The following is a 122,250-nucleotide window of genomic DNA, read 5'->3' as shown; positions in this document are numbered from 1 at the left end:
GCCATGGTGAGGGGAATCCAAAACCAGGGGCGTAATTTTAAAATTAGAGCCAGGCCATTCAGGGGTGAAATCAGAAAGCACTTTTTCACACAAAGGGTAGTGGAAATCTGGAACTCGATCCCTCAAAAGGCTGTGGATGCTGGGGGTCAGTCGATATGTTCAAAACTGAGAGCGATAGATTTTTGTTGGGTAAGGGTATCAAGGGATGTGGAGCAAAGGCGGGTAAATTAATTGGAGTTACAAATCAGCCGTGATCTAATTGAATGGCGGAACAGGCTCGAGATGCTGAAATAGCCTACTCCTGTTCCTATGATTAATTGGCAGCCTAGATCGATAGAGAGAGAGAGATATAGAGAGAGAGAGAGATAGATAATATATATAGTATATACATATTTGATATACATACATATCATATGATCCTTTTATATTAGAAATACATGCATATTATATATACACACACACACCCACAGACACACAAGATAACACAAGACCCTTTTAGTTGCAAATCTCAGTATTTATCTTGCACAGTTCAGCATGAATATAACAAAAATTCAATAAATGAATCACTCCGTTGAATGTTTCTGCGATAATTTTTTTTTTCTGCATGGCTTTGGTACAAGTGCAGCGATGGGACACAACACACCAAAACAAAACCACAGTGTACATACGTGTAACAAATATACAGCAATTTTCCATACCAGGAATTCAAAAATATACAGAAAAAGAAACCAAAATCATTCCCGGAAAAATCAAAAATCAACATTACTACACTTCAACACAGACCAAAGATTTAAGACAAGAGGGCAATTTACAGGATTAAACGGTACGTGGGTAGGGCTTGTGTTGGAACTGTTAACAAGCAATGAGAAGTATTTTTTTTTGAGTGAAACTTGACAGCAAAGGAACAGAATTTAGCCTCTGACCTCGGTTTGTCCGTTCACAAGCCTGTAGTTAACATTCATCCATCGCTTTCTGTGAAGAGCTCTCCATTTTCTATTGTACCTTTCGAGAGGTTACAGCACAATTGGGCTTGTGCTGCACGGCATCGCGTTCACACGTGATTCGAGGTTTAATGAAGGAGTTAATCTCGTCTACTTTAAGCAGAAACCCGCAGTCGCTGCTTCCTGTAGCTGACCCTTGGACTAGATGAAAAAGATATGGTGAGAGGTGTACAGGCAGTCACTGTGGAACACCCGCTATCGCTGGCATTCCAGGGCATTAGGCTACGAACCACTCACTCACAGGCAACATGAAAAAAGTACATCGGACCAATATTAACATACAGTTGACATGCCGTATAGAAAATGGAGTGAATATTGCAAGAGAAATACTGTTTGTGATTATAACCAATCCTGACCAATAAGGGTATTGAGGTACATTAGTTGCAAGAGAGTTGAAATGCTGCCTCGTTCATGCATCTCATCCATGTAAATCAATGAGGAACCCCGCCCCTTCCCTAATTTTTCTCCACCTCCTCCTCTCCTGAAGGCACTAACTCAACCTTCCAAACCCGCAGACTCCACCACCTAGAAGGACAAGGGCAGCAGTGGCGTGCGAACACCACCACCTCCAAGTCACACGCGCCATCGTGATTTGGACATATATTGGCGGTAGAAGACACAAAAACATGCCGGAAATAATGGGGAACCAAGGGTCTAGAGAGAATGAGGAACTTAAAGAAATCAGTATAAGTAAAGAAACAGTACTGGAGAAATTAATGGGACTAAGTGGCGACAAATCCCCTGGACCTGACGACCTGCTTCCTATGGTTTTACAAGAGGTAGCTGCAGAGATAGTGGATGCACTGGGATTAATCTTCCAGAATTGCCTAGATTCGAGAACAGTCCCCCGGTTTTGAAGGTAGCAAACATAATCCCGCTATTTAAGAAAGGAGGAAGAGAAAAAACAGAGAACTATAGACCAGTTAGCCTGACATCAGTAGTGGGCAAAATGCTCGAATCTATTATTAGGGACGTGGTAACAGGGCACTTAGAAAATCGTAATATGATTAGTCAGAGTCAACATGGTTTTATCAAAGGAAAATCGTGTTTGACAAATCTGTAAGAGTTTTTTGAAGATGTAACTAGTAGGATGGATAAGGGGGAACCAGTGGATGTGGTGTATTTGGATTTTCAAAAAGCATTCGATAAGGTGCCACACAAGAAGTTATTACACAAAAATTAGGACTCATGGGATTAGGAGTAATATATTAGCATGGATTGAGGATTGGTTAAGGGACAGAAAACAGAGAGTAGGAATAAACAGGTCACTTTCAGGTTGGCAGGCTGTAACTAGTGGGGTGCAAGGATCAGTGCTTAGGCCTCAGCTATTCACAATCTATATCAATGATTTGGATGAGGGGACCAAATGTAATATATCCTAGTTTGCTGATGATACAAATCTAGGTGGGTATGTAAGTTGTGAGGAGGATGCAAAAAGGCTGCAGAGAGATGTAGACAGATTAACTGAGTGGGCAAGAACATGGTAAATGGAATACAATGTGGGGAAGTGTGAAGTTATCCACTTCGGTCAGTAAAACAAAAAAGCAGAATATTTTTTAAATGGAGAGAGATGGGAAATGTTTGCATTCAGAGGGACCTGGGTGTCCTTGTATATGAATCACAGAAAGTTAACATGCAGGTACAGCAAGCAATTAGGCAAGCAAATGGTATGTTAGCTTTTGTTACAAAGGGATTAGCGTATAAGAGTAAAGAAGTCTTACTACAATTATACAGGGCCCTGGTAAGGCCACACTTGGAGTACTGTGTACAGTTCTGGTCTCCTTACCTAAGGAAAGACATACTTGCCTTAGAAGGGGTGCAATGAAAGGTCACTAGACTGGTTGCTGGGATGGGGGGATTGTCCTATGAGGAGAGATTGAGTAGACTGGGCCTATATTCCCTAGAGTTTAGAAGAATGAGAGGTGATCCAATTGAAACATATAACATTCTTAAAGGGCTTGACAGGGTTAATGCTGAGAAAATGCTTCCCCTGGCTGGGGAGTTTAGAACCAAGGGTCACAGTCTCAGAATAAGGGATCGGCCATTTAGTACCGAGATGAGAAGAAATTTCTTCATTCAGAGGGTTGTGAATCTTTGGAATTCTCTACCCCAGAGAGTTGTGGATGCTCAGTCGTTGAGTATATTCAAGACTGAGGTTGATAATTTTTTTAGGAACTAAGGGAATTAATGGATATGGGGATAGTGCAGGAAGGTGGAGTTGAGGTCGAAGATCAACCATGATCCCATTGAATGGTGGAGCAGGCTCAAAAGGCCAAATGGCCGACTCCAGCTCCTATTTCTTATGTTCTTATGTTCCTTCATCATCGTTGGGTCAAAATCCTGGAACTCCATACCTAACATCACCGTGGGAGCCCCTTCACCAGACGGACTGCGGTGGTTCAAGAAGGCGGCTCACCACCACCTTCCCATGGGCAATTAGGGATGGACAATAAATGCTGACCTTGTCAACAATGCCCACATCCCAAAGAATGGATTTAAAAAACAGCTTTTTCATGAACGTAGTGCCCCATTCGGAAGGCCACTGCCAACACTCCCCTACCCAACCCATAAAGTTGTTGGCCAAAGCATTATCACAGTAGTCATTAACTGCATCCTCACTGTGTTCCAATGAAGACTTGTTGAAGAGTCTTCTATTAAACTCATTCTGTCTCAGCACCTCAAAACTTTACTTCTCTTAGTCTTCCTTTACCTTATAATCTACAGACTCATGAAACCCAATCTTAGCGTTGCCTAATTGTTGTTACTAGCTTTCCCTCATCTCCTCTCCTACTCCAAACTACGAGCCAAGATAATCTCATTCCCATTAGAAAACCTACAGGAATTGACATGGATTTCATCAAGTAAATGTCATGTCTAGATGAACACTCAAATTGGTGTGGCAATAACAAGCTGCTTTTATTTCCAGGCCCTCTAGAATATTCCCGTCAAAGAATAACAAAAGCAATACAAGAGAGACCTTGGAATATAATTGCCACAGGGCACTTACTCCTAACAGGGGAACAGCTAGTGTCCAATTAGCAATATGCAAGTACCATAAACATCAGCAAAAATCACACACGTCCGTGATCCTGCCAATGTCCCACTGTCTTTTCTGTTAAGATGAAATAACATACGTTCAACAACGTCAAAAACCAATGGCGGGACACAGAAACAGCACAAATCAGAGTGACATTGACACCCACTCCGGCCTGACACTGAACAACACTTCTCAATATAGCACAACACATCAGAAGGGGCAAAACTCCTTCAGATTACCTGGACATCTGACAACCTGATAAGTAAAGTAACGATTGGGTGTATTTTTCTCTGGCCACTGATGTGAATGAAAATGTTGGTGCGACTGGAACATGGGTTTCTCTCATCCACCCCCACACTGAATTTCTTTTGGTTCATGGGCCAATATGCTCGATTATTTTAAATGTTAATTTCAACTAGAGACTGGAATATATTTTCAGTGAAATACTGATACATTTCACGCTGGGAGTTGCCACACATTTTGTATCACTTAATCAACTTGATTTACAATGTGCTGCGGCACATTAAAAGTATTTCGCGGTAAAATTAATCATTTATCCCTCAACCAACAGCTAAAAATCAGATTATTTGGTCATTGGTTGACTGAAGGGAGATTTAAGTGAGGTGTATAAAATTATGAGGGGCCTAGATAGAGTGGATAGGAGGGACCTATTTCCCCTAGCAGAAGGGTCAATAACCAGGGGGCATAGATTTAAAATAATGGGTAGAAGGATTAGAGGGGAGTTGAGGAGAACTTTTTTCACCCAGAGGGTGGTGGGGGTCTGGAACTCACTGCCTGAAAGGGTGGTAGAGGCAGAAACCCTCATCATATTTAAAAAGTACTTGGATATGCACTTGAAGTGCCGTAACCTGCAGGGCTACGGACCAAGAGCTGGAAAGCGGGATTAGGCTGGATAGCTCTTTTTCGGCCGGCGCGGACACGATGGGCCGAATGGCCTCCTTCTGTGCCGTAAATTTTAATGATTCTATTTATGTCATTGTTTTTGCGGGAGCTTGCTGTGCGCAAATTGGCTGCCGTGTTTCCTACATTACAACAGTGACTACACTTCAAAAAAAAAAGTATTTAATTGGCTGTAAAGTGCTTCAGAACACAGTGAGAGGTGCAATATAAATGCAAGTCTTTCTTTCTTATCATCACCTTGAAGAAGTAGCAGTTGTTGGAGGAAGATCCTCAATACGTTATACCTTGAATCACACTGATCTTTTAACCCAGCATCTTTTCTTTAAAGGCAGATTGAATGAAACCCTGAAACAGCCTGACCTTACAAGGGCACAACCCAAACTGAGGGAGGTTTGGAGAGGGAGGGAGGCTTGGAGAGGGAGGGAGGCACGATCAGCATTTTGGGATTAACATATAGGTGTGAATCGATAAGAGGGACGCAGAGGGAAATATTATAAAGCAAACAAGCCACAAGCTAAACATAAAGAACATAAGAATTAGGAGCAGGAGTCGGCCATTCGGCCCCTCGAGCCTGCTCCACCATTCAATAAGATTATGGCTGATCATCGACCTCAACTCCACTTTCCTGCACTATCCCCATATCCCTTAATTCCCTTAGAGTCCAAAAATCTATCGATCGCAGCCTTGAATATACTCAATGACTGAGCCTCCACAACACTCTGGGATAGAGAATTCCAAAGATTCACCACCCTCGGAGTGAAGAAATTCCTCCTCATCTCAGTCTTGAATGGCCGACCCCTTATTCTGAGAGTATGCCCCACTAGTTCTAGGCTCTCCAGCACGGGGCAACAACCTCTCAGCATCCATCCTACCAATCCCGCTCAGAATCTTACATGTTTCGATGAGAGTAGAGGCCCAATCTACTCAATCTCTCATAAAGCGAAGAATATATTCTTCACGTTCATACGCCATTCCTAATGTAGCCTCGGCTTCTCAGGCACCATTGTAGTGTCCAGAAGATACTTTGCATGCATCTGGCAGAAGGGATCACTGGGTTACACTGCTTTGTTCCCTGCCCGCTGCCCATGCCAAAGGTAAATGGTCAATGCCATCAAGGCTGCCCAACCACAAGGACTGTCGATGCTACTTCTACATTCCTGAGCTACCTTCGCCCTCCCTAGACACTGACAATGGTCCACATTTAAAATCAGGAAGTCGTATTGATTGCTTTTTGAAGAACTGCTCTGAGACAATTGCCCTGCTCCTGCAAAACCTGCAGCATAAATGAAAGATCAGCACAGCAGAATCTCGCTGCTACTGAAGAACCTCTTAGAATCATAGAATGATACAGGAGGCCATTCGGCCCATCATGCCTGTGCCGGCTCTTTGAAAGAGCTCTCCAATTAGTCCCACTCCCCTGCTCTTTCCTCACAGCCCTGCAAATTTTTCCTTGTCAAGTATTTATCCAATTCCCTTATGAAATTTATTCATGAATCTGCTTCCACTGCCCTTTCAGGCAGCGCATTCCAGATCACAACAACTCACTGCATAAAAAAATGTTTTCCTCATGTCGCCTCTGGTTCTCTTAACCGTCTCTGCTCTAAGGAGAACAAACCCAGCTTCTCCAGTCTCGCCACATAACTGAAGTCCGTCATCCCCAATACCATTCTAGTAAATCTCCTCTGTACCCTCTCCAAGGCCTTGACATCCTTCCTAAAGTGTGGTGCCCAAAATTGGCCGCAATACCTCAGCTGGGGCCTACCCAGCGTTTTATAAAGGTTTAGCATAACTTCCTTGCTTTTGTACCCTATATGCCTCTATTTATAATGCCAAGGAGCCAATATGCCTTTTTAACAGCCTGATCAACTTGTCCTGCCACTTCCAAAGATTTGTGTACATACATCCCCAGGTCTCTCTGTTCATGCACCCCCTTTACAATTGTACCCTTTAGTTTATATTGCCTCTCCTCGTTCTTCCTACCAAAATGAATCACTTCACACTACTCTGCATTGAATTTCATCTGCCATGTGTCTGCCCATTTCACCAGTCTCTCTATGTCTTCCTGCAGTCTCGTTACTCTCCTCCTCACTGTTTAATACATTTCCGAGTCTCGTGTCGTCTGTGGTTTTCCCGGGTACGGTAGTGAAGTCGTATCGTTACTGGACTAGTAATCCTGAGTTCAAATCCCACCAGCAGTTTCACTTGGGAAAAAAAAGAGCTGGTAATAGTAAAAGTGGCCGTCAAGCTGTCGGATTGTCGTAAACACCCATCTTTAGGGAAGGAAACCTGCCGTCCTGACCCGCTCTGGGCCTGTATGTGACTCCAGTCCCACACCAACATGGTTGACTCTGAACTGCCCCCTCTGAAGTGTATTATATCAGAGCAACTAGGGACACAACAACAACTTGTATTTATATAGCGCCTTCAAAGTAGTAAAACGCCCCATAGCGTTTCACAGGAGCGTTATAAAACAAAATTTGACATGAACCACATAAGGAGATATTAATGGGCCAGAACTTCGGGTCTCCATGGGTGAGTACACGCTGGGTACTCACGCGTAGGCCCAACGAAAGTGCCGGTTTCGTGTATGCACTGCGCATGCGCGGGAAACTGGAACTTCCGTTCCCTTAAAGGAAGGGGTTCACAGGTCGAACGCGTGCGCCGGAGAGGCAGCTCGTACGCCTGGAACTTGTGTTTTTTTTCCAGGTTTTTCCGGGAGGGTAAGTCTCCAGCAGCTATGCTTATAAAAAGGAGTTGCAAGGCCTGCTTTTAACAAGGTAAGTGGTGAATTAAGCAAAATTAAAACATTTTTTCCACAGGTTTATTATTTTTAAATACGTTAAAGGTAAGTTTATTTTTAGCCCCGTTAGAAACTGTAATTAATTTTTTCAAAAATTTAAATTATTGTTTAAAATAGTTATTTTATGTAATTTATAGTTATTTTTAAAATGTGATTTAAAAAAAAATTATTTGAAGTTTTAGTTATGTTTTGGGGCTGAATTGTATTCATAGATTTGACAGGTCTTCCTGTCAAATCTATGAATACAGATTCCCTGCTACCATTGGCTCTCCATGGACCACGTGATCCCAGGGGACGCTTTGAACTAACTGCGCCCCTGGGATACGCAAGCACTGCGCACCGGCAGTTGGAGGAGGCCCAGTATCGGAATCCCACGCGGGCCCACAGCACAACAGCCGGCGTGCTAGGTAAGTGCAGGTCGGGGGCTTGCACCTGCGGGAAGCCCCCGACCCGAATTTCTGGGCCGTTAGAACAGGTGACCAAAAGCTTGGTCAAAGAGGTAGGTTTTAAGGAGCGTCTGAAAGGAGGAGAGAGAGGTATAGAGGCGGAGAGGTTTAGGGAGGGAATTCCAGAGCCTAGGGCCTTGGCAGCTGAAGGCACGGCTGCCAATCGTTGAGCGATTGAAATCGGGGATGTTAAAGATGGCAGAATTAGAGGAGCGCAGAGATCTCGGAGGGTTGTGGGGCTGAAAGAAGTTACAGAGATCGGCGGGGGGGGGGGTGGGGAGGGGCCATGGAGGGATTTGAAAACAAGGATGAGAATTTTAAAAATCGAGGCGTTGCTTAACTGGGAGCCAATGTAGATCAGCCTTGCCTACATCCCAAACATGAAAATAAACACTCATTGACTGAAGAAATATACTCCATATGCTGCAGCAAATACTAAATCAGCTGAATTATTCAAAAGGGACCTGGATCGATTCCTAGTTCAGCCGGAATATGGACCTAAGGGCAGACAGAACACCCTGGCAGACGATGGCTGAAGATTTTCAACCATTTTAAGCAAACCCTTTGAAACACCTTTGCTCGTCCCATGTGTTCCTCCCTAATGAGGTAAATTGCATCAATATGCATTGTTACGTCACTCATAGCAGGATGTCATTTTGATTAAAGTAACACACGTTTCTTCTCTCCATCCAAGATTTTCCCAGCACTTTTTTTCCCCCCCATTATAACGATCATACTCCCATTTGCTACTTTGATGCACTCATTTTCATTTGGTCCCCCCTGCCCTCCCTTGCCTTGAAGCTTGAGGGGCTTTACACCAAATTCATTCTGGTGTTGAATAGTGCAGTCAAAAGCCCTGATCCTTGCGCCTCGTAGCGCAGAGCCTTATATCTGTGGAAGTGATGCTTCAGTTGTGCTAAGCCTTGGTCAGATCTCATCTGTGAGTAACTGTATTCAATTCTGGGCACCGCACCTCAGGAAGGGCATATTGGCCTCGGCGCAGGTTCACCAGAATGATACAGGGGATTAAAGGGTTAAATTATGAGGACAGGCTTGGTTTGTGTTCACTTGAGTTTAGAAGGTTGAAGGATGATCTGATAGAGGAGTTTCTAATGATAAAGGGATTCGATCAGATTGATACAGAGAAACGATTTCATCTGGTGAGGGGAACCCAGAACAAGGGGGCACGACCTTACAATTAGAGCCAGGCCATTCAGGGGTGAAATTGGGAAAGACTTTTGCACGCAAAGGGTAGTGGAAATCTGGAGCTGTCGCCCCCCCGCAAAAGACTTCCGGGTCAACTGAAATTTTCCAGAAATTTAAACACCGATACTTGTACCGAAAGGGAGTGCAGCGAAGATTCACCAGGCTGATACCTGGGATGGCAGGAATGACGTATGAGGAGAGATTGTGTCGATTGGGCTTATACTCACTGGAGTTTAGAAAATTGAGAGGGGATCTCATCGAAACCTATAAAATTCTGTCAGGTCTGGACAGACTAGATGCAGGAAGGATGTTTCTGATGGCCGGGGAGTCCAGAACCAGGGATCATAGTCTAAGGATAAGGGGTAAGCCATTTAGGACTGAAATGAGGAGGAATTTCTTCACCCAGAGAGTGGTGAACCTGTGGAATTCTCTGCCACAGAGGGCGGTGGAGGCCAGTTCATTAAATATATTCAAGAAAGAGTTGGATATATTTCTTGAGGCTAAAGGGATCAAGGGATATGGGGAAAAGGCAGGGACAGGGTACTGAATTTGGATGATCAGCCATGATCACATTGAATGGCGGAGCAGGCTCGAAGGGCCGAATGGCCTACTCCTGCTCCTATCTTCTATGTTTCTATGAAATCATAAATCGTACTTGGAACGAGTTAATACCAGCCAGAGAAAACTTTGTGGATTTGCTAACGACACCAGCGCACTCAACAATCAGGGAGAACCATCTCCCCAAAGCTCTGTTCAACCTTGGTGGTGTGTCTTGCGCTGTCAGCCTCTACAGTTTACCAACTTCTCTCAAGAATGGCAAAAATGAGGAGGACTAAAAGCTCTGGTTACATCTAATGAAGCGGCCTCTTGCTCTGTCACAGGTACTGATTGCATCATGTGGTGGCTTGTAGCCTTTGTCCCTCGCACAGACAAAATGCAGTGAGTACCACAGCAGGTTATATTACAGGACTAGTAATCCAGAGAACGTCAGTTCAAATTTCACCGTGGCAGTTTGAGAATTCGATTAAAATAAAATCTGGAAATATAAAGCTGGTCTCAGTAAAAGCGACCACGAAGCTGTTGGACTATCGTTAGAAGCCCAACAGGTTCACTAATGTCCTTTAGGGAAGGAATCCTGCCATCCTGACCCGGTCTGGGCCTCTGTGTGACTCCAGTCCCACACCAACATTGTTGACTCTTAATTGCCCTCTGAAGTGGCCGAGCAAGGCCCTCAGTTGTATCAAACCACTATCAATGGTTCAAGAAGAAGGCGGCCTACCACCACCACCACCACCACCACCTTCTCAGGGCAACTAGAAGATGGGCAATAAATGCCAACCTTGCCAACGACGGCCACATCCAGAGAATGGAAAAATGAAAAGCCTCAAGGACATTATAGAAAGCGAGTATTCTTATCTGTTCCTCTTGGTGCTGGACATTGCATGCAGTTAGAACAATACAAAATGTGCACCGATTTTGAAAAAATACAGGAGAATATAGATATACATCGCAATAACAAGAAACATATTTCAAATATTTATTGGAAAGACACCGCACGGGCATGCATTCTAGCAAGTCATTTCGTGAAAGGGAGTTAATACAGCAGGTCGCACCTGCTAAAGGTTTCGACTCTGGTTAAAGTCAATGCTTTGAGGCCACAACAATGTACATTCAGATGCAAGAAGCAAGAATGAGCCAGGGGTGCAAACCTGACATGCCCCTTTTAGAAGCATTTTTTGCGTCTGCACAATAGTATTATTTTAGCACTGACAGTGTTACTCCCATAGAAAGGCAAGGCAATATGCAAATAGTAAATTATACAGAAGTGTATTCTTCTGAGTTGCTCCATAATCCTAAAGAGAGGCAGACACTTGTCTCAATCATTCCTTAATTCTTTGCACATCACTCTCCCCTTTTACACTCTATTTTAATAATGTCACTCTCATTTTACCTGCCATTCATACCAATTGACATCACACACCACCAATGAACATCATTGAACTATCATCAATCAGGATTGGCTGCCCTCAGTAGACATTGTCCGCCAATCCGGCTTCAATATTCAAATGAGATGCGACCAGCCCTCCAATCGGAGCCGCTTGCTCACATCCAACTTAAAGCTGCGAAGTACATCAATTAATGCCCAATCCTGTGATTCCAGACCATAATTTGTATCCCCTCCCCTTACCACACTGAGAGACGGTCCAGGCTCTTCAAGTTAAAAGCATTACTTGCTGTTTAACAAGCAATATTCAGCTTAATATTGTTTTTTCTGAAATTTGCTCTTCTATTCCTTGTCATTATTAGCACCTCCCCCCACCCCCACTGATACAAGTGCCTTTATAGTGAAAAATAAATCTTCCAATGAGAAAAAAAAATGGATCTGAATAATGTAAACTATTGGTTTCAAGAAGACTATTGGCTTTTTTTTGCAGTTTAAGACGAGAGAACTAACCTTCTTCCTCATAGCGGAGAGTGCAGTTGTGCCCAGGAACTCCTGTTTTATCACTGAAGTTTGGAATCCGCTATTTTTTCCGTTTTGCAAATCAACTTTATTTTGCCGTACAAATAATGCAATTTAAGGGTCTTAAAAATGACACGTGATGTTCAGTTGGGTAAATCATGCCCCAGAAAGGAAGTGATGCAACTGTGTCTCAAGTTCTAAAGAAAGGAAGTGATGCAATTAGGCTTCCTGGGTCTATCTACCTCCCAATTTCTAAAGGAAGGGTACTGTTATCGTTCAAAAACTTGGGCAGGACACGTATAAATTTTGATAGAAAACCCAGAGAGAAATGAAAACAAGCCACTCATTAATGTAAGCTGTGTAACTTTTGCTCACAAAAATAACTCATATTTGAACGGTACGCCCATGCAGCCCTGAGGAAAAGGGCTGCAAGCATTATTACCACCAAGGAAGTATTTGTTTATGAAACAAACTGTAATGGTAAGTTATCTAAAAGCCTTTCACCCGTAAAATCAGTGAAAGGTGTTGATTCCAATGTCACTGTCCCCAGACTTTGTGTACTGAATGTGTCTGCACGTTATCAGCAATCCCTTATGTTTCTCCTCTCAAGGTGGTGACTCGTGCTGGGCTATAGCTTCAAACTTCCTCCTCTTCCTTCTGCATTCTTTTTACTTGAGTCTAGACAGACAGTGAGTGCCGCAGCCTATTCAACTCTGGGTGGCATCGCAGCCAAGCCCTACCATGAAGTGCGTGCACAGCAAGGGGCCAACGGGTTAGCCAGCAGGGACCTTAGCTGCATGTATTATATTGTCTCTTGCCTAAGCAGGCACGCTGAAGCTAATTCTCCTCTGGCCCATCACCACCCTGGTGAAGATTGATTACCTCCGCACCAACTAGGGATTGAGCCCGGGACCCGTATAATTCATTACTACACCAGAGGATGCATTTAAACATCTGTGAGACTGTGTGCCTATTATCAGGTCTTAACTTGAAATGTTAGCCATCCAAGTCATGAACGTATCTAATCAGAATGTCCCCCTCACTCTGCCGACACAACACTATCTGCTTACAATGCCCTCAGTTATAACACTGTACAATATAAAGCATCTTGACCTTTGCTTCTGACCACTCTCTCATGTTAAATTTAGTGTCATTATAGAATATTCACAATCACGCCTCATTGTAATGTGTCAAATGGCTCTCGGTTTATAATTTGGGTGGAGTCTATTTTGTTTTCTTAACAAAAAAAGAAAGTTTTTTGGCTAGCGTTACTGATTAAAGGGGCACTGCGTTAAATATCTGGCAAATCCCCTCACGTGCTTGCAAACACACAAAACAACACGACAATCTGAGTCACACGGAAACACTTCATAATCTCATTTGCCCGTGACATGGTCGTAACTGCAATCATGCACAATTCTGACCCTCCCCCGAAGAACAAAAGTTTGCCAAACATTTATTCATGAAAATGGCGGCCCTTTAATAAGCGAAGGGAATGGAGTTTGAAAAAATCTCAAATAAACTGCATATTGCCTTTTTACGCCACACAACTGCATTTTTTATTTTTTAATAAAAGAGATCATAGCCAAGATTCTAGCCCAAGGGTATGAGGGTCAGTATCTTTTACTCTGGGGAATAATCTAGCTCATCATTTGCAATCAGTGCCTCTGATTTATCAGCATACTTCCCTTTGCTTTTGGGTTTGTTATTGTAGGTCCTGTGATTTCCCACAATGTCAGGCATTGCCTGCTGGGACTGGTACCCGGTCTGCGCTGTTGGTGGCTGGCTGCCCAGCTCCTCGGGGTAAGTGAAGCTCTCGTCCACCGTGAAGCTGTCGTCCACGTCGTAGCGCTGGTATGTACTCTGGCTCAGGGCTTCCTGCCGCGCTCCGATTTCAAGGCTGCTGTTCCAAATTCCGTATCCGAAATAAATCAGTAAACCTGGTTAGGGGGGGGGAAAGAAAGCGACATGGCAAGCCATGAGCAGCCAGAAGCAGATTCAACAAGAACGTTCAAAAGGGAATTGGATAAATACTTGAAAGGGGGAATATTTGCAGGGTTATGGGGGGAAAGAGACAGGAGTGGGGCTAATTGGAGAGCTCCACCAAAGAGCCGGCGCAGGCACGGTGGGCCAAATGGCCTCCTTCTGTGCTGTATGATTCGATTAGAAACCTAAGAAATAGGAGCAGGAGTAGGGCATGAACTATGATTGTATGAGTGTCTCGATTGCCGGTGCCAGTGTGCGGAAATTGTTGGGCATCTCTCGCTAGTTTTATTGGTGGCCTCCCGAGAACCTAGCGTCAGAAGCCAGATTTGTTCGTGAGCCAACATGTTCTGCGGCTCATGAAGGGATTGTCGTTGCCCCGATTTGCTGAAACTTTCATTATCTACACTCTGAACCAGCTACAGTCTGCACATATCATAGAATCATAGAGCAGAGATTGAGGCCATTTGGCCCATCGTGGAAGAGCTATCCAATTCGTCCCACTCCCCTGCTCTTTCCCCATAGCCCTGCTGATTTTTCTACTTCGGTTCTACACTGGCCTTCATAGCGAGAGAATTCGAGTACAGGAGCAAGGATGTCTTGCTGTAGTTGTACAGGGCCTTGGTTAGCCCACACCTTGAGTATTGTGTGCAGTTTTGGTCACCTTATCTGAGGAAGGATGTTCTTGCCATGGAGGGAGTTCAGCGAAGATTCACCAGGCTGATACCTGGGGTGGCAGGAATGATGTATGAAGAGAGATTGGGTCGATTGGGCTTATATTCGCTAGAGTTTAGAAGAATGAGAGGGGATCTCATTGAAACTTATAAAATTCTAACAGGACTAGACAGACTAGATGCAGGAAGGATGTTCCCGATGGCCGGGGAGTCCAGAACCAGGGGTGACAGTCTAAGGGTAAGGGGTAAGCCATTTAGGACTGAGATGAGGAGGAATTTCTTCACCCAGAGAGTGGTGAACCTGTGGAATTCTCTACCACAGAAGACAGTTGAGGCCAATTCATTAAATATATTCAAGAAGGAGTTGCATATATTTCTTAAGGCTAAAGGGATCAAGGGATATGGGGAGAAAGCAGGGACAGGGCACTGAATTTGGATGATCAGCCATGATCGCATTGAATGGCGGAGCAGGCTCGAGGGGCCGAATGGCCTACTCCTGCTCCTATCTTCTATGTTTCTATGTTTAAAACATTACTTATTTTGCCATGTTCTGAACACATGAAAATTTGCAGCTGACGTTGACCATAGTAGAAAGGGTATTTGGTGTCAGCCGTGGCTCAGTGGGCAGCACTCTCGCCTCCAAGTCAGAAGGTTGTGGGATCAAGTCCCACTCCAGAGACTTGAGCTTATATTCAAGGCTGACACTCCAGTGTAGTACTGAGGGAGCGCTGCACTGCCTGAGGTGCCATCTTTCAGACGAGACATTAAACCGAGGCCCCGTCTGCCCTCTCAGGTGGACATATAAGATCCCATGGCCACTATCTGACGAACAGCAGGGGATTCTCCCCCGAATCCTGTCCAATATTTATCCCTTAACCAACATCACTAAAACAGATTATCTGCTCATTATCACATTGCTGTTTGTGGGAACTTGCTGTGCGCAAATTGTCTGCTGCATTTCCTACACTACACTTCAAAAGTAAATCATTGGCTTTAAACAGATATCCTGAGGACATGAAAGGCGCTATAATAGTGCAAGTTCCTTGTTTCTTATATAGGTGCTAAATACAGATGGAATTTGGGCGCTAGCTGTAAAAGGTAGAACTCTCACTAATATGTAGGTACGTGATGTATTGAACTACTGTGAATTTCAACCCCTTAAGGATCTGAGTCAGTCTAAGAATTGATGACTGCTGTCATAACCCGAGACCCTTCTTGCACCTCTGTTGAAGCCTGTATATGGTACAAGAGAAAGCTTGCCATCTGATAGCCGATTCTTCTCTTGCCTCCAGGCTTCAACCTGTCTATCTCCGTTAATATCTTCTGCGTCTTACTCTGTTTGATTGACGCCATGATAGTTGCTACGTGCTTGGACTTTCCTCTCTCCAACCTCCTAAGCTCCGAATACAACATCCTACTTGCTCCAATTCTTCCTAAATCTGAGGTGACATCAATTCTAATATTCTTTCCTTACATCTCCAATCTGTTGACTTCCTCAACAGTCTTCCTACAATCTACCGACATTTAAATCCCAAACTTGGTGTTCTAGAATCAATTATAGAATGATACAGAACAGAAGGAGGCCATTCGGCCCATTGTGCCTGTGCCGGCTCTTTGAAAGAGCTCTCCAATTAGTCCCACTCCACGGCCCTTTCCCCACAGCCCTGCAAATTTTTCCTTTTCAAGTATATATTCAATTCCCTTTTGAATGTTACTATCCAACCTGCTTCCACCCGTGTTTCAGGCAGTGCATTCCAGATTATAACAACTTGCTGCGTAAAAAAATTCTCCTTATATCCCCTCTGGTTCTTTTGCCAATTACCTTAAATCTGTGTTCTCTGGTTACCGACTCTCCTGGCAGTGGGAACAGCTTCTCCTTACTTACCCTATCAAAACCCTTCATCATTTTGAACACCTCTATTAAAACTCCACTTAACCTTCTCTGCTGTAAAGGAAAGAGCAAGGCTGAGGGGTGACCTAATAGAGGTCTTTAAAATTATGAAAGGTTTTGATAGAGTGGACACAGAAAATGTGTTCTTGTGGGGAAGAGCATAACTAGAGGGCATCAATATAAGATAGTCACCAAGAAATTGAATAGGGAATTCAGAAGAAACTTCTTTACCCAGAGAATGGTGAGAATGTGGAACTTGCTACCACAGGGAGTGGTTGAGGTGAATAGTACAGATGCATTTAAGGAGAGGCTAGATAAGCATATGAGGGAGAAGGGAATAGAGAGTTACGCTGATAGATTTAGATGGGGAAAGACGGGAGGAGGCTCGAGTGGAACATAAACGCCGGCATGGACTGGTTGGGCCGAATGGCTTGTTTCTGTGCCGTATATTCAATGTAAAGATTTTTCACTAACCACTATTTCGGGTTTTCTTTTCTGGCACTCTCCTGCATTCTGGAACTTGGCCCTTCATCTACTGAAAGCTGGCTGGATCTGTCAGAATTGGTAGGACACACAGGGGACTTGCTTTACAAAACAACAAAAGACTCGTGGTTTAAAATAAAAAGGGAGGAAAATAATCAACAAAAGTCTGGCCTATCAACAACGCTTTGCATCTGGGACACCTTTGCCTTGTCTTTTGGGAATAAGATTCGTCTTTGATTCTTGGTTGACCTCCATCTCTTTTCAAAAAGGGTGCAAAGAGCAGTGTTGGCACAATGGAATCAGGTCCATACTTTGCCATTCCTTCCTTCTTGGCCAGAGCGTGGTGAGACTGAAGGTGATTGAGATGTCTGGAGTAAATTGTGGATAACGCCATATTGTTTTATTTTAAGAGGGAGAATTTCAGACAAACACACTGACCAATATTAGACTATTGAGCCATTGTGTAACTTGCAAGCCCTGTATTTTTTTGGGGGAGGTGGATTTTTGCACCCAACAATATTCAGTGCTGGGGATAGAACACTCTTTCCAGGGGGTGGAAGAAGTTCTTTTAGGCTTCGTTTCGGGCCTGACATGCACCGAGTGCACGCCCCAGCCAGGTGGCCTGAAGCCTGCCTGAAATTGGGCCTCAGGCCTGGTTAACAATATTCAGGCGAGCTTCAGTCTCGCCTCCACGGGCAGCTTTCACATTTTAAACAGATGACTGTCGGGCCTCTTGCCTCGCCCGCAGCAGGCAGAAGGTTAAGGGTAAGTCCCAGGGGTGGGGTGGGTGGGGTGACAACAGAGGGGGGCGACCGTGAGGACTGTGGAGTCGGGGGAACACTCCTCCTGACTCCATAGCAACGAGTTTTGAATTTATTGTTTGTAAAACTTACTTTGGCCGCTGAAGAATCCCGAACACAGCAGGACCTCCACTCACCGCTACCCAATGTCCCCGAGAAGCCTAAATAAAATTCTGGCAGGACTGGACAGACTAGATGCAGGGAGGATGTTCCCGATGGTCGGGGAATCCAGAGCCAGGTGTCACAGTCTAAGGATAAGGGGTAGGCCTTTTAGGACAGAAGTGAGGAGGAATTTCTTCACCCAGAGAGTGGTGAACCTGTGGAATTCTCTACCACAGAAGGCAGTTGAGGCCAATTCATTAAATATATTCAAGAAGGAATTAGATATATTTCTTAAGGCTAAAGGGATCCAGGGGTATGGGGAGAAAGCAGGGACCGGGTACTGAACTTGGATGATCAGCCATGATCTCATTGAATGGCGGAGCAGGCTCGAGGGGCCGAATGGCCTACTCCTGCTCCTATCTTCTATGTTTCTATGAGGCTTTAGGCCCTTCGTGGCATACGTAAGGGGCCTAACGCCTGTTTTAGGCAGCTTCCAGGGGCGCCTGAAAAACAGCCCGACCCAATATCGAGTCGGAAGTCTTTGGGATGGGATATTGGCCCATGAAATTGGCCTGCGTTTGTCCATTTTACACCCTTAAAAAAACCACAAGGGCCAATTTCTACTACCCAGTGTCGGCATTGAACACTCCCAGGGCAGGTATAGGACAGGTTAGATGCACCTTGTTCTCTCCCCTAAGGAAATGGGTGAGTCTCAACCTAAGAAGAACACCCTCACTGCACCAATATAACATTTGCGTTCGCCACAACAGCAATCCTCGTCGCCTCTGCTGCTGAGATTTTTGTCTAATTGATTCATAGTCAGGACTGATGAGTTTTATTCAAAGGGGAAAATAGTACATTTAGCCCAATTCCAGCATCAACAAAGTGCTCCAAATTAAGAGTGTTCTACCAAAGCATTTAATCCGCACTTACCCACAAAGCACCAGACTGCGAAGCGGATCCAAGTTATAGTGGAGAGCTTCAACATGAGGTACATATTTACCAACATGGCAAACGCGGGCACGAAGGGGACGCAGGGCGCCATGTATGGCAACTTCTTGGGGTTCTCGGGCTGCTGTAGGATCACGAAGACCAGCGAGCAGATCAGCAGCACCATCAGGATGACCAGGAGGATGGCCCACCAGCTCCGATCGTAGACGTACTCCTCCCCGAAGATGATGAAGGAGCAGAAGACGAACATCAAGACAAAGAGCAGCATCACGCACGTGGTGACCGTGCGACCGGTGACGGTGGTGGGACGATCCATCTTGCCGGGTAGGCCAAGCCGAATCCTCAGGGTGTAGTACCGAGGTCCAATCAGCTTCTTGAGCTTTATTAAGTAGATGTTCTCAGACTCGTCCGCCTCTATTCCTGTGCTCATATCCACGGTGCCGTAGTTGGGATGGTTCACACTATAACTGGACTTGTCTGGTTTCCCAATCAGCATCTCATTGTCCCCCAAAGACGGCAGGTTCTTAGCTCCACACGTGTTCTTCCCAAGCCCCGTGTAGTCTTCACCCTCGCTCACTGGGGAGCTGGCCTCCTTCTCGCACTCGGCCAGCACCCCTTCCTTCTTCTTGGTACCTTCCTCTGACAAGAACTTGACGAAGCCGTCGATGTCGCTCTCGGGCTGGTAGCGCAGGAGCAGGACACACACCGACACCAGGGTGTAGGCCAGGAGCGTCCCGATGGACATCATTTCAATAAGGTCCCGTAGGCTGACCAGCAGGGAGAGCAGTCCTGCCAGGAATCCCGAAACGATGCAGGCCACAACTGGGGTCTCAGTGTAGGTACTGACATGGGCAAAAAACCTAGACAGCCATAACCGTAAATGTTACAGCAGAGTCATAGAATTACATAGAATTTACAGCATAGAAACAGGCCATTCGGCCCAACCAATCTATGAAGGTGTTTGTGCTCCACATGAGCCTCCTCCCACCCCTCTTCATCTAATACCAACAACATATCCTTTCTCCCTCATTATTTAGCTTCCCCTTAAATGCATCTATGCTAGTCGCTTCAACCACTCCCTGTGGGAGCGAGTTCCACATTCTCACTGCTCTCTGGGTAAAGAAGCTTCTCCTGAATTCCCTATTGGATTTATTAGTGACCATCTTATATTCATGACCCCCTAGTTCTGGTCTTGCCCACAAGTGGAAACACCTTCTTTACATCTACCCTATCAAACCCTTTCACAATCTCGAAGACATCAATCAGGTCACCCTTCAGTCTTCTCTTTTCTAGAGAAAAAGAGTCCCAGTCTGTTCAATCTTGCCTGATAGGTACAACCTCTCAGTTCTGGTATAATTTTAGTAAATCTTTTTTGCACCTTCTCCAGTGCCTCGATATCCATTTTATAATATTGAGAACAGAACAGAATACTCCAATTGCGGTGTAAGCAAGGTGCTATATAGGTTTTACATAACGCTGACATAGAATTATATAAAACTTACAGCACAGAAATAGGCCATTCAGCCCAACCAGTCTATGCCGGTGTTTATGCTCCACACGAGCCTCCTCCCACCCTATTTCATCTCACCCTATCAGCATATCCTTCTAATCCTTTCTTCCCCATGTACTTATCTTACTTCCCGTAAAGGCATCTATGCTATTCATCTCAACTACTACATGTGATCTCACATCAACAACAACTTGCATTTATGTAGCATGGTTAATGTAGTAAAACGTCCCAAGGCGCTTCACAGGAGCGATTATCAAACAAAATTTGACACCAAGCCACATAAGGAGATATTCGCACAGCTGACCAAACGCTTGGTCAAAGAGGTCGGTTTTAAGGAGCATCTTAAAAGAGGAGGTAGAGGGAGAGGTTTAGGGAGGGAATTCCAGAGCTTATGGCCCAGGTAGCTGAAGGCACGGCCGCCAATGGTGGAGCGATTAAAATCGGGGGATGCACAAGAGGCCAGAATTGGAGGAATGCAGAAATCGGAGGGTTGTACGGCTGGAGGATGTTATAGAGATGGGGCTGGGGGGGGAGCGAGGTCCTGGCAGGATTTGAAAACAAGGATGAGAATTTTAAAATCGAGGCGTTGCCAGACAGGGAGTCAATGTAGATCAGCGGGCACTGGGAGTGATGGCTGAACGGGACTTGGTGCAAGTTTTGGTTGAGCTCAAGTTTACACCATCAAGATTAGGCTATGGTTGTAAAAATGTCCAGCTTTTAAACTCCACCCATTTTGCAAATGGCCACATCCCTTTAAATTATAGGCTCATCCGTTTAAATGAGATACTGAATTGCTCACAAACACTCAATGTTATAACGGTAGATATGTATACGCTTGGGATTTCCTCTCCATTGCCCCTCTATTACCGTGCTGAACTGTTACTTCGAGCCAGGTCTGGTGGTAGACAATTTATCTGGGACTTCCCCCTGTGTGATTTCATGGAATTCTGCTCTCGTGACGTCACATCCTCGGGCGCACTCTCTCCATTCATGGTGCCACAGGAGTGGAAGATCATAGAATATTCCAGTCCAGAAAAACCGACCCATTGACTGTGCTGGTGTTTTCCCTACGTGAATTACATAGTCTAATCCCACTACCTCTGCTGGCTCCCCACACACCTCTTTAACCAACTGTCTAATTCCCTTTTAAAAGTATTTCTGGGCTCTGGATCAACAGGTAGTGAGATGCACCCATAGTGGGACCGCCACCCGCCACATACTGCAGTGAAGGTTCCTGGTGGGAGAACCCCAGCACTTCTGCTAAAATCCCAAAGGCCGGCGGACGTTCAGGTCCATTGAGTTTGTTGCTGGGTCAATGAGACAGCGTGAGGAGAGAGCAGGTGTGGCGGAAGGAAAGGCCACCGTGGGATGATATCTCTCTCCTCATCCCCTTCACTAAGAAATCTCTAAACCGTTTCCCTTCACAGTTACAAAACCCCTGGATCATAGGAAGCGGGACCCGGGGGGGGGGGGGGGCGGGAAGAGAGAGGCACCAACCTGAAGAGTAGACCATCATCAGCCATGGCGTAAATCACCCTGGGCATCGGGAAGAGGGAGCCCAGCAGACTGACCGTCAGTCCAGCCACCGAACCAATAGCGACAATGTACTTGGCAGCATGGAATCCGTGCAGCACAAACATCTCCATGAGTGGAGATTCAGTGTCGATGGCGTAGTAAGGCACCATCAGTGTCAGAATAATACTGACCTAGTGGAGGAAGGAGAGACACATAATACTGTCAGTAACGCAGTATGATTGACACTTGCCAACAAATATAGAATTATGTATTGCAAGCATGGTCTGAGCCAGCACAGCCTAATGACTGCCTTCAAAGCAACTGAGGAATGCCCGCAACAGCCAGCGGTGAGGAGACGGATGTCACATCATTCTCTTTTTGACAGGACTACATTACATAGAATTACATAGAACTAACAGCACAGAAACAAGCCATTCTGCCCAACTGGTCTATGCTGGTGTTTATACTTCACACGAGACTCGTCCCACTCTACTTCATCTCACTATCAGCATATTCCTTTCTCCCTCGTGTGTTTATCTAGCTTCCCCTTACATGCATCTCTGCTCTTCGCCTCAGCCACTCCCTGTGGTAGCGAGTTCCACATTCTCACCACTCTCTGGGCAAAGAAGTTTCTCCTGAATTCCCTATTGGATTTATTAGTGACTATCTTATATTTATGAATTATGACCTCTAGTTTTGGATTCCCTCACAAGTGGAAACATCTTTTCTACGTCAATCCTGTCAAACCCCTTCATAATTTGAATGACCTCGATCAGTTCACCCCTCAGTCTTCTCTTTTCCAGAGAAAAGAGCCGCAGCCTGTGCAGTCTGTCCTGATGATTATAACCTCTCAGTTCTGGTAAAGCTTTTTTTTTTACACCTTATGCTGTACAGTGTATTATAGAGTGTGTAGTGTGGTATGCTACATGGGGACAGGAGGAGGCCATTCAGCCCCTCGAGCCTGTTCCGCCATTCAATCATATCAAAGCTGACCTGGAATTCAACTCCATTTACCCGCCTTTGCCCCATATCCCTCGATACCCTTACCTCATGAAAATCTATCAACAAGTGCAAATACTACGGATGCTGGAAATCTGAAAATAAAAGCAGAAAATGCTGGAAATACTCAGGTCAGGCAGCATCTGTGGAGAGAGAAACTGAGTTAACGTTTCAGGTCGACGAGCTTGCATCAGAACGGGAAGATGTTACTAATGAACAGAGCTGCATTTGCTTAAAAGCTGTCCATCTCTGTTATCTTCCAGTTCTGATGACAGGTCATCGACCTAAAACAAAAACAGGTTTACTGGTCTCTCAGCTCATTTTCTGTCTGGGAGCTTTCCGTACAAAAATTGATTGCCGCGTTTCCGACATTACAACAGTGACTACATTTCAAAAGTACTTCATTGGCTGTAAAATGCTTGGGACGTCCTGAAATCATGATATAAATGCAAGTTCTTTCTTTCGTCCTTCTATTTTGACTGTCACTGTATTCACTACATCAATCACAATTCATAGAAAAAAAAATCAAGACATAGCTCTTCAGAACTACAAAGTTCCAATAAAGTTAAGCGTCTTTTGAACTGTCAAAAGAAATGACCATTAGACCCAATAAAGCCTTTGTCCTTTTAATAGATCAACCCCACCTACCCACCTTCTCCTCTTAACCCTCAACCCCACCTATCCTTCTCCCCATAGCCCTCAACCCCACCTACCCACCTTCTCCTCTTAACCCTCAACCCCACCTATCCACCTTCTCCCCATAACCCACAACCCCACCTACCCACCTTCTCATTATTTCCCTCAACCCCACCTATCCACCTTCTCCCCATAACCCTCAACCCCACCTACCCACCTTCTCATTATTTCCCTCAACCCCCCACCCACCTTTTCATTATATCCCTCAACCCACCTACCCACCTACTGCCCATATCCCTCAACCCACCTACCCACCTTCTCCCCATATCCCTCAACCCCACCTACCCACCTTCTCTCATATCCCTCAACCCCACCTACCCACCTTCTCCCCATATCCCTCAACCCCGCCAACCCACCTTCTCCCCATATCCCTTCACCACCGCTACTCATCCTATCCCTCAACCCCGCCAACCCACCTTCTCCCCATATCACTCAACCCCACCTACCCACCTTTGCCCCATATCCTTCCACCCCACCCACCAACCTTCTCCCCATATCCCTCCAGCCCAACTACCCACCTTCTCCCCATATCCCTCAACCCCACCTACCCACCGTTGCCCCATATCCCTCCACCCCACCCACCCACCTTTGCCCCATATCCCTCCACCCCACCAACCCACCTTCTCCCCATATCCCCCAACCCCACCTACCCACCTTCTCCCCATATCCCTCAACCCCACCTACCCACCATTTTCCGATATCCCTCAACCCCACCTACCCACCTTCTCTCTATGTACCTCCACCCAATCTATCCACCTTCTCCCCATATCCCTCAACCCCACCTACCCACTTTCTCCTCATATCCCCCAACCCCACCTACCCCCCTTCTCCCCATATCCCTCAGCCCCACCTACCCACCTTCTCCCCAATATCCCTCAACCCCACCTACCCACCTTCTCCCCAATATCCCTCAACCCCACCTACCCACCTTCTCCCCATATCCCTCAACCCCACCTACCCACTTTCTCCCCATATCTCTCAACCCCACCTACCCACCTTTGCCCCATATCCCTCAACCCCACCTACCCACCTTCGCATCCTATCCCTCAACCCCACCTACCCACCTTCTCCCCATATCCCCAACCCCACCTACCCACCTTCTCCCCATATCCCCAACCCCACCGACCCATCTTCTCCCCATATCCCTTCTTTCTCCAGAAAAGCATCAATGGTTTCTCGGACGGACTTATAAGCCCATCTCAACACCCCCCTCTGGTAACGTACCCTACAAATTGACGACCGTTGGATGAACATGTTCCACCTCACGTCCTTCTTACTCGGAGTATACTCATTTTTAACCTCTCCCCCTTGGACTTAACGTTGATGAAGCGAGTTTCCTTGACTCCTTATAAATTGCTAATTACAGTATCTATTTTTAATGCAAGGTGTTATTTTAGGGTTTATCCCAATCTGTTTGATGGTTTGACTTTAGATTTATATTCAGATATCTCTATTACCATTGCTTGTGTGTCACTGTATCCCATCTGCTCACATATTACTGGAGGGACTCCTGGCAACAGCTCAAACGGAGCATATTGCTGCAAAGTGCAGCATTAATGCTGAAATAAACGTAATGGAACATTTAACAGAACTGCCAGGAAGGCTCTCGGCCAGAGATCAGCTGTGTTATTCTCTTCCGTGTCTTGGTTTCCTGCTTCACTCAAGTCTCTTGGGATCTTTTAGGTTAGATATTCGGCAGGCAATGCACCCCAGGGACACGGGTAACCCTAGGAACGAAGGGGGGGCTCACACCGAAGACTCAATGGGTGTTGCAGTGACCACTCCCACCTCACCTACAAACAGGCCTACAAGATCCTTAGTTCAATCCTGGTTCGTGTTCACTGACCTTAGAGGAGCGATGGGGCGTATTACAATGGGCTGTTAAATGTGCTGTTAAATCCGAAACTAGGGTTCAAAAGTTGAACAAAGCAAACAACGCAAGAAAGAGAGGTGAGTTGGCTAAGGTACATTGGGAAAATAGGTTAAAAGATTTGACAGTAGAAAAGCAATGGCAAACATTTAAAGCAATAATTCATAGTTCGCAACGAATATACGTTCCCTTAAGGAATAAAAAATACCACAGGAAAAATGGTCCAACCGTGGCTAACAAGAGAAATTAAAGAGAGTATTAGATTAAAGGAAGAGGCTTATAATGTTGCCCAAAAAGTGTAGTAAGCCTGAGGATTGGGAGGATTTTAGAATTCAGCAAAGGAGGACCAAGAAATTGATAAAGAAACGGAAAATAGAATATGAGAGTAAACTAGTGAGATACATAAAAACAGACTGTAAAAGCTTCTATATGTATGTAAAAAGGAAAAGATTAGCGAAAGTAAGTGCGGGTCCCTTACAGGCTGAGACAGGAGAAATTATAATGGGGAATAAGGAAATGGCTGAGAAATTAAACAAATGCTTGTGTCTGTCTTCACAGAAGAAGACGCAAAAAAACTTCCCAGAAATAGTGGAGAACCAAGGGTCTAGCGAGAATGAGGAACTGAAAGTAATTAGTATTAGTAAAAAAATAGTACTGGAGAAATTAATGGGACTGAAAGCAGATAAATCCCATGAATCTGTGGCCTACATCCTAGGGTTGTAAAAGAGGTGGCTATAGAGATAATGGATGCATTTGTTGTCATCTTCCAAAATTCCATAGATTCTAGAATGGTTCCTGCAGACTGAAAGGTAGCAAATGTAACCCCATTATTTAAGAAAGGAGGGAGAGAGAAAACGGGGAACTACAGACCAGTTAGCCTGACATCAGGAGGAGGGAAAATGCTTGAATCTATTATTAAGGACGTGGTAACGTGAGTAGAGTGGATTGGGAAAATAGATTAAAGGGTAAGACGATACATGATCAGTGGTGTACATTTAAGGAGTTATTTTACAACTTCCAAAAAATATATATTCCACTGAGAAGAAAAGGGTGTAAAAGAAAAGACAGCCATCCGTGGCTAAGTAAAGAAATTAAGGATAGTATTCGACTAACAACAAGGGCATATAAGGTAGCCATATCTAGTGGGAGGATAGAGGATTGGGAAAACTTTAAAAGACAGCAAAAAATAACAAAAAGATTGATTAAGAAAGGGAAGATAGATTATGAAAGTAAATTAGCAAAAAATATAAAAACAGATAGTAAGAGTTTTTATAGTTATATAAAAAGAAAAAGGGTGGCTAAAGTAAATATTGGTCCCTTAGAGGATGAGACCGGGAAATTAATGGTGGGAAATATGGAGATGGCAAAAACACTCAATGAATATTTTGTATCAGTCTTTACAGTAGAAGACACTAAGAATATCCCAACACTGGACAAACAGGGGGCTATGGGGGGGAGGAGCTAAACACGATCAAAATCACTAAGGAAGTGGTACTCGGTAAAATAATGGGACTCAAGGCGGACAAATCACCTGGACCGGATGGCTTACATCCTAGGGTCTTGAGGGAAGTGGCGGTAGGGATTGTGGATGCATTGGTAATAATTTTCCAAAACTCCCTGGACTCAGCAAATGTCCCGGCAGACTGGAAAACTGCTAATGTAACACCCTTATTTAAAAAGGGCAGTAGACAGAAGGCTGGAAACTATAGACCGGTTAGCCTAACATCTGTGGTAGGTAAAATTTTGGAGTCCATTATTAAGGAGACAGTAACAGGACATTTGGATAATCATAATTTAATAGGACAAAGTCAGCATGGTTTTATGAAGGGGAAGTCATGTTTGACAAATTTGCTGGAGTTCTTTGAGGAAGTAACATATAGGGTGGATAAAGGGGAACCAGTGGACGTAGTGTATTTAGACTTCCAAAAGGCATTTGACAAGGTGCCACACAAAAGATTATTGCTTAAGATAAAAAAATCACAGGATTGGGGGTAATATTCTGGCATGGATAGAGGATTGGCTATCTAACAGAAGGCAGAGAGTTGGGATAAATGGTTCATTCTCAGACTGGCAATCAGTAACTAGTGGTGTTCCGCAGGGGTCAGTGCTGGGTCCCCAACTCTTTACAATCTATATTAACGATTTGGAGGAGGGGACCGAGTGTAACATATCAAAGTTTGCAGATGATACTAAGATGGGAGGGAAAGTAGTGAGTGAGGAGGACATAAAAAAACCTGCAAGGGGACATAGACAGGCTAAGTAAGTGGGCAGAGATTTGGCAGATGGAATACAATACTGGAAAGTGTGAGGTTATGCACTTTGGCAGGAAAAATCGTAGAGCAAGTTATTATTTTAATGGCAAGAAACTGGAAAGTACTGAAGTACAAAGGGATCTGGGGGTCCTGGTGCACGAAACTCAAAAGGTTAGTATGCAGGTGCAGCAAGTGATTAAGAAGGCCAATGGAATGTTGGCTTTCATTGCTAGGGGGGTAGAATATAAAAATAGGGAGGTATTGCTTCAGTTGTACAAGGTATTGGTGAGACCGCACCTGGAATACTGCATACAGCTTTGGTGTCCATACTTAAGAAAAGACATACTTGCTCTTGAGTCAGTACAAAGAAGGTTCACTCGGTTAATCCCGGGGATGAGGGGATGGACATATGAGGAGAGGTTGAGTAGATTGGGACTCTACTCATTGGAGTTCAGAAGAATGAGAGGCGATCTTATTGAAACATATAAGATTGTGAAGGGGTTGGATCGGGTGGATGCGGGGAGGATGTTCCCGATGATGGGTGAAACTAGAACTAGGGGGCATAGTCTTAGAATAAGGGGCTGCTCTTTCAAAACTGAGATGAGGAGGAACTACTTCACTCAGAGGGTGGTAGGTCCATGGAATATGCTGCCCCAAAAAGCTGTAGAAGCTACATCATTACATAAATTTAAAACAGAAATAGACAGTTTCCTAGAAGTAAAGGGAATAAAGGGTTACGGGGAGCGGGCAGGAATTTGGACATGAGTCTAGGTTCGGATCGGACATGGCCCTGTGGGTAGCGGAGCGGGCCCAGGGGCCGTGTAGCCTGATCCTACTCCGATTTCGTGTGTCTAATTCTGTTAGATTGAGGAGATGGTTCTGTGATAGTAGATTGGCGGTTAGGATCAGATCAGCCATGATCTTATTGAATGGCGGAGCAGGCTCGAGGGGCCGATTGGCCTACTCCTGCTCCTATTTCTTATGTTCTTATGTTCTTATCAGGGCACTCAGAAAATAATAAAAAGATTGGGCAGAGTCAACATGGATTTATGAAAGGGACATCATGTTTGACAAATCTGTTAGAGTTTTTTGAGGTTGTAACTAACAGAATAGATAAGGGGAACCAGTGGATGTGGTGTATTTGGATTTTCAGAAAGCATTCGATAAGGTGCCACACAAGAGGTTATTAAACAAAATTAGGGCTCATGGGATTGGGGGTAACATACTAGCATGGACTGAAGATTGGTTAACGGACAGAAAATAGAGAATAGGAATAAATGGGTCACTCTCGGATTGGCAGGCTGTGACTAGTGGGGTACCGCAAGGATCAGTGCTTGGGCCTCAGCTATTCACAATCTATATCAATGATTTGGATGAGTGGACCAAATGTAAAAATCCAAGTTTGCTGATGATACAAAGCTAGGTGGGAATGTAAGTTGTGAGGAGGATGCAAAGAGGCTTCAAGGGGATATAGACAGGCTAAGTGAGTGGGCAAGAAGATGGCAAATGGAATATAATGTGGAGATATCCACTTTGGTAGGAAAAATATTGAAAGATTGGGAAATGTTGGTGTTTAGAGGGACTTGGGTCCTTGTGCATGAATCACTGAAAGTTAACATGCAGGTACAGCAAGCAATTGGGAAAGCAAATGGTATGTTGGCCTTTATTACAAGAGGATTTGAGTATAAGAATAAAGATGTCTTACTGCAATTATATAGGGCCCTGGTGAGACCACTCCTGGAGTATTGTGTACAGTTTTGGTCTCCTTACCAAAGGAAGGATATACCTGCCATAGAGGGAGTGCAGCGAAGGTTCACCAGACTGATTCCTGGGATGGGGGAATTGTCCAATGAGGACAGATTGAGTAGATTGGGCCTATATTCTCTAGAGTTTAGAAGAATGAGAGGTGATCTCATTGAAACATGCAAAATTCTTACAGGGCTTGACAGGGTAGCTGCAAGGCGGATGTTTCCCCTCACTGGGGAGTCTAGAACCAGGGGTCACAGTCTCAGAATAAGGGGTTGGCCATTTATGACATTAGGAAATTTCTTCACTCAGAGGGTGGTGAATCTTTGGAATTCTCTACCCCAGAGGGCTGTGGAGGCTCAGTCGTTGAGTATATTCAAGACAGAGATCGATAGATTTTTGGATATTAAGGGAATCAAGGAATATGGGGAAAGTGCAGGAAAGTGGAGTTGAGGTCGATGATCAGCCATGATCATTTTGAGTGGTGGAGCAGGCTTGAGGGGCCGAATGGCCGACTCCTGCTCCTACTTATGTTCTTACTGAGATGAGAAAGGGGGAAGCCAGACAGGGATCCCACATCCCGATCACTATTTGGTGACTTCTGTTGCTGAAGCTTGCATGTGATGCCTCTCATGGTCAAATATACTGCTCACTCTATCTCGGCTGGCACAAGAAGACTGGTGTGAGGGAACACAAGGCACTTATGGATTTCTATTGCATCATGAACCAGTGTCTTCACGAGAAACACTCTTGCATTCAGGGTCTGCAGGGAGGCCAAAGCCTGGAGGTGCCACTAAGGTGTGGGAGGGAGTGGGTAGATCAGGTCTAACTACTGTTGGGCCTAGGGGGAAGTGAGGGTGGAGTGAGGCAAGTGGCCAGCACCGAGGCCAGGAGTCAAGGGGAGCCAATGTCATCTAACACTCACTGCAGGCAGCTCCACAATGTGGCCGCCCTGATGGGAGGGAGGCTGGCTCCAGATTAATGATCCAGAAACGTGAGTTCAAATCCCACCACGGCAGCTGGGGAATTTAAATTCAAATAATTAAATAAATAAATCTGGAATAAAAAGCTAGTATCAGTAATGGCGACCATGAAACTATCGGATTGTCGTAAAAACCCATCTGGTTCACTGATGTCCTTTAGGGAAGGAAATCTGCAGTCCTTAGCCGGTCTGGCCTATATGTGACTCCAGACCCACAGCAATGTGGTTGAATCTTAGCTGCCCTTTGAAATGGCCTAACAAGCCATTCAATTGTATCCAAGATGGTGGCTCACCACCACCTTCTCGAGGGCGACTAGGGACGGGCAATAAAAGCAGGCCTTGCCGGTGACATCCACATCCCTTGAATGAAAAAAAAATTTGGACCAAGAGTGGGAAGAGTATGGAACCAGAGCCAGGGGCTGGACGGAGTGCCGATGCAGTTGGCTTTTCTCTGAGAAACAACCGTTCAGCAAATTTGCACAGGAGGGAAACTGAGTGCAAAAGCTTCCACCTATTTGTCTAACCTAAAACATCAGCAGCTCCCTCGCCTATAAGGGAAAACCATTTCCAAATCATTGGTGCAGTAATAGACTCAACAATGTTGGGAATCCCATTACCTAAGGATATTCACGCATATCTCAATCAAAAATTGTGAATATTTTATTAGGGAATCTTGGAATTCCCAAAAAACTTATTTACAACTTTGAGAAGCTGAACATAAGAACATAAGAAATAGGAGCAGGAGTCGGCCATACAGCTCCTCAATCCTGCTCCGCCATTCAATAAGATCATGGCTGATCATCGACCTCAACTCCACTTTCCCGCCTGATCTCCATATCCCTCGATTCCCCTAGAGCCTCCCTGAATGTAGGTCTATCCATCTGCTATTATATTTGGTTCAGATTCAGTGAGCATCCAAGTGCTGGTGATCTAATCAAGGTCTTTAAAATGATAAAGGAATTCAATTGGGTAGATCGAGAGAAACTATTTCCTCTGGTGGGGGGAGTCCAGAAAAAGGGGGCATAACCTTAAAATTAGAGCCAGGCTGTTCAGCGGTGATATCAGGAAGCACTTCTTCACACAACGGGTAGTGGAAATCTGGAACTCTCTCCCCCAAAAGGCTGTGGATGCCGGGGGTCAATAGAAAATTTCAAGACTGACATCAATAGATATTTTGTTGGTTAAGGGTGTCAAGCGATATGGAGACAAGGCAGGTAAATGGAGTTAAGGTACAGATCAGCCATGGTGTAACCGAATAGTGGAACAGGGTTGAGGGGCTGAATGGCCTCCTCCCATTCCAATTATATTGTCACGGGAATGTGGTTATCCTTCTGGGGGCAGAGAGGAACTACAAAGTGTTACAAAGTATTACAGCACAGAAATAGGCCATTTGGCCCATCAGATCTATGCCAGTGTTTATGCTCCACACAAGCCTCCTCCCACCCCTCTTCATCTAACCCCATCAACATATCCTTCTGTTCCTTTCTCCCTCATGTGTTTATCTGGATTCCCCTTGAATGCATCTGTGCTATTCACCTCAACCACTCCCTGTGGCAGCGAGTTCCACATTCTAACCACTCTCTGGGTAAAGTTTCTCCTGATTTCCCTATTGGATTTATTAGTGACTATCTTAACATTTATAGCTCCTAGTTCTGGTCTTGCCCACAAGTGAAAACATCTTCTCTACATCTACCCTATCAAAACCCTTCATAATCTTGAAGACCTCTATCAGGTCACCCCTCAGTCTTCTCTTTTCTGGCGATGAACTGCTGACAATTTCATGGATGGCCCACGTCGCCTCATTTCACACGATGGACCTGGCAGATGTTTGGGTTATCAAGTAATTAACAATTCTTTTCCCAGGACATTAGAATTGTGGATCTCTTTTATCCTCCCCCTTTCCTTCCTCTCACCATCTCCCCAAGCTTGCTAGTACTTCCTAATTTACCTCATCTCTTTTATTCCTTTCAATCATTCCATGCATAATAGACCTGCTGAGCTGCTTGACAATAAAAAGGAGTCTCCCTTCCTCTCCTGACTCTTCCTGTAATAAAGCCCCATGTTGAAATGTTTAAGTGTCCTAATCCAAATTGTACACTCTCGGGAGCCGCAAGCCTACATTTCGTTGTACTGCACTTGTGCACTAACAATGACAATAAAAGTTGATTTGATTTGATGCTTCATTCCTCATGTGTGAGCCTAGATGGTGAATGTAGGCAGGTTGTTTGGCCATGGACTAGGGTTGCCAACTCTGATAGGACGTATTCCTGGAGGATTTATCACATGACCTCCTGCCTCGAACCTCCACGCCCCCCACACTCCCGCCATTGGTCCATCCGCCAGGTGAGCTGTTTTCCCGCGGCCAATTGGAAAGGGAACAGACTCTTTGTTCCCCAACTGCAGCTGCATTTAATTAACTATTGGAGATTTGAATCACATTTAATGGTAGAAAATTATATTTTCACTCACAGACACGTATGCAGTCAGGCAGATCACCAGGGAGGCAGTGATGGCGTACGGAATGGAAGTGTTTGGATTCTTTGCTTCCTCTCCAGTCGTGGCGATTATGTCGAACCCAATGAACGCATAGAAACATGTTGCCGCGCCCTGGAGCACCTGCAATCAGCGGATTGTAAAATAAGAGATTTTTGGGGGAAAGAACAAGATTTATAGAAATTAGATACTTGGCAAGTCCTGTTTGAACCCATGTATCCAGGTCCAATGGATGTGTCGGCCATGGCTTAGTGGGCAGCACTCTCACTTCCGAGTCAGAAGGTCGTGGGTTCAAGTCCCACTCCAGCGACTTGAGCACAAAATCCAGGCCGACACTCCTAATGCAGTACTGAGGGAGTGCTGCACTGTCAGAGGTGCCCTCTTTCAGATGAGATGTCAAACCGAGCCCGTCTGCTCTCTCAGCTGGATGTGAAAGATCCCGCAGCACGAGAATCATAGAATGGTTACAGCACAGGAGGCCATTCGGCCTTTCGAGCCCATGCCGGCTCTCTGCAAGAGCACTTCAGCTAGTCCCACTCCCCCGCCCTTTTCCTGTAGCTCTGCAATTTTTTCCCCTCAGGTACTTATCCAACTCCCTTTTGAAAGCTGTGATTGAATCTGCCTCCACCACCCTTTCAGGCAGTGAATTCCAGATCCTAACCACTCGCTGAGTAAAAAAGTTTTTCCTCATGTCGCCTTTGATTCTTTTGCCAATCACCTTAAATCTGTGTCCTCTGATTCTCGACGCTTACGCCAATGGGAACAGTTTCTCTCTATCTACTCTATCCAGACCCCTCATGATTTTGAACACCTCTATCAAATCTCCTTTCAACCTTCTCTGCTCTAAGGAGAACAATGCCAGCTTCTCCAGTCTATCCACATAACTGAAGTCCCTCATCCCTGGAATCATTCTCATAAATCTTTTCTGCACCCTCTCTAAGGCCTTCACATCCTTCCTAAAGTGTGGTGCCCAGAATTGGACACAATACTCCAGTTGAGGCCAAACCAGTGTTTGATAAAAGTTCATCATAACTTCTTTGCTTTTGTACTCTATGCCTCTATTTATGAAGCCCAGGATCCTGTATGCTTTTTTAACCACTTTCTCAACCTGCCCTGCCACCTTCAACGTTTTGTGCACACATACCCCCAGGTCTCTCTGTTCATGCACCCCCTTTAGGATTGTACCCTTTAGTTTATACTGCCTCTCCTCGTTCTTCCTACCAAAATGTATCACTTCGCAATTTTCTGCGTTAAATTTCATCTGCCACGTGTCCACCCATTCCACCAGCCTGTCTATGTCTTCTTGAAGTCTATCACTATCCTCCTCACTGTTCACTATACTTCCAAGTTAAGTGTCACCTGCAAATTTTGAAATTGTGCCCTGTACACCCAAGTCCAAGTCATTAATATATATCAAGAAAAGCAGTGGTCCTACAACTATTTCGAAGAAATGCAGCGATTTCTCCCCAGTGTCCTGGCCACTATTTAGCCCACAATCAACACCTAAAAACAAATTATCTGGTCATTATCACATTGCCGTTTGTGGGAGCTTGCTGTGCACATATTGGCTGCTGCGTTTCCTACATTACAACAGCGACTACACTTCAAACGTACTTCTTTGGCTGTAAAGCGGTTTGGGACGTCCTGAGCTCATGAAAGGTGCTATAGAAATGCAAGGTCTTTCTTTCGTAGATTAGAATCATAGAATCTTACAGCACAGAAGGATACCATTTGGCCCATCGTGCCTGTGCCGGCTCTTTGAAAGAGCTGTCCAAGCTAGTCCCAGATTCTTTCTTCCTATCTATCCAGTTCACTCAGTAAAGCACCTTAAAAACCACATCAAAATTCATTAACTCACCCAAAAATCCACAGACCCACTTGCCTTTGAAGACACATTTGGGACCCCTGCTGAAGAGGCCAGAACATCAGCTGAACCTTGCCAGGCTGGCGGGGTGGGGGGTGGTGGTTGGAGAGAATGGTGCCAGGTTGCCCCCCCCCCCCGCCCCCTGCTGAATGGGGATGTATCTGGCCAAAGCAGCTTGCTTTGTCAGGGGGCACGTGTAATAATTAATAATAATTGTTTTTAAATTGTCTGCTCATGTTTTTTATTGGCGCACTCCCAATACTGCAATGTTCCACATTGTCCAGGCCCCACACCCCTCCCCATTGGCCAGTGCCTGTGCCGACCAATGACTGGGTCTCAACCAAGGGCTGGGGCCTGGGAACCCCTGACCCAGAGAGTCCCCGCTCTCCATCTATCAACGGTCTTGTTGGGGCCGATGGAGGCACTGTCCTGACATGGAGGCACCGTCCTGACAAGAACATCACGGAAACTTTGCAATCTGGCCAGAACATAGCATGACCGGGTCCCAACCGATGGACTTCCACCAAAGTCTGCGAGAATGGCCAGGAACTTTCGGGCCCTGAATGCAAAAGACATGCCACCTTCATGGATGATGCACTCGATAAATCCGTTCCTCTTGTGATATGCAAAAGAGCCATGTGCCAGTTTATTGATGTTCTGCAAAGGTAGTGCAATTCAACATGAGGGTACATTTTGTGAGGTGCTTGGCACACTGGGGCAGGGATCTGGGAATCGAGCCCAGAGATTAGCACATGGGTTTCCAGAATTACTGTTGTTATTTTTACCTCATGCAGGGTCTACCAAAACCTACCCCATGATATATTAATTGTGCTCCCAATACAGTGATTGCTCCCAATACAGTGATTGCTCCCAATACTGTGATGTTCCTCTCTGTGATTACTCCCAATACTGTGTTGTTCCTCTCCGTGATTGCTCCCAATACTGTGATGTTCCTCTCCGTGATTGCTCCCAATACTGTGATGTTCCTCTCCGTGATTGCTCCCAATACTGTGATGTTCCTCTCCGTGATTGCTCCCAATACTGTGATGTTCCTCTCCGTGATTGCTCCCAATACTGTGATGTTCCTCTTGCCTCTGCCAGCAAGGAAACCATTTTTGCCAACCGTCTACGAGCGGCAGGTTTAGGCCCTCCCAGTTCCTGGGACTGCTCAGTCTTTTAACACAGATCCAAACCTCAGGTCAAAGCCAAGTCCTGAGAGACGAAGAACAACCAGGGAAACAGCTGCACCGTGAACTAAGGCACAGCTTTCTTTGGAATACATCCAAGCTAATAAGCTAAGTATCCATTTTGTCATAAACACATGGGTTCCATTTATAAAACACTGGCGTAACACTGCCGAGAAAATCACCATGGCTCGTATTGAAATACTGCCAGAAAACCACGTAAAATAATTCAATTTCAGGTTTGGGCAAAAAAACACAAAATTGATATAAATTGGATGACGAGGCAGTGCAAGCATCTGCAACTGTCAAATCATTTTCTTGTCGCTTATCTTCTGTTGGTTGGGCAGAGAAAAATAATATATATTAATAGTTCCTTCTTGTATATAAATATTAATAATCAGGAGATGCACCATTTACTCACTGAGCCATGGGGGCTGGCGGCTTCTAGGAAATATTTTGGGGGTGAAGTTAGTCTTCACCAGCAGCGCGAAACTGGTGATAGCGAATCGGCAGCCCCGTTTCACACCAAATTCGTTTTCTGCTCACTTCAATGGAAAAGACAATCCTTCGCGGTGTGGAAGGGACAGCCGATTCACGATCGCTCATTTTGCGCTACTGGCCAGACCAGTTTTACCCCCCCATTACGTCCAGGAATGGGCCAGTAAAGAACGGCAGGGGTTGTTACTCACCCCAGACCATCCGAAAGGTAGAAACCTTCCTCCATCCCAGTTGGCGCTGTTGATGAAGAAGAGGCCCGAGAACATGATGAAGACCCAGGCAGCCAGGTTGATGATGTTCAGCACGTTGTTGAACCCCACGGAATTCTTCACCCCCAAGGAAACGATGGCCGTCACGATGACAGCGATGAACATTGCCAGGATGTCAGGATAGGACTCTTCCCCTTTCCCTGTACAAATAAAACCACAGGAAAACAGGGCCACTCAGTCACAGGAGATACCAGAGACCAACGAGCTGCCGTTTCAACTAGCCCGATCCAACTCCTCTTTCAGAAAGCTCTGTCGCCAGCAATGCCAAACACCAGGTCCTCGGAAATACTTGGCACTGAAATTGGACGATGGCGCAGTGGCAAAGTTATTGCTTCACTCTGGGGCCAGGGATCAAATCTACTTCGGACTGATAGGCATCCGCTGTTGTAAGGATCCGATATTAAATGAGTCAGGTTAGTGCTAAAGTGGTTCCCAGCAGGTATGGGTCCAAACCACAAAATTAGCACAAAGATACCAATTTCATTCAAGCACACCCAGAGGGAGAAAGTCACACCAGTACAGTTGGGGGCGCTCTTCTGAGATTGGAGTTAAAGCACATTGGTGGGGCAATGTCAAGGGAGTCTACCCAATATCTAACCCAAGAGATTTAAGGGGCAACAAAGATAGTTTTAGCCGTTCGGATGAAGTGTTAAACCGAGGTCCTATCTACGCTCTCAGGTGGGTGTAAAAGATCTCACGGGACTATTTGAAGAAGAGCGGGGGAGTTCTCCCCGGTGTCCTGGCCAATATTTATCCCTCAACCAGCATCACTAAAACTGATTATCTGATCATTCATCTCATTGCTGTTTGTGGGACCTTTCTCTGCGCAAATTGGCTGTTGTGTTTCCTACATTACAACAGTGACTAAACTTCAAAAAAAAGTACAGGTACTTCATTGGGTGTGAAGCACTTTGGGATGTCCTGAGGTTGTGAAAGGCGCTGTAGAAATACAACAAGCTTGGGTTCTTTTCTCTAGAAAAGAGAAGGCTGAGGGGTGACCTGATCGAGGTCTTTAAGATTGTGAAGGGGTTTGATAGGGTAGACGTAAGAGAAGATGTTGACACTTGTGGGAGAATCCAAAACTGGGGGCCATAAATATAAGATGGTCACTCATAGTTCTAATAAGAAATTCAGGAGAAACTTCATCACCCAGAGAGTGGTGAGAATGTGGAACTCGCTACCACAGGGAGTGGTTGAGGTGAATAGCATAGATTAATTTAAGGGGAAGCTAGGTAAACACATGAGGGAGAAAGGAATAGAAGGTTATGCTGGTAGGGTGTGGCGATATAGGATGGGAGGAGGCTCGTGTGGAGCATAAACACTGCATGGGCTAGTTGGGCCGAATGGCCTGTTTCTGTGCTGTAAATTCTAAGTAATTTTATGAAATTCTATGTAAGTTCTTTCTTTTAAACATGAGTCAGCACCTTAAGGAGAGGTGAGCAAACAATTCGTAATTAAAATTACACAGAGCTAACGCCATAAAACCAAGAAACACGACCCCAGTGTTTTGATCAGAGTAAAAAAAAAAGACTTGTATTTAAACAGCACCTTTCATGACCTCAGAAATTCCCAAAGCATTGACAGCCAATGAGCTACTTTTTGAAGTGCAGTCACTGTTGTAATGTAGGAAGTGCGGCAGCCAATTTTCACACAGCAAGATCCCACAAACAGCAATGTGATAATGACCAGATAATCTGTTCCAGTGAGGTTGATTGAGGGATAAATATTGGCCCAGGACACCGGGGAGAACTCCCCTGCTCTTCTTCAAAATAGTGCCATGGGATCTTTTACGTCCACCTGAGAGAGCAGACGGGGCCTCGGTTTAACGTCTCATCCGAAAGATGGCACCTCCGACAGTGCAGCACTCCCTCAGTACTGCACTGGAGAGTCAGCCTAGATTTTTGTGCTCAAGTGTCTGGAGTGGGACTTGAACCCACAACCTTCTGACTCAGATGTTCTTTATTGCTTTGATCAAGCAGCATTTGTATTTTTGACCTACCTAGTCCATTTAAAGTGCCCACGTAGTCAACTATCCAATGACTGATGGTGTGGTTGGCCAGTGAGTCAAACATGCTGCTCAGAGCACTGGCACCAGCCGCTGTGCCAATCAGATACTCCAGAATCAGGTTCCACCCAATGAAGAATGCCACAAACTCCCCCACCGTCACGTAGCTGTAGGTGTAGGCTGAGCCGGTGGTTTTAGGCACTCGCACACCAAATTCAGCGTAACACACACCTGGAAGAGAAAAGAGCAAACACCTGCATAAACATGGGAGAGCAGTCTACATCAATGCAACCTTCAGTCAAAACGTAACACTAAATATAATAAAGCCCAGGATACGAGAAGTCATTCAAGACCACTCCATCCACAGACTATGTACCACCTACTCTATCATAGACTCTACCCACCCATTTAATCTCCTCCCACAGCCCATGTACACTCTACCCTATCATGGACTCTACCCACCCATTTAATCTCCTTCCACAGCCCATGTACACTCTACCCTATCATGGACTCTACCCACCCATTTAATCTCCTCCCACAGCCCATGTACACTCTACCCTATCATGGACTCTACCCACCCATTTAATCTCCTCCCACAGCCCATGTACACTCTACCCTATCATGGACTCTACCCACCCATTTAATCTCCTTCCACAGCCCATGTACACTCTACCCTATCATGGACTCTACCCACCCATTTAATCTCCTCCCACAGCCCATGTACACTCTACCCTATCATGGACTCTACCCACCCATTTAATCTCCTCCCACAGCCCATGTACACTCTACCCTATCATGGACTCTACCCACCCATTTAATCTCCTTCCACAGCCCATGTACACTCTACCCTATCATGGACTCTACCCACCCATTTAATCTCCTCCCACTGCCCATGTACACTCTCCCCTATCATGGACTCTACCCACCCATTTAATCTCCTTCCACAGCCCATGTACACTCTACCCTATCATGGACTCTACCCACCCATTTAATCTCCTCCCACAGCTAATGTACACTCTCCCCTATCATGGACTCTACCCACCCATTTAATCTCCTCCCACAGTCCATGTACACTCTCCCCTATCATGGACTCTACCTACGCATTTAATTTCCTCCCATGGCCCCATGTACACTCTCCCCTATCATGGACTCTATCCACCCATTTAATCTCCTCCCACAGCCCATGTACACTCTCCCCTATCATGGACTCTACCCACCCATTTAATCTCCTCCCACAGTCCATGTACACTCTCCCCTATCATGGACTCTACCCACCCATTTAATCTCCTCCCACAGTCCATGTACACTCTCCCCTATCATGGACTCTACCCACCCATTTAATCTCCTCCTACAGTCCATGTACACTCTCCCCTATCATAGACTCTACCCACCCATTTAATCTCCTGAGGGATAGTTTGTGTAAATATTCCTGGAATCCCAAAGAAAAACAAGCAAAACTCCTGACTAACTATCCAAAAAAAACCTACAAGTCTGAAATCTGAAGCAAAAATGGAAAATGTTGTAAATACACGGGAGATCCATTAGCAGCTAGAAGGAGAAAAGATGGATTTCAGGTGTAGACGCTTCATTCAAACTCGTCACTGGAAGATACACATCCTATAAAGGGGTTTGCTTCTCTTCCAGATTCCAGTTCTGACCTCAAATTACATAGAATTATCATAGAGTCATAGAATTATTGTAATTTACGGCACAGAAGGAGGCCATTTGGCCCATCGTGTCTGTGCCGGCCGACAAAGAGCTATCCACCCTAATCCCACTTTCCAGCTCTTGGTCTGTAGCCCTGTGGGTTACGGCTCTTCAAGTGCACAGCCCAGTACTTTCTAAATGTGAGGAGGGTTTCTGCCTCTACCACCCTTTCAGGCAGTGAGTTTCAGACCCCCACCACCCTCTGGGTGAAAAAAATTCTCAACTCCCCCCTAATCCTTCCAACAAATAATTTTAAAGCTGTGAAATTATATAGAATTTACAGCACAGAAACAGGCCATTCGGCCCAACTGGTCCATGCCGGTGTTTATACACCTCCCACCCTAATTACCTCTTCCGACCCTGCCCCCATATCCCTCTATTCCCTTCTATCCTTGTGTATGCATCAAGCCTCCCCTTAACTTATTATGCTCTCTGCTTCAACCATTACACGTGGCAGCGGCTTTCCACATTTTCACCACACTCTGTGTAAAGAAATTCCTCCTAAATTCTCTATTTATCTATCCTCCCATCTCCAAATAGTTGGCTGCTATCAACAACACTCCACCAGCCCACCACCCCCTCCCCCAACTCTTCCCTCCCCGATCCCATCATCATGGGAAGCATTGTGTTCCACAGAGCATTTGATAATTTCAGTCTCTACCTATTCCGACAGTCTCCAATCTCATTCCCGACCAGATGTTTATCCAGCTCCTTTTTAAAAGGAGTTGATCATCTCAGCTCCTTCCCTGAAAATGAGCTCCACATATCAGAAAGAGAGACATTTAGATACCATCCTGTAACCTTACTCAGAACTCCTTAGAACACTTCCCCTCTGTGCGAAAAATAGTTTCTGCTAATCTGTAGTTTCACTATTGGCTTGTTAACTTTTACCTGTGTCTTATAGTTCTTTACTCACAGTTCAAGTCAAGTAATCTGTTTAGATCCTACATCTGTGCCTGCCAGCATTTTAACAACCTGGATCATGTCCCCTTAAATCTTCTTTCTCCAATGATTGACAAACAACCCTGGGGGTCTGTTGTAGACTCATTGATGGAGATTGATTGCTGTGAATAGCCAACAACTCCATTATCATTGTATCATGCAATTAGATGGACTTTGGTTTGTCTGCATCTAGCAATTCCTATGTTCCCTAAACTCTATCAGAGTGATGTACAGAACCAATTAGTGAAGGCCTTCTATGTTACTCATACTTTCTTATCCATAGTCCTATAGCTATGCTCTATCGAGCCATGATATCAGAAGAAAGGCAACTGGATACTCACTCTACCTCTCGGATGGGGTCAGAGCATGGTGTGAGGTCAGCAAGAGATGGGAAGGGTAATCATTAAAATTTTAAAATGTTAAATACAGAAATGTTTAAATATTGACATCAGGGATTGCATCCTGGAAGCCTCCAGTCAAGATTTTTAGTGAGAACTCGGACGTAGGTGTAAATATGCAGTGTTCTTGTCCATTCAGCAGGGTAAGGGTTACTCCTGTGTAATTGTACGGAGTCACTGTTTATTCAGCAGGGTAAGGATTACTCCTGTGTAATTGTACGGAGTCACTGTTTATTCAGCAGGGTAAGAGTTCCTCACTCTGTAATTGTATGGAGTTGCTGTTTATTCAGCAGGATAAGGATTGGCCTGGACTAATGATCCAGTGGCATGAGTTTAAATCCCACCACGGCAGCTGGGGAATTTAAATTAAATTAAATAAATCTGGAATAAAAAGCTAGTATCTGTAATGGTGACAATGAAACATGACCATGATTGTCGTAAAAACCCATCTGGTTCACTAATGTCCTTTAGGGAAGGAAATGTGCCTGGCCTATATGTGACTCCAGACCCACAGCAATGTGGTTGACTCTTAATTGCCCTCTGCCACTCAGTTGTGTTCAAGAAGGTGGCTCACCACCAACTTCTCAAGGGAAATTAGGGATGGGCAATAAATGCCCACATCCATGAATGAATTTTTTAAAAGGATTACTCGCTGTGTAACTGTATGGAGTTGCTGTTCATTCAGCAGGGTAAGGATTATTCACTGTGTAACTGTATGGAGTTGCTGCTCATTCAGCAGGGTAAGGATTATTCACTGTGTAACTGTATGGAGTTGCTGTTCATTCAGCAGGGTAAGGATTATTCACTGTGTAACTGTATGGAGTTGCTGTTCATTCAGCAGGGTAAGGATTATTCACTGTGTCACTGTATGGAGTTGCTGTTCATTCAGCAGGGTAAGGATTATTCACCGTGTAACTGTATGGAGTTGCTGTTCATTCAGCAGGCTACAGGTTAGTGATTGCGTATAGAATTGCTGTTTAGTGAATCGAATATGGTTAATCACTGCGTAAGGGTACAGTTTTTAGTGAATCAGGTCTGACTATTCATTAGGTAACTGTATTGAGTTGCTGCTTATTCAGAAGGATAAGGATTATTCCTTGTGTAAATGTTACTGACTTATTGGATCGAACAGCCTTAACCTGTACCTAAAAGAATATTCAGTTCTATTGAGTCAGCAAAGAATAAAACCCTTCACAAGAAAAATTGGGCAGCAGGCCCATGAATCTGTCTGCACGGTGCTGTCAGATTTTCTTTCATTAGGCAGAGTGCTCGCTAGAAACTCCCTGTGCAAATCAAGAGGCAAATAATTCTGCTAAGACAGACAATGGGTCTCGTCTTTTTCCTTCTGTGATTTTATTTGGAACAGGAAGGCAGGCACTGATGGCGTTAATCTCTGGAGGTTGCTGTCACTGATGTTTGGACAGATGAACTGTCTTTCTCAGAGCTATATCTGGCATCAACGTTTAGTCCCGAGGGCGTTGGCACAACAAAACTATGTCAGCCACAGCCACGAGTGGAGTGCGTGGACTTATACCGGCAGATTATGCTACACTCAGGGTGAAGCGCTGATTCCATGTTCGCTAACAGTGTGGGCGTTGATTTACATATGCATTTGCAGCAGTGTGGCGGCTATGTTACTGGACTACTAATCCAGCAGAACACGTGGGTTTGAAACCCATCATGGCAGTTCTGAGAATTTGAATTCAGTGTCAGGAATTAAAAGCTGGCATTTTAACCACATCCAACTCACACTGCAGCTGACATCATCGGTCCCGACCTGCATATTCCTGCGCGTGTCCCGGTCGCAAGAGCAGGTTGACATCGGGACACGGCGGGAAGGCTGCGGGATTGCACAGCAGGTAAGTTGCTGTCCTCGTTTTAACTCATCCCACCCCGCCCCACTTTTCGCCAGGCGAGGGGAATTAAAATTGGGGCCTTAATGTTTGTGTAGCATGACTAGTGTCACTGTAGGAGCACTTTCACCACACCGACTGCAGCGGTTCAAGGAGGCGGCCCACCACCACCTTCTCAACTAGGGATGGGCAATAAATACTGGCATTGCCAGCGACGCCCACATCATGAAGAATGATAAAAAGAAACTATGGACAGAGTCAGGCTCCCTTCCCCCCCACCACACCACCCCCCCCCGCACACCACACACCCCACCCCACCCCACACCCCCCACAGCCCCCCCACCCCACACCCCCCCAACCCCACCAACAGCCCCCACCAACACCCCCACACCCCCACCAAAACCCCCACCCCACACCAACCCCCCACCACCCCACCCCACCCCCCACACCCCCACCCCACCACATTGCCCCCACCCCACCACAGCCCCCCCCCCCCACCCCAACACCCCACCACCCCTCGTTGCAAACTGGCAAAACTCTCTCCCCAATATTTTGCGTTAGTTTTGATGATTTTTAAAGGCTTGTGAATGGGTTTAGGAATTCATTAAAACTAATCCGTGCAGAGAAAAACAAATATCAGCAACTGTCCAGACTCACACCATAAATAATGAGCACATCTGTAGCAGGTTCTAAAGGGCTGCTTGCGCTAATCAAAATATGCCCCAGTATCTGCCAGCTCCTTAGAAAGGAGAGGGAAAACATGAACGAGGGAGACGAGACCTGTCCTTCAGAGTGAACTATAAACTCCGTAAATTCCAGAATTTCATCCGCAAGCATAATCTTACTTGATTTTCTTGTCACGTTAGACAAATAGAAGTGTTTTGAGTTCCTTCTGAGGACCCGAGCTTCATCAGGCAATAGGCTGAGCTGTCGCAGTGACTGCATTTATTTGCTGTGATTTTATTAAGGAGCGATTCTTAAGAACCTAAGAAATAGGAGCAGGAGTAGGCCATACTGCACCTCGAGCCTGCTCCACCATTCAATAAGATCGTGGCTGAACTTCTACATCATCTCCACTTCCCTCTCCCGATCCCCATATCACTTGATTCCCTTAGTGCCCAAAACTCTATTGATCTCTGTCTTGAATATACTCACCGACTGAGCCTCCACAGCCCTCTGGGGTAGAGAATTCCAAAGATTCACAACCCTCTGAGTGAAGAGATTCCTCCTCATCTCAGTCTTAAATGGCTGACCCCTTTTCCTGAGACTGTGCCCCTTAGTTCTAGACTCTCAAGCCTGGTGAAACAACTTCTCAGCATTTACCCTGTCGAGCCCCCTCGGAATCTTGTACGTTTCAATGAGATCATTTCTCATTCTTCTAAACTCCAGAGAATAAAGGTCCATTCTACTCAATCTCTTCTCATAGGACAACCCTCTCATCCCAGGAATCAATCTAGTGAAGCTTCGTTGCACCGCCTCTAAGGCAATGTGTATCTCTGCTTAGGTAAGGAAACCAAAACTGGACACAGATTCATCCCAAATCACCCATCAACTGTAGCTCAGTGGGTAGCACTCTCGCCTCAGAAGGTCATGGGTTCAGGTTCCACTCCAGAGACTTGAGCCCATAATCCAGACTGACACTCCCAGTGCAGGAGGGAGTGCTGCACTGTCGAAGGTGCCATTTTTTTTGGATGAGACATTAAACCAAGGCACCATCTGCCTTCTCGGGTGGACATAAAAGATCCCATGGCCACTATTTGAAGAAAAGCAGGGGAGTTCTCCCCGGTGTCCTGGCCAATATTTATCCTTCAACCAACATCACTAAAAAACAGATTCTCTGATCATTTACCAATGCTGGCTGTATGCAAATAGACTGCTGCATTTCCGAAATTATAACAGTGACTGCACTTCAAAAGCACTTAATTGGCTGTAAGGTGCTTTAGGATGTCCTGAGGTCATGAAAGGGTGCTGTATAAATGCAAATTTTTTCTTTAAATGCTTCTTTTAAGGCTCAGTTCATTGAAGTGAATCCATGTTATTGATACTTGTGTTCTCATGTTATGTTTCAAACTGCAAGCATCACTAAAATGGATGCACTGTATTGTTGAGTGTGTGTCAGACTGGAATGCATTGGGTACCATTGCCAGCCTGAACTCCAGCCCAAACACAGCACCCGCTCTGTGCCACCCCATTTTACACAATGTACAGCACAGAAACAGGCCATTCGGCCCAACTGGTCCGTGCCGGTGTTTATCCTCCCACCCCTCTTCATCTCACCCTATCAGCATATCCTTCTATTCCTTCCTCCCTCATGTGCTTATCTAGCTTCCCCTTAAATGCATCTATACTATTTGCTTCAACAACTCCCTGTGGTAGCGAGTTCCACATTCTCACCACTCTCTGGGTAAAGAAGTTTCTCCTGAATTCCCTATTGGATTTATTAGTGGCTATATCATATTTATGGTCCCTAGTTCTGTTCTCCCCACAAGTGGAAACATCTTCTCTACATCTACCTTGTCAAACCCCTTCATCATTTTAAAGACCTCTATTAGGTCAACTCTCAGTCTTCTCCTTTCTAGAGAAAAGAGCCCCATTTGAACCATTAGATATGAAATAATTATAGAGACTCTCCGCCAGAGCAGGCTGTACGCTGCAACTATACATAGCAATGGAGTGCTCGCTACTGGGAAATCACTCCATTCCCCAACACTGACATCCATCACTTGCCGAACACAGACATTCATCTAAGAACAAAAATTGTGTTGGGCGTTAGGCAGAACTGGAGGTATATTCTGCCCCGGGCTGGTGACAAACAGAAAATTTACTGCTGTTCATTTAAAATTAAAGGTACCTTGCAGAACAGTCAGTGAAAAGGAAAGTCTATCAATTTTGCTTCCTTGACTACATAAAACAGTATGTGACATGTCAATTTCCTTTAGATTTCAAAAGCGAACTCTGCAGTATTTTGGCAGTAAATCTTGTGTCAGATATTGGCGAACTTTGTAGAAGAGAATTTAGTGTGTGGTGCAAAAATGGCTATCAGAAAAACAGGTCATGGGAGCAAAAGCAAAAGAGCTGGGAATACAGGGATGTGTTGGGGGTGTGGGGGGGGGGGGGGTCACGATGGGAATACGTAATTAGAGTTGGAGGAGGTTAGTGTGGATAGACCAGTTGGACCGAATGGCCTGTTTCTGTGCTGTAGATTTGATATAATTCTATTCTGAGGTGGTTGCCAACTCCTTTGCCCTCATCCTCTCCCAACATGTCTCAATTCTTGATTTACCTCACCCCCACCCCTCTCCTGCTCTTTGCAAACTCAGAGTTGTCCTGTACTGTTAATCTTTGCCCTCCAGCTAGCTTTCCCACGAAAAACTCTCACAAATTGATATCAGAAAAAAAAACGTCTTCTTGCTAGAACTCTGATCGAGCACAGCCTCTATGACCTCTGATCCATCACCCCTCTTTCTCTTGTATCTTATGACTCTGTGGTCTATTAATTCCTCTGATCCCTGGCATATTGCGTTGAGCTGTCATCTTGGCTCCTTAACACTTTTGTTAACCCAGATAGAGGTGAGAGATCGTTGGGTGCTCGCGTCTCACTGCCATCTGTTAAGCTGCTACACTTAGTTGTGAATTCCACATTCCATAGTTCTATAGTAACTTTCAAAAGGCAATTGGACATGTACTGGAAGAGGACTAATTTTCAGCGTTATTGGGAAAAAGCCAGGGTGTGGGACTAAATTGGACAACTGTCTCAAAGAGCCAGCACAGGCATGGCGGGCCGAATGGCCTCCTTCTGTGCTGCAAGATTCTTTGAATCTATGATTCATTTACCACCTGCATAAAACAGGTGTCACAGAAGGCCTTGGTGCAAGTGTGATCATTCCTATGAGTGATTGAGCGCCTTAGAATGGGGAAACCAAATTTACACCTTACACTGGAAAATAATGTTAAGAGAATGATCTGTTCCATGGAGTGCAGATTGAGCTAGCTCCCTCTACTTTGCTGTATTGAGCATGTGAAGGGTCAGGGTTATTAGCCTATGACCTTTAACTCCAACCCACGCCGCCAGAGGCTCCAAAACATCAGGCTCGATTTATTTATGAGATTCTCCGTCTCCTGGTCTCTGTGATGCCGTCCTACGCTGCTTCACCAGGGTATGATGCCCAGTGGGTGTTAGGGTATGGGTCCACCCACCTCCACCCATGATCTTCCACTCATTGAGATGCCCATCTTAGGAACATAGGAGGAGGCCGTTCAGCCCCTCAAGCCTGTTCTGCCACTCAATGAGATCATGGCGGATCTGTGATCTAACTCCATATACATGCCTGTGCCCCATATCCCCTAATACCTTTGGTTAACAAAAATCTATCAATTTCAGATTTAAAATTAACAATTGATCTAGCATCAATTGCCATTTTCGGAAGAGAGTTCCAAACTTCTACCACCCTTTGTGTGTGTAGAAGTATTTCCTAATTTCACTATTGAAACATCTGGCTCTAATTTTTAGGTTAAGTCCCGCTAGTCCTAGACTCCCCAACCAGCAGAAATAGTTTCCCTCTATCTATCCAATCAGTTCCCCTTAATATCCTGAAAACTTCGATTAAGTCATCCCTTAACCTTCTAAATTCCAGGGAATACAACCCTCGTTAACCCTTGGAGTCAAGTTATCATTCTGGTAAATCTACGCTGCACTCCCTCCAAGGCCAATATACTAAGGGAGGTTATGCTAAACCTGTATCGAACCTTGGTTAGACCACGCTTAGAGTACTGCATACAGTTCTGGTCGCCATATTATAAAAAGGATATAGAGGCACTGGAGAGGGTGCAGAGAAGATTTACAAGGGTGATACCAGAAATGCGAGGGTATACATATCTGGAAAGGATGAACAGGCTGGGTCTCTTCTCTCTTGAAGAAAGAAGGCTGAGGGGTGACCTAATAGAGGTCTTTAAAATTATGAAAATTTTTGATAGAGTGGATACAGAGAGAATGTTTCCACTTGTGGGGAAGAGCATAACTAGAGGCCATCAATATAAGATAGTCACCAAGAAATCCAATAGGGAATTCAGAAGAAACTTCTTTACCCAGAGAGTGGTGAGAATGTGGAACTCGCTACCACAGGGAGTGGTTGAAGCGAATAGTATCGATGCATTTAAGGGGAGGCTGGACAAGCATATGAGGTAGAAGGGAATAGAGGGTTATGCTGATAGGTTTAGATGAGGAAAGACGGGAGGAGGCTCGAGTGGAGCATAAACGCCGGCATGGACTGGTTGGGCCGAATGGCCTGTTCCTGTGCTGTGTAATCCTATGTAAGCTGTGGTGGGCTCAAGAGACAACCGTTAGCCATAGTGTAAAATGGGCAATATCGGATTGGCTGCCTGTTATACACCCCGCCCGATATCCTTCCGATTGTCTTCAAAAGTTGGTATAAATAAAAAATAACCTCAATTCAAAATAAGAATAGAATTGAAAAGCTGGAAAATTATGTTAAACTTATATAGAACCTGTGCTGTAAATTCTATTTAATTCTATGTAACAAGAGAGAAGGGATTGAGGTCGATGGTGAGGAGGCAGCATTGAATATTTGCAGAAGGTTTTTGGGTGGGATGTAGTCGGGGATCAGGGATTTGGGAGGGTGGGGGGGGGAAGAATGTTTCAAGCTTGAACTGTGGCTCATTTTTCTAAATTGTAAACATTTTAACATTTAATTCTCTCATTCTTTCAATTGGGCATTTTATTAAAATGAATGTCTTAACAATGAAGATTGAATAACAGAATATCCCCGGAGATTATTGGTCTGACCCCACCTAACACGCCCAGTGGGAAACTGATGGCACAGGATTGGATCGGACGATGGTCTTACACCCACCCTATTTTAAAGTTGAAGAAAATTAAAATCGGGCGGGTGCAAAATGGGTGTCAAACCTGAACCCGCCTCTTTCCCGCCCGACTGGCTCGGTTAAAGTTACCCCCAATATTTCAATGTAACGCCCACTGCGGAGCATCTGGCACAGGAGCTGGGAATGGATTTTGGGAAATTCCCTGCTCCCAGCCCACAGTTTTCCAATTACCTGGTAAAAGAGAACGAACTTGCGTTTATATAGCACCTGTCACAACCTCAGTTAGTCCCAAAGCGCTTCACAGCCAATGAAGTAACCTTTGAAGTGTAATTATTGTTTTAATGTGAGAAATGGGGCAGCCAATCTGCACACAGCAAGCCCCCACAATCAGCAATGAGATAAGTGTCCAGATCAACTGTTCTGGTGATGTTGATTGAGGGATAAATGTTGGCCCAGGACACCGGGGAGAACTCCTCTGCTCTTCTTGAAAATAGTGCCCTGGTATCTTTTATGTCGCAGACGGGGTCTCGGTTTAGCGTCTCATCCAAAAAACGGCACCTCCGACAGTGCAGCACTCCCTCAGTACCGCACTGGGAGTGTCAGACTAGAGTGGGATTTGAACCCACAACCTTCTGACTCAGAGGCGAGAGCGCTACCTCTGGGTTACAGCTGACATATTTATAGAGGCACTGGAGAAGGTGCAAAAAAGATTTGCAAGGATGATACCAGAACTGAGAGGTTATAACTATCAGAAAAAGCTGAACAGGCTGGGGCTCTTTTCTCTAGAAAAGAGAAGGAAGAGGGGGACCCGATAGAGGTCTTTAAAATGTTGATGGTTCAAAAGGGTAGACACAGAGAAGATGTTTCCACTTGTGGGGGAGTCCAAAAATATGGGGTCATGAATATAAGATAATCACTAATAAATCCAATAAGGAATTCAAGAGAAATTTCTTTGCCCAGAGAGCGGTGAGAATGTGGAACTCACTACCACAGGGAGTGGTTGAGGCAAATAGTATAGGTACATTTAAGGGGAAGCTAGATAAACACCCGAGGGAGAAAGGAATAGAAGGATATGCCGATAGGGTGAGATGAGGCGAGGTGGGAGGAGGCTCGTGTGGAGCATAAACGCCGGCACGGACCAGTTGGGCTGAATGGCCTGTTTCTGAGCTGTCGACCTGATGTAATTCTATGTAATTTGTATCCTAATTCCCCAGAGACGCCGCCCCCCACCCCCCACCCCACCCCATGCTCGATCAGCCTCACAGTTGGCAGTGAGCCACCTGCACAAGCCGCCTAACGGATGGGAAAAAATTTAATTAGGATCCTCAGTGCAATAAAAAAGATGTGATTGTGAGAAGTGTCACGCTTCCTGCTCCTAAATGGAGTCTCGAGTGCTTGTCTTATCACTCCTGTGGAGCTGTTCCACTGCCTGGTATTATTGGTAATCACACAGCTTTTTTCTATTAATCTTATGCAGCTTATTCTGCAATTGCAGGGCCGCTATAGTGTTCTCACTTTTCAAATAGAATTTCTGTCTCTTTCGAAGATGTCACAGTGCTGTGAAGGAGTCTCACAGAATGAAAGAAAGAGAGAACTTACATTTCTATAGCGCCTTTCATGACCTCAGGACGTGCCAAAGCGCTTCACAGCCAATGAAGTACTTTTTTTTGAAGTGGAGTCACTGTTGTAATGTAGGAAATGCGGCAGCCAATTTGCACACAGCAAGCTCCCACAAACATCACTGTGATAACGACTGGATAATCTGTTTTAGTGATGTTGGGTAAGGGATTAATATTGGCCCAGGACAACGGGGAGAACTCCCCTGCTCTTTTTCGAATAGTGGCTGTGGGATCTTTTATGGCCACCTGGGAGGGCCCCGTCTGCTCTCTCGGGTGGCCGTAAAAGATCCCACAGCAATATTCGAAGAAGAGCAGGGGAGTTCTCCCCGGTGTCCTGGGCCAAAATCACTAAAACAGATTATCTGATCAATTATCTTACTGTCTTTTGGGATCTTGCTTTTCATAATTTGCCAGTTGTGTTTGCCTGCATAATAAGAGTAACTACACTTGGCTGTAACGTGTTCTGGAGCATCCTGAGGATGTAAAAAAGGCTATATAAATGCAATTCTTCCTTTCTAAACATTCTTAATGACTGAGCTCATGGTAACTGGTTTCAGACCTGAATTCCATTGGAGCCCCTGGAGAATGTTCTGCACACACACTCCCAGCTGTAGCTAGACACCAGCAAAAAGAGGTGGAAAAACATGGTGTACTAAACAGCATAACTACAGGGAACAGCACGGAGCAGAGAACTGCAACAAGGAAAGGAAGATACTGGGCTATGGGGAGAGAGGGGCAGTGGGATTAGTTTGGGATTGATACAGGAGTATGGGGAGAGAGCGGGGCAGTGGGATTAGTTTGGGATTGATACATGGCTATGGAGAGAGTGGGGAAGTGGGATTAGTTTGGGATTGATACAGGGTTATGGGGAGAGAGCAGGGCAATGGGATTCATCTGGGATTGATACAGGACTATGGAGAGAGAGTGGGGCAGTGGGATTAGTCTGGGATTGATACAGGGCTATGCGGAGAGAGCGGGGCAGCGGGATCAGTCTGGGATTGATACAGGAGTATGGGGAGAGAGTGGGGCAGTGGGATTCATCTGGGATTGATACAGGACTATGGAAAGAGAGTGGGGCAGTGGGATTAGTCTGGGATTGATACAGGGCTATGGGGAGAGAGTGGGGCAGTGGGATTAGGCTGGGATTGATATAGGGCTATGGGGAGAGTGGGGCAGTGGGATTAGTCTGGGATTGATACAGGGCTATGGGCAGAGAGTGGGGCAGTGGGATTAGTCTGGGATTGATACAGGAGTATGGGGAGAGAGCGGGGCAGTGGGATTAGTCTGGGATTGATACAGGACTATGGGGAGAGAGCGGGGCAGTGGGATTAGTCTGGGATTGATACAGGACTATGGGTAGAGAGCAGGGCAGTGGGATTAGTCTGGGATTGATACAGGGCTATGGGGAGAGAGCGGGGCAGTGGGATTAGTCTGGGATTGATACAGGACTATGGGTAGAGAGCAGGGCAGTGGGATTAGTTTGGGATTGATACAGGACTATGGAGAGAGAGTGGGGCAGTGGGATTAATCTAGGGTTGATACAGGACTATGGGGAGAGAGTGGGGCAGTGGGATTAATCTAGGTTTGATACAGGACTATGGGGAGAGAGTGGGGCAGTGGGATTAATCTAGGGTTGATACAGGACTATGGGGAGAGAGTGGGGCAGTGGGATTAATCTAGGTTTGATACAGGACTATGGGCAGAGAGCGGGGCAGTGGGATTAGTCTGGGATTGATACAGGACTATGGAGAGAGAGTGGGGCAGTGGGATTAGTCTGGGATTGATACAGGGCTATGGGCAGAGAGCGAGGCAGTGGGATTAGTCTGGGATTGATACAGGGCTATGGGCAGAGAGCGGGGCAGTGGGATTAGTCTGGGATTGATACAGGACTATGGAGAGAGAGTGGGGCAGTGGGATTAATCTAGGGTTGATACAGGACTATGGGCAGAGAGCAGGGCAGTGGGATTAGTCTGGGATTGATACAGGGCTATGGGGAGAGAGCGGGGCAGTGGGATTAATCTAGGGTTGATACAGGACTATGGGCAGAGAGCGGGGCAGTGGGATTAGTCTGGGATTGATACAGGACTATGGAGAGAGAGTGGGGCAGTGGGATTAATCTAGGGTTGATACAGGGCTATGGGCAGAGAGCAGGGCAGTGGGATTAATCTAGGGTTGATACAGGACTATGGAGAGAGAGTGGGGCAGTGGGATTAATCTAGGGTTGATACAGGACTATGGAGAGAGAGTGGGGCAGTGGGATTAATCTAGGGTTGATACAGGACTATGGGCAGAGAGCGGGGCAGTGGGATTAGTTTTGAAGAGCCAGCATAGGCACAAGGGGCTGAATGGCCTCCCTGTGTGCTGTAATCTTATGGTCCTGTGGGACTGGGACAGATGTCTCATTAAATTGACATCACAGAAACAAACATTCAGGGAGATTGCAGTGCGATACCAAAGGCAACAGATTTCCCAATCCGGAAAGCAATTTCCAACAAACTTGGTTCCAGCAAATCAATGTGCCAGCTGCCTCCAGTACTGTCAGGTTAATATGCTACTAATTAGCAAAGTAATACATGCACAAACTTTAATACTTAATGACAAGGCCTGAATTAGAAAGAGAAGGTTCGAGGAGGTGCAACAACAAAGAAAAGGTGAGCAATGAAGATTATCTGAGGGATGGGGAACTTAAATTCTGAGGAGTTAAGGAAGTTGAGCTTGTTTTTTCTTTGGCAGTAGTCCTTGTCGGAGTTTTCCATATTATGAAGGAAGATAACAAAGTTGATGCACACTATTTTTTTGTTATTTTTTCCTCAGGATGTGGGTGACACTGGCATATTGGGCATCCTTAGTTGCCCGGAGAAGGTGGTGGTGGGACTTCTCCTTCAACCGCTGTAGTCCTTGTGATGGCACTCCAACGATGGCGCTAGGTGGGGAATTCCAGGATATTGACCCAGCAACGATGAAGGAACGTGCCTGTGTATTTGTCTGTGTCAGCATGGTGTGTGACTTGGAGGAGTACCTGGAGGTGGCGATGGTCCCATGCTGTCGCTGCACTTGTAATTCTTAGAGGTAAAGGCCGTGGGTTTGGGAGGTGCTGTCGAAGAAGCCTTGGTGAGGGGCTGCAGTGCATCCTGTAGGTGGTACACACTGCAGCCACGGTGTAGCTGATGGAGAACATTGAGCCCAGTGACATGGGAGCCAGTCAAGTGAACTATTCTGTCTTGGATGGTGTCGAGCTTCTCAAGTGTTGTTGCAACTGCACCCATCCAGGAAAGCGGTGAGTATTCCATCACACTTATAGAATCATAGTATCATAGAATCTTACAGCACAGAAGGAGGCCATTTGGCCCATCGTGCCTGTGCCGACTCTTTGAAAGAGCTCTCCAATTAGTCCCACTCCCCCCGGCTCTTTCCCCACAGCCCTGCAGATTTCTCCCCTTCAAGTATTTATCCAATTCCCTTTTGAAAATTACTATTGAATCTGCTTCCACCGCCCTTTCAGGCAGCGTATTCCAGATCACACCAACTCACTCCATAAAACATAATTCTCCTCATCTCACCTCTGACTCTTTTGCCAATTACTTTAAATCTGTGTCCTCTGGTTACCGACCCTTCTGCCACTGGAAACAGTTTCTCCTTATTTACTCTATCTAACCCTGGAAAAAGTTGGATTGATGGAAATGGTGAGGAAGAGGTTAAGAGGGATTACGATCTATTACAAGGAGATGTTGCTGGGCATGTTACTAATGATTCTTGTGTTCTAAGGTCCTGTAGACTATGGCACAGAAGGTATGAAAGCTTCTTTCTCACAATACAATGATTATTTCATTATTTCCGTCTGACATGGCGCACTGTGCCAGATGGCATTGGACAAGGAACGATGATTAGAGTTAAGCCCCGTCATCTGGCACCAGTTCTTCTTCGAGATGCAGGTAGGTGACCAATTGAATAAAAGTGTCCCTAAAAATGATCTTACGGGGTTTTCCTAAATCAGAGAAGCCAAAACCCACCATGCCGGAGACCCCTGAGGTTGTACAGTGCAATAGAGGCAAGGAAATGGGGGATCAGGTGACACCGAGCTGGTGTTTTGACAAGCCTGTGCTTGTAGCAGGGAGGGAAAGCTGAGGGAGATGAGGAGTTCCGCGGGTCTGAGGTCCTGAGAAAGAATGAGTTGGAGTCGGAGGAGAAGGCGTGGAGTCTTGCTTTCAAGAGAATTATGATTATGCAGCTCGGGAGGAACAGAAGTTCAGAGGACCACTGACTGCCATTGCATCGATCGTATAGAGTGACAAGTATAGATGCGATGGAGGGAGGTTGGAGGTTAGAGGTTAGAGAGGGAAAGAATTGTGTGTGTGTGTGTGTGTGTGTGTGTGTGTGTGTGTGTGTGTGTGTGTGCATGTTACCATGGCAATATTGAGTCAGCAGACGGGAACTGGGCTGGATGTTCACACAGAGCGGTCCCATCTGCTAAAGGAGCTGTTTGGACAGAGAATGACAGACGTAAAGTACTGGAAGAGCGCTTCGGTGCGATTGCCACCGTTTAACCCTTGGACTGCCAGCAGCTACCTGGAACAGCCATTTTCTTTTTTTGCTTTGAGATTTCAGCTCCTGCTCTGCACGAACTTACAAAAAGGAGGAACAGGAAAAGGCCAACCGGTCTATCGAATCTGCTCCACACACTCATGATGGCCAGAGCAACATGACTAAACACTTCCTCCCCCCACAACTCCCATTCCCATACCGCAGCCAAGTAATCTCCTGGGAGAGGCAAAAAAAGAGTTTAGAAGAATGGGAGGGGATCTTATTGAAACGTGTAAGATTCTGAAGGGGCTTGACAGGGTAGATGCGGAGAGGATGTTTCCCCTCATGGGGGAATCTAGAACTAGGGGGCATAATTTCAGAATAAGGGGGCATCCTTTTAAAACGGAAATGAAGAGGAATTTCTTCTCTCAGAGGGTCATGAATCTTTGGAATTCTCTTCCCCAGAGAGCTGTGGAGGTTGGGTCATTGAATATATTTAAGGTGGAGAGAGACAGATTTTTGAAAGGTAAGGGAGTCAAAGGTCATGGGGAGCGGGCAGGGAAGTGGAGCTGAGACCAAGATCAGATCAGCCATGATCTTATTGAATGGCGGAGCAGGCTCGAGGGGCCAAATGGCCTCCTCCTGCTCCTACGTCCTATGTAACCAAGGGCTAATAAGGGGAAAAAATACCCTGGAAAATTCCTCTCTGACCCCCTCAGGCGATCAATGATGCTCAAAATGGTAGTAATGATACTCCTTAGAGGCCAGGAGTAATGATATTGCTGTAAAATTAATGCTTCATCTTTAAAATATAAAAGCTAAAATGTCCCAAATGTATGGGGCCAAAATCCCTGTGTTGGGCAGAGGGGGTACAGCGGGAGGACCCCCACCGCAGGCTGGGAATTTGGGGATCGAACCCCAGATCTATTCAATTTTCACCAATGCAACTTGAGGCCCTGATTCCTGTTGAGAGGGCGGGGGCCATGCGTGCCGTCTGCCCACGCATCTTTTATTTGTGGGGGCTTTGTTACTGCAGGAATTCTGGCCGGCATGTCTTCCCATGGCCAGGCATGAATTCCGTATTGGGCTCCAAAATGCGTGGGCCGTGGCTCAGTGGGTAGCACTCTCTTGCCATCTAAGTCAGAAGGTTGTGGCTCAAGTCCCACTCCAGAGACCTGACTCTATAATAACAGAAAACACAGGAAAAACTCAGCAGGCCAGGCAACATCCGTGGAGAGAGAAACAGAGTTAACGTTTCAGGTTAGTATGTAGGTGCAGCAAGTGATTAAGAAGGCCAATGGAATGTTGGCTTTCATTGCTAGGGGGATAGAATATAAAAATAGGGAGGTATTGCTTCAGTTGTACAAGGTATTGGTGAGACCGCACCTGGAATACTGCGTACAGTTTTGGTGTCCATACTTAAGAAAAGACATACTTGCTCTCGAGTCAGTACAAAGAAGGTTCACTCGGTTAATCCCGGGGATGAGGGGGTGGACATATGAGGAGAGGTTGAGTAGATTGGGACTCTACTCATTGGAGTTCAGAAGAATGAGAGGCGATCTTATTGAAACATATAAGATTGTGAAGGGGTTGGATCGGGTGGATGCGGGGAGGATGTTCCCGATGATGGGTGAAACTAGAACTAGGGGGCATAGTCTTAGAATAAGGGGCTGCTCTTTCAAAACTGAGATGAGGAGGAACTACTTCACTCAGAGGGTGGTAGGTCCATGGAATATGCTGCCCCAAAAAGCTGTAGAAGCTACATCATTACATAAATTTAAAACAGAAATAGACAGTTTCCTAGAAGTAAAGGGAATAAAGGGTTACGGGGAGCGGGCAGGAATTTGGACATGAGTCTAGGTTCGGATCGGTCATGGCCCTGTGGGTAGCGGAGGGGGCCCAGGGGCCGTGTAGCCTGATCCTGCTCCTATTTCGTGTGTCTAATTCTGTTAGATTCAGGAGATGGTTCTGTGATAGTAGATTGGCGGTTAGGATCAGATCAACCATGATCTTATTGAATGGCGGAGCAGGCTCGAGGGGCCGATTGGCCTACTCCTGCTCCTATTTCTTATGTTCTTATGTAGGTCGAAGACCTTTCGTCAGAAGTCTATAATCTAGGTTGACACATCAATTCAGATGAGACGTTAAACAGAGGCCCCGTCTGCCCTCTCAGGTGGACGTAAAAGATTCCACGGCATTATTTCGAAGAAGAGCAGGGGAGTTCTCCCCGGTGTCCTGGCCAATGTTTACCCCTCGGTCAACATCACTGAAACAGATTATCTGGTCATTATCACACTGCTGTTTGTGGGACCTTGCTGTGTGCAAATTAGCTGCTGCATTTCCTACATTACAACAGTGACCACACTCCAAAAATACTTCATTGGCTGTAAAGCACTTTGGGACATCCTGAGGTCATGAAAGACCCCATAGAAATGCAAGTTCTTTCTCTGAGGTTGTAAGTTTAACAAACTTGTTTTAAAGATAACAGTCGGCCATTTATATAACACCTCAATCACCATCTCAAAGTGCATTACAGCCAATAAATTAGCTCTGAAGTGTAGTCGTTGTTGTAAGTACGGCAGCCAATTTGTGCACAGTAAGATCTCACAAACATTAAAGGAGATGAATGACTGGTTAATCTGTTCTTTGGTCAAGGGAAGAATTTCCCCAGGACACCTCACTTGTCTTCCCCAGCTAGTGCCACGAGATCATTTACCACCGATAAACAGGCACCGGGTTTAATGTCTGATCTGAAATACAACACCTCTGACAATGCAGCACTCCCTCCGTACTGCTCCGGGATGGTTAGCCTAAATTGAAGCAAGTCAGATCCAGCTAACCGAACGAAAGAGAGTCCAAAGGAAATCGAGGTAAGATCAGCCCCTGGGTCAATTTGTGTTGGGGAAATGTTCCGTCCGAAAATCGAACTTTACAGTCATAACAACCTGCATTAAATTGGAGATGAGTCATAGTCTGTCGTTATCGACAACAGTGGACAAACTATCTTCCTCATCATCATCGTATGCTCAAATCTGGGGTGTGGGGGGGGGGGGTGGTGTGGTGATGTTTAAACCCATGACGTAGTGACTCAGAGGTGAGAGAGCTACCAACTGAGGGCAAGCTGACACCTGAAGTATCTACATGGGGACTGAGAATCCAGGCTCATTCCAGAGCAGCTCTGCCATAAGCTTCTTTACTTAGAGAGTGGTGAGAATGTGGAAAACGCTACCACAGGGAGTAGTTGAGGCAGATAGCATAGAGGCATTTAAGGGGAAACTAGATTAAAAAACTTATTGAAACTTATAAAATTCTAACAGGACTAGACAGACTAGATGCAGGAAGGATGTTCCCGATGGTCGGGGAGTCCAGAACCAGGGGTCACAGTCTAAAGATAAGGAGTAAGCCATTTAGGACAGAGATGAGGAGGAATTTCTTCACCCAGAGACTGGTGAACCTGTGGAATTCTCTACCACAAAAGGCAGTTGAGGCCAATTCATTAAATATATTCAAGAAGGAGTTAGATATATTTCTTAAGGCAAAGGGGATCAAGGGATATGGGGAGGAAGCAGGGACAGGGTACTGAGTTTGGACGATCAGCCATGATCGCATTGAATGGCGGAGCAGGCTCGAGGGGCCGAATGGCCTACTCCTGCTCCTATCTTCTATGTTTCTATGTAAACACATGCGGGAGAAAGGAATGGAAGGGAATGCTGATCGGGTGAGGTGAAGTAGGGTGGGAGGAGGCTCATGTGCTGTACATTCTATGTAAGTCTACGTAAATTGAGGGTCAGCATCGGGCTCATTCTAGTCTGAGAATTTTGGGGAGGATGGAGTGACTGCACAGTACGGGATCCTCAGCTCTCTTCCTTCATATTCAGCATATTATATATATTTTCCCTCGACCCCCAGTTTCACCCCTTCTCATGAACACTCCGGGGTTACAGTTCCAAAGGTGCTGGTCAGTCACTTACACTTCATCCGAGTATCCACTGATCTGTGAAGCTAAGCTGTATGGGGAGAAAGCAACACAGTCAAACCTGATCCTAACCCTCATCAATGTCTATCCAGCAGGTGCCGACTGGATCATAGCATCATAGAAAGATGCAGCACAGAAGGAGGCCATTCAGCCCATCGTGCCTGTGCCGGCTCTTTGAAAGAGCTCTCCAATTAGACCCACTTCCTCACAGCCCTGCAAATTTTCTCCTTCAAGTATTTATCCAATTCGCTGTTGAAAGTTACTATTGAATCCGCTTCCACCGCCCTTTCAGGCAGCGCGTTCCAGATCACAACAACTCGCTGCATAAAAAATATTTTCCTCATCTCGCCTCTGGTTCTTCTGCCAATAACCTTAAGGCTGTTTCCTCTGGTTACCGACCCTTCTGCCACTGGAAACAGTAACAATCGACAGAAACTTACATTTATACAGCGCCTTCAATGTAGCAAAACGTCCTAATGCTCTTCACAGGAGCGTTATCAGAGAAACCGCTGACACGGAGCCAAAGAAAGAGATACTCGGGCAGATGACCAAAAGCTCGGTCAAAGAAGTAGGTTGTAAGCAGCGTCGTAAGGGAGGAGAGGTTTGGGGAGGGAATTCCAGGGCTTCGGGCTTAGGCAGCTGAAGGCATGGCCGCCAATGACGGAGTGAATGGAGTGGGGGACAGGAGCAGGAACCCCGTTGGTTGAATTTACCCTTCCCTCGCACAGAAACACTCAGACCCATCCCCGGTAGAAGCTGAGAGCTTGGTACTTCTGCACTGTGTGACTCAGAGCACATTATGTTATCAATAAAGTGAGTCAATGTTTCTAGAGATTGCAGGTTACACATCAGTGAAAAGCACGAGCCACAAAGGAACCCTGATAGGACGTGGAACAGATGACTCACATCAATAATTCAGGTTTCTAGACTGGATACATTATAAATACATTAATTAGACAGGCAGACAATTGATAGATTGACATTTTGCAGTGTGGTTTGGGATTAAGGGCAAGGTTTAGTGTTGTGTTCTACCAGGTTCTATTCAATGCTTGTGACTTTCTCGCAAATGGGATATTTCTCTATCACGTCAAGGCAATCCGAGTGAAAGGAAAGCAGAAAAGAGGACCGACCAGGGGACTGACGTCTTGCTGAGTCACCACTGCTCCCAGCAGTGAGAGGGGATCCATTTCTGCACTCAGGATTCTAGAATTGGGGGGCGGGGGGCGGGCGGGGCGGTGTTGGGAGGGATGGGGCGGGAGGGAGGAGGGAGGGGCAGGGGAGGGCTGCATGAGAAAAGGCACCTCCTCCAGACTGAATAAAGGAACAGAAGTCGAATAGAACAGAACTATTTAGCTTAAGATAAAGCAACGCTCCAATACTGAAGCACAGAACGAGCCAATGAATCCCTCTGGACTGGACTGGTCACCAGGAGCTGACCACTTGAATCCCATTTTTTTTTACCCTTTCCTCCGATCCTATTACTTTCTTCCTCTTCAAATACCCAGCTCCCTTTTATCAACAACAATTTGTATTTATATAGCGCCTTTAATGTAGTAAAACGTCCCAAGGCGCTTCACAGGAGCGATTATCAAACAAAATTTGAGACCGAGCCACAGAAGGTGACCAAAGGATTGGTCAAAGAGGTGGGTTTTAAGGAGCGTCTTAAAGGAGGCGAGGGAGGTGGAGAGGTTTAGGGAGGGAATTCCAGAGCTTGGAGCCCAGGCAGCTGAAGGCACGGTCACCAAGGGTGGAGTGATTAAAATCAGGGGATGCGCAAGAGGCTGGAATTGGAGAAGAGCAGAGATCTTGGGGGGTTGTGGGGCTGGAGGAGGTTCCAGAGATAGGGAGGAGGTGAGGCCACGGAGGGATTTGAAAACAAGGAAGAGAATTTTAAAATCAAGGCATTGCCGGACCGGGAGCCAATGTAGGCCAGCGAGCAGAGGGGGTGATGGGCGAACGGGACTTGGTGCGAGTTAGGACACGGGCAGCAGAGTTTTGGATGAGCTGAAGTTTGCACAGGGTACAAGGTGGGAGGCTGGCGGGTGCGGGCAGGTGAATTTCCTCAGGATTACCCCCGCTCCTCCGCTGTAACGCTGGAGGAAACTCTGTTCCTGCACATCAACTGGAGTTTCTGCCAAAGTTATTGGGATTAACCCCCGCTAGGAAATTCACTCCCAGACAGGTGCGATTTGAACCCACCCTGCCCAGCGGAAACGGGGTCAGCAGTGCAGTTAAAAACCACCTCTGAAAACCTAGCGGTCCATTCCCGCCCGCTGCCACTTTAACTGGGCCCTTTTCTTAGGCATCCGAGGCTTCCGCCTGACTCAAGTGGAAGCCTCATTAACAGGTGCAAGTTGGGGTCCTACGCTATCGTCAGAACCCCGATGGTATTTTGATGGCTGACTGAGTGGGGCCTGGGGGCCGTAATCAATACAACCTGGCGGGGGAAGGAGCGGGGTTTTAAATATCATCATGAGGCCAACAGGAGCAGGTGTCCTCCAGGCCCCACAAGGAAAGTCGCCACCACCCCTCCAGGAGATCTTGCTGAAAACCCGGGGAGCGCAAGCTTAGCTTGTATTCCCTTGAGCTTAGCAAGTTGACAGGCGACTCCTCCCTCCCTCCCTCCCTGGCCATTCGCTCGGGCTGAACCACAGCAAGAGAAACCTTGGTCTCCTGTTCAATCCAGAGCTGAGCTTCGAATCCCACATCCTCAACGTGGCTACTTCTACCTCTAATATTTCCCGTCACAGCCTGAACCTCCAGTCACAGAGTCACAGAAACGCCACAGTGCAGATAGAGGCCATTTCCGCCCATCGAGCCTGCACCAACACATATCCCACCCGATCCCCGTAACCCCTACACCAACACATATCCCACCCTATCCCCGTAACCCCACGTATTTAATCCCCCTAACACTAAGGGTCAATTTATGATAGCCAATCAACCTAACCCGCACATCTTTGGACTGTGGGAGGAAACCAGAGCACCCGGAGGAAACCCACGCAAACACGGGGAGAATGTGCAAACTCCACACAGACAGTCGCCCGAGGCCAGATTCGAACCCGGGTCCCTGGCGCTGTGAGGCAACAGTGCTAACCACTATGCCGCCCACCCAGCACAGCTTAACTATGAACTTGTCACCTCCAGACTCAATTTCTCCAATGTCCTGCTTGTTGGCCTCCCATACAGAGAAACTATTTCCTCTGGTGGGTGAATCCAGAACAAGAGGAAGTAACCTTAAAATTAGAGCCAGGCCGTTCAGGAGTGAAATCAGGAATCACTTCTTCACACAAAGGACAGTGGTAATCTGGAACTCTCTCCCCGCAAAAGGCTGTGGAAGCTGGGGACCAATTGAAAAACATGAGATCGATAGATTTTTGTTAGGTAAACCTATCAAGGGATATGGAGTTAAGGTGGTTAAATGGAGTTGAGGTACAAAATCAGCCATGATCTGATTGAATGGTGGAATAGACTGGAGGGGCTGAATGGCCTCTTTCCATTCCCATGTACTGCCTCCCACTGAGATCAATTAACTCAGCACAACTCAGGAATCGAATCTGGGACCTTCCTGGTCTATAGGGCTCAGGGTCACCCCGAACAGGGAATCCACCACCTGAGATTAGGAAAAGACACGTGAATGTTTAGCAATTCTCTCGCTCACCTGATAAGATGGAGGCCACCGCTGCGATGATGAAAGACACAATCACGCCGGGTCCCGCCATCTCCTTGGCCACCAGTCCCGATACCACGTACATGCCGGTCCCTACACAGCTGCCGACTCCGAGAGACACCAGGTCGACCGTGGTGAGCACCTGGGCCAGCCTGGAGTGACCTGTTCCATGCTGGGTGGAGTCTTCGAGCATAGATTCCACGGGTTTGGTGCGAAGAATCCGCGAGTGCAACGCCACCCAAGTGGCGCCCCAGTGAACCCGCCGGGGGTCCAGGTACGAGAGGAATCCACTCATCGCAGCGAGGGGGTGGGGGAGGTACCTCTGTTGACGTGAAGTGTCTTCGTGGGATTGGAAGAGTCTTCAGCGGAAAATCCAAATGTCAACGAGGGAGAACCCAGCCATTCACAGGAAGGTCATCTGAGCCTTTAGGAACATTGTACGGAAGTCCAGGTGAATGTTGGCCAATGGAATCTCGTTGGACCTGAAAAAAGAACAAATTGAAGATAGAATTCTTCAGGAAGTGTTCAGAGACAGTGTCCAGAAGACTGATCAGAAATATTAAAGACAGCTTTCTCATCCAGCAACAACTCTGCATTTATAAAACATTGGTGTGGGACTAGAGTCACATGCAGTGTTTCCTATAAGGTGTGCAGCCTTCCCTGCCGGTCCCGCATTGGTCACATGTAGGCCAGACCGGGTAAGGATGCCAGGTCTCCTCCTCTAAAGAACATTCGTGAACCAGTTGGGTTTTTAGAAAAATCCGACAGCTTGCATGGTTATTTTATTCCTGGTGCTGTCCCCACAAATGATCCGATCTATTGAATTAATTGAATCATAGAATGATACAGCACAGAAGGAGGTCATTCGGCCTGTCGTGCCTGTGCCGGCTCTTTGAAAGAGCTCTCCAATTAGACCCACTCCCCCTGCTCTTTCCCCGGAGCCCTGCAAATTTTTCCTTTTCAATTATTTATCCAATTCCCTTTTGAAAGTTACTATTGAATCTGCTTCCACCGCCCTTTCAGGCAGCGCATTCCAGATCACAACAACTCGCTGTGATAAAAAACATTCTCCTCTTCTCGCCTCTGGTTCTTTTGCCAATTATCTTAAATCTGTGTCCTCTGGTTACCGACCCTCCTGCCAGTGGAAACCATTTCTCTTTATTTACTCTATCAAAACCCTTCGTAAATTTGAACACCTCTATCAAATCTCCCCTTAACCTTCTCTGCTCCAAGGAGAACAATCCCAGCTTCTCTAGTCTCTCCGTGTAATTGAAGTCCGCATCCCTGATACCATGCTAGTAAATCTCCTTTGCACCCTCTCTAAGATCTTGAGATCCTTCCTAAAGTGCGGTGCCCAGTATTGAACTCAATACTCCAGCTGAGACCTAACCAGTGTTTTATAAATGTTTAGCATAACTTCTTTGCTTTTGTACTCCACACCACTGTTTATAAAGCTAAGGGTCCCATATGCTTTTTTAACGGTCTTCTCAACTCGGCCTGCCACCTTCAATGATTTGTGTACATACACCTCCAGGTCTCTCTGTTCCTGCACCCTTTTTTTTATTCGTTCACGGGATGTGGGCGTCACTGGCAATGCTGGCATTTATTGCCCATCCCTAATTGCCCTTGAGAAGGTGGTGGTGAGCCACCTTCTTGAACCGTAGGGCAGGATTTTCATTGGGCTGTGGAGGCGGGATTGGAGGTGTGTGGGGGGTTAAAATCCTGAAATCGGGGGGCACGAACCCATCCCGCCTCCATGCCAGTTTCAAAGGAGGTGGGTACCCGACCCGCACTGGGACCCGCCTACCCGAGGCGGGAAGGGGATTACTGCCAATTAACTGCCTGCTAACAGGTAGTTAACGGGCAGTTTTTAGCCTAATCCCTATTTTCATTGGTGAAATGTGGGATTCCCGACAGCTCCAAACCACGCCAAGTTAGCGAGGTGGGCCGTCGGGATGAAGGGCTTGAAGGGGTCGAGATGTCCGGTGTTCAGGTGAGTGATGGGTGCATGAGTGCAGAGGTAAGTGTGTTTGGTGTGTGTAAAGTGTTTAAAGAAGTTTTACTTACATGTACTTACTAATGCAGGCTTCCTTCCTTCAGGTCTCAGGAGTCCCTCATCTCACCGACACAGAAAGCAGAATGGCCGTGAGCTGTTAAAAGTTCCAGCATTCAGCTTTCTGTTCCGGGGAGATCTCTAAAACATCCTGAGAGGAAGGAATTTACCTGGAGTACAGATTGTCGTGTTTGACAGCTTCAAACAGCTGTGAAACACTGATATTTCATCTGTCAAAAGGTCTTGACAGATGAAATGTCAATCTGTGACATCACCTGTTGGCAGGTGGCCCTTAATTGGCCTGCTGAGCCCACTGGGCGGGCTCAACAAGGTCAATATCACGTGGGTTGGCTAGAACTCGATGGAGGCGGGACTACAACCCCGAAAATCCAGCCCATAGAGTCAACCACATTGCTGTGGGTCTGGAGTCACATATAGGCCAGACCGGGTAAGGGTGGCAGATTTCCTTCCCTAAAGGACATTAGTGAACCAGATGGGCTTTTACGACAATCCAAGAGTTTCATGGTCACCATTACTGAAACGAGCTTTTTATTCCAGATTTATTGAATTTCAATTCCCCAGCTGCCCGTAGTGGGATTTGAACTCATGTCTCCGGATCATTAGTCCAGGCCTCTGGATTATTAGTCCAGTAACATAACCACTATGCTACCATACCCGTACCATTTAGTTTATATTGCCTTTCCTCATTCTTCCTGTTAAGGGATGTGCAGTTGGAGTCTGGGCCAAAGAGAGTAAAGATTATCCAGGACTCCTGCTACTGATCACTATCCAGTGACTTATGCTATAAGTGCACGTGTATTGATATTGGGTCAAACTAGGTTCGAACTCTCTCCAAACTAAGTTGGCCAACTCGGATTGGATTGTATTCCATAAGGTTTCATCACACGACTTCCCTTATCCTACTGCCTCGCCCCCACATTCCCGCCATTGGTCACCCAACAAGTCACTCGATTAGTAATGGCGGCTACAATTCCCATGATCCGCCACACTCCAGAAATCCCCCTACCTGCACATGAAGAATGCGAGGTAGTAAGGGCAGTCAGCACTGGTGGTACCGGTGAGTACTGACTGGTTATGTGGTGGTGGTTGGTGGTAGTGTTGGTGCGAGTGGTGAGGATCTGGAATGCACTGCCTGAAAGGGTGGTGGAGGCAGACTCAATCATGACTTTCAAAAAGGGAATTGGATAAGTACCTGAAGGAAAAATATCTGCAGTGCTACAGGGAAAGGGCGGGGGAGCGGGACTAGCTGAAGTACTCTTGCAGCGAGCCGGGCACGGGCTCGACGGGCCGAATGGCCTCCTTCTGTGCTGTAACCATTCAATGATTCTACCTGACCCCAGCAGGACTCCGCACTGGGAGGAGAGAAGGGGAGAATACCAGAGAGGGAAATGACCAGCATGTTTTCGCTCTGTCACTGCAAGAAGTAGCAGCAGGTATCAACTTGAAGTTCATTAATATCCCTTTGGTGCTGCCATCCATTTTAATCAGAATACACAAAACCCTCAAGTCTTTAGAGTATATGCTGAACAAGGGAGCACATGACACCCCATGAACTCTGACCTACATAACGGAACCCTGACATGGAAACAGCTGGGTCAGCAGTGAGCTGTTATGTCAATGATCGTCTTGAACTAGAGAGGATGTAACATGACATGGACTGAAGTTGAGTCATGCTATCATTTGAAGCCATGCTCTCTGATTGCATTAACAGTAATGATTAAAAAAAATACTTTAGCACATCAATAATGCAAAGGCTCTTCATAAATGAAAGGAGAAGACACTGGAAGAGAACCAAAGTGGACATGCCATCGCAGGTAAGGTGATGCCTTAGTAATAGGACTGGAGAAATTAGTGGGACTAAATGCCGACAAATCCCCTGGACCTCATGGCCTACATCCTAGGATTTTAAAGAGAGGTGGCTGCAGAGATAGTAGATGTATTGGTTTTGATCTTCCAGAATTCCCTGGATTCTAGAACGGTCCCCTTGGATTGGAAGATAGCAAATGTAACCCTGCTATTCAAGAAAGGAGGGAGAGAGAAAACAGGGAGCTACAGACCAGTTAGCCTGACATCAGTAGTAGGGAAAATGCAACAATCCATTTTTAGGGACATGGTATCAAGGCACTTAGGGGTAAGGGGTGCTACCTTCGCCAGGGTAGCGCCTCGAGAGGGAGGAGGGGCGCTACTGGAAGCACCCTGCGTCCCTCTTGGGGCGCAGCGAGCCAATATCGTGGCGCTATGTGCCGCAGCGCCATGCTCTGCACCACGGTACTGCAGGCCTTCCTCCCCTTATTAAAGGGGAGGGGCCTGGCGCAGCATGTCCCGGTGTCCAGCTGGGCCACCAGGGATCGGGACTGCTGGCAAACGAGCCCGGCACTCAAGACGGGGCAGGTGCTAGCAACCAGCCAGCAACAAAAATGGCCGCTGGCCAGCTCCCATTTAACTAGCGCCGCCACGGCCGCAGGTAGGCCCCCCTGACCCCGGCGGACATAGCGTCCGGCAGTAAGTCGGGGGGCACCACCCAATATCACAGCCGGGATACGAGCGGGGCTCTGCGCATGGCAATGACGCCATCGCTGACGACTCAGCGCCACATGGCGCTAACGGTTAGCGCCACTACCCTCCCACTGAATTTCGCGGGAGGCATTAGCGGCGCCACGCCCAGGCGCTAGTTGCTTTGCACCCAATAACGGGAGGCTTTATTACAAAAGGATTTCAGTATAAGAGTAAAGAAGTCTTACTGCAATTATATAGGGCCTTGGTGAGATCACACTTGGAGTATTGTGTACAGTTTGGTCTCCTTACCCAAGGAAGGATATACCTGCTTTAGAGGGAGTGCAATGAATGTTCACTAAACTGGTTCCTGGGATGGGGGGATTGTCCGATGAGGAGAGATTAAGTAGAGTAGGCCTATAGGGGGAAAATTGAGTCGCACCCTCTCTGGGGCGCTAACTTCGCGGGGGCGCTACTGGAAAATTAGCAACCCCGCGGTCGAAATTCATCAGTAGCGCCCCAAGAGGGAAGCAGGTCATTGCTGCAGCGGCCCGCCTCCCTCTTGGGGCGCTGTGAGGGAATATCGCGCCGCGGTATTGCAGGCCTTCCTCCGCTTCTTAAAGGGGAGGGGCCTTACACAGCGTGACCCGGGGCCCAGCTGGTCCACCGGGATCGGAGTGCTGGTAAAAGAGCCCAGCACTTGAGAAGTGCCGGGCTCATGGAGCGCAGCCGGCACTCCGCGGGGGCGGGGGGTCTTCACGGGGGCGGCAACAGAGGCAAGTGCTGGCGGGGGCAGCCAGCAACAAAAATGGCTGCCAGGCACCTCGCCTTTAATTAGCGCCGGCCTGGCAGCAGGTAGGCCCCCCTGACCCCATTGGACATAGCGTCCAGCGGTAAGTCAGGGGGCGCTACCGAAGATCGCGGCTGGGACGCGAGCGGGGCACCGCGCACGCCGATGACGTCATCGCCGGCAGCACAGCGCCGCGGGGGGGCTAACAGTTACCGCCGCCGCTAACCTCCCACTGAATTTCGTCGGAGGCGTTGGCAGCACCGCGCCCTCTTAGGGCACTAATGGGGGGCGCAAAGCAACCGAATTTCTCCCCCATATTCTCTAGAGTTTAGAAGAATGAGAGGTGATCTCATTGAAATGTATAAAATTCTTAAGGGGTTTGACAGGGTAGATGCAGGGAGGATGTTTCCCCTGGCTGGAGAGTTAGAACCAGGGGTCACAGTCTCAGAATAAGGAGTCGGCCATTTAAGACTGAGATGAGGAGAAATTTCTTCACTCAGAGGGTGGTGAATCTTTGGAATTCTCTAACCCAGAGAGCTGTGGAGGCTCAGTCATTGGGTATATTCAAGACAGAGAGCGATAGATTTTTGGATACTAAGGGAAGCAAAGGATATGGGGATAGCGCGTGCAGGTGGACTTGATGTAGAAGATCAGCCATGATCTTAATGAATGGCTGAGCAGGCTTGAAGGGCCAAATGGCCGACTCCTGCTCCTATTTCTTATGTTCTTATGCCACAGTGATGGAATGATTGGAATGAGGTGAAGTGGGGGGGCGGGGGGGGAGGCCTGATCTGAATTGATATGTTTGATAGTTGGGCACAGGCCATCTTGGTTAATCAAAATGAGAAAGGCAGATTTGGATAACAACACAATCCATGACTCAAGATCGCAAGATAATTTCTAATGAGGAATTCCATTGGGCCCATCTTAACTCATCCATCCAGGGAGTCCTATAGTCTCCACATTGCAGAATCCAATTGTTTCTTAAATGACTCCAGGGTATTTGCTGCTAATTAATCTGTCCAGAAGACCACTCCGTGTGTTGATCACTGTTTATGAAGAGGAATCCCCTGATATCAGTCCTAAAGTTTCCTTTTACAACTTGAACCTGTATTCCCCCTTCTTCTACTCCAGAAGTTTAAAGTACAGGAAACTCTTTTTTTATCCAGCACCGACAGGACCGGCGTGGTGCCAGTTGATCAAAAAGTCCGGATTACAGAGAGGTATACTTACTGAGGTACGAGAGCCTCGTACACGGCCACAGATCCAGGAGTCCCTATTACACGGTCACAGGTGCGGGAACCCCGGTTACACGGCCACTAATATAAAGTAAAACTTACCTGAACCTACTCCTGAATTTTTCCGGTTAAGAGAGATTTCCGGTTTTTTTTAGGTGTCGGTTAAAAGAGAGTTTCCTGCAATATTCTGGGTTAACTTTTCCCGTACTCCTAACAACCTTATATACATTGGTAAGACCTCTCAGATGCTTCCTTTCGGAGCTGAAAAGCCAGAGTTTCCCAATCTTTCCTCATAACTCCGACCCCTGAGCCGGGGGGTTATCCTCGTGGCTTTTCTCTGCACTGCCTCCAGTACTTGACTCTCTCCGCTTATTTCTTGGAGACCAGAACCGGCAGCAGTCCTCAAGGGGCGATCAGGCCAGAGCCCTGTACAACTTGCTCTGTAATTATACAGCGGCTCTACTATCCCCAGGTGTCGGGTAGCTCATTCCCTGCATCAAGTCACATGGTACAATTTCACAGCTTAACCCCATGAGTCCCAAACCGGCAAGATACACAATGGTGAGGAGGAAGTGGAAACGTTGAGCAGTTAAAGACAGAATTAACTTGCATTTCTCCAGCGCCTTTCACGACCTCAGGACGTCCTAAAGCACTTCACAGCCAATGAAGTACTTTTATGAAGCGCAGTCACTGTTGTACATGTAGAAAATGCGGCAGCCAATTTGTGCACAGCAAGCTCCCGCAAACAACGATGGGATAATGACCCGATTATCTGTTTTTTCAGTGATGTTGATTGAGGGATACATTTTGGCCCAGGACACCGGGGAGAACTCCCCCTGCTCTTCTCCAAAATAGTGCCGTGAGATCTTTTACATCCACCTGAGGGGGCAGACGGGGCCTCAGTTTATCATCTCACCTGAAAGACAGCACCTCTGACAGCGCAGCACTCCCTCAGCACTGCACTGGGTGATCTCTAGAGTGGGGCTTGAACCCACGACCTTCTGACTCAGAGACCAGAGTGTTACCAACTGAGCCATGGCTGACACCTGAAGATACCCAGGCATGACTTTCACGGTTTTTGGTGAGAGTTCAACTGCTCAGCAGGGTAGTGACATGGGGTGGGCAGTTGGGCAGTGGTGGGAGGGGGGGTGCGGGGATTGGCGGTTAGAATATCGAGCACAGAGCCTTCACTTATAATGCACCAGGGCTACACTCCTGGAGTGTGGAACATGGGAACTCTCAATTAAAACTCTTCATTACAATATTAACATCAATGGTAATGAGATACGGCTAATTGTATGCACAGTCTCTGGTGATTCTCTCCGAGAGTGCGTCGGTCCGACCGGTTTAAAACCGGCCTTGCAAGCAGAACAGCTCAGTGCTGACAGGAAGACTGACAGCACCCATAGCTTGTGCGTGTTGGAATCTGATGGAAGTTGAGATACGTTCGTGGCACAGGGTGATTTCCGCAGCTCTCTTTGTGCCTGGTAATATTTCTAGGTTCTGGGCCAAGAGTTTCGGCTGAGATGTTTAGTTGTACCACCTTGAATTTCCAACGTGGGCATTCCACTGGGAATTCCATTACTTTTGTGTTATTTCAAAGAAGAGCAGGAGGAATGGATGGATGCCAGACAGGTGATATTTCACCTGAGGTGGACTAACTTCATCTGCTGTTACTCATCATCTCATAGCTCATAATAGAAGAAACTCCTTCCACTGGCAAGAGGGTCGGTAACCAGAGGACACAGATTTAAAATAATTGGCAAAAGAACCAAAGGGGAGACGAGGAGAATGTTTTTACGCAGCGAGTTGTTGTGATCTGGAATGCGCTGCCTGAAAGGGCGGTGGAAGCAGATTCAATAGTAACTCTCAAAAGGGAATTGGATAAATACTTGAAAAGAAAAAATTTGCAGGGCTACGGGGAAAGAGCAGGGGGGAGTGGGACTAATTGGAGAGCTCTTTCAAAGAGCCGGCACAGGCACGATGGGCCGAATGGCCGCCTCCTCTGCTGTGTGATTCTGTGACTATGATTTTAAAGGGGCTGTATGCCTGTGCAGGTGGATGTAAAGTATCCTGTGGCACTATTCGAAGAAGAGCAGGGGTGTTCCCCAATGTCCTTGCTAACATTCATCCCTCAACCACCATCACCAACACAGATTATCTGGTCTTTTATTTTATGGCTGTCTGTGGGACCATGCTGCGTAAAAATTGGCTGCCGCGTTTCCTACATTACAACATTTGACTGCACCTCATAGAGCAATTCTTCGACTATGAAGCACTTTGGGATGTCCTGAGGACAATACAAATGCAAATTCATTTTTTTCTTCTTGCTTGCTGACTCTTACTCTGAGCTTCACCCAGTGAACCCAGCTCATGCAGCCTATCTAACAATGCCTAGACAGAGGTACCTGCGCTGGTGCTCTCCACAATCCCTACAGGTGGGCCTTTGATGTGCTGGTCTTGGGTCTGTTGCTCAGGCCTGCAACTTCTTCAGGGAACCTATACAAACAGAAGAGTTACATTTTACAATAAAATGCAGCCCATGTGTGCCACACTTCAGAGTGCACTTTATGCTGTGTGTCCCACACTGTGTGTTTATGCACGTGCATATTATCGTGTGCATGTACGTGTTGATTTATGTGCACTGCATGCATTTGTGTGTTTTTGCGTTTGTGTGTGCGTGTGCAGATGTGAGTTGTTATGGGTGGGTACGTTTATGCGTGCATGAGTTTTGCGTGTGTGCATTTCTGCATGTGTGTGTGTGTGTGTGTGTGTGTGTGTGTGTGTGTGTGTGTGTGTGTGTGTGTCAGTTATGTGAGTCACCAGGCTCTCTGCTCTTGTGAGCTTTCAGAGGATTCACTGCAGCCCATCCTGGAGTGACTCAACTATTTCTTGTGATTGACTGCCCATTAACCATGGGCACTGGCAGAGACTTTGTGTACTGAGTCAATGCTCATTGAGGGTGTGTGAGGGCGTATTGTGTCCATATCCATTCACTGGACATTTAGAAAGAGCGCCGAGATCTCATCATCAGCACCTCTTATATAAGGAGAGTCTCAGCATCAATCAATATAAGAGTGGGAGACACTCTCTTAAAGGGGTCTTAATGCCGAGATTCCTTCTCCACTCGGTTTGCAGTGTTGATAATTCCCTTCTAATAGGGTCCTAACAGTTTTTCTTTTAAGGAATTTTCTAAAGGGGTCCTGATGCGGATACAGATTCTGGGGGCTGCTGTGGATTTGTAGCGTCCATCAAACTCCGATACTAGGCTCCTGAGCTCAACTATCAGACTGACCTCTGATAGACACAGGGCAAGAAGGAGCGAGAAGCCACTCTGGGACTTTATAATTGGAATTCCTAGCAGCTTCCAAAGGGGAGAATCAGGTGGCAGTCTTTAATGGGAAGCAGAGGAAACCAACATGTTTCAATAATTGTCTCCCTCACACTCCAGTTAAGCACACCCGTGCCCCACTTCTCCCCCCACCCCCGAGCCCCTTTCCCTCCCTGCCCCCCCGAGCCCCTTTCCCTCCCTGCCCCCCCCGAGCCCCTTTCCCTCCCTGCCCCCCCCCGAGCCCCTTTCCTTCCCTGCCCCCCCGAGCCCCTTTCCCTCCCTGCCCCCCCCCCACCCCCAAGCCCCACCTCTCCCCGGGAGTGCAACATCATGGATTTCCCCCGCTATAGTTGATGAGCCACTGGCAGCCCTGCAGTACATCCTCAGTGTGGCCAATCTTCACACGGGAGCTTCATCAGTGACCGTCAGCAAGCTGTTCGACTATGGAGGTCATCACAACTGAGCCCAAACCTGTCCTCAGCCAATAGGCACCAGAGCACTTTCCAGCAGCAGTCGCTCCGGCGCCCAGGAGCGTGAACCCTGGCTGATCTTTCCCTTCCCTGATGCAGGGCGGTGTTGAGTCTAACTGAGAACTCTCGAGTCAGCACAGACTGGGGACGGATCCCGGGGCTTGGTCTGCGGGTCTCAGTCCCACCTTGGGGAGCGCAGAAAAGATGAGGAGGCCCTGACCCAAAAAAACAAAAACCTACGGAAATAATTCTCAGAAAAACAAATAGCAGCAAATAGTCTCGTGGGTTTAGTCTTCAGTCACAGGGATTGTAGCCCAGAAAAGATTCAGTGTCAGGACAAAGCCACGGGTACATTGGGAGCTGGAATGTCAGAATAAATTAACTAAATATAATCATCGGAGACAAAATTGGACAACTGAGGATTCTACTATTAATAGATGGCATGTGTGACAACCCTCACATCGCCAGTGCTCTGGGACTTCTAAAGCCCAATTCACGCTGTGGTGGTGACAGTCAGAACTATCTTGGAGCAGAGCAGGACCGTGAGTCACAGTCAACTTTCTAAATGTTTACACCTGCTCTGCTCTGCTCTGCCCTGCATGAAACCGGGCAACTTAGATGGTCAATCAACCGGGGAGAAGGGCGTCATGTCCAAGGCTGGTGTTGACCTCACCCAACATCCACACATCCACATGCTTAATCCCAACTGGGGTCCCTGGATAGTACTCATGAGTAGGAACATAAGAATAAGAGTAGATCGTTCTGGTTCAGCCTAACCACCCCCACACCCCCACCCTTAACATTCAACGGCATTACCATCGCCCAATCCCCACCATCAACATCCTGGGTGTCACCATTGACCAGAAACTCAACTGGGCCAGTCACATAAATGCGGTGGTTACTAGACCAGGTCAGAGGCTGGATATTCTGTAGCAAGTGACTCACGTCCTGACTCCCCAAAGCCTCTCTACCACCTGTGCAGGCCTGGACCTCAACTCCATTTACCCGCCGTTATTCCACATCCCTGATACCCTTACCCAACAAAAATCTAGCAATCTCAGTCTTGCTAATTTCAATAGACCCTCAGCATCCACAGCATTTTAGGGGAGAGAGTTCCAGATTTCCACTCCCCTTTGTGTGAAGAAGTGCTTCCTGACATCACCCCTGAACAGCCTGGCTCCAATTTTAAGGTTATGCCCCCTTGTTCTGGACTCCCCCCACCAGTGGAAATAGCTTCTTGCAATCTACCCTATCGAATCATTTTATCATTTTAAGCACCTCGATCAGACCACCCCTCAACCTTCGAATCTCATGGGATGACAAGAACTCGCTGTAAAAAAAGTCTCATCTCTCCTCTGGTTCTTTTGCCAATTACCTTAAATCTGTGTCCACTGGTTACCGACCCTACTGCCATTGGAAACAGTTTCTCCTTATTTACTGGATCAAAACCCTTCATGATTTTAAACACCTCAATTAAATGTCCGCTTATCCTTCTCTGCTCCAAGGAGAACAATCCCAGCTTCTTCAGTCTCTCCACATAACTGAAGTCCCTCATCCCCTGGTACCATCCTGGTAAATCTCTTCGGCACCCTCTCCAAGGATTCCTGTTACCTGGGTACTGCTTGCTCATCCTCTCCCTAAATGGATTTAACCCTCAGTAGCTATCTGGGAAACATTGGGGTAGATTTTGATGTCCGAGAAAGTAACTGGCATTGCAGTTTGGCTGTCCTTTTCCATTTGGAAATAAAAATTGGGCGTTTTCGATAACGTGGAGCTAATCTGGAATACCAAATTTTACACTCGGGCACAAAATTGAAAATCGACCCTACTGCAAAAATAAACTGCCCTGGGAGAGTGGCAGAGAATTCCATTTCTGAATGTTCCACAAATAAATATATACAAGAGACCTATTGCTGGAAGTACTTCATCTATAACCAACAGCCCATATTAATCTTACTGAAGACATACTTCTAGTGCAACCCTCGAGGTTAATCCAAAGTGGAAGTCATTAGCCACTTCCCACTGCTTGTTCTTTCTTTTTAAAACACTGCCGTTGTTGACATAAAATGAACAGCGTAAACTTCAGGACCGTTTATAAACATCGAACACAATGGCATCACAACTTGCTGAAAGAATAACAGGGTGTGAACGATGCTCGCCGTTATTGATGAGCAAATCGCCCAGCAATTTGTGCCGTGAATAGCGAATCGCCATGAGTTGCTGGACGATTTGTGCCGCCCTGCCATTAGCTTCACAAAAACAGCATCTTGCCCTTTACCTCCCCGTGAGTTTTGTGAGGTTGCTACGTTTGCACATTAATTGCCCATTAAACTTGCCGCAGAGCATCAAGTCCAGTAATTATTGGAATAAGTACCCTTTTAATGATGTGATCAATTGTAATGTGTGCCAATCAACCTCTCTGGCCCAGAAAATAAACAATTATACGTGTGGAATCCCATTCCTTCAGGTTGTGAATTGTTTTAGGAGACTTAAAAAATTGCATTTTATTTTTTGAATTTTTGTCTTAACCTTTCCTTTCTGTCTCTTTTCTCTCTCTTAATCCAATCTTTCTTTCCCTCTCTTTATTTCTCTTTCTGTACCTGATTTGACATTTAATTCACCCTCGTTCTCAGTCCTTCCACTGTTTAGTTCCCAATCCTTAAATCTTGTTTGTTAAGCAGAAACACGGTTTGACCCATAATTCACTAAGGTCCCAGATGCCCTGTTGTCCTCGCTACATCATTATCAGCTCGCACTTCCAACAAATTTGGGCGCAAAAAATTTAAAAACCTAAATGTGCAATTGTAAGTCTAACTAATGGGGCAAGCCATGAGATGCCACGCTCCAGCAACATCTGGTCCAATGACGGCATTCAAATAATGACATCTTGCCAGTATACAATGAAGTGACACTGGTTAGTTGAAGTTGGATCACTGCAACAATCTCTATCCAGGTCACCATGAAGGATGAAGGGTCCCAGACCTGAAACGTTAACTCTGTTTCTCTCTCCACGGATGCTGCCTGGCCTGCTGGGTTTTTCCAGCTTTTTCTGTTGTTATTTCACCATGAAGGATGGCCCCTTGTGTCAGGTACCAGACAACGCTTGGCGCACCTGGAAGCCACAGTACAAGCCAGGGCCTTCAGCAGAGTGTGGCAGGTCTTGCTCACAATCTGCCTACCTTTCTGATAGTTTATAGAGCAGAGATGGGACATTGCATGTGCTTTTGAATTTCCGATCATGTTTGGTATTGTCACTGGATTAGGTGTTTAGCTGCACGGGTCTCAGTTGGAGGGAAAGAGAGAGAGAAAGAGAGAGAAAGAGAGAGAGAAAGAGAGAGAGAAAGAAAGAGAGAAAGAAAGAGAGAAAGAAAGAGAGAGAGAAAGAAAGAGAGAGAGAGAGAGAGAAAGAGAGAAAGAGAAAGAATTAATTAATTAATTAAATTTATACAACGCCTTTGATGACCTCAGGACAATACAGCCAATGAAGTACTTTTTGAAGTGTAGTCACTGTTGTAATGTAGGAAACATGGCAGCCAATTTGTGCACAGCAAGCTCCCACAAACAGCAATGTGATAAATGACCAGATACATTTTAGTGGCGTTGGTTGAGGAGTAAGTGCTCCCCTGCTCTTCTTGAAATAGTGCTATGGAATGCTTTACGCGCACCTGAGAGGACTGGCGGGGCCTCGGTTTAACGTCTCATCCAAAAGACGGCACCTCCGGCTCCACACTGAAGTGCCGCACGTTAACTGCAGCAGTTTCAGCATCATGGAGAATGGCTGGAATGAGGTGAAAGTGAAGACTTGAATGTAGCAAGCAATGGTGGAAAGTTACCACCCCCCACCCTCCGCCCAACCCCCCGCAAAAAAAGCCCAGAATTAGAAGCAAACCGAACGGGACGGGCGGAGGCAGAGTTAAAGGAAGGGGGTTGATTCTTGCAATGCTGTGTTCCCGGTGGAGAGCCACCCTCATGGGGTGATTGTGTCAGAGAATCAGAGCGACAATGCTGTGGTCCTAACTCCGATCCACACTCCTTGCGAGACCAGCTCCCCTACTGGGAGCTTAGAATCATATGATATTTAAACCTAGAACTACAGTGGGATTTTGTGTTATGGAGCTGGAAGCAAGGGGTCTTTGTGATGGGGAGGATGAGTGTTCAGAATCTCAGCTCAGGGTCAAACAGCACACCAGAGAGTGGTGAACCTGTGGAATTCTCTACCAAAGAAGGCAGTGGAGGCCAATTCATTAAATATATTCAAGAAGGAGTTAGATATATTTCTTAAGGCTAAAGGGATCAAGGGATATGGGGAGAAAGCAGGGACAGGGTACTGAATTTGGATGATCAGCCATGATCTCATTAAATGGTGGAACAGGCTCGAGGGGCCGAATGGCCTACTCCTGCTCCTATCTTCTATGTTTCTATGTAACAGTGGTTCAGTTTGAGATAGTGGCAAGGGAGAGGGATGGAATCAATGTCTAGGGAACAAAGTTATACCTTAACGTCACACAGCAGCAGTTCCAGGCTGTAATTATTTTTTTAAATGCACATAAAACGGAATTAGATAAATACTTGAAATGGAAAAATTCGCAAGGCTAAGGGGAGAGAGCAGGGGAGTGGGACTAACTGGAGAGCTCTTTCAAAGAGCCGGCACAGGCTCAATAGGCCGAATAGCCTCTTTCTGTGCTGTATCATTCTAAAATAAACCTGTACGGTCTTATTGTTTGTGCTAAATGCAAGATTTATAAAAAAATTACTTCCATTTTAATAAAGACGTTAAACAAATTATAGGATGGTTTATGTGAAGCAGCATTAGTCTGTACTGGATCAAGGATAATATAACAAAATGAAGCATTTTAAACATCGCATGAGGCAAGCTGAAGGTATTACTGATGTTCCATTATCTTCAGTTGCCCACAACATTTTAATAGAAAAACCATTACAACGCTATCATCCACCATCCTCAGTGACCCAGTTAGCAAAGTGTAATGTAGGCAAAGAGACCAAAATGCTAGGAACATAGGAACAAGAGGAGGCCATTCAGCCCCTCGAGCCTGTTTCGCCATTCAGTTGGACCATGGTTGATCTGTATCTTAACTCTATCTACCTGGCTTGGTTCTGTAACCCTTAATACAAGTTCAATTCCTGATCTGTTCAGAGTTAGTTGATAGGAGCCATGTCAATGGATGTGGGGTGGGGCTAGGACTGTCATCAAATGGGCTCTGGCAATATCCTAGCTGTAATGCTGCAGTTCTGTGTGTCAGAGCTAGCCACTCTTCTAGACAAGTTGTTCCAGAACAAATAATGACACTGGCATCTAACCCACAATGGCGAAGATTGTCCGGGTATGTCCTATCTACAAATCTAACCCAGCCAATGACCGCCCTACCAGCCACAGCCCAATCATAAATAGATTGCTGGAAGGAATCAGCAATAATGCCAGAAAATAGCACCTACTCACCAATAACCTGCTTAGTGATGCTCAGTTTGGGTTCCAGCAGAACCACTTAGCTCCAGATCTCTTCACAGTCTTGATCCAGACATGAATGCAATAGCTGAATGCCAGAGGAGAGGTGAGAGTTAACATCAAGGCAGCGTTGACAGAGTATGATACCAACAGCCCCTTGCAAAACTGATGGCTATAGGGGCCAAAGGGAACACCCTGCAATGGTTGGAGTCATACCTGACGCAAAGGAAGATGGTTGTAGCTGTTGGAGAACAATCATCACAGCCCCAAGACATCACTGTAGGAGTCCCTCAGGGAAGTGTTTCTGGCCCAACCATTTTCAGCTGCTTCATCAATGACCTTCCCTCCATCATGTCAGGAGTTCACTGACAACTGTTCAGCTTCATTCACAATTCCTTCATTAATGAAGCAGCCCACAAAGCCTGCAATAGGACCTGGATAACATCCAGACGAGAGCTGACAAGTAAGATAGGTAACATTCACACCTCAATCACCAGGCAATGGCCATCTCGACAATGGCCAACTCTAACAAGAGAAACCACCATCACCGAGCCCTCACCAGCAACATCTTAGGTTCACCATTGACCAGAAGCTTACTGAGCTAGTCAAATCAACACCTTGGCTACAACAGCAGGGCAGAGACTCTGTGCACTGCTGAGTGGCTCACCTTCTGAGCCTCCGATGCCTCTCCACCATCTACAAGGCTGGGGTCAGGAGTGTGTTGGAATATTCTCCTGGATGGGTGAAGCTGCAATGGCACTCAAGAAATTTCAATGCCATCCAAGACAAAGCAGTTAACTTGATTGGTGGCCCTGCCACTAGTCTCAATATCCAACCCCTCCATCAGCAGCACACGGTGTCTGCAGCATGTACCTAACACTATTGCGTGGGAGTACCATCAGCACAAGGACTGCAGTGGTTCAAAAGGAGAGCCACCTCCACCTTCTCAGGGCAGCTAGGGATAGGCAATAATTACAGCCTTGCCAGCATTGCATGACAAAGGTATCAAATACTATCTCCGTTTCGTCACGAGTTACATGTCTCTAATCAGGAATATGTCGCATCGACTGCAGCAAATATCCAAATGAACTGACTCACCCAAATGAAGATGTGAGTTAGTTTGAAGTGGTTAATGATGACTTGTGGGCCAACGTTCTTTAACAGCCAAGGGGCAGTTTGGTAAAGTTATCCCAACTGGGATGGAGCTGAGATTTAGGATCAGTGCAGATTGATAATGGGTAGGCAGGTTGGGGTGAAGGGGAGGTAGCATTCCAGAGAGAGCTGGAATACGCACATAATGATTCACAAGGATAAAACCTGTCACCCAGCACTAAGCCAGGTTGCTTTGGATGTATACATGGTAGTTGAGAGTAATTCTCATAGATATGAGGGAGAGTATGTCTGAGATAGTTCATTGAGATTAGTCAGAAAGGATCTGGGGAGAGCCATTTAAAAATATAATTTGTACAGAAAACCACAAGAGATAGGGAAGAATCTTGATCCAGGTTCAAGCAGCATAAAGGTGGCATTGGTGATTTACCGGGGGTGGTGGGTGGGTGGCGGGGGGGGGGGGGTGAAGCACAAAAGGGATGCTGTCAGTGTGTGAATGATCTAAATATGATCAGTACTCAGGAAGAATGTGGAGAAACAAGTGGGCAGGGAAAATACAAACATAATCTAGCCATCAGCCTAGCCTAAACCTTTAATTCAAATTTTCCATTCACTCCCTTCACATAGAATTCCAGCTCCATTTACAAGCTGATGTGTTATGTGTGTCTATCAGAGAACCTTGTAAAAGGAGGGTATATATAATGAGCTCTCTCAGGAACTGAACCCTTGCACTGAACTAATTGCATACATAAAATCTTCCCTTGTAGCTATTCTGTATAAATTAAAACTCCATGAGAATGTATATGTGTATATATACACACATATATGTATATGATGTATATACACAAAGAGATACTCGTATAGAGTTTGGATTTATACAGAATAGTTACATGGGAAGGCTTTATGTGTGTAATTAATTCAGTGCAGAGTTCAGTACCTGAGACAGCTCATAGTTTAGTCTTTGGCGAACTCAACAGAATCAAAAAAAGCGACTTACATTTATATAGCGCCTTTCACGACCACCTCAAAGTGCTTTACAGTCAATGAAGTATAGTTAACTGTTGTAATGTAGGAAATATAGCAGCCAATTTCCACACAGCAAGCTCCCACAATGTGAAAATAACCAGATAATCTGTTTTGATGATGTTGATTGAGGGACAAATATTAGCCCCAAGACACCTCCCCTGCTCTTCTTAGAAATAGGGGCCTAGAAATTCACTAGCCTTAGCGCCGCTTTTGAGGCGCTAACGCCAGAGTTATGGCCAGTTTAAAAATTCCCTGGGGCCCTAAATCGGCATTGCACCGGTAGCGCTGCGCCGGCACCGATGACGTCATCGGTGTGCACAGCATCCCGGTTGCCGTGGTAACCCGCCCGAACTCCGAAATTGAGTTGCGGCCGCCTCGCCCGTGGCAGCCGCAAGCAACGTTCTGGCAGAGGTGCCTTACTCCAGTTTGCGCCGGCGCATTAAAGGCCCCGTGGCGGCCGGCCACTTTCCCGCTGGCCGCCTGCCCGCAGCTCCCTCCCCGGACTTCTCCCCCCCCCGGAACAGATGCAAGCCCGGCACTTGTCCGAGGTGCCGGGCTCATTTTTAAGCTGATTTGCGCGGGCCGCGGCCGGGTGCAGGCAGCTCCTCCTTAACGGGAGGAGGAGGCCTGCACGTCCCCAGCCTGCCGCACCGCATTGGGTGCCGCAGCGCCGGAATTGCGGCGCGAAACGGCAGTTAGCGCCGATGTACCGCCGCAAAGACCCTTCAGTAGCGCCGGCAGCCGTTTGGGCGCGGCGCCACTGAATTTTTGGCGCACGCAGGGGACTTAGCGCCGGCACTAACTTCCGGCGCTAAAGCCCTGGCTAAGCCAAAACCCAATTTCTAGGCCAGGATCTTTACATCCACCTGAGGGGGCAGACCAGACCTCGGTTTAACATCTCATCCGAAAGACGGCACCTCCGACAGTGCAGCGCTCCCTCAGTACTGCACTGGAGTGTCAGCCTGGATTTTTGTGTTCAAGTCTCTGGAGTGGGACTTGAATCCACAACCTTCTGACTCAGAGGCGAAGGTGCTGCCCACTGAGCCACAGTTGACACTGAAGATTCAAACATTTAGGCACTGTTCAACCTGTAAAGGGAAACAGGGTCTTCTCCAGATCACAGAATGCGGTTCAATTGATTTAGAATGGCTGAGAGAGTGATTACTGAAGACAGTGCAGAGAGTGAGAGGGAGATTAGCTGCAATAGACCCCGGGGAGACTCACAGTGCAAACATTATTCACGGTGCATATACTGCAGTGGAGTCCAGCGAACACACAGACTAAAACCAAAAACATTTCTGAACACTTAAACGATAATTGCGCCCAAAAGAAACTGAAATACCAAAGAGTCCTACCCTTGCCTGGGTATTATCGATGGACCCTGCCCTCTCCCCAATATTTCTTGCCAAAGTAAATTGGCGTCCCATCTTTCAGCACCAGGGACAGCGCTTGGCCGATGTGGGGAAGAGAGCGAGTGGGGGACAATCGGTCTGGAGTGACCAGGGATTCGCCAGTGCTTGTGGAGCCGAGTCTCCGCAGTCCTCACTCACCCAAAGGGGCCCTTGAACAGGTTCAAGAGAAGCGGTAGAGCCGTCTACATGTCACCGAAGATTATCCCCTCTGAAGGGAGAGTTGCAGGGACACCCCCGCCCCCCGCAATTCTCAGAGAAAGGTGAGTGTCGGAGGGGAGCGCCTCAGCTCTCCAATCATGGCATATCCTTACCAGTGAGGCAGCGCCGATGTGTTGCTTTGCTCATGTAACTGCAAACTTCAGCAGTATCAGGTTCGCCTCGTGAATTGCAATCCCTCGGTATTTCTTTTGTCTGCTTGCGAATGAAATTATCTTTCCATTCCTCCCAATCTTTGAAGAATCCTAACAATTTGGGTTTTTCTGCAATATGGCAAGGCAAGGCATGACGACATTTACTGTCGGGCTAAAGGGTTTGTTGCAGGCTGGTTCAATTCGTGCAGAGAAAATCTACGTGACTGATAACAAGGCGGCAGGTGAATCCAAACGGGCTGCGTGTCTCTGAAACCGATGCACGGCGTCTAACACATGACATGTCTACATGCTGTAATAACAATTTATGTTTTTAAATAAACACACAGACACAGACAGAAGTAGCTGCGCCTCGCCCGAGTCACAATGCGCAGATGGAACAGAAATACAGCGACATGATAATGGTTTTGGAAAATCCATTAACACTCACCCCCCGAATCACTAGCCAAGGATCATTTCAGCAAACAGACCCATGTCTGGACTGGTGCGGGGTCGCATTGAGGCTGGAGAGATTGAGGGAGGCGATCTGATGTGGCAAACACGCTGAATTATTCAGACTCGGGCTTCACGTGACCCTCCCCAATTCATTATTTAAATCCCAGCTCCATCAGCAGCTCTGCGTCAATGACCGGCCACCCAACGCATCGAGGCTGGAGAACAAGACACAGTCCCGTCTCCCCAGCTTCTCCCCAGCTCCATCCGACACTGCAACAACAGGGCGCCGTGCGGGTACAGCGGGCTCGGGGCTTTGATTAAACTGAAATCGATGTCTTGGATTTCAGCTGTTTATTTCATTTATAGGAGGCCCACAGTTACTAGCAAACATTTGGTAATATCGTAGCAAAATATTTCCAGCATTTTCTGTTGTTATTTGGTAATATCGGTTGCTTTTACACATTGCTGATATATGCGAGTGGATTGGACTAGTAAGAGGAAGAGGCCAATCTTTTGTGTGTGTGTTTATTTGTGTGTATGTGTCTATGTCTGTATATGTCTGTGTCTGTGTGTCAGTCTGTGTGTCAGTCAGTCTGTCAGTCTGTCTGTGTGTCTGTGTATATTACAGGAAAGATGCGCTTGCACCAGCGCGGGTACAGAGGGGATTTACCAGGATGTTGCCAGGACTGGAAAATTTTGGAAAGCTTGGATAGGCTGAGATTGTTTTCTTTGGAACCGAGGAGGCTGAGGGGAGATTTAATTGAGTATGAGGGGCCTAGATAGAGTGGATAGGAAGCACCTATTTCCCTTAGCAAAGAGGTCAATAACCAGGGGGCAGAGATTTAAAGTAATTGGTGGAAGGATTAGAGTGGAGTTGAGGAGAACTTTTTTCACCCAGAGGGTGGTGGGGGTCTGGAACTCACTGCCTGAAAGGGTGGTAGAGGCAGAGACCCTCATCGTGTTTAAAGAGTACTTGGATATACACTTGAAGTGCCGTAACCTGCAGAGCTACGGACCAAGAGCTGGAAAGTGGGATTAGGGTGGAGAGCTCTTTGTCTGGCACAGACACACTGGGCTGAATGGCCTCCTTCTTTGCTGTAAATGTCTATGATTCTATTCTTGCTATATGTGTGTGTGAGTGTATTAGGCTCCTGTGCAAATAGTGGTTGCCTTTTGAGAACTTACTGTTGTATTTTGTAATTACCTAGGATGCATTTACCTGCTGACCCCTGTCTGAATATAGACTCCAGCCTGACTGTACCTGGTCTCGACTCTCTACATCCTTCCTAGCACGGGTTAGAGTTATCCCAGCCTGGAGAGAGTTCTGTGCATGTGTGTTTATGTGCTGTTAGACTTCCAATGGTAGGAAATGACTGCAATTTTATAAGAACATAAGCATTAGGAGCAGGAGGGGGTCATTCGGCCCCTCGAGCCTGCTCCACCATTCAACAAGATCACGGCTGATCTTCAACCTCAACTCCACTTTCCCGCCTGACCCCCATATTCCTTGATTCCCTTAGTACCCAAACATCTATCGATCTCAGTCTTGAATATACTGAACGATTCAGCATCCACAGCCCTCTGGGGCAGAGAATTCCAAAGATTCACAACCCTCTGAGTGAAGAGATTTCTCCTCACCTCAGTCCTAAATGGCCGACCCCTTATTCTGAGACTATGCCCCCTAGTTCTAGACTCCCCAGCCAGGGGAAACAACCTCTCGGCATCTACCCTGTCAATTCTCCTCAGAATCTTATGTTTCAATGAGATCACCTCTCATTAGAGTCATAGAGTCACAGAGTTATACAGCACAGAAAGAGGCCCTTCAGCCTATCACGTCTGCGCCGGCCATCAAGCCCTGTCTAATCTAATCCCATTTTCCAGCATTTGGTCCGTAGCCTTGTATAGAGACTAAACTCCAGAGAGTATAGGCTCAATCTCTCCTCATAGGACAACCCTCTCATCCCAGGAATCAATCTAGTGAACCTTCGTTGCACCGCCTCCAAGGCAAGTATATCCTTCCTTGGGTGAGGAGACCAAAACTGTGCACAGTACTCCAGGTGTGGTCTCACCAAAGCCCTGTATAATTTCAGCAAGACATCCTTACTCTTATACTCCAACCCCCTTGCAATAAAGGCTAACATACTATTTACCTTCCTAATTGCTTGCTGTAGCTGCATTTTAACTTTCTGTGATTCGTGTACAAGGACACCCAAATCCCTCTGAATAGCAACATTTGCTAGTCTTACACCTTTTTAAAAATATCCTGCAAAGCAGATAACTTCACATTTCCCCACATTATACTGCATCTGCCACCACCTTGCCCACTCACTTAACCTGCCTAGATCTCTTTGCAGACACTTTGCATCCTTCTCACAGCTTACTTTCCTACCTCACTTTGTATTGTCATGAAATTTGGATACATTACACTTAGTCCCCTCATCTAATTCATTGATAGATGGTAAATAGATGAGGCCCCAACACTGATCCTTGCAGTACCCCACTAGTTATAACCTGCCAATCTGAAAATGAGCAGATTGGTCCTACTCTCTCTTTTCTGTCCATTAACCAGTCCTCAATCCATGCTAACGTATTACCCCCAATCCCATGAGCCCTAATCTTGTGTAACAACCTTTCATGTGGCTCTTTATCAAATGCCTTTTGAAAATCCAAATACACGACATCCACTGGTTTCCCCTCATCTGCCCTACTAGTTACATCTTTAAAAAAACAATAAATTTATCAAACACGGTTTCCCTTTCATAAAACCGTGTTGACTCTGCCTAATCATATTATGATTTTCTAAGTACCCTGTTACCATGTCCCTAATAATATATTCTAGCATTTTCCCTACTATTGATGTCAGGCTAACTGGTCTGTAGCTCCCTGTTTTCACTCTCCCTCCTTTCTTGAATAGTGGGCTTACATTTGCTACCTTCCAATCCACGGGGACCGTTCTAAAATCTAGGGAATTCTGGAAGATCAAAACCAATGCATCCACTATCTCTGCAGCCACTTCTTTTATAACCCTCGGATGTAGGCCATCAGTTCCAGGGGATTTGTGGGCTTTTAGTCCCATTAATTTCTCTAGTACTTTTTCTTTACTAATATTAATTACTTTAATCTTCAAACACTTAGCTCCTTCGTACCAAATGTCCCTCTGCACTATTATAATGGAGACAGTTAATCCTTCCACCAGGGTAGTACAGAGAGGATTTCAATATAACAGAAAATGCTGGAAACACTCAGCAGGTCAGACAGCATCCGCGGAGAGAGAAACAGAGTTAACATTTTGGATCGAGGACCCTTCCAAAACTGGACCTGCCTAGTATACCCAGAGGAAGATCACGAAGAGGCCCCAATATTGCTGAGTGTTTCCAGCGTTTTCTGTTGTTATTTCAGATTTCCAGCATCCGCAGTATTTTGCTATGGTATGAGGATTTCAATATGACTGCTTTTCGCAGACAGGAATACCTACACCCTCACAATATTTAAAGGAACTCTGAAAGTAGTAATTGTGTCATAGGACTGGAGGGCGGTGGAAGCAGATTCAATAGTAATTTTCAAAAGGGGATTGGATGTATATTTGAAAAGTAAAATTTTGCGGGGCTCTGGGGAAAAAGCAGGGTGGGGGGGACTAATTGGAGAGCTCTTTCAAAGAGCTGGCACAGGCACAATGGGCCGAATGGCCTCCTTCTGTGCTGTATCATTCTATGAATGTAGCTGTTTGGACGAGAGGATGGCTAAGAGACAGAAAATAGAGAAAATGGTTGATTTTTGAACTGGATGGGATGTGAGGAGGGATCTGCCCTTTGAACTCTTCAATTCCCAATTTGTATGAATGATTTGCAGATAAACACAGGAGGAATGATTCAAGGTTTGTTGGTAAATTTCTTTTTATTTTTATTTTTTCTCCATTCATGGGATGTGGGCGTCGCTGGCAAGGCCAGCATTTATTGCCCATCCATAATTTCCCTTGAGAATCTGGTGGTGAGCCGCCTTCTTGAACCGCTGCAGTCCGTGTGGTGAAGGTTCTCCTACAGTGCTGCTATGAAGGGAGTTCCAAGATTTTGACCCAGCGACGATGAAGGAACGGCCGATATATTTCCAAGTTAGGATGGTGTGATACTTGGAGGGGAACTTGTAGGTGGTGGTGTTCCCATGCGCCTGTTGCCCTTGTCCTTCTGGTAGAGGTTGCGAGTTTGGGAGGTGCTGTTGAAGAAGCCTTGGCAAGTTGCTGCAGTGCATCTTGTAGATGGTACACACTGCAGCCACGGTACGCCGGTGGTGGAGGGAGTGATTGTTTAAGGTGGTGGCTTGGGTGCCAATCAAGCGAGCTGCTTTGTCCTGCAGGAGACGAGTGTCCCCAATGGAAAGCCTTGTCTTCGAGGGTCCTCCCTGCATGGGTGGGGACCTGGGGTGGAGAGCGCTGCTCCAAGCGTTGGCTAACAACATCACCCTCAGCCTCATGGATACCCAGGTCGCAGGTTCATTCTGCAGCCTGGATTGAAGCGTGGCCCACAGTTACTTGCCATGCATGAGGTTGCAGACCCTCTGTCACAATTTAAAAGGGATGACCTCAACTTTTGGTTCAGACGAAAAGAAGTTTGAAGAAAAGTGGTAGCATTCTCGTCTCTCTGTCAGAAGGTTGTGGGTTCAAGTCCCACCCCAGAGACTTGAACACAAAATCTAGGCTGCTCCCGGTGCAGTACCGAGGGAGTGCTGCACTGTCGGAGGTGCCGTCTTTCAGATGAGACGTTAAACCGAGGCCCCGCCTGCCCCCTCAGGCGGATGTAAAAGATCTCATGGACATTATTTCAAAGAAGAGTAAGGGAGATCTCCCTGGTGTCCTGACCAATATTTATCCCTCAACCAAGACCTAAAAAACCCCAGATTACCTGGCCATTATCACATTACTGTGTGTGTGTGTGAGATCCTGCTGTGCACAAATTGGCTGCCGCTCTTCCTACATCGCAATAGTGACTACACTTCAAGAAGTACTTCCTTGGCTGTAAAGCGCATTGTGACATTCCTGAGGTCATGGAAGGAGCTGTAAAAATGCAAGTCCTTTCTTTCTTTGTAACCCCCAGTTTATGAATCTGCAGGTATCTTGTCAGTTAACACAGCCTCTGTCCCTGTGCCAACTGGCATGGTGCTCAGGCCCCACTATTTGGGGGGGGGTGAGGATTGCGATTAAACCCCCATGGCTGATTAGCCCCTTGACACTGACGGCCTGAGTGTCTGTTCTAGAACATAAGAATGTAAGAAATAGGAGCAGGAAGAGGCCACTTGGCCCCTCGAGCCTGCTCCGCCATTCAATAAGATCATGGCTGATCTTGGGCTCAAAGCCACTTCCCCACTCGCTCCCCATAACCCTTCACTCCCTTATCTTGCAAAAATCTATCTCCACCTTAAATGTATTTAATGACCCAGCCTCCACGGCTCTCTGGGGCAGAGAATTCCACAGATTTACGACCCTCTGAGAGAAGAAATTCCTCCTCATCTCAGTTCTAAAAGGGCGACCCTTTATTCTGAGACTGTGCCCCCAAGTTCTAGATTTCCCCACGAGGGGAAACATCCTCTCTGCATCTACCCTGTCGAGCCCCCTCAGTATCTTATATGTTTCAATAAGATCGCCTCTCATTCTTCTAAATTCCAATGAGTATAGGCCCAGCCTGCTCAACCTTTCCTCATAAGTCAACCCCCTCATCTCAGGAATCAACCGTGTGAACCGTCTCTGAACTGCCTCCAATGCCTCTCTGGTACTGCTGCTTGTCTTCAAAAGCCAGGGAGAAGAGGAAAAAAAAACCAAACCTATTTTCCAGCAAACCATTGAAGAGAGAGAGACGACAGCTTGAAAGAGACAAAACGTCCCAGCCCAAATGAAGGAAAGGTTTCGGCGTTGAGAGATGAACTCGCTGCTTCACCAGTGCACACAGTCGCCAGACGGTTCTAGAAGACCAGACAGGAATCTGCCAGATAATTGCACCAGTTTGAACAACGGAATTGAGCTCCCCTTCAATTTAGAATTAGTGAAGCTGAGTTGAAATTGACGGACGAGCCTGATAACAGGGGGAGAGGCGCAGAAGCTTTGACAGCCTGTGCCCTGCTCATAGCTCTTTGGATGGAAAGCAGCACTTTAGCAAACATTTAATCATCGCACAATTACATTGTTTAGGAATCTGCTTCACTTCATGCAAGTGAATTCGATCGGAGGACCATCATTTGATTTAGGATTCTTGGCAGGAGGAGGTCAATTCCATACAACAACAACAACAACAACCTGCATTTATATAGCGCCTTCAACGTAATAAAACATCCCAAGGCGCTTCACAGGAGCAATTATCTGACGCAAATTTGACACCGAGCCACATAAGGAGACATTAGGACAGGTGACCAAAAGCTTGGTCAAAGAGGTAGGTTTTAAGGAGAGACTTAAAGGAGGAGAGGGAGGTAGAGAGAGGCGGAGAGGTTTAGGGAGGGAATTCCAGAGCTTGGGGCCCAGGCAACAGAAGGCACGGCCGCCAATGGTGGAGCGATGAAAATCGGGGGATGCGCAAGGGGCCAGAATTGGAGGAGCGCAGAGATCTCGGCAGGTTGTAGGGCTGGAGGAGGTTACAGAGATAGAGAGGGGGGTGAGGCCATGGAGGGATTCGAAGACGAGGATGAGAATTTTATAACCTAGGCGTTGGCCCCCCCACTCCATTACCATCTATTCCTGGGACACTACTATGGCAATAATTCCCCCTATTCCCACCAAGAAATGGGGTAACAGTCCTGAAGTCCCATGCCCGCACCCCACCCCCCACCCTGCCAACAGTGAAGGGGTGAACCTTGCAACAATCTCCTCTCCCTCCAGTTTATCTCCAAGAACTTACCTCCTGAAGCCTGAGCCCAGGCCGACTTTATGCAACTTGTCTTCATACTTTAACCCTCTAAGCCCTGGTATCAGTCTGGTGAATCTGCGCTGCACCCACTCCAAGGCCAATATATCCTTCCCAAGGTTTGGTGCCCAGAACTGAACTCACTACTCCAGATGGGGTCTGACCAAGGCTGTGGACAACTGAAGCATCACTTCCTCTCCTTTGAATTCCAGGCCCCTTGAGATTAGGCCAACACTCCATTAGGCTTTGTGATTGTTTTTTTTTTGTACCCGTGCACTAGCTTTGAGTGACGTGTGTACCCGAACTCCCAAATCCCTTCGCTCCTCCACAGCTCCCTGTCGAAATATTCCGACTTGTGCTTCTCGTTTTCCCCTGGTGTGAAGGAGAGCAATGTTGGGGACCTTGACACCGAGAGGGGGAGAAAGTAAAGGGAGGAAGTGGGGGAGGGGATAAGGGACGAGAATTGGAGGGAAAATGTAAAATATTAAAACCGAGTTAAAAGTTGTTTTAATCTTGGATGAAAATTGGAAAAATAAATGGGAAAGTGGAGAGACTTTGCGGGTAGATTTTCAATCTTCTTGCCCAGGAGTAAAACTAGTGTCACGAATCAGCCGCCGTTATTGAACCGCCTGATTTTCCTTCTCATTGAAATCAATAGAAATGCCAATCGGGCAGCGTCTATAACAGGCGGATAATCCACAGCGCCAGGTTAGTGCCCAGCTGCCAAATTCAAAAATCTACCCCTTTGTGTAATAGAAAGAAAGAACTTGAATTTCTACAGCGCCTTTCACAACCTCAGGACATCCCAAAGCGCTTTACAGCCAATGAAGCCTAGTCGCTGTTAAAATGTAGGAAACAGCAGCAGCCAATTTGTGCACAGCAAGATCCCACAAACACCAATGCGATATTGACCAGATAATCTGTTTTAGGCGTTGGTTGACGGAGTGAATTATTGGTCAGGGCATCCAGGAGAACCCCCCTGCTCTCCTACCAGTAGCACCGTGGGATCTTTTATGTCCACCTGAGCGGGCAGACGGGGCCTCGGTTTAATGCCCCATCCCAAAAAAAATGGTTCTTCCTCAGTGCTGCACTGGTCGTGTCGGCCTGGATTCTGGGCTCGGGTCTCTAGAGTGGGAAGTGAGCCCACAGCCTTCTGACTCCGAGGCAACACTGAGCCGCGGCTGACACCTGTAGCACTCGCGATGTGTCAATGAACCAGCGGGCTGTGCAATGAAGGCGGGCGATGTTGCTGAAGCTGCAAAGTATTTAGGCAGAAATTTTAATCGGCAGTCTTCATTGCCAAGGAGTGCCAACAGTGCCTCATTCAGGGATCCGGGAGGGTACTTGAGCTCAAGGAGATATTGGAGGACAATAATGTAATGATGATTGGCAACTTGGAGTACTTACAGCACCAGGGGCAGATGGAATGTGTCCAATAGCACTTAAACAAATGAAAGTTGAAATAGCTGGTGCCATGATGGAGATGCATGGAAGACACTTTTTATTATTCCTTCCTCTGTGAGTTATTGGCCTGCGCCATCATCCTCCACAATCCTGCCCAGAATTGGGTGCGATCGCGATGGAGCATGTGGGTGGTGGAGCCTCCTGTCCCTTCATCACCAAATCTATTATTTCCCTTCCGCCGATTAAGCACTGTTTAAAACCTATTTTAAAAAATTAATTCTCATGATGTGGGCGTCGCTGGCAAGGCCGGCACTTATTGCCCATCCCCTAGTTGCCCTGAGAAGGTGGTGGTGGGCCGCCTTCTTGAACAATTTGATTCAACTGAGTGGCTCGCAAGGCCACTTCAGAGGGCAGTTAAGAGTCAACCACGTTGGTGTGGGACTGGAGTCACCTATAGGCCCAGACCGGGCAAGGACGGCGGGTTTCCTTCCATAAAGGGACATGAGTGAATCAATTGGGTTGTTGCAACTGTCCGACAGCTTCGTGGTCACTTTTACTGAGGCTAAATTCTCAAGCTACCATGGTGGGGTGAGAACTACACATTACATAGAAACATAGAAACATAGAAGATAGGAGCAGGAGTAGGCCATTCGGCCCCTCGAGCCTGCTCCGCCATTCAATGCGATCATGGCTGATCATCCAAACTCAGTACCCTGTCCCTGCCTTCTCCCCATATCCCTTGATCCCTTTAGCCTTAAGAAATATATCTAACTCCTTCTTGAATATATTTAATGAATTGGCCTCAACTGCCTTCTGTGGTAGAGAATTCCACAGGTTCACCACTCTCTGGGTGAAGAAATTCCTCCTCATCTCAGTCCTAAATGGCTTACCCCTTATCCTTAGACTGTGATCCCTGGTTCTCGACTCCCCGACCATCGGGAACATCCTTCCTGCATCCAGTCCTGTTAGAATTTTATAAGTTTTGATGAGATTGTCAGATTACTAGTCCAGTAACATAACCACTACACCACAGCCATCCTTTGTCTGGCAGCCTAGCAGGGAGTGTTGGCAGCTATTCGGCTGGGGGAGGGTAGCACAGCCAAGCATCATCTTGCAGTAAGCCAACGTCCAAACACGTCCGTGGTCCATCAGGAGTCGCTGAGTGATGGTCAGGAGTGGGAACCCTAAATAATTCCCCCTCCCCAATGGGGGATGGGGTGGGGCAGGCTCCCAATTTAGGAACAGCCCAGGAGAGACCAGCTCAGCTGAAGATATTTATCTTTTAATGGAGTTAGAATCATACAGCACAGAAGGAGGCCATTCAGCCCATCATGCCTGTGCTGGCTCTCTGAAAGAGCTATCCAATTAATCCCACTCCTCTACCCACCCCCGCCCCGTCTTTCCACATAGCCCTGCAAACGTTTCCTTTTTAAGTATATTTTCCTTTTTCATTATATAGCTTTTGGGAGTTTTGATTGGACTTCAAGCTTTTATCACAGGCTGCACTTCCTCCTAATGTATTGCAGGCACAGTCCAAACCAGCACAGTTTAATGACTGCCTACAAAGCAACTGAGGAACTCCCTTAACAGCTGGGAGCAAGGAGATGGATGTCACAACATTATTCTCTTTTTGACAGGACTACATTACATAGAACGACACAGAATTCACAGCACAGAAACTGGCCATTCGGCCCAACTGGTCCATGTTTATGCTCCACACGAGCCTCCTCCCAACATATAACATTTAACCCTATATCAGCAAATCTTTCTATTCCTTTCTCCCTCATATGTTTAGCTCGCTTCCTCTTAAAGGCATCGCTGCTATTCGCCTCAGCTATTCCTTGAGGTAGCAAGTTCCACATTCTCACCACTCTCTGGGTAAAGAAGTTTCTCCTGAATTCCCCATTGGATTTATTAGTGACTATCTTATATTTATGACCCCTAGTTTTGGACTCCACACCAGTGGAAGCATCTTCTCTGTGTCTACCCTATCGAACCCTTGCATAATTTTAAAGACCTCTATCAGGTAACCCCTCAGCCTTCTCTTTTCTAGGGAAAAGAGCCCCAGCCTGTTCATCCTTTCCTGCTAGGTATAACCTCTCAGTTCTGGTATCATCCTTGTCAATCTTTTTTGGACCTTCTCCAATGCTTCTATAACATTTTTTTCTAATATGGAGACCAGAACTGTGCACAGTGCTCCAAGTGTGGTCCGACCAGGGTACAATATATAATAATCAGATACTTTGATGCCAGGTGTTTCCTGCCTCACTGAGAGCTCAGCTGCTTGAGGCATAGAAACATAGAAGATAGGAGCAGGAGTAGGCCATTCGGCCCCTCGAGCCTGCTCCACCATTCAATGAGATCATGGCTGATCATCCAAATTCAGTACCCTGTCCCTGCTTTCTCCCCATATCCTTTGATCCCTTTAGCCTTAAGAAATATATCCAACTCCTTCTTGAATATATTTAATGAATTGGCCTCTACTGCTTTTTGTGGTAGAGAATTCCACAGGTTCACCACTCTCTGGGTGAAGAAATTCCTCCTCATCTCTGTCCTAAATGGCTTACCCCTTATCCTTAGACTGTGACCCCTGGTTCTGGACTCCCTGGCCATCGGGAACATCCTTCCTGCATCTAGTCTGTCCAGTCCTGTCAGAATTTTATAAGTTTCAATGAGATCCCCTCTCAATCTTCTAAACTTGAGCGAATATAAGCCCAATCGACCCAATCTCTCCTCATACGTCATTCCTGCCATCCCAGGTATCAGCCTGGTGAATCTTTGCTGCACTCCCTCCATGGCAAGAACATCCTTCCTCAGATAAGGTGACCAAAACTGCACACAATACTCAAGATGTGGTCTCACCAAGGCCCTGTACAACTGCAGCAAGACATCCTTGTTCCTGTACTCAAAGCCTCTCGCTACAAAGGCCAACATACCATTTGCCTTCTTAGCCGTCTGCTGCACCTGCATGCTTACCTTCAGCGACTGGTGCACAAGGACGCCCAGGTCTCGTTGCGCTTCCCCTTCTCCCAATCTATTGCCATTCAGATAATAATCTGCCTTCCTGTTTTTGACACCAAAGTGGATAACCTCGCATTTATCCACGTTATATTGCATCTGCCATGCTTCTGCCCAATCACCCAACCTTTCCAAATCATCTTGGAGTTTCTCAGCATCCTCCTCACAGCACACACGCCCATGAGACAGTGGGTAACTGAGCGGTGCAGGCAGGTAGGACCCCATTACAATCCCCCCCTCTCTTCAGCACCCCCCCCCACCCCCCCACAACCTGTGCTGAATTAGCTGATCTGAACTAAGGAGGCGCTTAGGTTGCTACAGTTAGCCTCAGTGCCTTTGGGTTAGAGAGGCGGCAATCAGACAGAATTCCTGTGCAGCGTGGAGCCCGCTGGGATTTCCGTGTGTGTGGGTGACAGATTTGTGTACAATTGGGCACAATCCGTGCCTTTGTTGCCTCCCGACTCGACCATTCCAACGCTCTCCTGGACGGCCACCCACCTTCCACCCTCTATAAACTTGAGCTCATCCAAAACTCTGCTGCCCCGTAGCCCAACCCACACCAAGTCCCGTTCACCCATCACCCCCTGTGCTCACTGCCCCGTAGCCCAACCCGCACCAAGTCCCGTTCACCCATCACCCCCTGTGCTCACTGCCCCGTAGCCCAACCCGCACCAAGTCCCGTTCACCCATCACCCCCTGTGCTCACTGCCCCGTAGCCCAACTCGCACCGAGTCCCGTTCACCCATCACCCCCTGTGCTCGCTGACCTACACTGGCACCCAGTCCGGCAATGCCTCGAATTTAAAATTCTCAATCTTGTTTAAAAATTTCTCCACGGCCTCGTCCCTCCCTACCCCTGTGACCTCCTCCAGCCCTGCAACCCTCCACGATCTCTGCGCTCCTCCAATTCTGGCCTCTTGCGCATCCCCGATTTCTTTCACTCCACCATCAGCGGCCGTGCCTTCAGCTGCCTGGGTCCTAAGCTCTGGAATTACCTCCCTAAACCTCTCCACCTCCCTTTCCACCTATAGGATGCTCCTTAAAACCTACTTCTGTCCTGATATCTCCTTATGTGGTTCGGTGTCAAATTTTGTTTGATAATCGCTCCTGTGAAGCTCTTTGGGATGTTTCACTACATTAAAGGCGCCGTATAAATACAAGTTGTTCTTGTTGTTATTTTTAACGGTCTTCTGAAATGGCCACTTACTTGAATCAAACTGCTACCAATGGTTCAAGAAGAAGGCCTACCAGCATCTTCTCAGGGTAGCGAGAGATGCTGGCTTTGCCAAAGTCGCCCGCATCCCAAGAATTATTTTTTTTAAGTTAGGAAGTTAGGAGTAAAAAGGGAAGTTAGTGGGAACTTTCTGTCTCAAAGGATAATCAAGAGACATATCAGTTTTTTCAGGTGGTAGAAGGGACTGCGTGTTCATGGGATAATTACGAGTGAAGAAAGCCATTCGGCCCATCGTAATTCCTCCATTCAGTGAGGTCCTCAACTTCCCCCATTCCAGCATCTAATTGTTTCTTAAACAATCCCATGGTTTCCCTCCACTCCTCTATCAGGGACTCCATTCCAAGTGTCAGTCATTGTCTGCCTGAAACATTTCCTAATATGTGTCTTAAATTTACCTTTTATTGGTACCAGGGGACATGCATTTAAACTGCGCAAGAGTGGGAATAGACTGGATGTTGGGCGGGTCTTCTATTCCCGGGGAGCAGTGAGCATCTGGGATGTGTTGCCGGCTGGTGTGCTGGGCGTTGACTCACTGCCTTCAAGAGGGAGCTGGACCAGTTCCTGACTGGGGCAGAGATTGCATCATAGAGAAAGTCAGTGTCTTTATAGACAACACTTGGTCCGTGTGGTCTCCTGGACTGGTTTCCATTGCCCGAGGGGGTCGGAGAGGAATTTTCCAGTTGGCCTGTGATTCTTTTTCTGTCTTTTTGCCTCTCTCAGCAGATTACAGGGGCAGGATTTTCATTCCGAGGCAGGAAGGGGATTAGTGCCAATTAACTGCCTGTTAACAGGTAGTTAACCGGCAGTTTTTAGCCTAATCCCTATTTTCATTGTTGAATTGTGGGATTCCCGATGGCTCCAAACCACGCCAAGTTAGCGAGGTGGGCCGTCGGGATGAAGGGTTTGGAGGAGTCGAGTGTCCGATGTTCAGGCGAGTGATGGGTGCATGAGTGCAGAGGTAAGTGTGTTTAAAGAAGTTTTACTTACGTTTACATACCTTTACAGCCTTCCTTCCCTTAGGTCTCGGGAGTCCCTCATCTCACCGGCACAGAAGGCAGAATGGCCGCGATCAGTCAAAAGTTCCAGCATTCAGCTTTCTGTTCCGGGGAGATCTCTAAATCATCCTGACAGGAAGGAATTATCTTGGAGTACAGATTGTCAGTGTTTGACAGCTTCAAACAGCTGTGAAACGCTGATATTTCATCTGTCAAAAGGTCTTGACAGATGAAAAATCAATCTGTGACGTCACCTGTTGCCGGGTGGCCCTTATTTGGCCTGCTGAGCCCGCTGGGCGGGTTCAACAAGGTCAATCAAGTCAATCGCATGGGTTGGCCACAACTCGATGGAGGCGGGCCTACAACCCCGAAAGTTGTAGTCCCGTCTCCTACCCGCCTCCTCAATGAAAATCCAGCCCAATGACTTTCGTGGGGAGCGGGAGGGGGAGGTCGGTGGGTGAGGTGCGAAATGTATAGTCACAATGGTCCAGCCATCATGAGTGTGGGGCAGGTTTGATGGACCTGCTGCTCTTTTCCTGCCTGTCATTTACATATGTTTGTACATCCTACTCTCACAATTTAATTTAAAGTAACCTTCTGGATTACTTTCTCCATTCCTTTAGCTATCTCGAATACCTCAATAAGATCGCCTCTCAGACATCGCCTTTCGAGGTTGAGAAGCCCAAGTTTCTCCGGCCTTTCCTCATAACCCAGACCCCTGACCCTGGGGATCATTTTGTGGCTTTTCTCTGCACTGCCTCCGGTACTCTTGTGTCGTTTTCTTTATTTGTTCTTGGGATATGGGCATCGCTGGCAAGGGTGGCATTTATTGCCATCCCTAGTTGCCCTGAGAAGATGGTGGTGGGTTTTCCCCTTGATTAGATGGTGATCTTCCCATGGTGGTGTTAGGTAGGGAGTTTTTTTTAAATTAATTCACGGAATGTGGGTGTCGCTGGCAAGGCCAGCATTTATTGCCCATCCCTAATTGCCCTTGAGAAGGTGGTGGTGAGCCGCCTTCTTGAACCGCTGTAGTCGTGTGGTGAAGTTGCTCCCACAGTGCTGTTAGGGAGGGAGTTCCAGGATTTTGACCCAGCGACGATGAAGGAACGGTGATATATTTCCAAGTCAGGATGGTGTGTGTGACTTGGAGGAGGAACTTGGAGGTGGTGGTGTTCCCATGTGCCTGCTGCCCTTGTCCTTCTAGGTGGTAGAGGTCGCGGGTTTGGAAGGTGCTGCTGAAGAAGCCTTGGTGAGTTGCTGCAGTGTGTCTTGTCGATGGTACACACTGCAGCCACGATACAATGTCTTATGTTTTAAGTTGACACCCTCTGTCAGAACTGAATGAGTGACAAATTGTGCATCATTTACGATCAAATGAGTTTCCAACAGGTTTTTTCTGCTTTCCTTAAGGGGAGTAAGAAATGAACTTTTCAAGGGGTAATTTGAAGTCCACCAGTTGATTATTAAGTTATGTTGCAGTTGAGAACAGCAGGTAATACTGCACCCAATGAAATAGGCATGAAAGCTACTCTAACTATTTGTTTCTGCTTGTAGTTTTGATAATTGGCTTTTTTTTTAATTCTTTAATGGGATGTGGGCATCACTGGCAAGGCCAGCATTTATTGCCTAGCCCTCATTGCCCTTGAACAACTGAGTGGCTTGCTAGGCCATTTCAGTGGGCAATTAAAAGTCAACCACATTGCTGTGGCTCTGAAGTCACATATAGGCCAGATCGGGTAAGGACGGTAGATTTCTTTCCCTAAAGGACATTAGTGAACCAGATGGGTTTTTACCACAATCCGGTGGTTTCATGGTCATCATTACTGACACGATCTTATTGAATGGCGGAGCAGGCTCGAAGGGCCAAATGGCCTACTCCTGCTCCTATTTCTTACGTTCTTATTCTAGATTTATTTAATTAACTGAATTTAAATTCCACAGCAGCCATGGTGGGATTTGAACTCGCGTCTCCTGGATCACTAGTCCAGGCCTCTGGATTACTAGTCCAGTAACCTGGCTTTCTTTCTAATGAGATGCCATGGACGATTTCTCCTCGGATGTGGCTCAGTGGGTCGCACGCTCACCTCTGACTCAAAGAAGTCATGGGTTCAAGACCCACTTTTAAACACTGGAGCACGTAATCCAGGCTAACACTCCCAGTACGGTTGGTGGTGCCGTCCTTTGGATGAGATGTTGACCCATGGCCACTATTTTAAAGAAGAGCAGGGGGATTTCTCCCTGGTGTCCTGGCCAATATTTATCCTTTAACCAACATCACTATAAGAAAAAAATTATCTGGTTATTTATCGCATTGCTGTTTGTGGGAGCTTGCTGTGCGCAAATTGTCTGTCGCGTTTCCTACATTACAACAGGGACTACACTTCCAAAGTATTTAATTGGCTGTAAAACACTTTGGGACGTCCTGAGGTCATGAAAGGCATTCTTTACATGCAAGATTTTTCTTTCTTTCTTTCTGTCCCCCCGCCCTCTCTGTCCCAGCCCAGTGCACAGTGCCACCCGGTTGGGAGAGTGGCCCAGTATTTTCAGCTTCAGATCACTTGCATTGCATAGGTCTTCGTCCAGGTCCTACCCAGAGCCGCGTGTTGGGCGCATGGCCAGTGTGGGGAGGCAATTTGTAAAAGGCCCATTATTTGTTCAGGACCCGTTGACCAAAGTGACTTCCGACAGGGGTGAAGCCGGGATCCCCGTGTCAGCGACGAAGCAATGAATCGCAGCGAGAAGAACAGCTTAGAAGGGACCTCGAATTGCCAAGGGATGGTCTCTCTGACTCTGCAAGACTGTGGGTCAATGAGCATGGTCATGGAAATCTGGATTTCTCTCCCCCAAAAGGCCGTGGATCTATTGAAATTTCCAAGACTGTAGTAAACAGTGAGGAGGATAGTAACAGTCTTCAGGAGGACATGGACAGACTGGTGAAATGGGCAGATACATGGCGGATGAAATTTAACACAGAGAAGTTTGAAGTGATTCATTTTGGTAGCAAGAATGAGGAGAGGCAATATAAACTAAATGGTACAATTTTAAAGGGGGTGCAGGAACAGAGAGACCTGGGGGTGTACGTACACAAATCTTTGAAAGTGGCAGAACAAGTTGAGAAGGCTGTTAAAAAGGCAGATGGGATCCTTGGCTTTATTAATAGAGGCATAGAGTACAAAAGCAAGGAAGTTATGCTAAACCTAATTAAGGAGAGCCAACACGGATTTGTAAAAGGCAGATCGTGTTTGACTAATCTAAATGAATTTTTTGATGAAGTAACAGGGAGGATTGATGAAGGAAATGCAATGGATGTTGTCTACATGGATTTTCAGGAGACGTTTGACAAAGTACCACATAGAAGGCTGGTTAACAAAACTGAGGCTCACGGAATAGGTGGGTCAGTGGCAGCTTGGATAAGGAATTGGCTTAAGGACAGAAAACAGCGAGTTGTGGTAAATGGCTGTTTTTCAGACTGGAGGATGGTAGACAGTGGTGTTCCCCAAGGGTCAGTGCTGGGGCCACTGCTTTTTTTGATATATATAAATGACCTGGATATTGGAATACAGAGTAGAATTTTTAAATTTGCCAATGACACCAAACTTGGGGTTGTGGCAAACAGTGAGGATGATACCAATCAACTGCAACAGGACATAGAAAGGCTAGCAGAATGGGCAGACAAGTGGCAGATGGAATTTAATACAGAGAAATGTGAGGTGATGCATTTTGGCAGAAAGAACAGGGAGAGGCAATATACACTTAATGGCACAGTTTTAAAGAGTGTGCAGGGACAGAGGGACCTGGGAGTTAATGTGCATAGGTCCCTGAAGGTGGCAGGACAAATTGAGAGAGTGGTTAACAAAGCATATGGGATCTTGGGCTTCATAAATAGAGGTATTGAGTACAAAAGTAGAGAAGTTATGCTGAACCTTTATAAAGCGCTGGTTAGGTCAAAACTGGAGTATTGCGTCCAGTTCTGGTCACCACACTTTAGGAAGGATGTGAAGGCCCTTGAGAGGGTGCAGAGGAGATTTACCAGAATGGTTCTGGGGATGGGGGATCTTAGCTACAAGGACAGGTTGGAGAAGGTGGATTTGTTTTCATTAGAGCAAAGGAGGTTGAGGGGTGCTTTGATAGAGGTGTACAAGATTATGATAGGTTTGGATAGGCTAGATGGGGAAAGGCTGTTCCCACTAGTTGATGGTACAAGGACTAGGGGGACACAGATTTAAGGTTTTGGGCAAGAGATACAGGGGGGATGTGAGGAAAAACGTTTTTACGCAGCGACTGTTGATGACCTGGAACTTGCTGCCGACAGAAGTGGTGGAAGCGGAGACACTCAATGTTTTCAAGGGGAGACTGGATAGGCACTTGAGGGAAATAAACTTGCAGGGATAGAGCGGAGGAATGGGACTGACTGGATTGCTCTACAGAGAGCCGGCATGGACTCGATGGGCCAAATGGTCTCCTTCTGTGTCGTTATGACTCTATGACTATGACCTTTATAAAACACTGGTTAGGCCTTAACTATGGTATTGTGGCCAATTCTGGGCAACACACTTTAGGAAGAATGTCAAGGCCTTATAGAGAGAGTGAAGAGGAGCTTCACTAGAATGGCACCAGGGATGAAAGACTTAGGTTACATGGAGAGACTAGAGAAAGTGGGATTATTCTCCTTGGATCAGAAAAGGTTAAGGGGAGATTTGATAGAGGTGTTCAAAATTATGAGGGGTTTTGATAAAGTAAATAAGGAGAAACTGTTTCCAGTGGCAGGAGGGTCGGTAACCAGAGGACACAGATTTAAGGTAATTGGCAAAAGAACCAGACGGCGACATGAAGGAAAATGTTTTACGCAGTGAGATTTTATGATCTGGAATGCGCTGCCTGAAAGGGCGGTGGGAGCAGATTCAATAATAACTTTCAAGAGGGAATTGGATAAATACTTGAAAAGGAAAAATTTGCAGGGCTGTGGGGAAAGAGCAGGGGGGAGTGCGACTAATTGGAGAGCTCTTTCAAAGAGCCGGCACAGGCACGATGGGCTGAATGGCCTCCTTCTGTGCTGTAAGATTCTATGATTTGATGATTCTATGACTGCGATCGATAGATTTTTGTTGGATAATGATATCAAGGGTTATGGAACAAAGGATGATAAATGGAATTGAGGCACAGATCAGCCATTATATAATAGAAAGGTGGAACAGGCTTGAGGGGCCGAATGGCCCCCTCCTGTTCCTGTGGCAGGAGGCGGCTGATGGTCCTCAGTGTACAGAGGACCTGCTTGTAGTGCCCCAAGGAATTGGAACTCCCTATGTAACAGCACCTTCACCATCGGACTGCAGCGGTTCAAGAAGAAGACCCACAACCACCTTCTGAAGAGCAAGAAATGCCGGCCTTACCAGCGACACCCACATCCCGAAAGAGGCAAGGCCATTTGGCTCAACAATCCCACTCCATGTATAATTGTCCTAGCATGACCGTCCCCCACCAATCACCACCTATTGATTCCCTACTTTAAGAAGGACTAGGTTTCTGGGAAAGCATGAGGGCCTTGAAATTCCATTGGGATTCTCCCCATCTCCTGCCATTTCCATGGTGGTTCCACTGTCTCCTGCCCAGGTTACGTTGGGAGATCAGAGGAAAGTATTTCCGATTATCAGAGCCAATCAATGCTGTCAATATCACTCAGCTCCCTGTCTCAAGCAGAATCAAAGAAACATTGTCATCAACAATAACAACTTGCATTTATATAGCGCCTTTAACGTAGTAAAATTGACCCAAGGGGCTTCACAGGAGCGTAGTCCGACACAGAGACACATAAGGAGTTATTAGGACTTGCAGGGCTGTGGGGAAAGAACAGGGGTAGTGGGGGGAGGAGTGGGACTCATTGGAGAGCTCTTTCAAAGAGCCGGCACAGGCACGATGGGCCGAACGGCCTCCTTCTGTGCTGTGTGGTTCTGCGATTTCAGTCGGGAACCCTGTACTCTGGGACTGCTGAGGCCGGTGGGCGGTTCGTCGTTCCGTGACTCGGTTCGGTGATGGCCAGATCGCGGCAGCAAAGCACAGTCCTGGAAGTCGGCTCCTGAAGCTCAATCGCCAGTGCAGGAGCTGGAGCCGGGTACCTCGGTGCTGGGAAGATGAAAGGAAACAGTCTGGTTTCCAGTGGCACAGCACCTCAAGTATAATGAGCTCCAGATCTGCTGTTCGCTGTTGGGAGCTTGGCTTCATTAATGATAAAATCATACCTATTCACATTGAAATATCACTCCAAAAGAATTATTGACCTTTAGATGAAAGCAGTGACGGGAGTGAGGGCAGCTGATGAAAAGGGAAGCCGCTGCTTTTCTGCGAGAGAGCTGCAGATTCACACATCAATCTTTTTTTTTCCAGCATCCAATTCAGCTGCTATTAAAAGATTAGGCATTTTATGTACATATGATGCAACCCCTTTGATTCCGCCAGCTGGCCCTCACCCAGCAATAAAGTTGTTGCTCAAATCTGTAGTTACGGAGAAACTATTTCCTCTGGTGGTGGGGTGGAGGTGGGGGAGTCCAGAACAAGGGGGCATGATCTTAAAGTTAGAGCCAGGTCGTTCAGATGTCAGGTGATCAGGTGATGTCAGGAAGCACTTCTCCACACAAGGGGTAGTGGAAATCTGGAACTCTTTCCCCCGCAAAAGTCTGTGAACATTTTTTTTTATTCGCATATGTGCCCATCCCTAATTGCTCCTTGAGAAGGTGGTGGTGAGCCGCCTTCTTGAACCGCTGCAGTCCGTGTGGTGAAGGTGCTCCCACAGTGCTGTGAGGGAGGGAGTTCCAGGATTTTGACCCAGCGACGATGAAGGATCGGCCGATATACTTCTAAGTCAGGATGGTATGTGACTTGGAGGGGAACTTGGAGCTGGTGGTGTTCCCATGCGCCTGCTGCCCTTGTCCTTCTAGGTGGAAGAGGTCGCAGGTTTGGGAGGTGCTGCCGAAGAAGCCTTGGCGAGTTGCTGCAGTGCATCTTGTAGATGGTACACACGGCAGCCACGGTGCGCCGGTGGTGGAGGGAGTGCCGAGGTCGATGCCGGGTGGTCCGTCTGGTTTCATTCTTAATATTTTGTTTTGCAGCGGTTGGGTATTGGGAAGACGGAAGGCACTGCTTTGGCCCCTGCCATGAGATCTGCTGCCTCTTCGCTGATCCCACCCTCCCTCTCTGGCCACGCACTGGAGCTGAACCAGATCGAGCGAAATCTCGGTCTCCTGTCCAATCCAGAGCCGAGCTTTGAATCCCGCACCCTCATGACTGCTACTTTGGGATTCCCATGCCGGAGGAGGTAGTTTCCCTGCATCGAAAGCAAACAAGCAGGACCAGAGGCACAAAGGAAGTTGGCTGTGGTTGTTGGAGGTCATTCATCTCAATCACATGACATCACTGCAGGAGTTCCTCAGGGCAGTGTCCTAGGCCCAACCATCTTCAGCTGTTTCATCAATGACCTTCCCTCCATCATAAGGTCAGAAGTGGGGATGTTCGCTGATGATTGCACACTGTTCAGCACCATTCGAGACTCGGCAGATACTGACGCAGTCTGTGTCCATATGCAGCAAGACCTGGACAACATTCAGACTTGGGCTGACAAGTGGCAAGTAACATTCGCACCACACAAGTGCCAGGCAATGACCATCTCCAACAAGCGAGACTCTAACCATCTCCCTTGACATTCAATGGCATTACCATCGCTGAATCCCCCACTATCAACATCCTGGGGGTTACCATTGATCAGAAACTGAACTGGACCAGCCATATAAATACTGTGGCTACAAGAGCAGGCCAGCGGCTGGGAATTCTGCGGCGAGTGTCTCACCTCCTGACTCCCCAAAGCCTTTCCACCATCTACAAGGCACAAGTCAGGAGTGTGATGGAATACTCTCCACTTGCCTGGATGAGTGCAGCTCCAACAACACTCAAGAAGTTCGACACCATTCAGGATAAAGCAGCCCGCTTGATTGACACTCCATCCACCACCTTCAACATTCACTCCCTCCACCACCGGCGCACTGTGGCTGCAGTGTGTACCATCTACAAGATGCACTGCAGCAACTCGCCAAAGCTCCTTCAACAGCACCTTCCAAACCCGCGACCTCTACCACTTAGAAGGACAAGGGCAGCAGACGCATGGGAACATCACCACCTACAAGTTCCCCTCCAAGCCACACACCATCCTGACTTGGACCTGTATCGCCGTTCCTTCACTGTCGCTGGGCCAAAATCCTGGAACTCCCTTCCTAACAGCATTGTGGGTGTACCTACACCATATGGACTGCAGCGGTTCAAGAAGGCGGCTCACCACCATCTTCTCAAGGGCAATTAGGGATGGGCACTAAATGCAGGCCCAGCCAGCGACGCCCACATCCCATCAATGAATTTTTAAAAAATGTTTTTAATTGAGTCTGGAGCTGGCAGGTTCATGATTAAGGGGTTCAGCTGTGCTGGGACTGGAGGTTCGGGCTGAGACGGGGAACATTACAGAGGCAGAAGGACGTGGGATTCGAAGCTCAGCTCTGGATTGGACAGGAGGCCGAGGTTTCTCTTGCTCCGGTTCAGCCCGAGTGAGTGGCCAGGGAGGGAGGGTGGAGTCAGCGGAGAGGCAGCAGGTCTCACAGCAGGGGCCAGAGCCTTTAGTCTTCCCAACGTTCAGTTGGAGCCACCACTAGATGTCGGGCAGACAGCCTGACAGCACAGAGCAGGGCAGGAGAAGGCGGAAAACTGAGCGGCAAAAGAGAGAGAAATATTCTGACAGGAGAGGAGGATGACGGAGAGGGTAAAGGAGAGGAGGATAAAGGGATAAAAGGGAAAAGAGTGAAGGGTAAATAAAAGGAGGGTAAAAGAGAAGGAAATAAAGGAGAGATTCAATCAGGCGCTAAGAACTAACAGGATTTCCCACTCTGGGCTGGACTGAGCTTGGGGGTACACAGTGGCTCTTGTCTGATCCTTGTAGCCCACCCCTGCTTGTGGCAATTGATCTGAAGACCTCCTGAGATGGCCTTGGAAGACTGTGTGTAAGCAACAGATTCTGTATAAGGCAACAGAGAGATAGCACCTCATTCCCAGCCTGGTATCTAAGGCAATCGATCTGTATTTTTAAACAAAGAAAGACTTGCATTTCTATAGCGCCTTTCATGACCACCGAACATCCCAAAGAGTTTTACAGCAAATGAAGTACTTTTCAAAGTGTGGTCACTTGTAATGTAGGCAACGCGGCAGCCAATTTGCGCACAGCAAGCTCCCACAAACAGCAATGTGATAATGACCAGATAATCTTCTTTTGTGATGTTGATTGAGGGATAAAATTGGCCCCAGGACACCGGGGAGAACTCCCCCTGCTCTTCTTCAAAACAGTGCCGTGGGATCTTTTACATCCACCTGAGAGAGCAGACGGGGCCTCGGTTTAACGTCCCAACCAAAAGACGGCACCTCTGACAGTGCAGCACTCCCTCAGTACTGCCTACTGGGTCAGCCTAGATTTTTGTGCTCAAATCTCTGGAGTGGGACTTGAACCCTACAACCTTCTGATTCAGAATTTACCTCACAATTAAGCTGTGCCAGACTGGATAATATAAAAACCAGGTTTCAGGACCAGGGGCACAAGCAGGCTGGCAGGAGAGGCAAAATATGATACCTGTACTCGGAATATTCAGTTCACCTCTTCATCAAATATTGAAATAGCCCATCTATTCATAGAGTTCTCCAGCTCACCACCTGTTTGCTGCTTCTCAGATTCCTTGAACTTCATTCTACCTGGTCAATATAAATGTTTAGACAGATTGTTGTCAGACCACATTTACACTGCGATAATCTGACATCATTCTGAAGCATAAAGCTGCATTGTGTTGTGATGTTGGTGTCTTTATCTTTCGCCTGAGCAAGCTTGAGTCTGTCCCCTCACACATGGTTTGCACAGTGTGTGTGGACGGCCCAGCGACTGGACTGCACAGACCAAGGCAGGTCACAGGTTCGATCCCTACTCTGTGCCGATCTCAGCTGTAGCAGTGACTGTGGGCACAGGAACTGAGCTCCATGTCCCAGGTTAGAGAGGGGGATTTCTCTTCCTGATCATTGTCTAGTAGCCGATTGCTGTGCATGTGTGTGCCTGTTTGTGCAAGTGTGTGTGCATGTTTGTGTGTGATGGGTGTGCTTGTGTGTGTGCACATCCATGCTTGTGCATGTTTGTGTTTGTGCATGTGTGTGCTTTTGCATGTGCATGTGTGCATGTGTGTGCGTGTATATGTGCACGTATGTGCATGCATGTGTGTGTCTGTGCTTGTGCGCGTATGTGTGCTTGTGTGTGCATGCATGTCCGTGCTTGTGTGCATGTATGTATGTGTGCATGATTGTGCCTGTGTGTGCGTGCTTGTGCATGTGCGTGTATGTGTGTGCGTGCACGTACTCATCAGCTGCATTGTTTTTCTGTCTGACATCACTTCATGTCCACCTCCAGAATGCGTTTCACACAAATATGTCTGACACGGATTCCATGTGGATGTTTTACTCGTTTCATAACGGGGTTATTTTTATGCTCTGTGTTTCTCCAGACAGTCTGTCTTCTTCAGACTGTTTTTAAAATGCAGAGCGTGTTCGCTCTCAAGAACACAGTGAAGCTCAAAGCATTCCAATCCCTGCTGCTGGTGTCAGGCCAGGCTTATGGGCACTGATTCCAAACACTCAGTAGGCATGTGGCGTGAGCGTTACATCCCAGACAAGGGCGAGCACAAAGAACCAAAGAACTTGCATTTCTACAGCGCCTTTCACAACCTCAGGATGTCCCAAAGTGCTTCTCAACCAATCAAGTACAGGAAACTCTCGTTTAAACGGCACCTAAATATCCAGAATTCTCTATTAACCGGCAAAATTCTCACTCCGAAAACAACACCTCAATAACCGGCAATGTTGCCGAGTCCGAGTCTCCCGCGGTGGCCGAGTTAGTCAGTGGGGGTAGTTCTCCAAACTGCCACTACTCGGCTTCTTGGCGCTGTCGGAAGTCTCTTTCGATCCGAACACCTCAGTAACAGGAGTCTGACTCTCCCACGCTGCCAGTAGTCTCTCCTGATCCGCCATTTTACAGGGGTACTGTGTGTCTCCCACGCTGCTGGTAGTCATTGCATTGCATTACCCTCAACGGGCAGTACTGTACTTAATCAAGCATCTTCCACCATCCACTTAACACAACATTCTGTAAGTGAGTACCCATTTACTGTATACTGCACATTTCTTGATTTTTTTATTTTTCTTTGTTAAAAATAGCCTTGGTAGATAACCCTCTCCGTCATCTGGAATTTTTGATCAACCGGCAACACGCTGGTCCCGTCGGTGCCGGATACCAAAGAGTTTCCTGTACTTTTTGAAGTGTAGCCACTGTTGTAATGTAGGAAACGCGGCCACAGCAAGCTCCCACAAACAGCAATATGATCATGACCAGATAATCTGTTTTTTAGTGATGTTGTTTGAGGGATAAATATTGGCCCCAGGACACCGGGGAGAACATCTCCTGCTCTTCCAAGATGGAGTGCCGTTCAAATGGACTTTAAAAAAATGCACATGCAGGGTCATATTTCTGTTGTTTTGATCATAAAGGGGGCAGTTCTTCCTGCACCAGGACCCGAGATACACAGCACAATAGCATCTACAAGCAACTCTGGTTTATAAACACATCAGTCAGAGGTTCCACTGACTGGGATTGCATGCACTGAATCTAATAACCTACGGGAGGAAATGAATCCAGATTGTGAGTTATAAAAAACACCTCAATGGAATCACATCTGTCTTTGGAAAAACACACACGCAAAATAAACAGCAGATTCCAGAAATTACAGTGAATCTTAACTCACATGTTGATTACTGGGAGTAACCAGCTCCTGCTCAGTAAGGAAGAGAGAAAGACTTGCATTTATATAACGCCGTTCACAACCACTGGACATCCCAAACTGCTTCACAGCCATTTTTGAAGTGTAGTCACTGTTGTAATGTAGGAAACACATCAGCCAATCTGTGCACAGCAAGCTCCCACAAACAGCAATGTGTTAATGACCGGATAATCTGTTTTTTAGTGATGTTGGCTGAGGGATAAATATTGGCCCAGGACACAGGGGAGAACTGCCCCCCTGCTCTTCTACTAAATAGAGCCATGGGATCTTTTACATCCACCTGAGAGGGCAGACGGGGCCTCGGATTAATGTCTCATCCGAAAGATGGTGGGGGTAAAATTCGGCTCCTTGCGCCATTAGTGCCTCCAGGATGATCAACGCGCCTCCCGTAAAATTCAGCGGGGCATTGCTGAGGTGCTACCCAATAACGGCACGCCCCCACCGGTAACACCCCAGGCCGCCACGCCTCCGGCGATTACATCATTTCCATGCGCAGCGAGCGCTTAGTGCCCCGGGGCCAGAAATCCAGCTGCGCCCTGCGAACCTGCCATGGGCCATGTCAGTGCCAGCCTCGCGGGTCGCGAGCCGGGCCGACCTCCGCTCGCGGGACGGTAGTTAAAGGGAACCCGCGCCACCATTTTTATTTTGGCCGACCTCCGTGGTGTGCCGTGGCATGTTCCTGGCTGCCATCGTGCAGCCCGGTGCTGTGTCTACGGTGCCAAGCTGTGGCTGTGGTGCCACACCACCCTGGTGGCCTAGTGTGGGCCATCGGAGGCCCTGCACAGTGCGCAGCAGCCTTCCCCTTTAACTGAAGGAGAGGGACATTGCAACGCAGCAGCGCTCATGGCCAATCGCGTCCCGACATTGTAGTGTATGTGCCTTTAAGTCAGAACTACTTTTTACAGCTCCTGTATACTGTAGTACCGGCAGTGACCACACCGGTATATAAGCTGTGCGCATGCCTCTGTACCCCAGTCTAGAGATTACCCTCCTCCAGTAAAGACCTGTTATTTGTTAATGTACAGCATCCGTGTGATTATTTATCCACTGAACCACGGATCTAACAGTGGCGACGAGTGGCGATTCGAATCTAACTGCAACATTAAAAAAAAAAATTTTTTAAATAGTCAAGTCCAGGAACACGGGCGTCGACCGCGAGCAACTGCCCAGCAGTCAGGCAGAGATCCAACTTCGCTGGGGAGGCTGTGGAGAGCCGGGCTTGGTTCCCCAGCCACAACGAGCAGTAAGAGACCGACGACAGGTCCAGAGTAGACCCTTCCCGAGCAGCGGCGGCTGGAGCCGACCGACGGCAGAGAGAGAGCCGAGCAGCGTCGACGGGGTAAGCAAGAGGGTGAAGAGAGTAGGGCGCAGCCAGGGGTTGATCACCGCGCGGCGTCGAGGAAAAATACTGCAAACCGGAGAGAGAGAGGGTAAGAAACAGCCGGGTTCTAGACTGAGCGGCGTCGACAAATATCAAGAGAAGAACGCGCAGAGCACAGCCAGTGCTCACGGGCTGATCAGGGTCCGCGGGGCGAAGCAAGGGGAGACAACATTGAGCCGTGGAGAAGCAGGGAGAGCGCGGGAGACGCCATTGAGCCGCGGAGAAGCAGGGAGAGCGCGGGAGGCGCCATTGAGCCGCGGAGAAGAAGGAAGAGCGCGGGAGACGCCATTTTGCGAAGCCGCAGCAGAGAAGACGGGTGAGCGCGGGAAGGAAGGAAAGCGCGGGAGATGCCATTTTGTGCCAGCGGAGAAGAAGGGGAAGCGCGGGAGGCGCCATTGGTGATAGTTAACGCACAACCAAGGATGCCGAAGAGTGGCAGTAACTCTACGTTCGACAATGAAGTCGAAGATTGGGCGACATATGTGGAACATATTGAGGTGTACTGCAGGGCGAATGAAGTGCCAGATGCTAATAAAGCACTGGTTCTGTTAAATTCCATGGGTGCAAAAACTTATGGGTTACTGCGAAATCTAATAACCCCAGAGAAGCCGGTAAGCAAGAATTTTGAAAGCATAGTAGAAATCCTACAGGACCACTTAAACCCCACACCGCTGCTGATAGCAGAACGATTTATGTTCCCTAAAAGGAACCAACACAAAGATGAAAGCAATGCTGAGTACCTAATGGAACTGCGCAAGCTATCGAAATACTGCCAGTTTGGAGCGGGACTAGCAGACACGTTAAGGGACAAGTTTGTGTGTGGGCTACAAAGTGAAGGAACCCAGAAACGGCTTCTATCAGAAAAGGACCTTACGCTGGACAAAGCTTTCAGTATGGCAGTATCACACGAAGCAGCCGCAAGGAGCGCTGCAGAGATACAACGGAGACCGCAAGAATATGGCACCAACGAAATGACCTATGGAACAGGGAAGTACTATTGCTGCGGCAGAACAACACATGACCAGAAAGATTGTTGGTTCAAGGACCAAGTGTGCAGGCAGTGTGGGAAAGCAGGACACATAGCAAGAGTCTGCAGGTCTGGGAAGAAAACCAACAGTAAGAAATCTCCACAGGAGAAGTACAAAAAGGTACACCAGGTGATGGACAGTGGTTCAGATGAACAGAAAAGTGACACAGACTCCGGAAGCAAGGAGCTGGGTTGTCTGAAACTACATAATGTAACCGAAATGGAGGATCACCAGACTACCTGGGTTACATTCAAGATAGACGGAGTCCAAGTGGAAATGGAATTGGACACAGGGTCAGCTCTAACAGTCATAAATCAAAGAGACTACAAGCGGCTATTTTCACACATACCCTTGAAAGCTACAGAGATTGTCTTGAAGACGTATACGGGGCAAAAAGTCTACCCCAAAGGGAAAATAAGGGTGAAAGTGACATATAAAGGTCAGGAAATACCTAAAATGGATATATATGTATTGCCAAATGGAGGACCACCACTGCTAGGACGTGAATGGATCCGAAAGATACAATTAGATTGGCATTCCTTACAGGCACTGAAGGTTGAGGCCAAAAAGGATGACGACGTCACACCTGGACGACTGTCAAAAATGCTAACTGACGCAAAAGAAGTGTTCCAGGAGGGACTAGGAACACTAAAAGGAATAACACCAACAATTAAAATAGAGGAAAATGCAAGCCCAAAGTTTCTGAAAGCCAGACCAGTGCCTTATGCGATCAGACCAGCAGTTGAAGCAGAGCTGGAAGGGTTGGAACATTCAGGAGTACTGTCCAAAGTGGACTGGAGCGAGTGAGCTACACCCATCGTTCCTGTAATGAAGAGGTCATTGAGTAATACGCCTGGGGAACCAAAGAAGGTCCGCATCTGTGGGGATTTTAAGGTGACAGTGAACCCAGTCCTTCACACGGTGCTATATCCGCTTCCACGAATTGAGGATATTTTCGCCTCGCTATCTGGTGGTAAACGCTTCACCAAAATTGATCTAGCCCAGGTGTACTTGCAAATGGAGGTAGAAGAAGCTTCGAAACATTACCTTACGATCAACACCCATAAAGGTCTCTATCAATACAACCGGCTGGTGTTTGGAGTAGCCTCGGCTCCGGCTATCTGGCAAAGGGCGATGGATCAGGTCCTGCAAGGGATTCCAGGGACCCAGTGTTATTTGGACGGCATCTTGGCCACGGGCGAAAATGACGGTGATCACCTCGCTAACTTGGAGAAGGTGCTCGCCAGATTAAAGGAATATGGGCTACGAGCTAATCACCACAAGTGCGAGTTTTTCCAGAAACAGATCTCGTATTGTGGCCACGTCATCGATGAAGAGGGGTTACATAAGTCCCCTGACAAGATTGAGGCAGTAGTCAAGGCTCCAGCACCGGAAAATGTGTCACAACTGAGGTCGTTCCTCGGGCTGGTAAACTATTACCACAAGTTCTTACCAAATTTGTCTACGGTATTACACCCGCTGAACACCCTACTGCAAACAGGGGTACCATGGAAGTGGGATGACGAACGTAGACGAGCTTTCCAGAAGTGTAAAGAATTGATCACATCAAAAGAGGTGTTGGCCCATTTCAACTCAGCACTACCAATTCGTTTGGCATGTGATGCATCACCCTATGGCATTGGAGCGGTGCTGTCGCACAAATTCCCAGACGGGTTGGAGAGGCCAGTAGCCTTTGCGTCTCGGTCACTAACCTCAGCTGAGCGCAACTACGCCCAGATTGACAGGGAGGCCCTCAGCCTAGTATGGGGAGTAAAAAAATTCAACCACTATCTGCATGGGCAGAAGTTCACCTTGCTGACTGACCACCAACCACTTGTCTCCATCTTTAATCCAAAGAAGGGCGTGCCAGTAATGACTGCACAGCGGTTACAAAGATGGTCCCTGTTTCTAGGGGCGAATCAATATGAAATAGAATATAAAGGCACGAAACAGCATGGGAACGCTGATGGGCTATCACGCCTGCCACTGCCTACGGTGGAGGAAGCACCAGCAGTGGACCCTATCGAGATATTTTATTCGTCGATAATGGAACGATTGCCAGTAACAAACGCGGATATAGAGAAGGAGACCTGCAATGATCCGACGCTGTCACGGGTATATGAATTGACGGTGAGGGGATGGCCAACACATGGCGACTCACTGTTGCCAGCATTCTCATCCCGAAGAGAACAGCTGTCAGTATGCCAGGGGACAGTGATGTGTGGATTCAGAGTGGTGATTCCACCCAAGTTAAGGGAGAGAGTGCTAAATGAGCTACATGAAGGTCATCTGGGGGGAGTGAAAATGAAAAGCCTTGCTAGGGCTTATGTGTGGTGGCCGGGAATCGATCAACAAATCGAAGACCTAACTAAGAGCTGCTTAGGATGCCAGAAGGTCCAAAATGCACCACCACATGCCCCTCTACACCCATGGGAGTGGCCCTCCTCTCCATGGCAACGGGTGCACATTGATTTTGCTGGCCCATTCATGGACTCAATGTTCTTAATAGCAGTGGATGCTCATTCAAAGTGGCCTGAGGTGATAAAGATGTCTTCAACCATTACAGAGAAAACGATTGCAGTCCTACGGACCATATTTGCCAGAAACGGTTTGCCAGAGCAGATCTGCTCTGATAATGGACCACAGTTTGTGTCCGATGAGTTCCAAAAATTCATGAAAAGGAATGGGGTAAGGCATTATACATCCGCCCCGTATCATCCAGCCACCAATGGATTGGCTGAGAGGTTCGTACAAACCTTTAAGAAGGCGATAAAGGCCATGTGCGACGATGAAATTCCACTACAGCACAAGATGGACAATTTCTTATTAGCCTACCGAAACACGACACATGCAGTTACCAACCAGACCCCGGCCATAATGTTCTTTAACCGAAGGTTGAGATCTCGTCTGGACTTGCTCAGACCAAATGTGCGAAGAAATGTTGAGGACAAACAATTCCAGCACATCAACGAGAAGCTGACAAGGAGCTTCAATGTAGGGCAACCAGTCTTGGCCCGAGACTATCGAACAGAGAAGTGGCAACCCTGAACGATATGTACAAGGCAGGGGCCATTAATGTACACAGTGGATGTCGGGGAGAACATTGTGAGACGCCACGTCGATCAGATCTTAGCATCACAGGAATGCGTCAACCCCATGTCTCGAGTACCTGGGGATGAACCCGACATACCAGTAGCATCTACTTCAGACGCTGTAGCAGTGGAACCCGATGAACTACCCGATGAAAAGGGGTCAGAATCGCCTCTGCACCAAGAACAAGAACCCCTGGAAAGGCGCTATCCCGAAAGGGTCAGGAAGCCGCCCCAAAGACTGAATCTATAAATGGACTTTTGTTATTGAATGTACATGTAAAAATGTAATTGTTATTTGAATATTAAGGGGGTATTATTAATCTAAAAAGGGAGGAACTGTAGTGTATGTGCCTTTAAGTCAGAACTACTTTTTACAGCTCCTGTATACTGTATTACCGGCAGTGACCACACCGGTATATAAGCTGTGCGCATGCCTCTGTACCCCAGTCTAGAGATTACCCTCCTCCAGTAAAGACCTGTTATTTGTTAATGTACAGCATCCGTGTGATTATTGATCCACTGAACCACGGATCTAACAGACATTGCCTCGGTTACCGCCCCACCAGGAAGTGAAGCGGCCGAGATATGCGCTCCACTTCCTGGGCAGGGCGGTAAGGCGAAATTTGCGGCCAGAGCGGGACATCCTCACCCGGCGCAGGATGTCCCACCTCGCCAGCATTACCTCCCGAAACGGGGCACTGCCGAATTTCGCGCCCTAGGGAGGGACTTCCAGAGCTTTGTGCCCAGGCAGCTGAAGGCACAGCCGGCAATGGTGGAGCGATTAAAATTGAGGGGTGGGCACAAGAGGCCAGAATTGGAGGAGCGCAGAGGTCTCGGGGGGTTGTAGGGCTGGAGGAGGTTACAGAGATAGGGAGGGGGTGAGGCCATGGAGGGATTGGAAACAGGGATGAGAATTTTAAAATCGAGGCATCGCCAGACTGCGAGCCAGTGTACGTCAGCGAGCACAAGGAGTGATGTGTGAATGGGACTATATGAGGATCTTAGCGCATTCAGAGGGATTTTGTGTCTAATTACGGTGGGTGTTGTATAAATGGTAGGACTGTGTCTGGAAGGAGAAGGGAGTGAGTTAGATGGGAGCAGGGTTGAGATCTACCCAGAGATCTACCAGACCTGGGTCTAATGGTCTTATCCATTGCTCAGAATGCTTATATTCGGAATTCCTGTTGTTATGAAACCTCTTCCTCCCCTGACGTGTTCTGCGCTGCTGTGTATTCAGTGGTCCCGATATCTCATCAGCAAACAATCAGGGTGGATTTAATTAAAGTCACAGCACACACTCCATCTGTTGACAGCAGATTCGCAACCTGCCTCGTTTCCGTGAGCAAAACTAAACTGGATGACGTTCGCCGAAATGCCAGTTGAATTTTTCTTCACTTTTGAGTTATTTAAATATCAACCATAAAGAAAGACTTGCATTTCTCCAGCACCTTTCATGACCTCAGGACGTCCCAAAGCACTTTACAGCCAATCAAGCACTTTTTGAAGTGTAGTCGCCGTTGTAATGTAAGGAACGCAGAAGCCCATTTGTGTACAGCTAGCTCCCACAACCAGCAATAGGATCAATGACCAGATAATCTGTTTTTTAGTGATGTTGGTTAAGGTATAACTATTGGCCAGGACACCGGGGAGAACTCCCCTGCTCTTCTTTGAATAGTGCTATGGGCTCTTTTACATCCATCTGAGAGAGCAGATGGGGCCTTTTTTTAATTCGTTCCTGGGATGTGGCTGTCACTGGCAAGGCCAGCATTTATTGCCCATCCCGAATTGCCCTTGACAGGGTGGTGGTGAGCTGCCATTTCAAAGGGGCAGTAGTCAACCACTTTGCTGTGGGTCTGGAGTCACATATGAGCCAGACCGGGTAAGGACGACAGATCTCCTTCACTAAAGGACATTCGTGAACCAAATGGGTTTTTACGACAAATGCTCACTGACGTAAGGAAACTACTAGGCACTCAGTCTAAGCGTTAAACAAAGCTTTAATCAACTGTTTTTCAACATGGAGATCTAGTTGTGTCCTTCACTAGTTCCTGTTAAAGAATGTCCTGAGCAAGCTGGGCCCGTGCCTTTATACTCTCCCTGAACAGCGCCACCCGTAGGCTACTCAGTATTATTTCGTAAGTCTTTCTTTCATGAATGACTGATTCATGTCAGTCACCATTACTGATGCTGGGTTTTTATTCCAGATTTTTTTAATTAACTGAATTTAAATTCCCCAGCTGCCGTGGTGGAATTTGAATTCACGTCTCTGTCTCCGGATCACCACTATGCTAGCATACCCATGGTGTGCTAACATCTCATCTGAAAGTCAGCATCTCTGACAGCGTAGCACTCCCTCAACACTGCACTGGGAGTGTCAGCCTGGGTTATGTGCCCCCAAGTCTCTGGAGTGAACCTTGAACCCATGACCTTCTGACTCAGAAGGAGCGAGGGCTATCCACTGAGCCACGGCCGACACCTTTGCCTTCGGTTTGCCTTGATTCATTGTTTAAAATCATTAGGGGTCATGAGGCCTTGGGGCTGGAGCGCGGGTCAGGGGGTGGGGGGGCGGCGGGAGGGCCGAAGTCCGTGGCCCTCCTGGTGAAGTCCACCACCACCCCCCCACCACAACTTTGGCAGGAATCTTCTGGAGCAACAGCAAACTAGGCCCAGTAACGCAAATTCCGCCTAGGTTTCCTGAACGGCCTTGTGGGAGCGGATCATTGCCATGGCGAAGTTGTGGAAAGTTCTGGCTCATCTGCAGCTTAATGTTTCACACAGTAACTCATTGTTTTTTCACTGGATAGATAATGGGGAAGCGCCACCATAAGAACATCGCCAGATGTGTTTCGACAAAGAAGTCCCTGTGAGCCATTTGATTGCATCTTCCTATACTCTCCGATACTCTCTGGAGTTTAGAAGAATGAGAGGTGATCTCATTGAAACATACAAGATTCTGAAGGGGATTGACAGGGTCGATGCTGAGAGGTTGTTTCCCCTGGCTGGAGTGTCTAGAACTAGTGGGCATAGTCTCAGGATAAGGGGTCGGCCATTTAAGACTGAGATGAGGAGAAATTTCTTCACTCAGAGGGTTGTGAATCCCTAGAATTCTCTGCCCCAGAGGGCTGTGAATGCTGAGTCTTTGAGTATATTCAAGGCTGAGATCGATAGATTTTTGGACCCTAGGGGGATCAAGGGCCGTGGGGATCGGGCGGGAAAGTGGAGTTGAGGTCGATGATCAGCCATGATCTTATTGAGTGGCGGAGCAGGCTCGAGGGGCCGTGTGGCCTACTCCTGCTCCTATTTCTTATGTTCTTATGTTCCCACAGTCCCGACCCCACTGACTCTTCATTACAGCATCCAGATGTTTCTCAAATGAGGCCAGCGCCCTGGTTTCAACCACCCTTCCTCTCCAACCCATGTCAATAATTGGGCCTTTCCTGCACAGAGAAACATTTCCCGGTGAATTAGTCAAAGTAGCTCATCGTGTGAAAGGCCCTGAGATGCAACAAGATAAGTTTCTATATCATTTATTCATTATTTATTAATTAATTATTTATGACTTGATTATTTATTAATTAATTATTTGTAGAAGCTACTCTCTTTCTAGAGACCAGCCCATCTGTTCGCCAAGCTCTTTGGTCTTCAGAAACCCATCAGGTTATCTTTGGACCCCAGTTAGACTGCCTGCTTCAGTAGATCAAATGTATCAATTCCCTTCATAACATATGCTCCTTTAACCAAGCCAAGCCTAACTTTCAGATCCCCAAGATCATCTGTGAGGCTCCTCTCTGCACCTTCTCAAGGACAGTGACCGCTATCCTGTAACTGGGTAACCAGGACAGTGCATGGTTTTCCAGATTCCTGCAATTTGAAGTAAACTCAAAAGCGGCTTGAGTAGTTTGTCCAATGTACCACTCCCAGTGCAGCACTGAGGGAGGGCTGCATTGTCGGGGGTGCCGCCCTGCCGATGGGACATTATAGTGTCGCTCGTGTACCTGTTCCGATCCCATGGCACTTTTCAGAGAAGAGGAGCGGGTTCTCCCAGTGCCCTTGCCGACATTCTTTCCTCAACTAACATCATCACAAACAGATTAATTAGTCATTCGTTGCATCGCTGTTTCTGGGATCTTGCTGTGCACAAAAGAGCTGCCATGTTTGCCTACACAATAGTCAGTGTATTTCAAAACAATTAATTGTATTCTAAAAAATGTTTTGAGGCACTCCTGAGAGCTGTGATAAAACGTTATATAATTGCAAGTCTTTCCTTGGTGTGTTGTTTATTGCTTTGTATTTTCTTCTCATATTCATTCTCAGGGTGTGGGCGTCGCTGGCAAGGGCAGCGTTTATTGCCCAACCCTAATTGCCCTTGAGAAGGTAGGTGGTGGTGAGCCGCCTTCTTGAACCGCTGCAGTCCGTGTGGTGAGGGTACTCCCACAGTGCTGTTAGGGAGGGAGTTCCAGGATTTTGACCCAGCGACGATGAAGGAACGGCCGATATATTTCCACGTCAGGATGGTGTGTGACATGGAGGTGAACTTGGAGACGGATGTTGTTCCCATGCGCCTGCTGCCCTTGTCCTTCTAGGTGGAAGAGGTCGCGGGTTTGGGAGGTGCTGCTGAAGAAGCCTTGGCGAGTTGCTGCAGTGTATCCTGTAGATGGTACACACTGCAGCCACGGTGCGCCACTGGTGGAGGGAGTGAATGTTTAAGGTGGTGGATGAAGTATATGACATCCTCCATTTAGTGTTACACAAAAGTGTTACAAGCAGTGAGCAGGCATTTCAAAACAATGCTTCAGCTGCTATTGTTAGTGAACACTGAGGGAATAAACCAACCTGTTCAGCTTAGTTAACAGATTAACGTTTCTAAATGCAAAAATGGAACTCATTAAACACGCAGTGTTTGCAAACTGGAAAATATTATAATTAAAAAGTGATTAACCTTATTATTGCAAACATTCAGGAATATCATTAGGAGATCACATTCACTTTAAATTATAACTGACACATCAACTGTGAATTCTACCCTGTGAATTACAAAAATCAAAAGCCAACACATGTGAACTAGAATCCCATTTAGAAATTATAACGCTGAGAATGTCAGCCGGACTGTTTGTATTGGCTGATGACTAACTGGCCTTTGGTATTCCACTCTGAGAGAGGAAAGGGCACGGAGACTCGTAGGGGGAGATTATCCACTTGCTGCACAGGTGTATTGTGGATCAGCCACACCTTGCAGATCACTAGTTGGACCTCAGCTGGAGTTTTGTGTCCACTTTAGGAAGGATGTCAAGGCCCCAGAGACGGTGCAGAGGAGAGTTACTGGAATGGTAGCAGGGGTGCGAGACTTTGAATACGTAGGGAGAGACTAGAGAAGCTGGGATGGCCAATAAATGCTGGCCTTGCCACGGCACCAAATCCTGAGAAAGAATAAAACACCTGATCCTAGGGCAGCACGGTGGTTGGTGAGGCCGAAGGTTTGAGGGCACTGCACTATCATAATTCACGGTGGTTGGTGAGGCCGAAGGTTTGAGGGCACTGCACTATCATAATTCACGGTGGTTGGTGAGGCCGAAGGTTTGGGGGCACTGCACTATCATAATTCACGGGGGTTGGTGAGGCCGAAGGTTTGGGGGCACTGCACTATCATAATTCACGGTTGTTGGTGAGGCTGAAGGTTTGGGGGCACTGCACCATCATAATTCACGGTTGTTGGTGAGGCTGAAGGTTTGGGGGCACTGCACTATCATAATGTTAAAGTCAGTGCGGGGGAAAGCAAAACGGGCGGTGGGGAATCGGGTGGATTGAAGCTCAGGGGAAGGGAAACTGGGCAGGTGTTTAACAGGCGGGTGTATAACGGGCGGGGTGTATAACGGGCGGGTGTATAACGGGCGGGGTGTATAATGGGCGGGTGTATAACGGGCGGGGTGTATAACGGGCGGGTGTATAACGGGCGGGTGTATAACGGGCGGGGTGTATAACGGGCGGGTGTTTAACAGGCGTGTGTATAACGGGCGGGTGTATAACGGCCGTTGTGTATAACGGGCGGGTGTATAACGGGCGGGGTGTATAACGGGCGGGTGTATAACGGGTGGGGTGTATAACGGGCGGGTGTTTAACAGGCGTGTGTATAACGGGCGGGTGTATAACGGCCGTTGTGTATAACGGGCGGGTGTATAACGGGCGGGGTGTATAACGGGCGGGTGTTTAACAGGCGTGTGTATAACGGGCGGGTGTATAACGGCCGTTGTGTATAACGGGCGGGTGTATAACGGGTGGGGTGTATAACGGGCGGGTGTTTAACAGGCGTGTGTATAACGGGCGGGTGTATAACGGCCGTTGTGTATAACGGGCGGGTGTATAACGGGCGGGGTGTATAACGGGCGGGTGTTTAACAGGCGTGTGTATAACGGGCGGGTGTATAACGGCCGTTGTGTATAACGGGCGGGTGTATAACGGGCGGGGTGTATAACGGGCGGGTGTTTAACAGGCGTGTGTATAACGGGCGGGTGTATAACGGCCGTTGTGTATAACGGGCGGGTGTGTAACGGGTGGGTGTATAACGGGCAGGTGTATAATGGGTGGGTGTATAACAGGCGGGTGTATAACGGGCGGGTGTATAACAGGTGAGTGTATAATGGGCGGGTGTATAATGGGCGGGTGTATAACAGGCGGGTGTATAACAGGCGGGTGTATAACGGGCGGGTGTATAACAGGTGAGTGTATAATGGGCGGGTCTATAACGGGCGGGGTGTATAACGGGCGGGTGTGTATAATGGGCGGGTCTATAATGGGCGGGTGTATAACGGGCGGGTGTATAATGGGCGGGTGTGTAATGGGCGGGCGTGTAACGGGCGGGGTGTATAACGGGCGGGTGTATAATGGGCGGGTGTGTAACGGGCGGGTGTGTATAACGGGCAGGTGTGTAATGGGCGGGCGTGTAACGGGCGGGCGTGTAACGGGCGGGGAGTATAACGGGCGGGTGTATATCGGGCCTGAAATTTCCCCTCCCCCCCAATATATGTTTAAAAACTGCTCCAGGAACCGTGCTTTATTGAATTTCCTTTTACAAGATAATTTGCAAACTGATGGCATACCTTTCCCTTGAAGGGGTATGGTGGCTCAGTGGTTCTGGCTCTGGTATTGGACTTGTAATCCAAAAGCTGTGAGGTCAAATCCCACCCTGCCAAGTTGTGTAGCTAATTTCTATGGAAACCCCTTGTTGCTTCTCTCCACAAATGCTGCCTGGCCTTGGTGAGTTTAAAAGGAAAACCTTTGCAGGGCTATGGGGAAAGAGTGGAGCTGTGGGATTAATTGGATAGCTCTTTCAAAGAGCCACAATGGGCCAAATGGCCTCCTTCTGTGCTGTAACATTATATTCTTTAGTAATTGATCACAATGCTGTAAGGCAACGAGGCAAAGCAAATGAATGGGTCATTCTTTTAAAGGTACTAATTTTATGTTTGGTTTTCATTTTAGTCCAACACTGGGATGGGTGGTAACCATACCTGATCTTCCCCCACGTTAGGCACAGGTCTGCTGATTGAAGAACTTCAGTCATATCCATGCAGCATTTCAATTAAGGAAGCTCAAGTAGGCTAGGCCGAAGGCCTTGGTGTGCCAGCACAAAGTTGCCGTGGCAACCCCATGGTCGTTTCTCCCCGTTGCTGTGTGAGTGCCTGCTTCACACTCTCCGCCACGTGAGGCAACTTGGGCCCTTTTGTTATCTTGAAACCGCTATAAAAGGTTTCAAGACTCAATTTGTGCCATTTTGTACATCGTCCTGGTGACCACAGGCTTTGGCAGAGGCCTTGCAAATAGGTTTCCTGACCACTTCACCGTGTCTCACGAGAGAGCGGTTAACGGGAAGCAAGGAAAAGTAATTCAGAAACAGGGGAGCCTAAATCCTGCATCTGTGAACCTGTTCACCAACACATATCAATTCAA

At 47.1% G+C, this 122,250-nt stretch overlaps 1 protein-coding gene across 4 annotated transcripts; it reads right to left on the bottom strand.

The window, feature by feature from the left end:
* Positions 1–10,934: 10,934 nt before the first annotated feature.
* slc7a14a (solute carrier family 7 member 14a) lies at positions 10,935–83,637 on the bottom strand. 4 transcript variants are annotated; one of them, XM_085989735.1, is made up of 10 exons: positions 83,376–83,637; positions 79,024–79,117; positions 72,173–72,263; positions 63,161–63,651; positions 38,637–38,873; positions 36,560–36,777; positions 32,799–32,945; positions 21,767–21,975; positions 18,742–19,619; positions 10,935–13,815 (listed from the first exon to the last, which is right to left on the bottom strand). In XM_085989735.1, exons 4-10 carry the CDS (start codon positions 63,462–63,464, stop codon positions 13,499–13,501), a joined length of 2,310 nt encoding a protein of 769 aa, XP_085845861.1. In that variant the 5' UTR covers positions 63,465–63,651; positions 72,173–72,263; positions 79,024–79,117; positions 83,376–83,637; the 3' UTR covers positions 10,935–13,498. The 4 variants fall into 4 exon arrangements, with proteins under 4 accessions (XP_085845861.1, XP_085845862.1, XP_085845863.1 ...); XM_085989736.1 differs by lacking the exon at positions 79,024–79,117; XM_085989737.1 differs by lacking the exons at positions 72,173–72,263; positions 79,024–79,117; positions 83,376–83,637 and adding an exon at positions 69,867–70,211.
* Positions 83,638–122,250: the final 38,613 nt, after the last annotated feature.

The sequence above is a fragment of the Somniosus microcephalus genome, chromosome 6, assembly GCF_052327205.1.
Source record: "Somniosus microcephalus isolate GS21.2 chromosome 6, FLI_Smic_1.0, whole genome shotgun sequence".
In the NCBI taxonomy this organism is placed as follows: Eukaryota; Metazoa; Chordata; class Chondrichthyes; order Squaliformes; family Somniosidae; genus Somniosus; species Somniosus microcephalus.
This window is presented reverse-complemented; position numbering and strand designations above follow the sequence as displayed.

Excerpts from the sequence above, each read along its gene's own strand:
- slc7a14a (XM_085989735.1), bottom strand. The coding sequence starts at position 63,464 with ATGAGTGGATTCCTCTCGTACCTGGACCCCCGGCGGGTTCACTGGGGC. Across the intron at positions 32,946-36,559 it reads TACCTTTCGGATGGTCTGGG|GTGCTCCAGGGCGCGGCAAC; the intron begins GTGAGTAACAAC and ends CGCTGATTGCAG. Across the intron at positions 19,620-21,766 it reads GATGATGGTCTACTCTTCAG|GTTTTTTGCCCATGTCAGTA; the intron begins GTTGGTGCCTCT and ends ATGGCTGTCTAG.